This window comes from Diceros bicornis, unplaced genomic scaffold (assembly GCF_020826845.1).
Source record: "Diceros bicornis minor isolate mBicDic1 unplaced genomic scaffold, mDicBic1.mat.cur scaffold_100_ctg1, whole genome shotgun sequence".
NCBI lineage: Eukaryota > Metazoa > Chordata > Mammalia > Perissodactyla > Rhinocerotidae > Diceros > Diceros bicornis.
This window is the reverse complement of record NW_026690940.1, coordinates 1,106,642-1,250,820: the sequence shown is the minus strand read 5'-3', so window position 1 is coordinate 1,250,820 and position 144,179 is coordinate 1,106,642. Positions and strand designations below refer to the sequence as shown.

The window sequence follows — 144,179 nt, the reverse complement described above, 5'->3', positions numbered from 1 at the left end:
TTAATTAAATGAAAAAATTAAATAATTAAAATTAAATTAAATTTAAATTAAAATTTTGTCCCGTTTAGAAAATGCATCCATACATATAATAATAGAAAAACTTATACCTTGAAACCTTCCTTATTAAAGTAGGAAGAAAGAAAATGAAATAATTGTGTTCTATTAAAAATATGTTTTTTAATCCCGAAAATAAAAATTAAGGAGAACATAGGCATGAATAATAGGGCAAAAGGGAGACTTTAATAATTTGAAAAATCTTCACATGTTATAGATTAATATCAAAAATTGCTTCCTTAAAAAGTCTAACAAAATTGACAAAGCTCTCATAATTAAAAATGAAGTAAAACAGAGAAAACATACACAAAATGAAGAATGAAAATTGATCATAGGGACAAAGATTATTATGATTAATTCTAGGCTTACTAATATGTCCTTCTTTATACTATTCTGGAATCCATTACCAAATACTATAAAGAAACACAAATTTGAAGTAAAAATATTCAAAAAGATGGTGCAAAATTATCATTATTTGTAGATAATGTGACTTGCTATCCAGATAACTCAAAATTATTGAGGTTAACAAGAAATTAGATATTTATAAAATACACGTAGAAAAATAAAGAGCTATATTATTTATCATCAATGATCACGAAACGTTGTGGAGAACAGTTTTCATTCACATTAGTAGCAGAATTTCAGGAATAAGTTAACACATTGCCTGGTTCATGAAAGGCTCCCCCCAAAATATTTTCTGGATGATCAAGGACTAATAAAATGAACAAGAAGAGTGTAGAACCTATATAAATAGAGCTAATACACTTTACTTGAGACACAATAAAAGCCTTGATTAGATAAATGTATATCATGTTCCAGGATGGGAAGTATGAATATTGTAAAGATGTTAATTTTATCCTATTAATTTAAAGGCTTAATTCAATTCCATTATGTACTTCCAAAGAATTTTTTGGAACTTAAAGTCATACAAAAGTTTAATGGAAGAACAAAAAAGGGGAGAAGGGTATACATTTCTTTTTTTAAAATGAAGGGTAAGGTGTAATAGCACTACCAAGTAGTTGATATCAAAACTGGACCATGGTAATCAAAACAGCATGTGATTACCACCAAATCCCAACAATCAGATTAATGGAACTGAATAAAAATGTCAGCCACAGGCTTTAATTGTAATCAGAATTTGATATATGGCAAAGTAAAATTTCAAATCAGTAGGAAAATAACAGTTTATTTAAACAGTGAAGCTGAAAGCATTATCAAATATAAGAAAATAAGATCTCTACCTCAAATCATGATCCGTTAAAAGTAAAAACAATGGTAATTGGTACATTTGTCTACAAAAAACTCAAAATTCTTGAATGTCAACGTATTATGAATAAAAATTAAAAAAAGTAAGTTTCAGTTATGCAAAATAAGTAAGTTCTAGAGACCTACTACACAACATTATGCCTATCGTTAACAATACTGTATTGTACACTTAAAATTTTGTTAAAAGGGTAGAGCTCATGTGAAATGTTCTTACCACAATAAAAAACAACTTGATAAAGTATTAAAAAAAAAAACAAAAAGTGAATATTCTCATGAAATAAAGAGCCTTTACAAAAAATAATGAAAGAATGAGTAATGAAAACACAAATAACAAAAAAGTGATTAGGACATGAGCTAACAAAGCAATACAAAATGAAAAAAGAACAGGATTTATTTAACCTCACAATTAATTGAAGAAAATAAAAATCTATACCTTTTTCATTTTAAAATATGAAAAATTGAGGAAAAATGATAGCCAGTGTTGGCAATAGTTCAGGTAAATGTGACTTACATGTTATAGAAGGGAATAAGTGACACATTTGTGTGGAACAATTTGGTAATATGTATCAGAATATTTTAAGTGATAATATCTTTTGATCAAGTAATTTTTTCTCCTAAAATTTACCCTAAGGAAATAATCATGGATGTGAATTAGAGCACTAATATTTAACAGCAAACATAAAATAAAATCTAAACTACTCACATTTACAACCATAGAGTATTATTGAAGGACCTCGAATCTATATGATGGGAATACTTATAGGCATTAATAATGCATGGCAGAAGAATATATACTTCATGGCAGGCAATAATATTCAGGATGATTAATATTATGTGAATATTTTATAAAATGTTATGCATAGTATAATCCTAGTAGAAAATATCCTGGGAGATATATACCAAAATATTAATAGTGCTTATTTGAGACATTATAAATAATTTTTATTTCTTTTTTGGTGTGATTTTCCAAAATTTCTTAATCATTATTTTAGTTTTGTAACCAGAAGAAAGCTATCCAAAGTTACTGAATATTATACACAAAAGGTAATGAAACAAGACTGATCCTTCTGCTTGCATACACTTATGTGAGCACATATTTACACACACACCCCTCCCAGAGTACAGATCTCTTTGTTTTACAGCATCAGCTCTGAGAGCAGCTGTGAATTAATAAAGCTTCCAGAGCTGTAGTGTCTGTGGCACAGGCGGACTATTTGGACATTCTCAGCGTGTGTTCCCCAGTTACACGAGGCGTTGAAGACCCCTGTGACTGCGTGGTATAGAGATTTGATCTGCCGTGGCCAAATCTGCTATCTGAGGACTTTTCCTCAGGCCCAGACCTGACCGTTCTCAAATATTCAGAATACTACTGGCCTAAAAGATATTTATTTTTTTTCAGTTTTCCTTCAGTTACTCCCTGAGGTATTCTCTGTCAGCAACTGATACAAGATTTACTATTTTGTATAAGTCAGGAAACATTGCTATGTCTGTCTAATATTTACTTATTCATCTTCCCTCTGTGTTCCTTTGTTCTTTATTTCCTTTCTCCTTGCTTCCTTCTCTCCATTCTTTTGTTCTTTCTTTTGTTTTTCTCTCTCTCTCTCTCCCTTCTTCTTCTCTCAAGTGCCTGCCATATGCCAGGTGTAACATAGTGTTGACCAGCGATGATCAAACCTCTTTACTTGCCTTCAATGAGCTCAGTTACTTGGGGAGATATGTGGTAATTAAAGTAGAATTTTTCCTTTAAAAATGTTTTGTGTTTTCAAAAATTTTATGAAATCAATACTTTGCAAGGGTTAAATTGAATAATTCTCACAAGGATTTAGTGAGAAAGATGGTGAGAAGCTTAAATGTTTTGACAGAATACTTCAACAGAAGCCGGGCAACTTGCCTCACAATGTGACAACCCTGTTAATACAGAGCAAAACCTCTTGGAATGATGATGAATTTGAAAACTCTAGCCTAACAAATTTGAATTCTTTTTTCCAATTTCCTGCTATGGACTGAATGTTTGTGTTTCCCCAAAATTCATATGTTGAAAAAAAATCCCCAGTGTAATGGTATTGGGAGGTGGGGCCTTTGGGAGGGGATTAGGTCATGAGAGCAGAGACCTCGTGAATGGGATTAGTTCCTTTATAAAAGAGACCCCAGAGAGCTCCCTTGCTCCTTTCCCCATGTGAGGTTACAGCAAACAAGACAGCCCTCTGGGGGGAAGCAGATTCTCACCTGACACCAAATCTTCCAGTGGACTTGATCTTGGATTCCCAGTCTCCAGGGCTGTGAGAAATAACTTTGCATTGTTTATAGGCCACCCAGTCTATGGCATTTTGTTATAGCAGCTCAAATGGACTAAGGCATATCCCCTGGAAGTGTTTTCCAGCTTACCCTGACAAGGAACAAATTTTTCCTCTCCCCATTAACTATTAACTCTGTATGGGACCATGTCCCAGCCCCAATCCCCAACATCTGCAAATTGTTATGTCCTTCTCACCATGTTCTCAAATGTGGTTTTTCAGAGAACATCTGGTTTTTCTAGGGTGGTTAGAAAAGTAGACTTGAACTTTGCCCTCTTTTCCTCTGCTTCTCACCATGAATCGCTTTTACCTTCTTTTATTTCTAAAGATTCTGGATGTGAATATATCAACTTGGAAGTAGGGATGAAAAATGTGAAATAAGATTTTAATTTGTACCTGGGAATTTTCCCCCAGAGATTAAAAAAAGACTCAAGGCCATACTACTGTTGAAATTTCGTGTCGTCCGTACACTCATGAATTAAAGATAGCATGATACTGGCAGACAGGATTCAGCCATAAGCATGTTCTGATTTATTAAACTTGTCTTTTTAAGTAAGATAAAGTAGTTGAGCTAATAGACAATTCGAGTCTCTTCTTTCGGAGTCTCAGGAGGAAATAATTCTGCTATGAGAGCCTTGGGAGAGAGAGAATTATAAAACAGGTTCCACTCTGATGGACGGACATTGGGAAAGGAACTATATAGTTTTGTTCATTGGCGGAGGCTAATTCACATAGTGTTAAGTGCTTCCCTGCTTTCAGTCAAGGTGATGCCCTGAGACTCAGTGCAATTCCACTGAATCTCCTCCCGGAACTGAGTGCTGGAAGCCGAACCATGGTTTAGGAGGAACAATGATCTTTGCTTTAGCTGTGCACCACAGCCATCCCAGCATGCCTTGGGGCCAGAAGTGGGAAAGTAGAGGAGGGGGCAGGCGCTGGTATTTCTATCTATTACTTTTCTGTCAATGCTTCCTGTAAATTAACTTTTGCTGTTAAGGGATGCTTAATTTATCTGAGTGTGCACAGGGACAACAGAGGGATGACGTGGGATATAGAGCAACGTTAATAGCTTAAATTTTTAACGTGATTCCCTTTTTGAAGACCTCCTGAGCCTTCCTTCACTCTTGTTCACTTGAGCATCCATGAATCCAGGAAGAGATCTTAGGTTCTGAAATTCAAAAGGAGAGTTTTCGCTTCTATCCTTTGCTTTGCAAACCAGGCTGGTGGTTGATGAACTGTTTAAAGTTTATTTCTCTTTAAACATGGGAGAAATCTTGTTCAGCAGGTTAGAACACTGGGTTTTCAATAGAAGAAATTTTGATAGGTAGAAGAGGAAGAGGAAAAGGGGAAAGTTCACTTTTCCAGTCTTGAGGGATTGTGGGAAGGAGAAAGATGAAAGAGACAAAGTATCGTGTGAAGTGGTCAAAAGCAGGGGTCTCTAGGGCTGGCCCGGTGGTGTAGTGGTTAAGTTCTCGTGCTCCACTTCCGTGGCCCAGGTTCTTGGGTTCGGATCTGAGGCACAGACTCACACTTGCTCATCAAGCCATGCTGTTGCGGGGTCCCACATGCAAAAAATAGAAGAAGATAGGCACAGATGTTAGTTCAGTGACCATCTTCCTCAAGCAAAAAGAGAAAGATTGGCAACAGATATTAGCTCAGGGCCAAGCTTCCTCACCAAAAGAAAAAAAAAAAACCCCACAGGGGTCTCAATTTCTATTCTCCAGACTTCAATCTAGAGCAGGTAATGTGTCAGATAGATAAAAATATCACAAAGTAAGGGCCAGCCCGTGGCCTAGTGGTTAAGTTCTCGCGCTCTGCTTCGGCAGCCCAGGTTCATGGGTTCAGATCCCAGGGGCGGACCTACACCTCTCATCAGTCGTGCTGTGATGACAATCCACATACAAAATAGAGGAAGACTGGCACAGACGTTAGCTCAGGGTGAATCTTCCTCAGCAAAAAAAAAAAAAAAAAAAATATATATATATATATATATGTATATCACATAGTAAAGAGAGGTGGGACTTCTTCAAGCCCTTCTTTGCAACTCTGGGAGGAAGGTAGATGTGCACTTTGCAGACTGACCCACACCACATGCTGGGAGAACTTGACAGAAAGCACTGGACTAGCAGCATGGCCCTTTAGCCATGGCCATAGGATGGATCATCTGTGCCAGGAAGTGGTAGGATCAAAGTCAGGCCTTAGAACTATCTTTAGTGCCAGCAGGAGATACGACGAGACCTTCTGTCCCTGAACCCTGAGCAGAAACATGGGTCCAACCAAAGAAGAATGGACCAAAAGTTTACCAGGGCCAACTTCTGTGCTGGAGACTAGAGGAGCCTGACGACAGGTTGGGAAGCAACCTGTATTCAAGAATCGTAAATTGCTCCCCTCTGCCTCTAGTCTAGAGCATGTGAGCAGTACAGCTGTCTCATCTTAGGGAGAGAAGCGGCTGGAGGGATGTTGTCTGCAAGACTGAGCGTTTTTATCTAAGAGACTGAACTTGTCCTGAGGGGCTCTTTTTTGCTATCAGACTAAACTTTAGATTAGATTGGGTATTTACTTCACAAACAACGGGGGGCACAGTAGGAAGAATAGATTAGTTGTAGACAAAATAACAAACTCTATCCTATATTAAAAAGTTTGTTATATAACAAACTTTTAGTTCCTTAGGTTACAGTATGAATAAAAATTGGCAACTGCTCCTCAGATGTAAATTATTGAAATTAGCCCACAGATATCATTCTGCAAAATTGTCTAATTTCCCATTCAACTGTTTTTTTAAATTAAATTCTGATTAAGCCTCCTTTGTTCTTCCATGTTTTCCCCACACTCAATCCCCAACCCCTACCTCATGCATCTTCTCCTTCCAAGGTTTCTAGATTTGGATTATGGGAAACCAGACTTTCAAGATCACAAAGCTTGGCTTGATGAAATTCCATTCAGAGTGTCACCTGTTATGAACCTACTATGCTCATATCTTTTCTAGTTGTTAAAGCATGGGTGCAGATGTTCACTTCCGCATTTCTGCATCTAGAGCTGGAATCCACCCTTTTCAAAAGAAAATCTTCTTTTTAAGACAAGTGATAAGAAATGTTACTGCCTACTCCTGTCTGAAGTGATAAAGACTCTCTGGTTTTAAAATGCGTTTGTAGCAACTATAACTAACGGAGATGAGAAAGGTTTGCCGTACAGATAATCTGCATCTAGACTTTGCTTCTCCAGTTTTTTGCGTCTAGCTCTGTGTGGTGTTCTGCTTTTTCTGTCTCTCTAGATCACGTCTTGTGTCCTGAGGTGTGCATCTGCTTCACAGAATCTATGAATCCACTCAAGTTATATGCAAAGGCTGCGTGAATAGACATTTTTTTCGGTGAGGATACACATTTTTCATGAGATTTTCAAAGAGGAATGGGACTGAATAAATTTGAGAATTCTTATTCTATCTTTATATGTCAGCCTTATTTTGTCTCATCAAGTCTTCATTTTCCCCTTTCCTGTCCCTCCCCTGTTTCTCCTTCCACAATATGGGTAGAAAATAGGAACATAGGAAAACTGTGCTTTCTAATTATAACATAAAGAGGAAAGAATGAGATGTTTTATATATTATCTTAAAAAATAAATTTGTTTTGTTGTGTGTTCCTTGGTTTATTATTTAACTATAGATCATTACCTGTTTTGAAGCAAACAAATAAAAAATCAAAATAAAAACAAAAACAGCAACAAAACACCCTCTGGATTCCTTTTGATTTTGAAAGAAATATAAAAAACAAATTACCTAATATTTTGAGGAAATTGTTTTTCAAATGAAAACAACATTTTTTTCTGAATATTAATCAATTATTTTAGAAACATTTAAATCATACTTAAAGCAGAATATGTATATATCCTAAAATCTTACCACCCAGAATTAACCACAATGAACCTTTTACCTTTAAGGTACCTTTTGTATTAATACACAGTTTAAAATAAATAGGGTCATAATATAATTTGTGTTTTGCAATCTGCTTGTTTTTCCCACTGAATAATATATCATGGTCATTTTTCCATGAAAAAGATGATCTAAGATTTTCGATGCTTATGTAGACTTCAACTTATATCCGTGTACTATAATTAATTTTACCAGTATCCTATTGAAATATACTTTAGTTTTTCCGAGTTATTCACTATTATAAATAATATTTTCTTGTGTGGCTTTTATATGTATCTTTATATTTTTAAAGTTCATTAGGATATAGTTCAGACATAACAAAAATATATAAAGGAAAATAAAATGGACGTACATATACTCACCACTAAGCTCAAGACTTAAGACAATACCATAGAGTTGTGTCCCCTGTATGTGTTGACATCTTTACACAGTTGTCTAATAGACTACTTCAGATAAATTCCTAGAGACTGAATTTGTGGATCAAAAGCACAGTGAAATCATTGTTTTGAATACATTTTGTTTATTTGTATTTATTTATTCAATAAATATTCAGTACTTGTTGAGTGCTGGGGACTGTGCTTAGGCCGGGACTAGAGAGATAAAAGACACAGTTCCTATATTCAAGGAGAATATACTCTTGAGTCAAATAATATGACAAGTAAAACACAGCATGAAAAGTGATGAAATAGAAATAAAAATTGGATACAAATGGAGCATAGGGAAGTTGAACCTATTGGACTGTCATAACAGGTCTGGAAGAGGAGGTGATTAGAGTATGAATTTGTTAAGAAAGGAAGGTAAGCATGGAAAACTTTTGAAGTGGAGAGCAGCATTGGCAAAGGCCAGGAACGAAAGATCGGGTCCCATTGGGAAATTGTCCCTAGTCTGGTACGGCTGGAGCATGGAGTTCTAAGAGAGAACAGAGAGGGATGAAGGCATAAAACAAGGGGAATTTGAGTGTTAGAAACAGAAAGAACATTAGTTGGCACGATGGGTAGCATGAGTTAAAAATCGATTTTTAATAAAGTAGTAATGAACATGTTTGAAGGCAGAAAAGGAGAAGTCATAGAGGGAGAGACTGAGAATACTGGAAAACCATTAAATTATCTGATGAATTTTAGTATGTTTGGTGTTCTGTTTCTGTCTCATTATGTCTTCAATTTTAAATATTTCCTTTTGAAAGTCAGTGTAATAAATATTCATTCTTCTGGCTCATATTTAGGATGCAGCTTACAAAGAGAAGTCTGTGGTTCTTCCTTCCATATCCCATCCCTCCGGCTGTATGCATAAGGAGGCAATACCAGGTGCTTCCTCCCGACTGAACATTCTCTGTGTTAATGCTGACTGGGCAGAGATCAGAGTGTGGTGATGAGAAGATTGGGACTAGTGAAATTATTAGGTTTCTTTTCACTAAAAATAGAGCATCAGTGGTCATCCCAAAGCAGTAAATTGGCATGCAGTAGCAAGTTATTCATGATGTAGGCAATTCACTTTCAAGTTTTATCTAAAGGAATGATGCTTCTTATGGCAAGTTCTGTATAAAATTTATGGCATTTCAGGTTAACGCTATTGACCACCAGGGAAGACAGTAAAAAATTGAGAGTGTATGCCAAATAATCTTCTGTAATAGTAGACTCATGCTTTCTTCATTTGACCTCTGATTGCCTAGATGATAAGGGCTGCACTATACTGGAACAGCGTGCAACACCCTGGACCTTTGAGTCTTGGCGTCTGCTTGAAGCTTAATGACTCACATCACTCTTGGCAACCGTGCTTCCGACTTACAGCAGTAATGCTGGTTCATGTGGATAATGGAAACAGTTTTCTGCCTCTGCTAGTAAATGGTCTTAAATGAACTTTGTTCAAAGAACTTTCCTTATAGAATCATTCACACTGTTTTTGACCTTGTACAGAACTCATTCTCCACTGTAAAAATAGTCGTCACTGGTTAGAGAGAGAAAATTACATAGCTATTGAATACGACTGGCATAACCTGAACCATGAAAATTGAAGAAAAGGGATTTTCTAGAAAAAATTACTTTCTATCCTTGCTGTATAGTGTTATTGTTTCCTCTATTTTTATGCTTGAGACTAGCTTTTTGGGGATTTATATTACCCAAGTAATTAGCTTTCTCATTTCCTTTGGGAATTATTAAACTGCCTGATAGACTAAATGGTTTAGTATAATTGATATATGTTTTGACTTTTAGGTATTTAGAATTCTAATGAGGGATTTCAGTTGTTCTATTTACACTGAAAATAAATAAAACTACTCTAATTTTGAACTTGAAGGAATACTTAAGAAATGAAATATTGCAATTGGCATAAAGCTTTACTTTTATGTTTCAAAAATTAATTCATTTATTAAATGCATGTGTGTGTGCATAAGTGTGTGTGTTTGTATTTAACAAAGGCTATGATAGTGACATACCTGAAATATTACAGAAAAAAATCAGAAGTTTGGGAGAAATGTTTGAATCTATGGGAAATTTCACTTTGTGAAGACCCTTACGTGAAACTAAGCATACCAGGAGCTCACTAAGATGATGAAGTTAGCACTAAAGTTGCTAAAAGGATCATTTTAAAGATCTGGGAGTGTTGCTGGAATATTGTTGAGACATATTTTAGGAGACAATTCTGATTATCTTCTTTATGAGGAAAATATTTAGATTTCTATGCATTCAGACTTTCTCTTTCAAGATCTATTAAAAATTAATATCAATTGGAAATTTATTCCAATTCTTGAGTGCCTCTCATATGCAAAGTTCCATGATAGACAATCTGAGTAATATTTATTCTTTCATTTCACAAATATATATTGAGTTTTTTATACTGTGAATCACTGGTAGCTTTCAATAAGCTAAAAACTAAATCTCTTCCATTTATTAGGTAGGTCAATCTGCCTGTGGTACCTGGGATGATTGATGGGTGAATGAAATAAAACTGAAGCCAGGGAGACTGATTTAGAGGTAATTCAATAGCCAAAGAATGGACTGCAAAGGAGCTAGACCAAGGCAGTGGCAATGGGAATAAAAATAAAGGAATGAATTGAGAAATATTTTAAAAAGTTGACTGAGTGTATATAGGTGGTATAGGCAAGAGAAAGAGATAAATGAAATAAGATTCAAGAATTTTAGTTTGTGTCATTAAATGAAAAACAGTGAAACTGCTAGAAATAATAAATCCAAAGGGGCAGATGATAAGTAGAGAAAGACCAAGGCTTTGATTCTAAAAAATATGAAGGTTATGGTAGAGACTTCCAGTTGCAGGGGTTCATTGGCATTTGGGGCTATGCAGAGGAATGGGTAGATTAATGTAGTGGCCAGGGGATCATCTAGTTGGATGGAGAAAGATATAGGGCAGGAAAATTGAAGTTTCTCTCTCAAGTTCCTGTTGTTGAGATTGATATAAATAAGTGAGTTTTGAGTTAAATATCCTATATTCAAGAACTACTTTGTGATAACTACTATTACATTGTGGTAAATGTCTGGGAATTTAGTGAGGTGATCAAGGTTTAGTAGTTCATACATACATAAATGTACATATACAAATAACCACACAGATTCAATGATGAACCTTTCGTCTTAGTTTTCTATGATTTATTTTGGTACCTACTTATATCCCTGGACAAGAGTGATATAATTGCAGGTATGAGGCGAAGGTTTATCTTACCTAGGAGGCAAAGTTTATGCCCATCCCAGAGTTTAGACTGAGCACTTCCCCTTTCTGAGCTCCTCAAGCTTGCCTAATAAAAATGGATCCACAACAGAAGAAAAAACGCAGCTCCATAATGCTTCTTTTACTTTTCTTGCGAGTGAAGCAAATGGAATTGTCTAGGTAGAGACTAAGTTCTTAGAGAGATTGGGAGGACGTGGAGGGGAAGAGATAGGGAAATGAGTATTTTTACATTAATTTCTCCATAGTGGGAGGGGAACATACCCAAGAATAGAGAGGTGAGACCTCAGCGCTCCGAGTAGTTTTCTACAGACCTGGGAGCTGCAGCTATGAAATACCTGGAGTCAGAAGGAGATCTGCATCATTCATATCTCTTCATTGAATTCTCAGCTCAGTGCCATCTCAACTCTGTTCGCGTTGGTCACCATCTCATCCAGACTCAGCATATAGAGCCCCATCCTCATTTTGGTAGTGATCATCCTGCATTCATCAGATCCCATGGGTCTTTAGCCAATGCAAAGACTAAACTGCCCTAATCTCTCTAATCTTTAACCAGATGTAATGGTAATGATAAATTTCAGGTCAACAGCCAGGAAAGAAAATGGAAAAACGAGCAAGGAAATGGACTGCCACCGAGAACTTTCAGAAAGGAACTTAGCTTTATCAACACCTTGATTTCAGCCTTGTGAGATTCTAAGCTGAGTCGACTGGACTTCTGATCTATGGAAACTGTGAAATAAAAATTTGCGTTGTTGAAAGTGGCTACATTTGTGGTAATTTGTTATGATAGTAACAGAAAATTAATATAGATAGTTTCTAGTTTGGGACAATTATGAAAAAAACTGTTATAAAACTTAAATATAGATTTTTTTAAACACAAATTTTCATTTATTTTGGGTAAATATCTTGGGGTGTCACAATCAATTCTTGTTATTTGTGGTAGTTATGTTCTATAAAGTCACCTTGAACACTGAGTTAGCGAGTAATGAGACATTGTTCCTAGGAGAAATGCAGGGTTAAGTTTCTGTGAGCCTCTAGCCGCAATGTTTTTGTCAACTGATCAATACGTAACTTTGTTTTACATGTGTTTTCTGTTTAATGACACCGTATTTAATACACATTGTTGCTTCATTAACACTGAACTCATGGCTAACAGCACTGTAACTTGTGGCTCAACAAAACTCATCTAACACACATTTTTTCCATAAGGCACTTTACAGCCTTCTTGAGTTTAAAAACACTAGACAGCACTTCAGCACTACACACCTAGGGGCCATTTTAAACAGCAAAGTCACCAACAAAAAGAACAAAAATGCAAAAAAAAAAAAACCATAGAAAACTAAATAGACTGAGAAAAGGACACATTTACAATATGAGAGTTAAAACAAGAAGCCAGAGCATTGCCTTGTTCAATCTCACCTGGGAATGTGCATGTTGAGTGACTCAAATTTTTTACTGCTCTGTACACGCCAAGGAATGACCACAAAAGCCTCATAAGTATCGATTTGGGAGTTACAAATGAATTTCAGCAAGTGGGCAAATTCACAAATGTGGAATCTGTGAATAAGGAGAATTGATTGTATTATTGTACCATACGGTGAGTGTATGTTTAACTTTATAAGAAAATGCCAAACTGTTTTCCAGAGTCACTGTACCATTTTGCATTCTCACCAGCAATGAGTGAGAGTTCCAGCTGCCCACTCCCTCACAGTAATTAGTATTGTCAGCTTTTCTGATTTTAGCTATTCTGATAGATATGTAGTGGAATCTCATTGTGGTTATAATTAACATTTCCTTAATGGCTAATTACACTGAACATCTTTTCGTCTACTTATATTTCATCCTTATATCTTCTTTGGTGAAGATATTTCTGTTCAAATATTTTGCTCATTTATTAAAAATTGTGTTGTTTGACTTCTTATGGCTGTGTTTCAAGAGTTCTTTCTATAGTATTCTGGATGTAAATCCTTTGTCAGATATGTGATTTGCAAATGTTTCCTCCTAGGGTATGGCTTGTCTCTTCATTCTCTTAAGAATATCTTTGGCATAGCAAATATTTTAAATTTTGACAAAGTCTAATTTATTAATTTTTTCTTTTATGAGTCATGCTTTTAGTGTTAGATCTAAAATCTTTTTGTATAACATCAAGTAATACAGATTTTCTCTTACTTTTTTTCTAGAAATTTTATAGTTTTATATTTTACATTTAGGTCCATGATGCATTTTGAATTAGTTTTTGTACAAGGTGTGAGATATAAATTGAAGTACAGATAAATAAATAAAATGTCCAGTTGTTTCAGAATCATTTGTTGAAAGACTATCATTTCTTCATTGAATTGCTCTTGCATCTTTGTAAAATATAAATTAACCATATAGGTGTGGATCTACTTATGGACTTGATTCTGTTTCATTGATCTGTGTGTCATTCTTTTCTCTAATACCACACTGATTAGTGTAGCTTTATATTAAGCCTTGAGATTAGGTATCGTGAGTCCTCCAACTTTGTTCTTTTTTTCAAAATTGTTTTGGAAATTCTAATTACTTTGTCTTTCCATATAAATTTTAGAGTTAGCTTGCTGACAAAAAAACAAAAAATCCTGCTGGGATTTTGACTGAGATTGTATTGAATCTGTCTATCTATTTGAGGTGAATCTTCATCTTTATTATATAAAATCTCTTAATCCATGAACACATTATTTCTCTTATTTAGGTTCCCTTTGATTTTTTTGATCAATATTTTGTGTTTTCAGCATACAAGTGCTGCACATATTTTGTTAAATTTATAACTATGTATTTCATTTTGTTACTTTTTAAATTTTAATTTCCAATTGTTTATTGCTAGTATATAAAAAAATTGAACTTTGTATATTGACTCTATAATTTTGACTTTGTAAACTCACTGAGAGTTTCAAGAGTCCCCTCTCTCTTTTTTTTTTTTTTTTTTTTGTAGATTCTATAAGGATTTTCTAAGTAGATAATCAGGTAGTTTATGAATAGTGATAGTTTTATTTCTTCCCTTCTATTGTGTATGCCTATTTCTTTTCCTTGTCTTAGTGGTTTGATGTTGAATAGGAGTAGGTGAAGATCTTTGCCTTCCCCAAGTTTGGGGGGAAACATTCAGTCTTTTACCATTATATATGATGTTTGCTGTAAATTTTTTTAAATGCTACTTAGGTTAATGGAAGTTCCTGTACATTTCTAGTTTGCTGAGAGGGTTTTGTTTGTTTGTTTTTACTATGAATGGATGTGGAATTTTATAAAATGCTTTTTCTGCATTATTTGAAAAGATCTTATGGTTTTTATTCTCTAGTGTGTTTATGTGATGAACTATATTGAGTGATTATATGTTGAATCAGCCTTGCATTTCCAAGATATACCCATACACCCACTCGATTATGACATATTATCCTTTTTATATACATTACTGTATTTAATTTGTTATAGTTTGTTAATAATTTTTGTGTCTGTGTTCAAGAGGGATAGTAGTCTGTAGTTTTCTTTTCTTGTGATATCTTTGTCTGCTTTTGGTATTGACGTTATGCTGGCCCCACAAAAGTATAAGAGGAAAGTGTTCTATCCTCTTATATTTTTGGAAAGATATTATGTGTAATTGATATTGTTTCTTCCTTAAGTGTTTTGAAGAATTCACCATTGAAATAATCTGAGTCTGGATTTTCCCTTGTTAAAATGTCAGAATAATGTTTAAAACATGTAATTGAGCGCATATTATGTATCTGAAATATTGGTCACTTTCTCACATATATTCTCAATTTCTATAATACATTTATTACCTCTACAGTGAGTTTTGGCTTAAGTTAGCACAAGGTATCGATGGAAAGAAAAATCAATAAGTAGGTTTGATGCAAAGTAGACACTACTTTGTTAGTATTCTTGATTTTTCACTGAAGATGCTGAAATCTTCCAGTCAAAGAGCTAGACCTAAAGATGAGGCAACTTGTAACCTTAGATTTAGTCATGAGACTCATTTGAGCCCAAGTTTTCTTACCTAAAAAATAGATATAATGCATCATAAAATGTGTTACATCAGATAAAGTATTCTGAATTTATGCCTAATTTATAAATGACCTAATTGGTTGGGTTTTAATGGAATATAAACATTCATTTTTCATCAAGTTAAAAAGTATCAAGGGTTTAAGTTATTTAACTGTGAAAGAAGAAACTAGTTAGTTGTTCATCAAAATATGCATTCCCTTTGCTCTCTGGGTACATAGGAAGGCTATTTCTCAGCCTTCCTTGGAGGTATTTGTGGCTATGTGACTGAATTCTAGCCAGTACAATGCGAGAGGAGAATTGCATGCCTCTTCTAGTGCTGGTTCCTAAAGGCCTCTTCCATGCAGTCCTCCTTGTTTTGTTCCTCTTCAGGCTGGCTGGGTTGGAGACAATCAATGGTGACCTTGAAGACTGCTGAGCTGCTGAGAACATGAGTCCCTGAATTATTGTGTGGATGAAAGTTGCCCCGCCAACACATTCCCCTGTCCGGTAATGTGGTGTGAAAAACACAATAATCTAATGCGTTTAGATCATTTGGGGATACACTTGTTAACAACAGCTAGTGTTACCCTAACTTGTACAATTAGAGAGGGTGAGGGTTCTCTCCTACTATTACTATAATTTTCTTTTTTTAAAATTATTTTATTGAGGTTACACTGGTTTATAACATTGTATAAATTTCAGATGTATGTTATTATATTTCAACTTCTGTATAGACTGCATTGTGTTCACCACCAAATGTCTAGTTTCCATCCATCACTATACATATGTGCCCCTTTACCCCTTTTGCCCTCCCCCCATCCACTTCCCCTCTGGTAACCACCCATCTACTCTCCTTATCTATGTGTGTGTGTGTTTGATCGTTTTTTATCTTCCACATATGAGTGAAATCATATGGTATTTGGCTTTCTCCATCTGAATTATTTTGCTTAGCAAAATACCCTCAAGGTCCATCCATGTTGTCACAAATGTCACAATTTCATCTTTTTTATGGCTGAGTAGTATTCCACTGCATATATATAAAACATCTTCTTTATCCATTCATCTGTTGATGAGCACTTGGGTTGCTTCCAAGTTTTGGCTATTTATAATTTTCTTACTAGGAAAAATAAATGTTCAAATTTGAGCAATCTCAAATGGAACAGAAGTATCCTATTTCAGAGAAGACACAATTTATCATCCCTCAAAATCTATAAATCAAAAATAAAAAAGAAAAATAATTTTTAAGAGTTTGTTAATCAGTGAACTATTTCAGGGGAGGATGTTTGTGATTGTGTTTGTTTGTTTAAGGATAGGCATAGTAATCCAAGTAATGCTGCAGAGGAGAGCATTCCACACAGCCATGATATTTAGTTTATGTAGCTAGAAACTTTACTCACACCTATAACTATGTGAGACAGTGGGTGAGCAATGTAGATTTTAGGAATTGCTAAATGACGCTGGAGAAGCTAAAGGATTTATATGTACTTGAGAGCAATATGAACTATCGGATATTTATATGGCTCACTAACAATTTCCATGTTTCTGCTTTCACGCTGAGAAATATTTGCACACATTTAAACAGGATGCCACAGTACTTTAGGAATAACAAACCAACAATTAAAATGCAGAGAGACAATAGATGCATGCTCTTTCGGTATGATGGAAGATTGTTTAGATTTCAAGGTTTATTTTGCCCTGCCAACAGTGTTATTAATCATCCTTCCTCATTTCTTTTCACTGCTGGAGTTTGACAAGGATTTTCTTTCACCTTGAAAAACTGCACATGGTGGAGAGTTTCTTGGCCTTATTCCTGCAGTCTTAATACCTTATACCCTACTGAGGAAGGGTAAATTGCCTTTTATTCCATATTCCACTATATTTCTGAAAAATGGTTTTCAAATCACAGATTTGATTCCTCTCTTGGTATTGAAAGATCATAAACAAATACGTTTTTATGTTATTTTTCTTTAGTAAGCTTTATGATTTTATCCTCGGCAACTGGACTAATTCAGTAAGCAGCAGACCATAAAGCAGTGAGTGGATACACTATTAATTTTTATTGCTAAAGTTTCCTTTATGTACTATTTGATCTGAAGATGTTATTCACATTTTTATGGTGATACTGGCAGACTTGAGAAAATCTAGCTGTATAATTCTTATTCATAAAGCCTGGGTATTTTTAACTCAGCAGCCCAGGGAATGGCAACAATTCAAATCTCCTCAACCAGTTCATTAAGTGAAACGTCTTGAGTGGGAGAGGGAAAGTAAAGCGGGTGGGTAGTAGTTTTGTCGCTCATTCAGTAGAGCACAATTGGGGTGGTTTAGCTGCAGTAGTTCACTACAAGAGCTCGGTGGATGATTTATTCTTTCCTTTGTTCACCTTCAAAATGAGAAGTATAGGCCTGAATCACCTCAAGAATAGCTTCTTAACATTGCTTTGATTCTGTTGCTGCACAAAATTGGAGCTGAAGCTGTTGACCATTAAAACAGAACGGTCAAATTTAAAAAAGAACCACAAAAGGAAAACAAAGATGTGTCCCATTTCCAAATGGGCGTTCTACAGGCCCTTGTCTCCAAGACTGTTTTGCTGCTGACTTTGAAGTTGTACGAATTGTTAAGTACAGCAGAGTCTCCCTTCCCAGGCTCACACTGATTCATCCAATGCTTTCAATCCATATTCCCTCACCTTCGAAAATAATGTGTGTCCTGTAGAGACATGGAGGAAGTGCTGGATATGATAGAAAACACTGGGGTGGTAATGGTAATACCAGCCTTCAAAGGACTATATTACATCAACTTGACCAATATTTATTGAGGACTTATTGTAAAACTTCATGGAAATACAAACAAATATAGTCCATGCCCACTAGGAGCTTGATCAGAGAAATAAGATCCAGTCATAAAAGATACATAAAATATAATTGATAATCATGCAAAAGCTGTTTTAAATCTGTGCAGTGCTATATCCTAAGTGACTGGTGTGGGCATTTAAAGGGAAGTAGCTCATTCTATGCTGTTATGATCTGAGAAGTTTTACAAGCATTTGGTTTACTCTTCGAAGGTTGTTTCATGTTAAGCAATATTAGAACACAAAAGATTTTTATCTTTACATCCATGAGGCAGACAATAAATACCAAAGGCACACAAAGAGGAAGACATGATTCAAGGCTGGAATGCGCTGAAAATTCTTTATGGAGGACGTAAGATATGAGTTGGGTATCTCCTAAAATCTACGGCAAACATAGTAGTTAACAGTGAAGGGTTAGAAATTTTCCTTTAAAATGAGGACTGAAGAAAGACCATTGATGATTGTTTCTATTTAACATTAGGCTAGTGATCCTAGTAAACATATTAAGATAACAAAAAGCAATGAAAGAATGAGAATTTGAAAGCAATATACAAAACAGCCAAGTTGCTGGGCACAAATCTATAGCAGATGCTTTCTGAAAAAGCTTTAATGAGATATAATTCACATACTATGCAATTCACCCTTTATTTAAAGTATACAATTGAATTTTTATATTAATTTTAGTATACTCACAGTTGTACAGCTATCATCATAATGTAATTTTAGAACATTTTCATCAATCAAAAAAGAAACCCTGTACCGTTAATAAAAAAAGAAACCCCATACCCTCGTCCCACACAAAATTTGTCTATTCCAGACGTTTCATATGAATGGAATCTTACAACATGTGGTCTGTTGTGACTGACTTCTTTCATTAAGGATGATGTTTTGGAGCTTCATCCATGTTGTAGTATAGATCAACACTTAATTACGTTTTATTCTTTATTGCCAAATAATATTCCACTATATAGATAAGTCAAATATTATTATCTATTGATAAATAGATAAATCCATTCATCATTTAATAGACATTTGGGTTGCTTCCACATTGTGGCTGTTATAAATTATGCTGCTGTAAACATTCACGTACAAGTTTTTGTGTGGATGTGTGTTCTATTTCTCTTGGCTAGGAGGGATTGCTGGGTCATATGACAACTCTACGTCTAACCGTTTGAGGAACTGACAGACTGTTTTCTCTACCCACCAGCAGTATATGAGGTTTTCAGTTTCTTTACATGCTCACCAAACGCTTGTTTTTATCTGTCTTTCTGATTATTGCCAATCTGCTGGGTGTGAAGCGTGTCTCGTGGTTTTGGTTTGTGTGTCTCTGATGGCTAGTGGCGATGGCACGTGTTTTCATGTGGTTGTTAGCTATTTGTATATTATTTATGAGAAATGTCTATTCAAATCCTTTGCCTATCTTTAATTGGGTTATTTATCTTTTTATTGTTGACTTGTGAGAGCTCTTTGTATGTTCTGAATGCAAGTCCCTTATCAGATATATGATTTGCAAATATTGTCTTATCCTGTGGGTTGTATTTTCACTTTCTTAATTGTGTTCCTTAAAGAATAAAAGTTTTTAATTTTGATAAAGTCCTATTTATCTACTTTTTCTTTCGTTGCTTGTGTTTTTGTGTCATATCTAAGAATCCATTACCTAATCCAAAGTCATGAAGATTTATTCCTATATTTTCTTCTAAAAGTTTTAGCATTTTAGCTCTCACATTTAGCTCTCTGATCCATTTTGAGTTAACTTTTGTGTATGATGTGAGAAAGGTGTCCAAATTCATTTTTTTGTGTGTGGATATCTAGTTGTCTCAGCATCATTTGTTAAAAAGATGATTCTTTCCCCATTGATTTGTCTTGGTACTCGAAATCATCTGGCCATAAATGCGAGGGTTTATTTCTGGACCTAAAATCTTTTCCATTGAGCTATATGTCTACTTATGGCAATACCACAGTGTCTTAACAACTGTAGTTTTGTAGGAAATTGTGAAATCTGCTAGTGTGAGTCCTCTAACTCTGTTATTTTTTCTAAGTTTTTTGGCTCCTCTGGGTCCCTTGTGTTTCCATATGAACTTTAAGATCAACTTGTCAATTTCTGCAAAAACCACTAGCTGGCATTTTGATGGTAATTGTGTTGAATCTGAAAATCAATTTAGGGAGCATTGCCATTCGACAATGTTAAGTCTTCTGATCCTTACACATGAATGTCTTTCCATTTGTTTAGATTGCATTTACTTTCTACAATGTTTCATAGTTTTTAGAGTATGTTTTGCATCTTTTCTTAAATTTATCCCTGTCATTTATTCTTTGGATGTTATTAATGAAAATGTTTTCGTAATTTTATTTTCTAATCGTACATTGCAACTGTATATAAATACCATTGGTTTTTTTACTTTGATCTGTGTCCTGTAACCTTGATGAATCCATTTGTTAGTTCTAATAATTTTTTAGTGGATTCCTTGGGATTTTCTATACATAAGATTATGCCATCTGAGAATAGAGGTAGTTTTACCTCTTCCTTTCCAATCTGGATATTTTCAAATTTCTTTTTCTTCCCCAATTGCCTTGGTTAGAACCTCCAGTACAGTGTTAAACAGAAGTGGTGAAAGCAGATCTTTGTCTTGTCTCCAGTCATAGGAGGAAGGCATTCAGTCTTTGCCCATTAACTATAATGTTAACTGTAGGGATTTTTGTAGATATCCTTTATCAGGTTGCGGAGATTTCCTTCTCTTCTTAGTTTGTTGAATGTTTTTTATCATGAATGAGTGTTGGATTTTGTGAAATGCTTTTTTCTGTCTATTGAGATCGTGTGGTTTTGTCATGTTGTCTATTGATATGATGTGTGACACTAACTGATTTTTAGATGTTGAATAAATTTTGGATTTCTGGGAGAAATCTCACTTAGTAATGATGTATAATCTTTTTCATATACAGTTTTCATAAACTGGATTCAGTTTGCTAGTAACTTGGAGATGTTTGTGTGTATATTCATGAGAAATATTATTGTATAGTTTTCTTTTCTTGTAATATCTTTGTTTTTTGGTATCAGAATAATACTGGCTTCATACAATGAATTGGGAACTGTTACCTCCTATTCTATTTTTTTTTTTTTTTTAGAAAAGTTTATGAAGAATTGCAGTTAATTCTTCTTTGAATATTTGGCAGAATTCACCAGTAAAGCCAGTGGGGCATGAGCTTTACTTTTTCAGATGTTTTTGATTATTTTATTTCTTTACTTGTTATAGTATATTCTGATTTTCTAGTTTTGCTTGAGTCAGGTTTGGTAGTATGTTTTTCTAGCAATTTTTCCTTTTCTTTATTTTTTTATTTTAATTTTTGTGAGGAAGATTGGTCCCTGAGTTAACATCTGTTGCCAGTCTTCCTCTTTTTGCTGATGAAGATTGGCTCTGAGCTAACCTCTGTGTCCATCTTCCTCTACCTTGTATGTGAGATGCCACCACAGCATGGCTTGTTGATCAGTGTGTTGGTCCGCTCCTGAGATTCAAACCCACAAACCCTGGCTGCCAAAATGGAGCACACAAACCTAATCACTATGCCACTGGGCTGGCCCCACAATTTGTCCGCTTCGTGCAAGGTATCTAGTTTGTTGGCATACAGTTGTTAATAGTATTCATTTATACTCTTTTTTTATTCATGTGAGGTCGTTAGGGTTGCTCCCTCTTTCATTACTGATTTGTAATTTGAGCCTTCTATCTTTTTCTCTTGGTCAGTTTACCTAAAGTTTTGTCCCTTTTGTTAATCTTTTCAAAGAACAAACTTTTGGCTTCATTGACATCCTCTGTTTTTTCATTCTCTATTGTAGCAAATTGTTATCATATGCCATGCACCGTTTATATACTTTTTATATAAATAACCCTCTCTTCAGCCCTTTGATATAAGTACTATAATAATCTACCTTTTACGTAAGAGGAAATTGAAGAAGAGAGATGTTGAGTAATATGCCCAAGGACACACAGCCAGTACTTGACCAGACCAGGGTTTAAATCCAAGCAGTTTGACCTTAGAGTTCATGCTCTCAACCATTTACTATACTGTACAAAATGATTTGTAACAGCACTGTTTGTAATAGTGAATCATAGCTATTAAATTGAGTCTGATAACATTACGTATATAGACACGGAAATACATTACCTCTATGCATGCACAAATGCACAGGCACCTGCAAAATTGCGTGTTATATATGTTAATACAAGTGATGAGGGAAACAAAGCAACTTACTAGAGAATATGTTTTTTTTTTTAATTTATTTTTGTTTAAAAAAATTTTTTTTGGCTTATTGTGGTAACATTGCTTTATAACATTGTATAAATTTCAGGTGTACATCATTGTACTTCTATTTCTGCATGTATTACATCATGTTCCCATGTTCACCACCCAAATACTAATTACAATCCATCACCACACACATGTACCTAATCATCCCTTTCATCCTCCTCCCTCCCTCCTTCCCCTCTGGTAACCACCAATCCAAGCTCTGTCTCTATGTGTTTGTTTGTTGTTATTATCTACTACTTACTGAGTGAGATCATACGGTATTTGATCTTCTCCCTCTGACTTATTTCACTTTGCATAATACCCTCAATGTCCATCCATGTTGTCACAAATGGCTGGATTTCATCGTTTCTTATGGCTGAGTAGTATTCCAGTGTGTATATATACCACATCTTCTTTATCCATTCTTCCCTTGATGGGCACTTAGGTTGCTTCCACATGTCGGCTATTGTGAATAACGCTGCAATGAACAGAGAGGTGCATGTATTTTTACGCATTGCTGTTTTCAAGTTCTTTGGATAAATACTCAGCAGTGGAATAGCTGGATCATATGGCAGTTCTATCCTTAATTTTTTGAGGAATATCCGTACTGTTTTCCATTGTGGGTGCACCAGTTTGCACTCCCACCAGCAGTGTATGAGAGTTCCCTTCTCTCCACATCCTCTCCAACACTTGTTGTTGTTTCCTCTCTTGTTAATTATAGCCATTCTGACGGGCGTGAGGTGATATCTCATTGTAGTTTTGATTTGCATTTCCCTGATAATTAATGATGCTGAACATCTTTTCATGTGCCTGATGGCCATCTGTATATCTTCTTTGGAGAAATGTCTGTTCAGGTATTTTGCCCATTTTTTTAATTGGGCTGTTAGTTTTGTTGTTGTTGAGATGCATGAGTTCTTTATATATTTTGGAGATTAATCCCTTATCAGATGAATGGTTTGCAAATATCTTCTCCCAATTGTTATGTTGTCTTTTCATTTTGTTGATGGTTTCCTTTGCTGTGCAGAAGCTTTTTAGTTTGATGTAGTCCCATTTGTTTATTTTTTCTATCATTTCTCTTGCCCAGTCAGACATGGTGCTTGAAAATATGTTGCTAAGACCAATGTCGAAGAGCGTATTGCCTATGTTTTCTTCTAGAAGTTTCATTGTTTTAGGTCTTACATTCAAGTCTTTAATCCATTTTGAGTTAATTTTTGTGTATGGTATAAGGTAATGGTCTATTTTCATATTTTTACATGTGGCTGTCCAGTTTTTCCAACACCATTTGTTGAAGAGACTTTCCTTTCTCCATTGTACGTTCCTGGCTCCTTTGTTGAAGATTAGCTGTCCATAGATGTGTGGGTTTATTTCTGGGCTTTCAATTCTATTCCATTGATCTGTGTGTCTGTTTTTGTGCCAGTACCATGCTGTTTTGGTTACTATAGCTTTGTAGTATGTTTTGAAATCAGGGAGTGTGATACCTCCAGCTTTGTTCTTTTTTCTCAGGATTCTTTTAGCTATTCGGGGTCTTTTGTTGTTCATATAAATTTTAGGATTCTTTGTTCCATTTCTGTGAAAAATGTTGTTGGAACCTTGATAGGGATTGCATTGAATCTATAGATGGCTTTAGGAAGTATGGACATCTTAATTATGTTAATTCTTCCAATCCAAGAGCACAGAATATCTTTCCATTTCTTTGTGTCTTCTTCAATTTCTTTCAGCAATGTTTTATAGATTTCAGTGTACAGATCTTTCACCTCTTTGGTTATTCCTGTGCTTAGAGGGATTGCTTTCAGTTTTTCACCATTGAGGATAATATTAGCTGTGGGTTTGTCATATATGGCCTTTATTATGTTGAAGTACTTTCCTTCTATACCCATTTTATTCAGAGTTTTTATCATAAATGGATGCTGTATCTTGTCAAATGCTTTCTCTGCATCTATTGAGATGATCATGTGATTTTTATTCTTCATTTTATTAATGTGGTGTATCACGTTGATTGATTTGCAAATGTTGAAGCTTCCCCGCATCCCTGGAATAAATCCCACCTGATCATGGTGTATAATCTTTTAAAAATATTGTTGTATGTGATTTGCTAGTATTTTGTTGAGGATTTTTGCATCGATGTTCATCAGTGATATTGGCCTGTAATTTTCTTTTTTTTGTGTGTTGTCCTTGTCTGGTTTTGGTATCAGGGTAATGTCAGCTTCGTAGAATGAGTTAGGGATCTTCCCTGCCTCCTCAATTTTTTGGAAGAGTTTGAGAAGGATAGGTATTAAGTCTTCTTTGTATGTTTGGTAGAATTCACTGGGAAGCCATCTGGTCCTGGACTTTTACTTTTGGGGAGGTTTTTGATTACACTCTCGATCTCCTTACTGGTGATTGGTCTATTCAAATTCTCTATTTCTTCTTGATCCAGTTTTGGAAGATTGTATGATTCTAAGAATTTATCCATTTCTTCCACATTGTCAAATCTGTTGGCGTATAGCTTTTCATAGTATTCTGTTATATTCTTTTGTATTTCTGAGGTGTCCATTGTAATTTATCTTCTTTCATGTCTGATTTTACTCATTTGTGCCTTCTCTCTTTTTTTCTTGCTGAATCTAGCTAAAGGTTTGTCAATTTTTTTGATCTTTTCAAAGAACCAGCTCTTGGTCTTATTAATTTTTTCTATTTTTTTTTGTCTCTATTTCATTTATTTCTGCTCTGATTTTTATTATTTCCCTTCTTCTACTGATTTTGGCTTTGTTTGTTCTTCTTTTTCCAGTTCCTTTAGGTGCATTATTAAATTGTTTATTTGAGATTTTTCTTGTTTGTTGAGATAGGCCTGTATTGCTATAAACTTCCCTCTTAGAACCGCTTTTGCTGTATCCCATAAATTCTGGCATGTCGTATTTTCATTTTCGTTTGTCTCCAAGTATTTTTTGATTTATCCATTGATTTCTTCATTGACCCAATCATTTCTCAGTAGCATTTTGTTTAATCTCCACATATTTGTGGCTTTCCTGATTTTCTTCCTATAGTTGATTCTAGTTTCATACCGTTGCGGTCAGAAAAGATGCTTGGTGTTATTTCAATCTTCTTAAATTTATGGAGACTTTTTTGTGGCCTAATATGTGATCAATCCTGGAGAATGTTTCATGTGCATTTGAAAAGAATGTGTATTCTTCAGTTTTTGGATGGAATGTTCTGTATATATCTACTAGGTCCATCTATTCTAGTGTCATTTAAGGCCAATGTTTCCTTATTGATCTTCTGTTTGGATGATCTATCCGTTGGTGTAAGTGGAGTGTTGAAGTCCCCGACTATTATTGTGTTACTGTCTATTTCTCTTTTTATGTCTGTTAATAATTGCTTTATATATTTAGGTGCTCCTGTGTTGGGTGCATAGATATTTACAAGTGTTATGTCCTCTTGTTGGTTTGTTTCCTTGATCATTATGTAGTGCGCTTCTTTGTCTCTTTTTACAGTTTTTGTTTTAAAGTCTATTTTGTCTGATATGAATATTGCTATCCCAGCTTTCTTTTTATTGCCATTAGCATGGAGTATCTTTTCCCATCCCTTCACTTTCAGTTTGTGAGTGTCTTTAGGTCTGAAGTGTGTCTCTTGTGTGCAGCATATATATGGGTCTTTTTTTTTTATCCAGTCAGCCACCCTATGCCTTTTTATTGGAACATTTAGTCCATTAACATTTAAAGTAGCTATTGATAAGTATGTACTTACTGCCATTTTTAAACTTTTTTTCTTGGTGTTTTAGTAGTTCTCTCTGTTCCTTTCTTTCTTCTTCTCTTGCTCTCTTCCCTTGTGGTTTGATGGCTTTCTTTAGTATTATGTTTGGGTTCCTTCCTCTTAGTTTTTTGTGTATTTATTATAGCCTTCTCGTTTGTGATTACCATGGGGGTCATATATAGTAACATACGTATATAGCAATCTATATTAACTTGATAGTCTCTTTAATTTGACCTCTGCTGAAAGGTCTACTCTTTAACTTCCCTCCTCCCACATTTTATGTTTTTGATATAATATCTAACCTAATTTTTGTGCATTTGTATCCATTACCCCCTCATCATGGAAATAGATAATTTTTTCTATTTGTGGTCTTCTCTTTTCTCCTTAAATAAGTCCCCTTAGCATTTCTTGTAGTACTGGTTTCTCGGTGACAAACTCCTTTAATTTTTGCTTGTCTGGGAAATTTTTTATCTCTCTTTCCATTTTGACTGATAATCTTGCTAGGTAGAGTATTCTTGGCTGTAGGTTTTTTCCTTTTAGCACTTTAAATATATCATGCAACTCTCTTCTAGCCTGTAAGGTTTCTGCTGAGAAGTCAGCTGATAGCCTTATGGAGTTTCCTTTGTATGTAACTTGTCTTTCTCTTGTGGCTTTTAAGGTTCTCTCTTTATCTTTAATTATGGACATTTTAATTATGATGTGTCTTGGTGTGGGCCTCTTTGGGTTTATCTTGTTTGGTGCTCTCTGTGCTTCCGGTACCTGGATGGCTGTTTCCTTCCTTAGGTTAGGGAAGTTTTGAGTTATTATTTCTTCAAACATATTTTCTGCCCCTTTGTCTCGCTCTTCTCTTTCTGGGACACCTATAACATGGATGTTAGTGCACTTGATGTTGTCCCGGAGGTCTCAGACTGTCTTCAGTCTTTTTAATTCTTTTTTCTTTTATCTGCTCAGTTTGGGTGATTTCTTCTAGTCTTTCATCCAGCTTGCAGATCCATTCTTCTGTATCCTCTACTCTGCTTTTGAGTTCTTCTAGTGAATTTTTCATTTCCAGTATTGTATTCTTCATTTCTGGTTGGTTCTTTTTTATATCTTCCCTTTCTTTGTTGACATTCTCACTGAGTTCATCTATTCTTCTCCCCAGATCAGTGAGCATCCTTAACACTCTTTGTTTGAACTTTCTGTCGGGTAGCTTGCTCATTTCTGTTGTGCTTAGTTCCTTTTCTGGGGTTTTGTCCTGTTCCCTTGCTTGGAATGTATTACTTTCCCTCCTCATTTTGCCTCTTTTCCTGTGCTTGTGTCTATGTATTAGGTAGGTTGGCCACATCTCCTGCTCTCGAAGAGGTGACCCTATATAAGTGATGCCTTAGGAGGAGTGGCAGTGTGCTTCCCTCTCCTCTCCAGTTGCAAATGTTCCAGGAGTGACCCCTGTGTGGGCTACGTGTGTCCTTCTGTTGTGGCAGGGTTGTTCTTCCCATAGGTGCCCAGGGAGGCTGAGCTATGCCCCTGGCCAGCTGTTGTAATACTCAGCTGCGTGTAGTTGTTGTGGGCCCTTCAGTCTCTTTATCGGGTGTGGGGTGTCCCAGCAGAGTTGGCTGCAAGGTCTAATAGCACAATCCTGTTGCTGTATTTCTATTAAGTGAGTAGGCCCCCAGCATGGCAGGTTGTTAGGCTCAGCAGCTTACAATTGCTATAAGCCTCTATCCTTCAGGTCTCTTGTCAGCTCTCTGAGGATTGCAGCTGGGTGGGGCTGGCCTCAGGCATGGGAGCTCCCAATTGTTTCAGGCTTTGGAAGGTGGGGCCAACCTCCTACGTGGGTCTTTGAGAAGCACAAGTCTTCTGCAGCTGACAAGCCCTGCCGCCCACAGGCCCACACATACAGTCAACACAGTCCTGCCCCGTGCGTGCACCCTGACCTCTTGAGGTGGACCTTGTCTCTCCAAGACAGGAGCCCCACACTCTCTACCACTGCCCCACACTCTCCACCCCCTCCTTGCACACACCCTGCCCTACAGAGGTGGACCCAGTCACCAGGCTGCAAAGAATCCAGTCACTAATCTATGCAGGCCCACAAGTTCCCTGAGGGCTTGTTGTTGGGTGGGGCCAGTCTCTAGGGTGGGCTGCCTGCCCTGGTTGAGCTGGATTAAATCGGTGCTCTAGTGAGTGGGGCAGACCCTGGGCTAGCAGGCCCCAGGGAGAACTCCAATGGCATATGCTGGTGTCTATGTCAGCATGCCCCCACCAGATCACAATAATGACTGCCACCAATGTCCCAGTCCCTGGAGAGGTCTCACCTCTCACCCAGATGCGCTCAGGACCTATCATATGAGTCTCTTTTCCCCAAAGGGTTGTGCACCTTTCTTTCTAGTGATTTTAGGTTGCTCTTTGAAATGGGTGAGTTTGTGTGTGGGCCCTTTAAGAGCCGGTTTTAATATCTTTGTGAACCAGCTTTTCTGGGAGTTCTCCGCAATGTTTTAGTAGCAGGCAAAGTCAGATATTCTGCCACTCGTCTTGATTGTGCTGGGTCGACAAAATGCCCATGGCAGGGGCGCTCCCCGGCTGGGGGCCCCACGCCTCCAGGGAGCCTGTGTACCTGTGGGCTGCTCCCCGCAGCCGTGAGGTGCTGCGGCTTGTGAAGGCGGCGTTTTCTCTCTCCAGAAGGGAGTTTCTGCCTCTTCCACCTCAATTAGGATTGTCATTTGTTGCAGGAGTTCCTCTTATCCAGTTTGCAGTTCCGTCTCAGGGGTAATTTTTCCACCAGTAGTTGTAAATTGGCCGTGTCAGGGGGAGGAGGTGGGTTCAGAGTCCGCCTACGCTGCCATCTTGACTTCTTCCTCGAGAATATGTTTAATGTAATCTTATTTTGATTCAAACAAAATAAAACCCTTTATTTCTAAACACATAGAAAAGTTCTGAAAGAATATTTAATAAAAGTTTAAACAAAGGTTGTTTTATTTTTCCTTTGATGATGTGATTATGAGAAGTATTCACTATTTGCAATTATCCATTTTACAATTTTTTTCAAAAAGCATATATTATTCTTTATAATTGAAGTATAAAGATATGTATCATAGATTGATTTCCATGAGAAATGATTGAAATAAGAAAAACGACACTTAACATGATTAAAGAAGTGTAGAATCCTCGTTAATACATTAAGATTTTTATAATTCTTAACTGTCCTGACAATGGTATGAAGACGACTCTGGGGTATATATTCAAACTATGGGAGAGAGCACACAAGGTGAATGATAGTAGAGAATTGTGTGAGTAATTAAATCAGGATCTCTAATTTGACAGTGTTCACATATATCTTTCTGTTTTCTATAAGGTTAAATAATTTTTAGAATTATCAATATGAAATTAGTGTGAATTCATTTAAACAGAAAAAGTTATGGGATTTGGAGGCTAAAATCAGCTGGAGACAATGAAGCTTTGGGGGACAAAGTGAAGGGATGATACAGGCAAGACCTTAGAACCAGAGGAAGCTGCAGAAGAGATTCCTATGCTGAAAGTAGATGACTCTAAACTTAAGATTATATGATTCTATACTTAGTATCTAGGCAATTTCCTCTGAATACAGTGCATTGAAATGGGAAAAATTGCCTTTGGTTGGATAGTTTAAGTCAATTGTATTTGACATACATTTATTACTTGTGTATTACCTGCTGGGGACTCTAATAGCTACTATGGCAATACAGAGGTTACGGGGTCATGATACATACCCCTTAGCAGTGCATAGTGCTTAGTCTACTATCTTCATGCAGCCTCACATGTCTCTTTTATTTTCATTAATCAACAAATCAATCAATAGCCATTTAATAAGCATCTACTCCAGAAAAGAAAAAATCCTTATCATTAACTGATAAAGTAAAACTTCGATTTAGCAAATTAGCATTTCACGTTCAGTATTGACAGTGAAAGTTTTCCTTATTGAAGTTACCCTTTATGAAAACAGAAAAATGCTAATAGCGTTCCAAATTTAACCTTGGCATTTGCAAGAGTTTTGATGTTCATTATATATGATGGCTTTGCTTCAGCCTTTCCCCTCCTCATGGGGCGAGGAATCTGCAGGGTCAAGAGACGCTCCCACGTCGAACGCTGCACTCCTCCCAGGACCCCAGAATTCTCTGAGCTAATGGACCCAGCTCACTTCTAAGGTCTTTAGGGGCTTCTTTCCCAAGTATGTTTTTTCAATGACTGGTCAAGTCACCAGTGTGTGCACCCCTCTGCCCAATAATCGGTCAAGAGGTAGCTGTTTGGAGGACAGTGGAAAAAATTTGGACATGTAGCCTGGGCTGTCCATATATATGTGTGTGAAGCCTGCAAAGGGCATGATGGGTCCGGGGTGGAGGGAGGTGATAGTCAGGAGCCTGCACTGCTGCTCTTCCCTGGACTCTGCAGATATTAAGGGAGGCCTGGTCTTTGTATTCTCTCTCTTGTCCTTTACTTATTCCTGAAATAGGCAATGCTTCTTCACCCCTCAGAGCCTGTTCACACGCTGTTCTCTCTGTCTTGCATGCCTTCTTATCCTCGGCTTCTCTACTCCTCTGGCCAGCAACCTTTCATGCAAACTCCTACTTATCTTTCATTTCTTAGCGTAAGGTTGCCTCCCCAGGGATGCTCTCCTCGCCAGCACGTGCTATGTCAGCTCTCTGCAGCAGGCCCTAATGAAACCACAGTGTGGTTTTCTTCACAGCACCTACTCGCAGGACTTGAATTTATATGGTTATTTGTCTCATGCGTGTACCAACCACTAGACTTAAGTTCCACGGCAGATGAATGATGTCTGTTTCATTTATAGGTATTTCCTTACCACCTGGTATAGTGCCTGGCACATAATAAACATTTACTAGATGGATGAATAAATGAACAAATAAACAGACAAATGAATGAATGGAAATCTCTCCATGAAAAGAGAATTTTTCCTAATTTGTTCTTTATAATCTTTGGAGGCTCAGCATTATGGGAGGCTATTTTAAGTTTTGTGTGCAATGCAGGGTGCTCTTCCTGAGTTTGGAATTTGCAGAGCAGGCCAATTACTGTTGTTTTTGAAGATGTAATTCTGTGGTGTGTGGAATAATGGCTCCTCAAACATGTCCATGCCGTAATCCCCGTAAACTCTGAATGTATTATTCTACATTGCAGATCAAGGTTATGGACCTTGAGATAGCGAGATTATCCAGGTGTGCCCAATCTTAGCATATGAGTTCTTAAAAATCAGAGAACCTTCTGTGGCTGATTAAGAAAGAGATGGCTGTGTGAGAAGGACTTGACACCCCATTGCTGGTTCTGAGATGTAGTGGCTTATATGCAAATACTGGAGAGAGGCCTCCAGGGGCTAATGATGGCCCCAGATGTCGACAGCCAGAAGGACTTGAAGTCTTCAGTCCTACAACCGCATGGAACTGAATTCTGCCAACACCAAAATGAGCAGGAAATGGATTCTCCCCTAGAGCCTACAGAAAGGAAGGCAGGCCTGTGGACACCTTGATTTTAGCACTGTGAGATCCATGTCAGTCTTTTGACCTAGAGAACTATAAGATAATAAATACATGTTGTTTTAAGCCACTAAATTTGTGGTTACCGCAATATAGAAAACTACTACAAACTCCTATCCAGTTCTGAGCTGCAATGGGGTCTTCAGAGTTAAAGTCTTTCCTTTTAATCTGGGGAGAATGCTCTTTACTGTCCTTAGATTTGTGAACATTTACTCCATGTTTGTTTCATGTCATGAATTTCAATCTTACTCTCTTACATATTCTTTTGCAGTCTCATACTACTGATGGAAGAATTTGCAAAAATTATGACATTTGTGAAATTCTCCTTATAACATACTGAAAAAATAAGAATAATAAAAAATATTTAATTTCTAATGGGGTATACAACATATTTCCTGCTTATCACTTAAGTTTGCCTTTAGTCGAACATACATCCTGCACACTTGAATGATTTAAATCGGCATCTTTTAACAAAAGAAAAATCAACATTTTGTAGTAAAGCCATGTAAATTAGAGCAAGACCTGAAATGATAATGATAATTTCAGTATGCATGCAACTGAAGTGTACTCTCTTGAAATCACAAGATCTTAGAGCTAGAAGTGATTTTAACCTCTTATGTCTGAAAAGGAGGAAACTGATACCAGAAAATGTAATACCTAACTGACTGCACATGTTTATCTTATCTGTTGCGACAGACCCAGAACTAGAATTCTGATACTATGTTTTCCAGTTGAAGTTAGCATCCACTAGGTGTTTCTTTCTTAAGAAAGAGGGTAGAGGAGATATATATATATATAAATTTTATATACATATAAAATTTAGATTTAAACTGGATCTTATAAACCCAATAGTTTAATGAAAGGGAAGTATATTAAACTCTTGGGTTTATGGGATCCAGTTAAACCCAAATTATAATGAATAATGTAAAATATAGTAGTAGTTTTATTGCTTTGTCGTTCAAAGTTTATTTTCTTTTATAAGAGCATATAACTTTAAAAGATGCTGAGATTGGTAAATGTTAATACTTGTTAAGATAAATAGTAGATAAAATGTGTATTCATTATACTATTTTCTCACATTTGTATATATTTGAAAATTTACATAATTAGAAAAAGAACATGTTGTAGTTCACAAGGTTAAACTCTCAGAAGCACAGCAAATTCCATGGAGTTTGAAATTTTGCAATTATCGGAAGGATATTAAGCTTTGTTTGGTTTTGTCACGTCCTGTTCTTTGACATCCATTGTGTGTGAGTGCGTGGACGTGTGCTCTGCATGTTATTCTGTCAGAGGCACAATGTCAAGAGATCTTTTCTACAAAAACGGTAAAACTCTAGACATTTGAATTAACTGCTGGGGAAGGAACATGGAATATATTCAAACAAGGAAAAGCTAGGGTGAATATCAATTCATTATATAAAATATATGCAGGTCTAGATATTTGCAGATGTAGAGAGGTATGGCTATTTAAATTCTGTTCTCTATTTTAAGTAACTTTCTCCTTTGTGTTTATTTAAAGAAAAACAAACTAGGGCAACTTTGACAAAAACGGCAAGTTTTATGTTTGCATTTTGAAAAGTCTTTAATATTTATTGAGATTGTAAGTTTAAAGATAGCTGAATTACATTCCTGCAAATTTAAGGGAAATTAATAGAATAATGAAAGAGTATGTTGCAATTTAATGGTATCTCCATTAATGACCTCCTTCTCTTCAACCAGATGTATCTGGGGTAGCAGACGGTGGTGCAGACGTGATTTTTATGTTTGCTAACAAGTCAACGGAGAGAACCAACTCCAAACGCTCCTGTCTTTCGGGGCTTCTGTCACATTGTGCTCCAGCTCATTGCACTATCAGAGTCAAGCAGTTTCTCATCTCCTCCTCTGACTTGTCAATTTATAGTCGTTTAAAATGAAGTCCCAGTGGCAACCTTGTTTTAACTAGAATGAGAGACATGCTGTTTAGGGTTACAATTTTATTTCCCCCCCAAATGAAAGAATAATGACTCATTAAAGTGCCTGTATTTTCCCAGATATCCTTTCAATAATATACCCGGACAAAAATTCCAGACTTGTATATCTGACGTTAACAGGAAATACTGATTATCTCTTTTCCTAGCCCCGATGTTCAATGCCATTTTTCTGTATACATCTATTGTAGGAGAGTTCTTGGCCTCTACTTTTATTCCATGGGGCATCTTTAAAAAATCCAGTGACAATAAATAGAGTTAGAATCATGTCTTCTCTTAAAAGATTCTTCCACAACTTAGTAGATCTCAGGATTGAGTTTTTCTTGATCTGTGGAATAGAAATTGGCTGTTTGTGACCCTCTGATTTGGCCTGTTTCCCTGGAATCCTGGAATTATAGCTATGTGGTTTATTTCTGCATGTATGCAAGGTAAAATCTGGCCTTTCTCTGATATTTTTTTCTTATTTTAGGACAAGTTCTCCAATAATTTACTCTTTAAATGCAACTAAAAATAACCATGGTTACATATCATATTTCAAACTACCCCCAGATCATTTAAAAAATATATCATTTAAAAAGATTGTGTTGAAAGGTCCAGTATTTCATAACATTAACAATTTTACTCTTTTAGAAAGTAGCTAAGAATGTGTCTTCTAGGTGCTTTCCTTCTGAAGACCCTTGTTTGTCAAAAAAGATGAACTTCCATGTCCCAAGTTATGTGAATAGATTTACTTTTCTGTTCAAAACAGCAGCCCCTCATTTCTCACTACTGAAAACGCCTCATTGGCTCTTAGTTTGCGTGTCCAATGACTGTACCATTGACAAGGCCCTCTTTTGTTTTCCTTTATTTAGAAACACCATCAGTTCTGACATGTTTGTTGTATTTTTTAAAGTCAAACTTCCTTTTTAATTCCATAGCCTTTTTTTTTTCTCTTGATAATTTCCCCAGCAACATGAATTTGAGCGACCCTAGGACCAGGGTCTCTCCCTCCTCCATGAGGCTACAGGACACAGATAGAGGCAGCGTAGTCAGAGGAAAGCATGAGGATTCGGTGGCCAAACAGATCCATCTTGAATCTCAGTTTCATCCAATAAGGTTGCTGAGAAGAGTAAATTTAGTAATATGTGCAAAGATTCTGGCACAGTGTTGGTGTTCAACAAACATTATATCCTTTCTCTTTATTTCTGGCCACCATTTCTTTTGTACCACGTGCTTTATTATTTACATTTTTGGTTTTAATTAGCATTTGTAGCATTTTAAAGTATTTGGCAGAGTGTCTGTCATATAACATCACTCAACAAATATTATTCATTATTAAAGTTATTACCCTTATATTTCCACCCCAACATTTCCTGCCTCCATTTCCAATAAAGTTCTTTTTTTTTTTTTGTGAGGAGATCAGCCCTGAGCTAACATCTGCCAATCCTCCTCTTTTTTCGCCGAGGAAGACTGGCCCTGGGTTAACATCCGTGCACATCTTCCTCCACTTTATATGGGACGCCGCCACAGCATGGCTTGCCAAGCAGTGCGTGGGTGCACGCCCGGGATCCGAACTGGCGAACCCCGGGCCACCGCAGCAGAGCGCACGCACTTAACCTCTTGCACCACCGGGCCGGCCCCTCCAATAAAGTTCTTTATGCTTCCAATTGCTCATATATATATTGTTCTCCTCTAAATGTATGCTGAGAATGCTCTTATCTAGGAACTGGCTTTTTTTGATGTCCTTCTCAGGAGGATGAGTTCCTAAAGGTGAAAAGTGAAAAAAGGGTAAAGTGGAAGAAAAACTACATCATTAAATAATAAGGAAAAGTTGGAAAGGAAAAAAAAAAAGAAACTATATTTGTCTTATTTGGATAGTATTTAAGAAAGAAAATTTTTGAAGAGCAAAGTGCATTCAGAAATGAATTGTTATGATATTGATATTTTTAGATTCACTACTTGGCCTTTGAGTGATTCATTGTATTAATAGTGCATACTGGTGTTTGACCAATTTAACAGTAATTGAATGTAACATGATGCATGAAATCTGCTGTGTGATTACCATCAAGATGCAATTTTGTTTCATGAATGATATGAAGTTTTTTGAAATGGGAATTTCAGATTTCACCTTGAGATAAAATTTGTAGTCATGTTTCGATACAGGTGGCTAGATACCTTGTTCAAACGCATTATGAAGAAAATGAAACAAACCATGGCCGCTTGTGTGTTCATTAAATTATATGAGGTTAACAGGTTGGCGCTTTCTTTGAAAATATATCTTATTTGATATCAACATTCTCCTGCTCTAAGTAACACTAGTTATAATAATTTCTTATATCTTCTTATCAATGCTGGCTCTTCCCTTCTCTAATTGTTTCTTTCTATATGAGCTGTTGTCACACAATGACTTTTAGCATTTGATTCCAGTCTACTGTAAAATCCTCTCCTTACTAGCAATGCTGTATTAATAATGGAAAGCACATATATGAAGTTATTGACTCTTCTACATATTTTTAATAGTCAGTCAATTTACAACACAAGAATGCTATGGGGGTGCTTTCTCTGGGAGGATCTCATTCCCCCAAGGGCTTCAATTGCAATGTCCCAAAGACTTCTGGGTCTATGCAGTCAACCCAAGACTTTCTCCTGAACTCCACGCCTGCATTCTCAACTGCCTACTGTCCATTGCTACAGGCATTTAAACTACAGTTATGAAGAGCTGAACTCACTGTTTCCTTCACAAATCTTAAAGAAAGTTACCACCACTCATATAGTTGCTTATTTTTTGAGAAAACAGTGTCATCCAAATGCCTCCTTCTCCATAAACAACCTCCATGTCCAGTCAATCACTGCATTTTCTGAATTCTGCCTCCTTAATCTATTTCCTTCTCTCCATCCCCACAGTCCTGCCACTTTTTGGGCCATCAGCATCATTTACCCATTTTACTGCAACAGCATGCTATTTGGTTAGCCTGTTTCTTGTGTAGATAAAAATGCAGGCACAGAATTATTTATATCACCTCACTCCCATGCCTAAAACACGTGGATGGATTTCCCTGCCCTAAAATTAAGGTTAAAACTCCTTAACGTGGGTTACAGTTTCCTTTATGATCCTGTTCCAGCTGTCTTCTCCAGCCTCATCTCTGTGTTCTTCCTCCCAGCATTCCCTGCTACAGCTCCACTGAACCTCTTCGGGTTCCTGGAGTAGCTCATTCACTATCCTGCTTCAGCGATTCTGCCCTACCGTTTTCTTTCCCTGAGACACTTCTCTCTCTACTCCATCTTTATGATTCACTTTTTATCTTAGTTAGGGTTCTCCAGAGAAAGAGAACGAATAGGATACACACACAGACACACACAGACGTGCGCGCGCGCACACACACACACGCACACACACACACGATTTGTTATAAGGAATTTGCTCACATGATTTTGGATGCTGAGAAGTTCCAAGATCTGTAGTCAGTAAGCTGGAGACCCAGGAGAGCTGATGATGTAAGTTCTAGCTGGAGTCAGGGTCCAAAGGCAGAAGTCCAATGTCCTAGACCAAAGACAGACAGAGAGAGTGAATTCTCCTGTACTCTGCCCTTTTGTTCTATTCAGGCCTTCAATGGACTGGATGAGGCCCACTCACACTGGGAAGAGCAAGCTGCTTTATTCAGTCGACCAATTCAAACATTAATCTCATCCACAAATACCCTCATAGACACACCCAGAATAATGTCTAACCAAAAATCTGGGCACGCTGTGGCACAGTCAAGTCGACAAACAAAATTAGCTGTCACACCCTTCTAGTCTCATTCTGGATACTCTTTTCTCAAGAAAAATTTCCGTGGCCCCCAAGTCCTGATGAGATTGCATTCTTACTCTCTTATCTGCTTCCATAACACCCTGCTTTCCTCCATCGTAGCCCATACCACACTACATGGTCATTCCCTGCTTGCTTACATCCCATACAGGACTCTAAGTCTTGCTCATCTTTACCTCTGTAATTCCTAATTTAGGAGTTAGGAATTACACTTTGGTTCAATAAATATTCGTTGAATGCATGAGCTATTCTATTAACCTTTAAGCTGAATCCTTACTAACATTAAAACTATATACTTATTTTAGCTTGATTGCTTATATAAAACCAACATTTACTGTTGGCCAATTATGGCTGACTATATATGTGTAACAATATTCAACATTCTGGTTTCATTAACTTTCCTCTGGGATTTATACACTAAACCCACTTGATCTGTGGTTTAGATATTTCATGCTGATTAAAACTGTGGCTACCTTAGAATTCTCTTGGTTGCTCACCACCAGGGAAAAGGGCATTCAATTTAGCTGTTTCAAATTAGAAAGCAGCGTATGAAAGGAACAGAGGATTTGGAATAACAAGACCCAGGTTAGAAGACTAGTGCTGGCAGCCTTCATTTTGCCTTAGTTATTGACTTCTGTATACTGAACATCTAGAGAAGTACTTGGCACAAAACAGATTCTAAAAATTGCTAGATGAGCCAACTTTGATAAGTTACAAAAAATATTTTAATCACAGGCTTCTCATTTAGTAAGTGACAGTAATTGTGTTTACTTCACAAAGAGTTTTGAGACTATAAATGAGTTAATATACTCAAATTGAGTACAGAGTGGATGTGAAATGAAAGTCTTGTATTTCTTATTTACATATCATGGGAATATCTGTGAACGTGTTTATAAGTGCAAAATATCTGTTCGATCCTGTAGCCCCCAATTACACATTTTTTCCCCTTTATTTTCAAGCACTTAATATGTGCCAGGCAGTATCCTAAGTGCTTTACATACATCATTTCATTTTATTTTAATAAGGTATTGGTCTTTTTAATTGGCAATGAATATCTTGTCTCATAAAGATTCCATAACTTGCCCAAGTTCACACAGGTTGCAAAGCCTACACTGGCATCTGGGTTTATCTGATACCAAAATTCAATGGTCATAACTGTTCAATTTTCAAACAGCTGGAATAAAGTCTGTATCCATTAAAGTTAATTTCTTTTCCCTTCTTGTCCTACAGGATCAGCGTCCTCCTGTTCTATGTCCTTTGGATTTGCACAAGCACAGAGTGTATGATGTTTGCGGCAACAAGGCAGGGACAATTTAATGGCATTTCCACCAGATTGTGTGAAGACACTCCAACTGCTCTTGGCTCCTTCCCAGTTGCATTGGCCTCCTTGCCCTCCCACAGGTGGGCTTTCATACCCAGGGCAGAGCTGGAACACGGCCATGACTGCTGCAGAAGAGGTCTTTCCTGGACAGACTGGTCAGACGGCACTGGAGCATTTGTAATGGGAGGGTTGTTTGTCTTTCCTTCATCTTTAAGAAGGTCAGAAAAGACCCAGCTCGCTATGTCCGGGTAAAGAGAAATGCAAAGATGAAACTTACCTTACATCTCTATACTCCTCCCTTCCCAATGTTCACCTCGGTATATAAATGGAGTCCCTAACTTTCACTCCTTAATCCCAACACCAGGTGATGTTCTTCCGTCTCTAGGGAACCTTTCCTTTCCTTACTTTTCTCAGATTTACTTCCACAAAAATCATCCTCTCATTCTATAAATGGTGCCTTTTTCTTCATTGTTATTATTGCCCTTATTCTTCATCTCTATCTTTGAGAATATTCTTTTTTCTCTCTATAAAAATAACAACAAATATCCTGATTTGATTCTGATTTTTCTTTTAATTACCATCCTTTCTTTTTCCATTTGATGCAAAACTCTTGGGACATATGGTTATCTTAATTTTTCTCCCATTACCTTCCAAGTTCTACAATTTAAGCTATTTCATTGAGTTAAATATATCATTGAGTTAAAAACCATCAATTGAATTACATTTACGACTTTATAAATTGCCTGAATGATACAAATTGATTTCATTGTTTTTAAAGTGATACTTCATATATTCATAGAAGCATTTCCAATCAACTGTATTATAAATTATCCCTGGAGAATCAGTGTTTCTCTGCAATGAGTAGGGGCCATCTTCCAATATTGCAAACATTTGGCCCATTTACAAATGAGTCTGCTTTTTATTTCAGGGTTTAATAAATTGATTTTTATAGTGAATTTATTCAATTATAATAGGAAGATATCCTATGCATTAATAATTTTAAAATTTAAATATACAAGTACCCAGTTAGTTTTGTTCTTAATTACTGTATATAGACAGACACACACTTTTTTTTGCCTACTGCAATCCATATAAAATTTAATAGTAGTTTGACTAATGTGATAAAAATTATTTTGTTTATAATTACTTCAATTTGTTGGAAGAACTTTAAACACTTGGTTCCTACAAGTGGAAATTAACATTTTAAAGACACAGTGTTGTCAGAGAGTTCAGCAAAGCATTTGAGTACTTTTTAGCCTCAAGAAGTGGGAAAATTGTACTTATTTAAATGTCACTGTTTTGCAAAAACTTTGAGTCTTTTTCTTCTTTGTCTCTTTATCCCTCATTTGCTAGTGCTTACACAATATATGCAGTAAATGTATTTTTTGGAAGTCTAACTATTTTTAACAGATGCAATCCTTAATTTTATTGCTTCATATTTATATTAGAGATTAATATGTTTGCCTGAATGCCAGGCAGATTAACTTCTCTTTGTTTAGCTTTATAATTTTTGCTTTAAGCACTGGAGAAGTTTGTTATTGACAAAGCTGAACTAATGTCAATGATCTTATTTTTCAGAATTTTTTGTGACATTTAAATTTTGGGAAAACATATATGCATATAAATTAGATGATAAAGGTAGAAACCGAGGCTTTAATTACAAGAGATACTCAGTGTACTTTTTATTCTTAAGCCTACTAGATGAGAAAATTCAAGCCATTATTCAATGTTTTTTTAAATAATTTATTGCTGTTTTTAGAACTCTTTACCGTGTTTATTCTAATTCTTTAATTCCTTCAATAAGAAAAATCAACCTAATTAAATAATTGCAGGTTAAAATTAAATTTCATTTCAATATTCTTGACCAGGGAACCCTAAGAGTTTTTAAGTGTTTAAGTAACTCAGTTGTGTAAGCGTTAACAGTCAGAAATATATCCAGGTCATCTAAGTCATACAATTGTCAGATGGTTGCTAGGCAACAGATATCAGGTTTGGCTGATGCTTGTTTCTAGGCAAAGCTTACCATGTGAAAAGAAGAACAAATTACATGACACCTGCATTTTGTTGTTATGCTTTTTGAAAATAAAGTTGTATTTGGAGGGGAAAAAAGCCCTGACATTTATTATGCACATCATCTTTCTTCTAAATGTCAGAACTATATCATTTGATAGTTAAGTGATAAGGTACAATGAATTGAAATGACGGATGACATTTTATTTCTTTTATGGTTTTAGATAAGGGCCTTTTGCCTAATGCTGTTTTTATATCTTGTCATCAAGTTAATTAACTTTCTGAATTCATTATGATAGAAAAGAAGCTGCAAGTCAAAATTAATTGAAATATAATTAATTTAAAATATACATATTTCAATGCTACTGAGAACAAGAAGTGAAAATGACTTATGTTACATGATTCTAGTACAACGTCAAAATATCTCACTGGTGATGGAAGTGATGTTGAGAGAGAGATCACGTTTTAGAAATCTAAGGTGAAACTCTAATTCTTTGCAAATGACTTAAAACTACTATTATTACATATTACTTGATTAATTTTTATTTTCTGTAATATATAATAAATATAATAAGAAATATAAAATGTTCAGCATAATGACAACTTCCTAGTTATAAACTTCAATGATGTTAGTTTTTCTCTCCCCCTTTTTACTTTCTATATTAATAATTGATGTATAAGGAGTAGGTGAGAATTTTGATAGTGGTTAAAGATGGTTCAGTTCAGACCCAAGAGAAAATAACCAAAATTATCTGTTAGCCATCTGGGAAACAAAAACATTGTTTGATCATTAATTTTCAAACATTATATATATATATTTTTGTGTGTGTGTGTGTGTGTGAGGCAGATCAGCCCTATGCTAACATCTGCCAATCCTCCCCTTTTTTTTCCTGCTGAGGAAGACTGACCCTGGGCTAACATCTATGCCCATCTTCCTCCACTTTATATGGGACGCCACCACAGCATGGCCTGCCAAGCTGTGCGTTGGTGAGCGCCCATGATCCAAACCAGCGAACCCCGGGTTGCCACAGTGGAGTGCATGCACTTAACTGCTTGCGCCACCGGGCTGGCCCCAGACATATTATAGTTTTTAAAGTATAAATTTCAGAGACCTGATTTTTATTCCCCAAATGAGGAATTGTGGCAAAAATCATTTAAAAAATTCACTCTTGATTTGTTTAGTTTTTCACTGGGAAAATTTAATTCAAAACTTAGCAAAACCGATGTTTTCGTTTTGTGTAACTGGATGCAGTCTTTCACAAATTAAGAGATTTTCCAGTTCCTGGGATTAGATAAAAGACATAGAATATATATATATATTCAAATTCAATATTTTTACAAAAGAGAATTTTGTCAAATTTCTATCTAGAATTATGATTCTGGTGCCTCTTTCTGATTTCTGGAGTTAGATAACAGAACCTAGGAGAAAACTGAAATAAAGTACGTAAGATAGATGAGTCAGATGGAGGTGTATAATGACAACGATTTAGCAAGTCAACTTAGAAATAATACCATAATTTTTTTTTCTAATTCTAACAGAACTTTTTGTTTATAGAAACCTGAATTCTGTATTCAGTTCACAGAGCAGACACCTACTTAGTTACTACAGACTTAAAAAATTGAGACCAGGATTTGTTTTCTCTCTTAGGAAAATCACTCAAGGAATATCTCTTTATATTTTTCTTATAAAAAGTGAGGATTCCGGACCCCACATGAATTTGTTGCTGATAACATATAACAAATAATAATAATAAAATGGAGATACTTTAAATTATGAAGCATTATTTTATTTATGAATATGTCTAACATAAAGAGAAATTGTGGTTATGCTTATTACCTATTCTCTATACAGCAGCTTTTAAAATGCATGACCTTGTTCAAGAGCAAACTGCCTAACACTTTCTAAAATAAAGACTATGTAGACTTGAATAAATATTGTTACCAGGCTTTAGAAATGTTTCAACATCTTATGAAATAAGCACATTTAGAAAATCCGAGTTGTTACAAATTGAGGAGTAGATTGCTCAAAAGATGATGCTGCTTTCAAAGTTATGTCTCTTAAAACTATTATGTTCAATTTTCTTTTTCTTTTTGACATCCAGACACAGAGGCATGTCTGGATGAAAAGAGTTTTATTTAAAAGGCAAGAAACAAACTTTAAAGAATTAGTATTGGTGCTTGAGGCTTTAATATGAATTTCTGGGGATATTTTGGGAATTAGTTGTGGTTAATTCACTTTTGTTCATTTCTTCTGTATGTCTTCCACGTTGAGGGACATGTGAAATCAATGCAACCAGGTGTACAGAAGAGAATCAAGCTTTTTCAATCCCACTTTCCTTAAATTACTAACTACAGTTATCGTTATTTTAATGAGACTTTTATTAGTATTTGAAATGCTTCTTGTCTTACAACTTCCATTGAGTTGTTAAATATCTATCTTTTTTTCCTCATCTTATTTCTTTAATAGGTTATCTGTATAGAATTTCATGGACACTCTAAGAAATGATGATAGATTCTTTAGTCCTGAACTGAGGATGAGTAAAATAGTAACTTTTGTTAGGTCAATCAAATCATGATGTCCATTTCAGTTATTTCATAAAGCACATTTTGGTGGAGCCATAATAAGATCTTCCTTTTGAGACACACTTTATTTTCCCTCAACCCATGGGCATAATCTGCTAGAAAGTGACAGCACACCTACATTGTATAGCAAACAGTCCGATTTATACAGAAGAGATTCCACATTTCCACACCTGACTTGGAATATTTGAATGTGAATCGTAGAATCACTGAGAGAGATTGTCCAAACGGGTGGCCTGCTCAGCTATAAATAGGAGAATAGAAGAGAATATGAATAAGATGAAAAAAATTAAAAACTTCATGATGTCATTAGTTTGGCTTATATTGTAATTGAAATTAATTTGATTACATTACAATTACATTAGCAAATAAGTGTGAAATAGGATCACATATTATATGTTAGAAAAGCCATTGTTAGGAGACCAAGCCAGTAGTCTCAGGATGCTGACTGTACTTAGAAAAGGAACAACATCTAGGGATTGGAGAAGGAAAAGAAATAGAGAAGAGGAATGGAACCAACATTTATTAAAGGCCTGACACTTGAAAGACACTATTCTAAGTGCATGTTGTCCCATTTAACATTTATAACTCAATAAGGCAGAGTGTCATCTCCAAAAAATAGATGAGGAAACAAAAAACTTCAAAGAGTTATGTAACTTGCAAAAAGTTTTAAACTGGCAGCCAACAGAGAAGGCATTGGAACTCTGGCATGTCTGCCTGCCGGCCCGGGTTTATGTGGTTGCTGAACCTGAAATTAGCAGGGGTAGCAGCACCTGTAGCAAAAGATCCATCCTTATGTTCCTCATTTTATGGCTTTATGATAGGTGCTGAAAAAAGAAACCCTCAGTGATGAGGGCCCAACTTTAGAAAATAATCTATTATTTAATGGAGGTTATGTTTTGACACATTATTTAATGGAGGTTAAGTCTTAGCATACTTTACTTCCTAAATTTTATGTAAGACAAACACTTCTGCTGCAGATATGTACAGATAACAGCCTGAGTGTGTTCATTTTACTAAAAGGCAAACGCTGGTGTTATAAAAAGAAATAAATGATGAATATCACTTAGAAGAGTGGTTTTCAAACTTGTGCTTTTAAACTTATTTTTGAATGTGAATCAGTGAGAAAAATGTACTCTCTTTCATCACCAACACACACACACAAATTTCTAAAATAGTACTTTACCTTAACTGCATGTAATGCGTTATGTATCCATCCTATCCATCCCACCCCTCCCAATTCACACCATAACATAACACTTTTTGAAAAATACTGGTTATAGATACACTGAGTTGATTCCATAACACACTGTGGGCCATGATGTATGGTTTGGAATTTACTAATTGAAAGATATCAGGTAAAGCTTCCTGGAGAATGTAAACTTTAAACTATAAACTTAGACTAAGAAAATAAGTAGAACGTAGTTAGGCAAAAAGTAGGGGATGGGTGGCAGTGTACGGTTGTATTCTAGGCAGAGAAAACAGAGGTGCAGAAGCCCAGAATTGGAAAGGAATTTGGTGAGATCAGGAAACCGAGAGAAGGGACGGTATAGCTGGAATATATTGGCAGAGTGGGAGAGTGATGAGTGAATCGATATGCATATAAACCAAAGCTATATAGACCATATTAATAATGAATTTTTTGAAAGATGCTAATGGAGGAGGGAGAGGTGTGGACTGGATCACATTGGTTTCACGAACAGGTCAACCTGGAGGCCGGATGGGGAAGAATCTGAGGAGGGGCAAGAGTGGTCATCAGAAGAGCAGTTAGGGGGCTGTTATAGTGGGCTGGGTGAGAGACATAGCAGTTTAGAGTAGGCCAGTGCAGAAGCCTTGGAGGAAAGTAGATGAGATAAAGGTATGTTTATGAAATAAAACAAGAAGATTTGGTGATGCATTGGCTGTGAAGGGACAGTGAAGAAGAATGAGGGTTTAATGACAATAGTTAAAATAATTACTAACATTTTACAATAGTTACTGTGTGTCAGACACTTTCCTAAGCACTTTATATGGTAAATTTGGCCTTCAAACATTTTTCTGAATGCAACTCAAGTTAAGAAATCTATTTTATGTTCTCAGATACACACATGTATTCATAAAACAGTACCTCAGATTTCTGGCTTAACAGTTAGGTAAAGGCTAGTGCTATAACTGAAATAAAGAATAATGGAGAAGTCTGTTTTTGGAGGGGGAAGGGGGGAATGATGAGTTTGATTTTGCATATCGTGAATTTTAGATGTCTGTGTGTGGATCTGAGCTCAGAAAAATAATTTGGGCTATAGATAAAACATTTGGGAATAATCAATGCATAGATAAAAATTAAAGCCTGTGGACGGAGTGAGACAATCTGGGCACAGAACACAGAGTGAGAAGAAAACGAGGTTTACTTTAGAGCCATGTACAAATCAAATATTAATAGTCAAATTGAGGAGGAAGAGCTGAGAAAGGAGCCTGAAAAGAGTGGCTTAGGACAGAGGAGAATGTCAGGGGAGGGTGTGGTCACATGGTCACAGAATTGAGGTGTTTTGTTTGCTTGTAAAATGACGAGTACATAAGAACGCGTAATGGACTGTGTCAAATACCTCTGTAAAGTCAAGTCAAGTAATAATAATAAACGTTCCTTCTGGATTTAGAACACGCTTGTTGGTGGTGACCCTAGTGAGAGGTGATCTCTGTGGTGCAATGTGTAAGCGTTGTAAACGTGTGACTTAAACGAATTGTATTTAATCTATGACTAGGTAAAATTCACAAGTTAACATGTTTTTCAGGTAATATTCCCATTTTGGGATAGTTAAAGACCTAGTCAAAATTATAGCTTGGCCCACAAAGTCTGATGTTGGAACTCTGCCAAGTGTGAAGACGTATTCTTCCATCACGGTAAGGATATGTGGATGAGAAGAACCACAACACAATGAAGACAACAGTCAAGTAAGAAAGTTCTTGTATCAGCACAAAGGAAATTTTGCAGGAGTTGGGGAATGAGGAGAAGTTGGAGGCATGGAGAGGGGAGGTGTGGGGAGAGAAGCAGCTGTCATTGTACAAGATGTGTGTACACTCGGCATTCTTGCTGTGCTCTTCAACTTGTAAGGTTTCCCGTGGATGGTTATGGCAGCTGTATGAGAACAAAACAGAAGTTGATACTTTTCTCAGTTGCCTTATACCTGGTCCCTGAAGTTCTAGAGCACAGGGAGGTTGTCAGTTGTGTGATGGGACAGATTTTCAGATTAGAGAAGATAGGAGAGAAAGGAAAGGAGAGCACTGAAGACTATTAAGAATAAAAAACTCCTTAAAGGGGATTGCCTACGAAGAGAAGGAGAAGCTAGGTTAGTATTCGGGAGTTTTCTTTGAAATCGAAATATTTCTTTTCTTGGAGAATGGAGATACCTGTTGGTCCACAACCTCAGGAGATCCCCAGATGCAACTCAAAACTGGCCCCCATATGCAGAGGGCAGGGAGAGCCTGAAGAAAGAGGCAGACTACTCCAGATTGGTAGGTGGCAGTTTTAATAAGCAAGGAATCTTACATGTGAGGCTTGTCTTGGGAGGCCCCAAGACAAGTAGATACCTGCAACTGCCCACCAGAATCTTAAAAGTTTATATAGAGGCCTTCACAGGGTTCAGTCATGTATACCGTCCAGATGGTCTCAGCAACATATTACTCTCTCAAGGCTGTGTCCTTGAAATGACTCCTAGTGTGGGAACGGTGGGCAGAACACACATCCCAAGGGCAGAGGAGGGGGTAAGGAGCCTCCGATTGCTGGTCCAGCTGATGGGTCAACCAGTTGTTCACATCCGCTTGATGACCTCCTCCCACGATACCTCATCTCTTGTAATGGGAGAGAAAGTGGAAAAGAAGAGAGCAATTTCAGGTAGGCTTATGGGTATGGTGGTGCAAAGTTGGGTTATCTTCTGAAGGCTTCTATAGTCTCTGTGAAATATATAGATAAATGTAGGCAGTGAGATAATCTCTTGGGAGAGAGAGAAATGACAGGAGGTGAGAGAGAGTCGACAAGAGAAACCTAGCAGGATTCCTGGGCAGGATTGAAGTCCCAGTCAGTTTGCAATGGTTTTAATCTCAGATGTGTGAACTTTCCCATCAGCCTCACAGCTTGCACAGGAGAGACAGATGGTTGGCTACGTCCTGGATTAGGGTGTTGGGAGAGGTGTAACTAAAGGACAACGGGAAAATTGTGTTCAGAGTATTAGTAAAAGAATGACTAAACTAATAACAACAGACTGTAATTGGTAGGCTGGAATTACACACAATGACTTCAAAGTAAAAAAGTGTATCTGAATTTTTCAGTCCTGAACTCATCTTGAGCTGGACCTCCCATTTCCACTAAGGATAGTAAAGTAAATTTGCTGATTAAAGATAACTGAATCTTGTATTTTAAAATAGTCTCTTTGGGAACACATATCCCATGAATTCAAAGTTCAAAATTCTTTTTGTGAATGTTTCTCTTCATCTCAAGGAGTCTTGTCTTCATCTTTCTCAGATGGCTTGTTGATAGAGGAGTTCAATACCAATTGGTTGGGGGAAAAGGACAGTTAAATCCACCTTTTGTCTTTATTCTTCTCATTCTCTCTCTCTCCTTGGTTACTTCTCTCAATAGCTGGAGATGCTTACCTCAGTGTCTTGTCTGAATAGGAACTATTGCCATATCACATTACCTTCTTTATTCAGGAACAATATTATGAAACAGGGAACTGATATACAGGAAGAAAGAGAGGGGTTGGTGGATTAATAGTCCCAGTGTGTTAGGAGAACAGATGTAGCAGAAATGGTTCAGGAAACAAGACAGAAGGAGAGGCAGATGTGTTCAGGGAGGATGATATTTGAATTTAGTATTGCAAAGCTGGGAAAGTTTTGTAGATGACAGTGTCCAGAGGGCGCCCAGAGGAGTCAACAGATGAGGTAAAGTGGAGATCTTGGAGACAACAAGGTGGTGATGCAAGACTGCTGTGTAATTTGGGTCAGCAACATTGCCTTAGAATCATCTAAGACAAACGTAAGAGTTGGAATGGAGATTGAGACCATGATCCAGAATCTTCAGTTAATGAGGCATGCATTCCAGATGGCAGTGGCATGAATTTTAAATATCATTTTCAGTAGAGACTTTCTGATCACCGTAGAATAATAAATTGAAAGGAGAGAGTATAGTATAGAGGCTTTTTAGAGCTAGCATTCAACAGGAAATTTATAACTATAAAGTGACCAAAGAGAGCAATGTTAGAACTTTCATGCCAAGACTTGCAAAAGAAGATATAATTTCTGATGTATTCTGGAAGTTTTGTCTTTGGTCCCCAAATGTTACATGGCATGGAGTAAATGTTTTCTTCACTTCCAAATAGATAAGAGGTAGGAAAAGTATAGATGAGCAGTTGGATGAAAGGTACCAAGGTGCCCTTCTCTCCTCTGCCCCTTTGCCTCTAATCTGGTAAGGTAGCAAGATTTGGAGTCACCATTGTTACTGCCAACAGCCAAGTCTGCACATATTTACATAACAGAATATGAAAGTGAGTTATGAATAGCAGTCAGTGTCATTTTCTTGTATTTTGATCAAAAAGATTTATAGAAATATCCTTGGACTAATGGACCTTGCTGGAAGTGGTTTCCAGATATCTCACCCTGCTGACTTGGACGTGAAATGCAGGAAAGCAGTGGGGGGTTGTGAGGGGACTGAAGAGACATAGGCAATTCCTGGCTCAATGTCAACTTCGAGAGGCTTTGAAATTTACTGTTTAATTGTAATTAACTAGTTAAGCACTTGATTTAATTACTAGTTGCTTCAATTAGAGGAGAATTTGGTGGGTAATTTTTTTAATTTCCAAGGCTTCATTTAGTGGGTAGATTCTATCTATTATAAAATGCATTTGCATGTAAGACTGATTTCTTCAATTGCTTTTTCATAAAGAATTCTAGAATTGACACTTTGAATAAAGTTCCATATTATGCAAAGCAATCTTTTTAAAAAATATATAAACCGAACTGTTCTGATGAATTCACGGAGTTATCATGTGGTCTCTTTATTTACAGTCATTAGAATTTATGCTGTTCTCAGAAATTATACCTTATTACATGGCTTATATTTTTAATGCTAAAGGTGTTGTCTAATTACACCATAATTAAATGTAATTTATCAAATAGAAATAAAGACAAAACCAGTAATCAGAGACTTTTCCTCCATTCATAGATATTCAGTTGAGGTGTATCGTGTAATTAGTTTACCACTGTTTACTCTAGAACAAGTAGAATAAAATTGTCATCATTTTTCCTTTCATCATCTGACAGCACACTTGGAATTCATTTGCATAGGTTTACAATGGAAGTCATTACTCCCATCACAGATCTACTGTTGTATAACCAGCAAGGAAAAAGTGAAGTTTATGAAATGGTAGAGATAAGAAGATGGATTTATTGTTGAATAAAAGAGTTCAAGTTTTCTTTTCTTTTTTGGGGAGCAACTGATGTTCACATAGAACTCTTGTGATCTCAGGTTTGGCCAAATCTCCAAGAAGACAGATCCTATTTACTCCCACACACACAACAAGGTAGGAAAGACAACTGAGACATGACTTACAAAGGAGATGGCCTGAATCTGGTGCTCGAAACTTATTCCCTCACCCATCCAAAGCAATAAAGTGATTACAGTCAGAGAGGCTAAGCAGTATGAGATTGAAGATTTCTTCAGAATTGGTATGCTCAGTGTTCTTCTCCCTCCCCAAGGTAGAGAAGTGTGTGCGTGTGTTGGGGTGGTGGATTGTTTTCTTCTCATCTCAAATCTATTTAGAGGCACTGCATGAAAACCTCATGGAGACCCATCTATGTGTATCTGTGATTTGGATAATACAGAAGCTGAGGCAGGAGCTGCCTACCAAACAACTAAATAAAAAGAAGGATGCATTTCGGAAGTAAGTACACTCACACCAGTTACTGTCAAAGGTGTATATGTCCAGTCGTACTCTTTCAACAAGATGGGGTTACATTCATCTGTACCATATACATTTAATATAAAAGATTTAGCTTCCCAATTAGCAACTATATAACTGGTTTGAGTTCAGGATAAGGAAGCATCACTACCCCACCTCTCTACCGCGCCACCTCAATCCTTTCTTCACTCTTGGCTTTCTGGAGTAATGGTCTCTCTTAATCCATTTCTAATGGTTAACAGAATGGATGTTGGGGTTGGACACACCTGGAGTAGAATTTTGACTCTATTGCTTACTGATACATGAGAGGTTCTTGCAGTTTACTGAACTTCTTAGGCTTCTATTTTGCCATCTGTTAAATGGAGAAGATTGTAGTGCCTACCCCATGGAGTTACTGTGAAAAATCAGTACCTGTAAAGTACTTAGCTCAGTGCCTGGCACATGGTGCTAAATAGATGTTAGCTATTATATAAAATATATATTAAAAATGGTTGTCCACTCTAGAGTAGCCTAGTGTCCCCAATCCTATCCCAAAATACAGATTCAGGAGTTTCTCCTCTGAATTCAGTTGGCAGTCTTGTGATCTCTGTTGGTGTTAAAAAGTCTCGAGTGTTGCTGGGAGATGTCGCACTGAGCAGCTGAATGATATAGAAGGGGAAGTCTCATATCCGTCCTATGGTTAATGGGCAGAAGAGGCTTCTGCATAAAGTCAGGAAAATATTTCTGTTGGTGAATTGAGTTGGCAGAAATATCTGTATGTAGCTACCAAGTGTTCTCACTTAAATGGTTCATGAAATGACCAGCTGCGTCAGTTCCCTGGCACCCCTATGGGTCCGAGGCATTTGAATGTGTCTCTTAAAAAAGTCTTCCTCCAGAATCTTTCACCGCGAAATTTTCCAAAGATTATACTCTGGAAACTGTTTTGGGAGTGACACTCCAGGGGTTTGAATCCTGGTATCCTTTTAACTTCCCTTTCTTAACCCCATCTGAGCCAAAGCTCAATTTCTCCTATTTTTTCCACAACAGGACTTAGTGAGACATTGAGAAAGACCAGATGTTAGCAACAAAAAATATGTTTACATTCCTAGAGGATAAAAAGAGAGTTGGGGAGGCTGTTGCTTTTCAAACCACAGCTCGTGTATAGTTTAAGAGAAAAAGGAGGTACTTTCCCACGATACTTTCTCTTTATGCGTCAGATAGTTTCACTTGTTGCAGAAAAAAAGGAAGTGAGGAAGAGATGAAGTGAGGAGGAGAAAGAGAAAGGAAGGTAGAGAGAATCTTTTTATTGCTTGTTACATATATGCACACATACACATTTATAAATAGCTAGGCAGCCGTCACTCACTGTGTGCTAGGCTCTGTGCTAGGAGCTTTTTTCCTAATCTGAATCTTTCCTTTGATCCTAAAAAAATGGGATCATAATCTCTGGTACATACTAGGAAATTATGGTTCAGAGGAGTTAAATACCTTGCCTAAGTTTACATGGCTAAGTAAGGGGCGGAAACTTACACTGTCTCATTCCAAAGGCCATGCTCTTTGCGCTATACCATGATATCTCTGATTACTCGTTTAGTTAATTTTTATTCCTTATGTAGAGATGACCAAAAAATGGGTATTCATTTGGAAAAAGTAACATAATGATTTGGACATTGGACAAATATCTATCATATCCATCTTGATCCTTTAAAATTTAAACTTCCTTAAGATATCACTATCTGTATTATATTTTGAAAATATTTTTATTTATTTCTCATCTTCATTAAAATGTACCATAATTATTATTTCACTGTTTAACACAAATAAGAAAGAACATAAAAGAAAAAAAGCCTAGTATTTTATTTTATTTTTTTTTGTGAGGAGGACTAACCCTGAGCTAACATCTGATGCCAATCCTCCCCTTTTTTCTTGAGGAAGATGGGTCCTGAGCTAACAACCGTGGCCATCTTCCTCCACTTTATATGGGACTCCGCCACAGCATGGCTTAACGAGCAATACGTCGGTGCACGCCGGGGATCCGAACCTGCGAACCCCAGGCCGCCGCAGCAGAGCGCACGCACTTAACAGCTTGTGCCACCAGGCGGACCCCAAAAGCCTAATGTTTTTATTGGCGTCAGTATGTGCTTATCTCCAGTGGAATTCATGTATCTTGATGTACATCTTGTTGTTTTTGCTATTACTAAATATCTAAACAATTTTCTATACTTTGCACTTAATTTTATATGTCTTTTTTCCTATTTGTTGCTGACCGGAGCAGCACAGGGACAGATGATGATGGGGCATTATGAGTGTAGTGGAATTCCGGGTTAGGGCCACCGCTATTACATCAGCCATTGACGAGTCACATTTCCATGTGAATATTTTCTAGAATTTTGGGAGGATATAGAAACACTGCTATGGAGAGAAGATAATTTCTACCTTTAAAGTTGCTTAAAACTAGTGTTTTACTTAGGAGTCTTTTCCTTTACATATTTAGGTTAATGTGTCTACATTTAAGAGTTCTTTCCTTTTCAATATTCATGTTTTGGTTTTAGCACCTTTTCCGCGTAAAAAGCAGAAGGAAATTGCTGCCGTCCATTTTCAATTTCCCTTAGGATTCAGAAATTCTGTACGCCAGAAACTTAAATCTCAAAATATTACGGATCCACTTGAGCACTGTCCGAGTGAGGAGGCTGAGGCAGCGGGGTGAAAGTAATGGATGAATGCTTATTTCCTTCTCTCTTTCTAGACCACAAAATCTAGAAGCAGGGTCTTCTGCTTTTTCTCTTGGTGTGGACGACAACTTGGGGCTCCCCCCTTCTCAAAGTGAGCGCTCCAGCAGACAGACAAGAGAAAACCAGTAGGTGAAAGTTATGTCACATCGTGAGTTATTTCTTTTTTGAAAATTATTTTTATTTTCATTTTTATTTGTTTATCGTCCCGCTTGCTCTCAGAGCACACACAACTCAAAAGTAACATAATTCGTTGGAAAGAGCATTGGAAACTTATCTCCCTCCCCATGGATTCCTGTCTCCCAAATTGGAGTCAAGGTTAAAATAACCCGGTGCTGATCGTCATATCATCTAATGCTGTCTAGACACGGTGAAATGTTCTCATGCGCAGTTTTGCAGACAAGAAAAACACAGGTTTGCATAAATTGCTGGCTCAACCCTTCTGGGATATGATTACAAAAGGAGAACTCTGATTTTATTTCTTATATATTTTACAGCAAGGAAAATGAGGGAGTGAAAGCCATTTTGTGGACTCTGTTCCATGGGGCAGGAGCCTTGCTCCGTAGAGTCCTCAATGTCCAGGATGAGGGTAGAAAAAAAAATTCTATACACGCTCAATTTTAACTGTAGTGTCCAGGCTCACTCTTTCCTCCAGCTCATATTTCGTCTATTTTTTTTGTCATCATATTCCTTGCTGGGCCCCTTCTGCTTAGAGCTCTTTTTAAATAAAGACACTTACAAATTTATTTTTTTTGAGTGATTGGGAAAATCCTTTGTCTCCATTTTCACCTGCTCTATAGCAAAACTTTTGTCATTTGCTTTTTTATTTCTGTTCCTTTCCTTCTATGTACTAGTGGTTTTTGACATAGGTCCTATGCTGGATCCCTTTTGATTATGATTCATCTTGAAAAGACATGAGATCTTCCCAGGTCAGAAGTCTATAGGAGGGGTGTGTGTGTGTGTGTGTGAGCACACAAGCGTGCATTTGATTCAGGCTAAAGGGACTGTCTCTGTTCCTAGGTCATGTGTGTGAGTTAAGCGATCCTTCCTTGTGCTTCAGCTGATATATCTGGGGGTGTGGGGCCTCACTTGCTATCCACCCCCAGCAGAGAGCCTGTGCAATATCTCATTCAGGCCATTTTCTGATCCAGGTCCTACCATATGACATTCATTGGCTAATATTGGTTGTTATTGTTATTACAAAGTTATCATGTGTTTTTGTATTATTAGGATAGTGAAATGTACTGATTATGTCACTGAGAATGGCTTACATTTAGAATGCCGTGGTTGTCATTTTGTGCAGGGCCTCTATGGCAAAAATCAGATCCCCAAATATTCAGAAATAGTGTTTTCCTGAATAAAAGTATTCAACTATAACAGAAGTCTATACTTTTAGAAATGAAAAAGACCAATGATTGTTTTTTAAAAGATAGCTCATAGGTTCCCATGTGGAAAGTTCTGTAGCTAATAAATAGCAGAAAATGAGTGACTTATGCTGTTATAAATTTAAATTATTTTCTCAAATCATATATATACGTAGTAACCAATCAAGCAGATCAGAAGGGCTTGTGATGCAAAGTAAAAATCACTACCCTCTTCTCTCCTACCCCCTGACCCACGGCCCAGAGGAAATCTTTTAAAATTGTTGTTCTGTTTATGATATTCTTAACTAGAAAATGTGATCACGCCTCTATTTTCTGCTTTACCAACTTAATAAAATATCTATTGATTGTTTACTATAAAGAGTTGTTTTCATTTTACCTGTCATTTTTCAGACATTATTTTGAGAGTATAAATTTGAGATTGGGGCAAAAATTAGATCGGTTGAGACAGAACGGGCATAAAGGAGTCAGAGACAACAAAAATTGTCAATTCTGTGGAGTTTTGCTCTAAAGGGGATTGGAAAATGGGTCTATAGTTGGAGAGAGATATGCAGTCACGAAAGGTTTTTGTTTTCATTTGTTTCATTGGGACTAGAGAGCTTACATGTTTGTAAGTCAACGGAAATGATCCAGGAAAGACGGAAAAAGTGTTTTATTTGTGCAGAAACTATTCTTAGCACCCTAGCTCTGTCTGTGTCTATGTCTATCTATAGCTATATAGCATATCTACACGGATATATTCATTGAATCCTTACAACAGCCCTGTGAGATAATATTATTATACCCATTCTACAGGTAGCAAACTTGGGGACTGACAAGTAACATTCTCAAGATCACAGAGCTAGTAAGTGGCCATGTCAGGATTCAAATTAGAATGTCTAGATTAAAAACCAGAGGCATGGATCGACTGCCTCTGATACCAGTTCATTTTTAATATTTCTGTTAAGTAGCTTTTACTTCTCCCACTGGAAGACTTTAGTATCTTCTCTTTGTAATTGGCATTCTGAAGTTTTGCACTATTTTATCCAGTTGTGGGTCTTTTTTGTTGAACACCAGAAAGGCCATTTCAATCTAAAAACCATGGCCGGTTCAAATCTGTGGAATTCCCTTTCATAGTCCTCATCAGCACTCATCATTATCATCATTCCCTCCTCATTAGTTTTCTGTTGCTATGTAACAAATTACGACAGACTAATGCCTATTTACAATTTCTCAGTTCTTTACGTCAAAAGTTCAGGTGGGTTCAGCTGGGTTCTTGGATTAGGGTCTCACACAGCTGAAATCAAGGCGTTAGTAGGGCTATGTTCCTTTTAGGCTGGAGGGGAGAATCTGTTTCCTTGCTCATTCTGGTTGACGGCAGAATTCATTGTCGTGTGACTGTAGAACTGAGTCTCCTGTTACTGTGCTGACTCTCATCCGGGGACCACTCTCAGCTCCTAAAAGTTGCCTGTATTCCTTGGCACATGGCCCCACTCCATCTTAAAAGCCAGCAATGACATGTTGAATTCCCTTTATGCTTCAAATCTCGACTTTTTCTTCTGCTACTAGCCAGAGAAAATCCTATGCTTTTAGAAGGCTCATATGGTTAGATTAAGCCCACCCAGATTAACTTAAACTCTCCTGATTGACAACCTTACTTACGTCTGTAAAATCCCTTTTGCCATGGAACGTAACATAGTCACAGGTGTGACATCTCATTATATCTTGTCGTATTTACCATTTTCGGGGTCAAATTTGGAATTCTGGGGCTACCATGTCCACTCTCCCTTCATTTTTCTCTGTTCCCTTCCACTGTTGCATGTTGGCTTTCGTAGAATGCTCTTCCGTATTGTTTATGTTTTCTTTCGTATTTCTCATCTTTTTGTCTTTTTCTTCTATATTTTAGGAGATTTTGTTTTCTTTTCAATTTCATTCTCTTTTGGAGAAATTTAATTTTTTTTTCTAAGAGGTTTTTCTTGTTTATTTTTTAAGCAATGGTATTCTGATATTGTTTTATGGTGTAATATATTCTTGAACTCACTATTACATAATTAAAGATTTTTAAAAGTTGGTTTCTGTGTTCTGAATTACCTGTTTTCTCTGGTGGTCACTTTTACTATGTTTATTTTGAATCTTAGCTGTTATGTTTCTGGAATTATATATAGTGATTCTTCGTTATATGTTCATATTGAAGACAGTGTTATTGAGAGAGTGTAGTGGGTTTCCTTTGACTCTTTTTAAATAGGTCTGTTTCTTTAGGTGGTTGAGAATTTCAACTTGGGGCAAGGTATGGGACTAGATGGGGCATTTTACTGATAGACCTTGAGGAGCACAGGTAGAGAGCTATCTGATCAACTGTGGGCCAAAATGTAAGAATAAGAATTTTTCGAGGGTACTTACTTCAGAGTCATACTTCGACTTTCTCTAAACAGATTATTTCAATTTTTTTTAGAGTATGTTATCAAGTGTCATGCCTGGGGGAAAGCCTGGCTGTCTATGCAGAGGCTCTGGAAGAGAAATTAGGTTGCTGACTGGTAAATTTATTTTATATAATATTTTTAATGAATTTTCCTGTTTTCAGTGTTATTTCTCACTTTGGTTCTTTGTTGCATCAGTTGACTTTGAGCCCAAATCCTCCCCAGGTTGTTTTCAAGTGAATATTTTCACAACTACTCAGCAGTATTTTTATGGTATATTCTGGCCTGTAGTTTTTTCCCCTCTGTTTCATCTGTCAATCTGCTCACATATACCTTCATCTTTGAAAAGTTTATTCTTTGATGCACCTCTCATTCTTTTCTTTGGTAGGAAATTATTTATTTTGTATTTCAAAATCTTCCAAGAGTAGTTGTAGGGGTAGATAAAAGGCAAATACATGTTTCCAGCCTTCCATCTTAGATTGGATGTGAAAGTATGACTTTTTTTTAACAAATAGATGGATTGGTTAAGTATATTCTGAATTGGCTCATTTTAGCATAGTGATTAAGACCACATATTTAAAAAGACTTCTGTTTAAAACCAGCTGTACCACTTGCTAGCTGTACCCCCTTTAACTGAATATTTAACCACAGTTACCTCAAGAGTACAATGGTTGAAACTATTAGTTGAGATAACACAGGATTGACATTTAGAACAGAGTATATCCCGTGTTAAGTGCTCAATGAATAGTAATTACTATAATAGCAAGATAATGACAGAGAAATAACTGTGTGATCAAAGTAATATGGGTTATTTGGTTTATACCATTGGTATGATCATTATCATTATCAAATATTGATTGAAACCTATGATGTCATAAGCAATGAGAACACAAAGATATAATGGTAAAAAATTGTTTTTCTCTAAATATAATTAAAAATAGTTGTTGTGTGTAGTACTTATGTATTGTTTTTATAATGGTATAAGATCTTCCTTTGAGGAAGTAGTTCCAATTTTATAATGCTTATGTATAGTAAAATATTTCATTAACAGAAATTATTTCAATTAGGTTCTGTGTTTCTTTTCGATGGGTAAACAAATATATTTCTTATTTATATAATTTTTTAAAGGAAACACTGTTGAATATAATATATATCTGAAATATGAAAGTAGCTTACAACTTACATAATTATTTTAGTATATATAATAAAATAATTCTAATATATATAAATATAGTCTAATAAGTATTATATTTTTATATGTAATAATAAATACGTATATCCTAGGCAAAGGGCCATGTTATTCACTATATCTCTGCTCCCTTGGTCAGACAAAAATTAATTCTAGTTAATGGGATGCTGGATGATTATTAGCTTTGAGAGTAGAAGAATATTGCTTCACTTTGAAGTTCTAAGTCATTTATCACTATGTGCTTGGGAATAATTCTGAGACTTTGTACACTAAATAAAAAGATCAGAAATACAAACTAGATGTGTTCTGTTTAGGAATACATTAGGAAAAAAAGGATGTGTAAATATACAAACAGTGGCCAGTTCACCCTTGGAATTTCATTTTTGCTATTCAAAACATGCTAGGTTATTATCTTAGCTTATGGGAGCTGTGACTTACTACAACATATTACCAGGTCTATGGTAGCACTGAAAACATTTTGTCTTTCATGCTACTGAATTTTAGAATTTTTAGTTTTCATCTGGAAAGCATGAATATTGTTACATAATTTATCTATTGCTACAGAAAATATATGAATTTACGAACTGGAAATCTTCCATTATTCATACCTTACACGATCTCTTTAGCATTTGTCACATTTGACAACATTTTGTTTAGAACTTCTTTTTGAACTCTCAATTTTGCTTCTTTTCCCACTTTTTTATTGTCTGTATTGCTAGATCTTCTTATACCTTTGATTATCTTCTTACTCTATATCCTTTTTTTGAGGAAAACTTATCCACAACAATCATTCAGCTACCATCACAAAACACTAACATTTATCACGCCTGTGAATCCTGCCCAGTCTATTTTCTAAACTGTAATTCTCTGTCTCCTATCATCTATCGTCTATCTTTCTATCTACCTACCTACCTACCTGTCTATTCCCAGCTTTTTTACAGCTATTTTACTGGAGATGTCTGCCTGAATGTCCTGGGAGGTATCTAAAACTCACCAGGTTACAAACCAAGAGAAGGCTTATTTATAGCATTCTCTATTCAAAAACGTTCCCCGTTTACTCCGTACAACATGTCCACTGCATCCAACAACAATCTCTGAATCTGCTACTTCTGACATGTTATTAGCAATATCATCAAACCAGTTTCTCAACTAGTAAATTCAGGGTCTTGTCAATGTCTCAATTTTCTTTTTTTTTTTGACTTCAACTTTTACTTTTTTAAAAAAAATTCAAAAATGATCACAACTTACTTTCTTCAGATTTATGACCAAACCATATTATTTTGTATTGAAGATATTTTTTAAATGTCTTCTTATTCCATTCCATTCTGACCTCCACTTTTCAAGTCTTTATTACTTTTTGCATCCTTTATTGTGTTTCTTTTTACCTATTTATATATTCTTAAAATCATTACAGAGAATCTATTATGAGCTAGTCACTGTGCCAGGGACTTACTTCAGATAGTAGTCAAGGAAGCCCTCTCACATGGTGACATTTATGCCAATGATAATGGGAAGATGATCAGAAGCCAAACTATTCTCACATCTCCTCCCCCTTCCAACGCTACTTCCTATCATTCATTCTCCACAGTGACTTCAGATTATTTTTTTCTAACACAGGTCTTTAAACACAAATATTGCTAAAGTGCTCAAATTTATTTAAGGACTCCAATTACTTATGATGTGAAATCCAAATTCCTTTAAGGCAGACCTCTGCCTTCTGTGCCAGCATGGATTCTTTCCTACTCTTTTTTTGTACTAGGACAAAGATTTGTATTCTCCAACAAAATGTGAACAAAACAACACAAAATAAAAATAAAAACTGTATGTTATACATTGTTCTTTGCATGTGCCTGAAATGCCCACCTACTCTTGTATGCCTACCTCAGCCTTCAAGACTCATCTCAAGCATAACATCTTCAATGAGGCTTCCCTGAGAGAATTCGATTCTTCTCTATGCTCCCACATGCCCTCAGCTTCTAGAAAATACCTCTATTATAGCACGTGTCACATTAAAATTCAATCATCTTTTACATGTTTGTTTATTCAACTAGATTGAGCTTATTCAAGTCAGGGACTGAGATATTCATTTCTGCTATTTCTAGCATTGAGCACAAAGCCCGGCCTATTAGATATTTATTACAAGTTTGATGAATGGTTAGATGGATGGATGGAGAGATGAATGACAAAAATTTGCTTTTTTTCCAAAAATAATTGCTTTGAATATATCATTAGTCTTGCTCTCATTTCAATGCCAACAGTTTCAAGAGATTTCAATGACATGACTTTTCTGACCCTAGAAATAAATTTCTATATTTTACAACTCCAACACAAAGAGCTTATAAAAGCTTCTCAAGTTGTGCATTAGATTCTTTTATATTTTTAAGAGTTGAGGCATGGAGGGAGGGATTAATGGAAATTCAAAGTGGGTTTTAACGACATAGTAGTTACTTGTAAATAAGAACATTCTGTTTATCTTCTTCTAGTTCACTAAGGAAAAAAAATGACAACAACACTGGGGAAAAATAGATCGTGCATTTTAAATCACAACAAACAAAACTAATAAACAGCAAACCACAGAGACCTGTCAGCTGAAAGGAAGATACAGCATTCATTTTATAAACAATTCACTGGCATGTCAACAGACAATCTGGCAGGGAAAGAAAGTGAACAATATTTTTCAAGAAATATCTATTTTGCTGAATAAATCTTGAGCAAAATATTGTGTGAACTGTATGGATATGGAGTAAGGGCCGTGCAAAGTGAAGAGTTCATATTTCCAACATGAAATATTTTTTTGTTGTTGAGATACATTTCCTTTGAAATTTGAAAATTATTCCAGTGTCATTAATAGTAACCCCTTTTCTACAATAGAACATTTAAATAGATGTTACAAAAGATTCTTCTCTTTCTAATAATGATGAGTCAGGTATGGTGATAGAAATAGTAAGATACAGGCAATTATCTTCATATTAGCAGTATGATTCAGGGGATAACAGAAGGAAGCCATAACATTGAAAACAGTTTAGAATTATTAACATGGAGACCAACTGATGTGATTATCCCCTCAACTTATCAAGAATTACAAAGATGATCAGATTGAACATTTAAAGTAATAGGATCCTTGTCATAGATTGAGTTCTCCCAAAAGAAGATTCTTAGATTTTGATTTAGGCACAGAGTATTTATTTGGGTGGTGATCTCTCAGAATGCTGGAGTGAAACAGTGGGGGGAGTGAGACAGGGATGGAGGGAAACCCAATCAAAAGTGGGTTCTTGAACTGGTTATAACTCTAGGCAACTGGGCTCAGTCTTACTGGGGACCCTTTGGGGAACTATGTAGAATGAATCTCAGAACAGTCCCTCCAATGAATATGAGGCTGGGACATCCACCTACTGACACCCATCTTTCACTGACTGAAGGTTGCTCCTGGAGATGTATATTTACCGCACTTATGGACTGTGCCTTTAGAGTAGGACACTTTGGGAGCTTGAGGAGGGGAGCCTACAGTATGTGCAAGAACTGTCCATCACAGCTATAGCTGAAGGTAGAGCTGGTCCTACAGTGTGTGGTGTGGGGCACCAACAGTATCCAATGTATATGTGCATTTGCACTTAAATTTATAATTTCTCAAGCAGCTACTTTAAATATAAGGATGTATATTTCTGTAATTTAATTGCTCTGAGATCAAAAATAACCCAGTACTTAAAAATTTGCAAAATTTGAAACAAATTTGGAAAAGTCATAATGTGCCACTCATGACACATATGTGGTAAGTACATTCTAACATCTTGTTGTTGCTATTAACTAACAGGCTGGAGATAATTTGCTCTATGTAATTCTGAAGACATCATTTCAGTGAAGATCTCTTCTTGTAATTCTTCAAGACGTTTTTCTTTGAGGGGATCATGCTAACAAAATGGAAAAATGCTTCTGACATCTAAAAGAGTATCTTTGCCATCCATCCTTTTGTTGTAGGTAGAGCAGAGCTCCTCTTGGGCATTGGAACAGTAACTAATTTTTCTTTTCTTTTTGCTACTAAGCTATGTCTTAGATCCTCTATAAATATTATGTCATCAAACTTTTAACTTACAATAGTCATAAAATTTTTCAACAAATACGTATTTCATTGTGAATAAGTCTTGAGCAAAATATATGTGAACAGAAGTTGGTTACCCTGTTTCAGGCGCTGTTCTAAGGAAAGTATCTGTATTAACATATTTAACCTTAATTAAAATACTGTGAGGTAAGAAGCGTTATTTTCCTTATTATGTAGGTAATGAAACTGAGGCACAGTAAGGTTAAGTAGCTTCCTAAAGGTCATAGAGTTGCTAAGTATCTGAACTAAATTTCAGACCAGACTGTCTGATGCTGGAGTCTGTGCTTGTTAACAAAGCTACTAAGTGGCAATATCAGGATTTAAATCAGAGGGTAATTTAAACCTGGATTGATCTGATTCCAAAACCTATATGTTAATGGTTATTCTGCATCACGTTGCTTCAAAATCACCACTTCAATCCTCCTCTGTTTGTCCAACAGACTGAGTTTTCGAAGTGCAAATGGTGTCGCATCTCACCTCATCATTTGTCTCTTTGAAACCCTTCAAGCCTCCCCATTACTTGAAGGATCAGGCTCAGTTCCCTTTTAGGTAGTTCCTTTTTACCTGCTGGCTTCACATGCTGCCAATCTTTGAATGCCACATTCTAGTCACATTGATTTTCTTGCAACTACTCGTTTCACACTTCCCTACCTCCATGATTTACACATGGTACACATTTACACATCTTTGGAATCCTTCTCTGACTTCACTTGGTTTCACCCCATTTTTCTTTATAACATTAAGGTATAACCACTTTATGAATATTGATTTTCATCTGAGGCAGGAAAAGTTTTAAAGTGAAATGAGACACTATTAAAAAGCTATGTCAAGACAAGTGTAAACCAGCACTGCTCAGGACAATATGGGACTCATGGTCACCCCATTGATGAAGGTCTTCCTGTCTCCTCATCTCTCCTAATTTGAGTTAGGTACTCCTTTCTGTCCTTGTATCTTATCAATGTTATATGCTTTTAACGCGCTACTGAAATTAACCCTTTTTGAGAGTCTGTTTCACTAGAATGGAAAATTATTGAGGATAGGAGTTTTATTTCGCTCACCTTTGTACTACTTTCCAAGCTCAATTGATTGTAGGTACTCCATGAGTATTTGTGTAATGAATGGACTCAACGTACATTTCCAAAAGCTAACTACAGCAGGAGAGGACAGGTTTATAGGACTTTGGTTTAGTATACAGAAGTGGTAGCACTGGGTACTGGTGGGACTGATGTAAAAGGGATGGCCAAATTAGTGGAGGTTAAATCGGATTAATTTTTTGGCAGGGCTAAGGATTAGGGTTTGGTCTCAGATGGAGAATTATCTGGTTTGAGGTGAGATTATATACTTTTGTCAAAACTGGATTAGTGGGAAGGACTGAGGTTACAGTCAGGGACGAAGGTAAGAATAAGAAATGCATGCAGCCCAGAAGTTTTGGCAGGGTCGGAGCTAGTATCAGCTTTCTCTCATAGTGAATTTAAACATGTCAAAATAATAGTATCTTAAAGTAATAATCATTTCCTTCTCTGTGTTCTGATTATATGTGCATATAATAGATATATGTACAAATGATTATTATGTATTTCTACTGTTACATCATATTGTATATGTGCCTGTTGGTATCTATTTGATTACATACTTGTTTCCCCCATTAAGCCATATGCTTCTTGAAGGACTAGGGACTATGTTTTACACATACTCTTTTTCTCTTTCCACCAGATCCATTGATGTGCCTGACATATAGTAGACATTTAACTAATCCTTTTAAATAAATGAAAAGTTTTCTCTATTTAACTCAGTCCACTTTCTATGTTTGATCCATCAAACTGCTGATTGTATCTTCACTAAATATGTGTTCAATTAACAACAACAGAATGTAATCTTATATTTGTTTTTGGCTAACTGATGAATTTATATTTTTCCATTACTCTACTGTAAGCATCATGAGGGCAAAAGTTATGTCTGTTGTGAATATTTGTATCCCTTCTGGTGAATATAGTGATTGGTACATAATAAAATTATTTTTAAAAATGTTGCATGAATGAAAAGTTGAAATGTGCAGATTTATCTTTGAAGAGGATAGGGTCTTTGGTGGGCTGACTTGGGTTTTCTAAGTGGAGTCCTCTCTCACATTTTTCATCCAGGATCTTCTCTATTCTTTGGACAGTTCTAGTGGCTGAGAAGTCAGTTCTTGCCTATGATAGTGAAAAATGTCGTATTTTCCTTGGTACCATTCTCATGACTTTTCCCCCCCGAGGTTATGTGTGTGGAAGCTTCAAGTTCAGAGTTAATTCATACATTTTGCAAGTATTTATGAAGTGGGTTAGTTATTTCTAGCATTCTGCCATCTTCCCTTCCTGGTCTGTTTTTTTCTGTTACTGACATCCTTACTCTAAGATCTTAGGTCAAGTGACTAGCTCCTCTCTCCCTCCTGCCCCTGACCCACTCTTTTTGAGAAATACTTCATGTGTTGGAATTATGACACCTTGAGTCTCGCCTTAAGTGAGAGGGTGGGAAGTGAGATGCAAACTACAAGCTTGAACTTAAGCTCTTACCAAATTTCCACTCTTATCTTTTAATAGATGTTTATTGAATAAAGGAATGAACCAATGGAGACTGAAGCAAAGATAATTGATAACTAAGATCTTAGGCAGCATTTATTAAGTAGCATTCAGGGGTGAAAGCCATGCTTTACTGAAGTTTTATATTTCCCATTTTTTGTTGTTATTGTTTGGTTTCTGATAGGTAATGCTTTTTATTTTTTAAGAGGCTAGTTTCTCCTCTGAATATTAAAAAAATATAAAATTAATTTAAAAATTACATATTACTTTCCTTTCAAATGATCCTTAGATAAAAGAATCTAGACAGTCATCTATGCTTCAGTCTAACCCAAGGCAGGAGCAATTGTCCTCTCTTGCCACTTTCCATTATTTCTGAGTCATTATGCACATAGTTCCACAGTCATATCACAGTTTGAAGAGAGAAGATAATACACCAACTCATCCAGAAAAAACCTCATATTTAATACTCATATACTTAGCGCACGTTATAACAGTTTTATTCTGTAGTATACAAAATATAGCATATTATTCAATTCGATCATTCATTCAACAAGCATTCCCTGAGTGCACATTGCGTGTCAGGTACTATGCCAGAGTTTGGGATGTAGAGGAGGATACAAGGTTGACCTACAGTCCTCGAGGAACTTTGGTGGAGAAGACAGGTACAATGCAACTGGATTAAAGGAGTAGGGAAAGAGGATGATATTTTTTTCTTCTTGAGAAGATCATAGACAGTGATCTTTAAAACACACACAAAGTAAAAGAATAGATATTTGTTTGAGAAAGCAGAGCTGAGCGGCTGGAGAATAAAGGAGAGGCCAGTGGGGAGCAGAGTGACTTGATTTGGGGGTTTTAAACATCGTGTTGCAGAGACAAAATGATGAAGGCTGGCCTGCCGGGTGGAGAGACCGAAGTAGGTTGATGCCTGTAATACGCTAACCAGGACGTGACGAGCGTCTGAAGCAAAGCTCTGGCGATGTGATCGAGAGGAGGGGGAAGTAGGGGGCTTGCTTAAGAGCAAAAACCCATTTCACGTGTGTGGTGAAGGCGACTGAGGGTTTCAGGAAGGCCCCGCCAGTGCTGGCTTCTTGCTGCTCGAGCGTCACGATCTTCTCTTGACCTAACGTTCCCAGGCAATCTTTCTCCAGGTTGCCACAGTACTTTTTTCCTGAAAGCGTATATCTTACAAGAATATATGGCGCCGTTAGAATATTACCTCGGAATGGTCACACCTAAGGGAAAGTGTGATAATTTTACCCATATTGGTAATGATAGTGAAATACTCACCCTGGAGAAGAGACATTTCCTTCATGTATTAAGTAAAAGTCACTAATAGGCAATGACGTTTTATGTCCTTGTCTTTGCCACAATAACTGGAAAACAAAAGTGTGTATGTTTTTAGAAATCTTAACATAAATTCTATTCACACCGCAACACAGTTCTCATTGCTATGGTAGTGTGTATATATATATGTACTTACTTCGGTAGGTAGGTGGTTACTTAGAGCCTGTAGTATCTACAAAAAAGCAGTTAATGAGGAGTCAGGATCTGAATTCTTGTCCTGCTTCTGCTAAAAATGTTTATAAAAAGTTGAACAATTTATCTATGTAGCCTAAGTTGTAGATAATCTACTTTAAAATATACAAGTACCCTAGAGAAGGAAGAGGTAAGGAGGTAAGGTTTAAGTAAAAGGACTAAATAAAAATATAAATAAAAAGATCTTGAGATAAAGAATCGTGGGTTATGTTTTTGGAGTTGTCAATGATTCGTTGCCTAGAGTAACCAGTTTATCTGAACACTATGAAGAAACTGTTGAAATATGTGAACTCTAAAATTATATGATTCCAGAACATTTTATTCATTTAAATAACTCTATTTAATAATAGTCAAAATATAATAACTAATGTTTATTGAGTATTTCTTATGGCCTAGGCAATGTGTATATTGATTATCTCACGTGCTTCCCCAACAACTCACGGCGAATCATGACTATTCTGTTTTAGAGAGAATGAAATGCGTTTCAAGGAGACATAACAACAAGTCTCAAGTCATAAATGGTGGCGCTGAGGATCATATATGTCTTGAGATCATGTACCCACACGCATACATACACACACAGTATGTTTGCAGAACTAAAATGAGGCAGAATATTGTAAAATTGTCTGATGAATTTTAAATGTCCTGATAATTATTTGAATAAATATTTGCCTGTTGTTGGGTAGTGGTCATATTTATTGATTTTCATATCTCCAGCAACAATTAAATTGTCTGGCACATAGCTGCTCAAATAATGTTAGTTAAAATGAGTTAAAAGATCTGAATATTGGTAAACAGTATTGTTCTTGGAATTGTTGGATATATGTCTGGGACTCTTGATAGACAGAGTAGATTTGGTTATTCTATGGGACAAAATCAGCTTTCCTGGCCCAGGATGATGGTGGAGGGAACCATAAAGAATTGAAGGAAAAGAGAAAATAAAACAATCCATCCACAGAACTAAGCACTGAGATGTTGGAATAATATTTATATAATACTTTGGGGTTTTTTCTATCAACTGTGTTGTTGCCAGACCAAATATATTTTTATTCTGAGCCTTTAAGTTTTGTTCTTTTCATAAGACATCGCCAATCATCTTTTATTCGTTCATTTTTTAGTACACTAAAATTCAAAGTTGAGAGCACAATTAGGTCTATTTGAATAACTAAGAGTTGAGGTAAAAGTAGCCCCAGTGGGAAAAAGTCATAGAGTCGCAGTTATAATTCACCTCCCTATTCCCTGCTGCTACCCTTGATACAATGTTCCTCTTTTAAATGTTATACCAAAACCTTTTTTAAAAATGTCACTAAGATATGTATCCCCAGGTGATATAAGGAAACATGATATTCTTCTTTCTACTACTCATTCTCTTGGGAAAAAGAATAATTTAGCAATTTATTTTGTGAGAACCTCTGTCACGGCTTTCAATCCAGCTTTCTTAGACCTCTTGTTAGCTAAGGAGTTATGTAACTTTTACATGCTCTTTTGAAGCAAAACTGAAGTCACATCTGTCTTTACATGTTGCTTCCTACTGTTAGTAACTTTTATTTTCAAGTTTTTCTTCTTTTTAAGGATTTGTCTTATTAGATTTCATTTTTTCAGACATTTTTCAGGAAGCTGCTAGAATGTTTATCCTCTTTTCAATGGCTTCCTGCTGTTTTGGTACTAGAAATAGTTCCACTGGTGCCATCATAAGTTTTTCACAAATTTATTCCCATATCATTATTAGTCAAATAATCATAAAGCAAGGAACCTTGGCTTGGTGGCCGGCCAGTTTTTGTTCAGATATTTTTTCTTTTAATTTGTCCTTAGTTTGTCTTGGAAACTAAAATGCGCATAAAAAGTTGCCATGAAAAACTGCATGTCATTAATCATATGGTGGATTAAATACATTGTGTGGTTCTGGAAGGGAAAACTAGAACCAATGGGTACATGTTATATAGAGAAAGAGTAATTTATTATGGGAATTAACTCTATAGGGTTGCAGTTGTCAGAATTTTGAATGATAACCAATTCTATATCTTTGAGGATATTTAAGAAGAGATTTAATGATCTCTTGCCTGAAATGTGATAGAGGAAGTTATATACACACAATATAAGTAGAGTTGAATTAAATGATTTAGGATTTTTTTGACTATAAATATGTAAATGCACTCATGATTACGTACGTACTTGTATGTACACACGTATTTCTCTAGATTATGTGTCTGTGTGTGTGTAATAGAAAGGGTTGGACATAAAATGTTGAATAGAGAGAATTTATGGCATTTTAATTAAAAAAGGAAACTCCAACTGTTTGAGAGATATAGGCAAATTGGTGGATACTGAGGGGAGCCATTATACCACCACTGACACGTGGTAGCCATTGCTGAGACCAAGCTGGTGACCTATGTGCTGGTAAAGAGTCAGCCAGGCAGGCAGCAGATTCATTGTGATTTGTGGATTCCTAGAATGTGAGAAGTGATGATAAGGCAACCCAGATACTGAGAAGTCAGGGTCAGAAAATGTGATTGTTTTCAACTGGGACATTTCCAGTGACGTTTTCTGATGGCTTCTAAGACTTGATGAGCGTGAAGTTTAGACTGAGAAGAAAGTGATTTACTTCACTTAGGGAAGTTTCTTCCAGAACAGTTTTGGGAAAGGAGGGAAGTTACTGCACGTCCAGAAAACTGGGAGATCAGACACAAATCTTGTATGCCTAGACAGTGATGATACCGGGAACTGCCTGGAATGAGCTGGGTTTGTGCTTTAAATCTATTACAAGGGAAATGTGACACTGGACAAGGGATATAGTCCAACATGTTCCACAAAGGAACAGAATTTTGGTGTTTTTGAGAGTATTGCCTGTGTGTGGTTGTGGGACAAAAGCTGGGAGGTGTTACAGCTTCAGAATATGTAAATTTCCTTTAAAAAAATGTGTGAATGCTAGTCTCAAAGACAGAACTCTTGAATTAACAGGGATAAGATGGGGAGCCCTCTTGACGTACAAAGATGCTTCTGGTTTAACCACATAGCGATCCATAAAAGAGCTCAGCCTGCAAAACTGTTCACATACAATTGTCACTTAGCATGCTCATATAGTACACTAATTTATTTTTTAATTATTTTTACCGTGCTAAAATTTACCATGCCTAAATTGGTAAATACCAAGATTAAATGTTTCTTTCTCTATCAAAACAATATTTACTTGCCTTCTCCATTTCTATCTCCTCCAGTTGATGATTGGTTGATGGGATTAATAATGTGTACTAGAATAAAAGAGATAAAGGTGGCTAAATCAGGTGGGTGTGGCAAAAATATCTATTCCCACGTGAAGAGTATACAAGTGACCAAATAACTAATTTTAAAAGCAGCAACAACTGAATTGGTTAATATTTTTGGTTTAGTTAAAGCTGCACTACTGACTTCGGTGCTGGATTCACCGTGGCAAAACTAACGCAGATGCTCAGACTCTTGCATTCACAGTCTTCATCTTCTGCTCTGAAAGGATTACTACTACATAATGACACACATTAAAAAGTTCTATGCTAAGAAGCATTGGTTATGAGAAGCAGCTGGTCCTGGTATTTTATGGCAATACTGGGTGGGGCAAGATTAGTTTTACCTAAGAATGGGGGTGGTCATGAGAATGGCTCTGTTCATTTTCTGTGTGGGTAGCAATCTGTGCTGCTCCTCATGATGTGCTAGTTTGGGCAGAACAGGCGTCAAATAATGCTGAACTGATAATCCTTTGAAATGTTTCATTTCTGATACTCCAGCGACCCTGAAATTCCATGACCAGCCAGAGAGGGGTTTTAGTCCTTACAATACCACTTTCTTAGTCCAGAATCTCATCATTTGTAACTTTGATCTACACAACCTCTTTTTGCCACAAGATCCAAAGGAAATATGGAAAATAAAGGTAAGTAAAAAAGATGAACAATTTTTTCGTGATTAACCCCACTCTAAAAAAAAGAAAAAAAAAACCCATAATAATCAAGAACTGAAATTCTAGACCAACCGATCTAGTAGTTTTGAGAGGAGGGGATTGAGAGAGATAGACCAGAAGCAGGTGAGAGCAGGCTACGGTTCTGCATTTTGAATGATATCCCTAATGGTGTCTGTCTGCGTGTGTGCGCGCGTGTGTGTGTATTACATTGCTTTTGACTCCTGTATGATTTTCTACTTTATATATCTATCATCTTTGACTTTCCCGTTTCCCAAGTGAAGTTCACCTTAGTTGCTTCAGCTCCCGTTTACCTCAAACAGTGCAGAGATGAACAGCCTCATACCTGTACCCTAATGAATCTGTTTATAGTTTCTCTGACTCATATACTCAGAGGGGGGATTATTGACTCATTGTGTACATGCCTACATAATTTCCCTTAAATACTTCACAGTGCTCTTCAAATGGCTCACCAGTTTGGCCTCCTCTCAACAGAGCATGAAGGATTCTGCTTTCCCACATCTGATAATCTTTGGAATTACTTAATAATATTCTCGCCAAACTTAAGCGTGAAAGTGCTATGCCATTGTTTCAATTATTCTCTAATTATCTGTGAGGCCGAGTACATCTTTTCCTATTTTTAAGTCATTTGAATTTCCTTTTATTGTTTGTTGGCTATTTATGGCCTTTGCTCATTTTTCTGTTAGATTTTCGGTTTGTTGTATATTACCAGCAGAACCTTTTATGTTCCTGATATTAATTAATTGTTGGGCATAGACATTCGAAATGCCATTTCCTGTCTGGAACGGTTAACTTTGTATATGGCGTTCTTTATTGAACTGAAATGTTAATTTCAATATAGTCAAAATTTTTGTGGTGGTTTTGAATGCTTGGAAAACATGCATTGTTTATATGCATGTTTATATCTATTAACTCATAATTCTTGATTTAGTTAAGTCTTTTCTGTCTTTTCCTATTTTGGCTTCAGCTTCATCTGTTTCTGAAAATAATGTGACAAATTCTCTAACTATAACTGTGTAATTCAAAGTCTCCTTGTTTGCTGTTTGTGGTTCTATTGTAACATTTTTGCTTCAGTTTTTTGGTGGGGGAGGGGGACTGCAGGTACACAAATCATGGCACATCAGCCTCAACAGTGTATGCAACTTGGTTCTTGTTTTATTTATTTTTGTGTATTTTTTTCCTCTTCATTCTGCATTCCCATTCTTACAGCGACCCCTCCCTCCACCATGGGCAGCCAGTCTAATGTATTTAACATATAGTCACAGATATGCATCTATGCTTTAAAGATCTATATTTTTGTTCTCCTTATTGATGTATGCCTCTTAAATTTACTTAATATGAATAACTATATCACCATGATAAGAGATTCCATAGTATTTCCTCCTGGATTCTTTTGACTTTTTTCTTGAAAACCATTTTTAAATTGGGTCTAGTATGTCTGAAGACCCACTTTATCTTGTTTTTGCATCTAAAGAAAGTTTAAATGGACGTTAGAATTTTAGGTTCAAATATTTTTTCCTTCAGCACTTTGAGAATATCGCCCCATTGTCATCTTGTATCCAGAGTCACTTTGTGTTCCTTTATAGATAATTTGTTTCTTTTGATTTCTTTTGCTGTCTCTTTGCTTCTGATCTTAAAAAACTGTATTTTTTTTCCCCTTATCTATCCTATTTGTTTTGTGAGGAAAACTTTCATTCCGTAGGCTTAGATCATCTTTTTCCTTTTTTAATTCTAGGGGAGTCTTAATCATGATTTCCTCTCCTCTTCTTTTATTTTTTTCTTTCCATGTGAGCTGCCAGATATGTGATAACACTTCTTCATCTATCTTCTTTACATCGTAATTTTAATATTTTCTTTTTCCTTGAGAATTTTCCTGTTTGTGCTCCTCAGATAGCTCCTTATTTTTCCCTTTGTGCATATTTCCTAGAAGTGTCAGCTAATACATATCTAGAGGAAAAGAAAACTTTCCAACCCAGCCTAGTTTGTGTCCTTCCTAGTGAGTTTTAAGAGATAAAGAAAACCTGTGTTGAAAAAAAAAACCTCAGATAATCCAATAGAAAAATGGGCAAGATACTGAAACATGCAATTAACAGAAGAAAAAAAAGCAGAGGAGACAATGGAAGAAAAGATACTCAACCACATTACCAATCAGGGAACGCCAGTTAGAGTGATAACGAGATATTATTACACACCCCCCAAATTAGCAACGTTAAAAAATCTGTGACACAATCAAATGCCGGTGAAAATGTGGAGCAACAGAAACTCTCATTCACTGCTGGTGGGAATAGAAATTGGTACATTCACGTCAGTAAGCAATCTGCCAACACAGAAGATGTACACACATCTAAAAATTCAACTCCTATGAATATCCACTTAGGAAATGCATGCACATATGCTGGAGGATATATGTGTAAAAAATTTTTCATAGCAACCTTTTTTTTGAAATACTCTACAACTCTCCACATCAAAATATTCATGTGCAATATAAAAAAATAAATGTTTTTATATAATTGTACATTGGACTATTATACAGCCACGAAACTGGATGAACTACACCTCCACCAGCAACAGAATTCTTACAATCACAATGTTGAGCTTTATATAAAGTTCAAAAACCAGTGAAAAATATTTATATTGTCTAGGAAATGAATAGAAAGTGGGCAAGAACAAATCTCTTAAGGTGTTGGATAAACATTAAAAGCACGTTTTACAAACATAGCAGAGGAGAAGGCAAAAAAATGTGGAAAATTCTGAAGACCAAAAAGAGATCAGAACAAATCCTGATGGGTAAGTGAACACAGAAGCCTCTCGATATCTGTTCGCCCAGAGCTTCATTTCAAATGGGTCTTTATTCTGCGAGGAACAGAAGACAAAGCCTAGGGCTCAAACACAATAAGCCATTAGATTGGAAACTTCTGCATAAAGTCAACTTAATGAAATAGAAAAGCTAAACAAATATTCATATATAAATAAACAAATAAAAAATTTCACGCTGTTGTTAGAAAAGAAATAACAGGCCCAAAATGGAGTAATTTGCCTCCAGGACAGCAAACCAAGATATAATTTCAGTTTTAAACATCTCCCAAGAATGTGATTTTAAGTAGTCAATCTGAAATTTTCTGATCAGCACTAGTGAGGTAATCTGTGTGATAAAACTCCCACTGTTCCCTTCCTCTCAAAAGATGTCCTGGCCTGAAACAATCCTTTCTTTTCTTTTGCTAATAACTACCTTACCTCACCCTCCTATAAAAGGTTTTTGCCTATAAAAACCTTCCATTTTGTACAACTCCTTGCAGCACACTTTTACTTGCTAGATGGGACAGTGCTTGTTCCATGAATCATTTAGTAAAGCCAATTAGAGCTTCAAATTTACTCGGTTAAATTTTGTTTTTTAACACCGTCAGTGAAACATGCCATTTACAACCATTGGTTGTAGGTGGAGGGGGGAATATTTTTCCCTAAGCAGATCTAAATGTAAGCTGTCCCTAATGTGCCTATAGATCTGGATTTCAAAAAAAGTGGATGGCTGAATACCCCAAACTTCAGAATTTATTGTAAAGTAGCCCTGGCTTTTTAGTTGACAGAGGCGAATGAAAATCCTCTCTGGAAGATTGGACCTTATTGCAGGACTCAAAAAATTCCGGTAGATAAAGTTCCAGGAAAATAAACTCATAACAAGGGTATCATAGAAATAATAGGAGGAAGCTTCGCAATGAGGAAGAGTAAGAAGAAATAAACAACGGATTCAGATTTGACAAGAATACAGTCGTTAAGAAATTCACTAAGTTAAGGTAATAAAGAAAACCATATGTAAGAAGCATTTTGTAAAATTTAACAATTATTCCTGATAAAACCCTTAGCAAGCTAAAAAGAGAAGTGAGTTTTCTTCATTTAATAAAATGCATGTTTACTTAGAGCTAGGTTCAGCTACATATGACAGCAAACTCAAGACAACGCTGTCCTAGACAAGTTGTTTTCTCTTTTAAATACAGTCATGTGCTAATTAACAACTGGGATATGTTCTGAGAAGTGCGTCATTAGGCGATTTCGTTGTGCAAACATCGTAGAGTGTACTTACACAACCCTAGATGGTGTAGCCTACTACACACCTAGGCTATGTGGTACTCATCTTATGGGACCGCCATCGTATATGTCCCTCATTGACTGAAACGTCGTTATGCTGTGCATGAACGTAGGTGGAGTCCATAAACGAGTTCAGGGATGCTGTGGTTGCTCAGTGAAGCCTTGGTTATGCATTCTATTCTTCGTTTCAGTAAAATGCCCCAATTTTTTCCAACATTTTTTTTTGCTTAGTTTAGACAGAGTTGATCTCTCTCTCTTTTACTCAAAGATCCTTAACCAGTTCTGGAAGCAGCAGCTTATTCCGTTTAAAAATAGCTTTGAGATGTAATTTGTATACTATCCAATTCACCCGTGTAAAGTGTGTAATTAAATGTGTTTTTTTTTTCTTTTCTTTTTGGTGAGGAAGATTAGCCCTGAGCTAACATCTGTTGCCAATCTTCCTCTTTTTATTGAGGAAGATTTGTCCTGAGCTAGCATCTGTGCCCATCTTCCTCTATTTTGTATGTGGGACGCCGCTGCAGCATGGCTTGCTGAGCAGTGTGTAAGTGCATGCCCGGGATCTGAACCCGCACACCCCAGGCCGTCACAGCGGAGTGCACGAACTTAACCACGACACCACCAGGCCGGCCCCCTCACTGTTTTTTAATCACAGGATTCTGACTAAACCACAACTAATTTTAAAATATTTTTGTCTCCCCTAAAAGAAACTCCCTTAGTAATTAATTTTTTATGCTGCCCATACCTCAAACCCTAAGCAACCACTACTCTTTTGTCTCCTCGGATTTGCATATTCTGAACATTTCATATATGTGGAGTCATACAATGTTTGGTCTTTTGTGATTGACTTCTTTCACTTAGCCTAATGTTTTCAAGGTTCATCCATGTTGTAACATGTGTCAGTCTTTCATTGCTTCTTATCATTGAATAATATTCCATTACGTGTATATAACATCTTTTTTTAATCTATTCATCATGATGGACATTTGGGTTGTTTTCAAACTTTGGCTGTTATGAATAACGCTATTGTGAAAATTCATGAACAGGTTTTTGGGTGGACATATGTCTTCATTTCTCTTGGGTATACATCTAGGAATGGAATAGCTGGGTCATTTGGTAACTCTATGGTTAACTTTTTAAGAAACCACCAGCTGTTTTCCGCAGTAGGGGTACCATTTTACATTCTCACCCAACAATGCATGAGGGTTTCAATTTCTCCACTTCCTCATCAACATTTGTTATTGTCAGTCTTTTATATTACATCCATCCTAGTCAGCATGAAGTAATATCTCATTGTGGTTTTGATTTGTATTTCTCTGACCATTAATAACATTTATGATCTTTTCATATGTGTGTTAGCCATTTGTATACTTTTTTTAGATGTCTATTCAAATTCTTTACCCATTTTTAATTGTATTATTTGTCTTTTTATTATTGAATTGTATAAACTTTATATATTCTGTATGTAAGTCTCTTATCAGATATATGATTTGCAAATATTTTCTCCCATTCTGTGGGATATCTTTTTATTTCTTGATGGTATCATTTGCAGCAAAGAAGTTTAGATTTTAATTTTGATGTGGTTTTATTTATCTATTTTTGCCATCTGTGCTTCAGGTGTTATATCTAAGAAAGCTTGCTTGACCCAAGCTCATGAAGATTTACTCTAGTGTCTTCTTCTGAGAGTTTTTAGATTTTGCTTTCTTTTGCATTGAGGTCTATGATCCAGTTGGAGTAACTTTGTATATGGTGTGAGGTAGAGGTCTGTCAACTTTAAAATAAGTTAGCAAGTTATTTTACCAGCAAAAAGAGTTTATTCAGGAATAGCAGAGGAATTGCAGTTCAGGAAATGCAAACTATGGTGAACCATAAGCAAGTCCAGAGAACAAAGCAGGAGAGCTTGCCTTTATAGATTAAAGGTGGGAGGTGGGAGGGGCTGTTCTAAATGAAAGTTCATTGAAGGAAGGTAAGAGTTCAGGGTGGTGATGGCTTCTCATTGGCTGGGCTGTTCCTGGGCAGGGAGAAAATCTTCCCTCTTCCTTCTGGAGTAGTAAAGTGGTTGCACTTCCTGCCCCAAATTGTAAAGTAAGCTGCAATGGAAGGTGTGTGTGTGAGAACTCCCCCTACAGGGCTTCCTGATTCCATTTTAAATGAAGTTTCCCTTTATTAATTTTAATAGGTTCAATTTCACTCTTTTGCATGTGACTATCATGTTGTTCCAGTACCATTTGTTGAAAAGACTATTCTTTCCCCATTGAATTGTCTTCATACCCGTTTCAAAAATTAATTGATGATAAATTCAAGGGTTTATTTCTGGACTCAATTCTATTCCAGATCTATACATCCGTCTTTATGCCCAGACCACACTGTATTGATTAATGTAGCTTTGCCATAAGTTCTGATATTGGAAAGTCTAAGTCTTTCAACTTTATGATTATTTTTCTGTATTGTTTTGTCTGTACTGGGTCCTTTTCTTTTCCAAATAAATTTGCAAAGACATCAGCTGGGATTTTAATAGGGATTGCTTTGAATCAGTAGATTAATTTGGGGAGTATGGCCATCATAACAATAACAAGTTTTCTCATCCATAAACATGGGATGTCTTTCCATTTATTTAGATATTCTTAATTTTTCTCACCAATGTTTTGTAGTTTTCAGTATACAGGTTTTGTACTTATTTTGTTAGATTTATACCTAAATATTTTATTCTTTTTTGTTGCTATTTTAAATGAATTGTTTACTTAAATTTTATTTTAGGAATGCTCTTTGTTAGTGTAGAGAAATACAATTAAATTTTGTATATTGATCTTGTATCCTGCAATCTTGATGAATTTGTTCAGTAGTTCTAGTAGTTTTTTTGTTGTTGTGACTTTTTTTTTAAAGCCTACTTTATTTTTTTTTTAATTTTTTGTTGATGTCATAATAGTTTATAACATTGTGAGATTCCAGTTGCACATTATTATTTGTCAGTCACCATATAAAGGCACCCCTTCACCCTTTGTGCCCACCCGCCAACTCCTTTTCCCCTGGTAACCACCAAACTGTTCTCTCTGTCTGTGTGTTATCATATTCCACATATGTGACAGGTCATACAGTGTTTGTCTTTCTCTTTCTGGCTTATTTCACTTAACATAATACCCTCTAGGTCCATCCATGTTGTTGCAAATGGGATGATTTTGTCTTTTTTTATGGCTGAGTAGTATTCCATGGTATATATATATACCACATCTTCTTTATTCAGTCATTACTCAAGGGACACTTGGGGTGCATCCACGTCTTGGCTATAATGCTGCAATGAACATAGGGGTGCATAAGTCTTTTTGGATTGTTGATTTCAAGTTTTTTGGATAAATACTCAGACGTGGGATAGCTGGATCATAAGGTATTTCTCTTTTTAATTTTTTGATGAATCTCCATACTGTTTTCCATAGAGGCCGCACCACTTTGCATTCCCACCAGCAGTGAATGAGGGTTCCCTTTTTTCCACATGCTCTCCAACATTTGTTATTTTTTGTCTTGATGATTATAGCCATTCTCATGGGTGTAAGGTGATGTCTTAGTGTAGTTTGCATTTTCCTGATGATTAGTGATGTTGAACATCTTTTCATATGCCTATTGGCCATCTGTATATCTTCCTTGGAAAAATGTCTGTTCATATCCTCTGCCTATTTTTTGATCAGGTTATTTGTTTTTTTGTTGTTCAGATGTGTGAGTTCTTTACATATTATGGAGATTAACCCCTTATCGGATATATGGTTTGCAAATATTTTCTCCCAGTTGGTATGTTGTCTTTTCATTTTGATTCTGGTTTTGTTTGCCTTGCAGAAGCTCTTTAGTCTGATGAAGTCCCACTTGTTTTATTTTTTCTTTTGTTTCCCTTGTCCGAGTAGACGCGGAATTCAAGAAGATCCCTTTATGACCAATGATGAATAGTGTACTGCCTACAGTTTCTTCCAAGAGTTTTATAGTTTCAGGTCTCACTTTCAGGTCTTTGATCCATTTTGAGTTAATTTTTGTGTATGGCGAAAGCAGACGGTCTACTTTCATTCTTTTGCAAGTGACTGTCCAGTTTTCCCAGCATCATTTATTGAAGAGAATTTCTTTTCTCCATTGTACGTTCTTTGCTATTTTGTCAAAGATTAGCTGCCATAGATGTGAATTTTATTTCTGGGGTTTCAATTCTGTTCCATTGATATGTGTGTCTGTTTTTGTACCAGTACCATGCTGTTTTGATTACTATCGCTTTGTAGTATGTTTTGAAGTCAGGGATTGTGATGCCTCCAGCTTTGTTCTTTTTTCTCAGATTTGCTTTAGCTATTCGGGGTCTTTTCTTGCCCCATACGAATTTTAGGATTCTTTGTACTATTTCTATGAAGAATGTCATTGAGATTCTGATTAGGATTGCATTGAATCTGTAGATTGCTTTAGGTAGTATGGACATTTTAACTATGTTTATTCTTCCAATCCATGTGCATGGAATATCTTTCCATTTCTTTATGTCACCATTGATTTCTTTCAATAATGACTATAAAGTTTTATAGACATTATTTATAAAACTATTTTATAATTTTATATAATAGTTTTATAAAATTATTTATAAAACTATAAAGTTTTCATTGTATAGGTCTTTCACCTCCTTGGTTAAATTTATTCCTAGATATTTTATCCTTTTTGTTGCGATTGTAAATGGGATTGTATTCTTGAGTTCTCTTTCTGTTAGTTCATCATTAGAGTATAGAAATGCAACTGATTTTTGTAAGTTGATTTTGTACCCTGCGACTTTGCTGTAGTTGTTGATTATTTCTAATAGTTTTCTAATGGATTCTTTAGGGTTTTCTCTATATAAAATCATGTCATCTGCAAACAGTGAGAGTTTCACTTCTTCATCGCCTATTTGGATTCCTTTTATTCCTTTTTCTTGCCTAATTGCTCTGGCCAGAACTTCCAACACTATGTTGAATAACAGTGGCGAGAGTGGGCACTCTTATCTTTTTCCTGTTCTCAGAGGGATGGCTTTCAGTTTTTCCCCATTGTGTATGATGTTGGCTGTGGGTTTGTCACATATGGCCTTTATCATGTTGAGGTACTTTCTATACCCATTTTGTTGAGAGTTTGTATCGTAAATGGATGTTGGATCTTTTCAAATGCTTTTTTTGCATCTATTGAGATGATCATGTGGTTTTTATTCCTCATTTTGTTAATGTGGTATATCACATTGATTGATTTGCAGATGTTGAACCATCCCTGTGTCCCTGGTACAAATCCCACTTGATCGTGGTGTATGATCTTTCTAATGTATTGCTGTATTCGGTTTGCCAATATTTTGTGGAGTATTTTTGCATCTATGTTCATCAGTGGTATTGGCCTGTAATTTGCCTTCTGTGTATTGTCCTTGTCTGGCTTTGGTATCAGGGTGATGTTGGCCTTGTAGAATGTGTTAGGAAATGTTCCATCTTCCTCTATTTTTTGGAATAGTTTGAGAAGGATAGGTATTAAATCTTCTTTGAATACTTGGTAAAATTCTCCAAAGAAGCCATCTGGTCCTGGACTTTTATTTTTTGGGAGATTTTTGATCACTGTTTCAATCTCTTTACTTGCGATTGGTCTATTCAGGTTCTCTATCTCTTCTTGATTCAGTTTTGGGAGGCTATATGAGTCTAAGAATTTATCCATTTCTTCTAGATTGTCCACTTTGTTGGAATATAGTTTTTCTATAGTTTTTCATAGTATTCTCTTATAATCCTTTGTATTTCTGTGGTGATTGTGATTTCTTCTCTTTCATTTCTAATTTTATTTATTTGAGCCTTCTCTCTTTTTTTCTTGGTGAGTCTAGCTAAGGGTTTGTCAATTTTGTTTATCTTCTCAAAGAACCAGCTCTTAGTTTCATTGATCCTTTCTCCTGTTTTTTTTGGTTTCAATTTTGTTTATTTCTGCTCTAATTTTTATTATTTCCCTCCTTCTGCTGACTATGGGCTTTGTTTGTTCTTCTTTTCCTAATTCTGTTAGGTGTAGTTGGGGATTGCTTTTTTGGGATTTTTCTTGTTTGCTAAGGTGGGCCTGTATTGCTATGAATTTCCCTCTCAGGACCACTTTTGCTGCATTCCATATGAATTGGTATGGTGTATTTTCATTTTCATTTGTCACCAGATATTCTTTGATTTCTCCTTTAATTTCTTCAATGATCCATTGGTTGTTCAGTAGCATGTTGTTTAGTCTCCACATCTCTGTCACTTTCCCAGCTTTTTTCTTATAGTTGATTTATAGTTTCATAGCATTATGGTCAGGAAAGATGCCTGTTATGATTTCAATCTTCTTAAATTTATAGAGGTTTGACTTGTTTCCCAAGATATGGTCTATCCTTGAGAATGTTCCATGTGCTTGAGAAGAATATGTAATCTGTTCTTTTTGGATGGAGTGCTCTATATATATCTGTTAAGTCCATCTGGTTTAGTTTTTCATTTAAGTCCACTATTTCCTTATTGACTTTCCATCTGGATGATCTATACATTGATGTATGTGGGTGTTAAGGTCCGCTACTATTATTGTGTTGTTGTTGATATTTACTTTTAGGTTTGTTAATAGCTGCTTTGTGTACTTTGGTGTTCCTGTGTTGGGTGCATATATATTTACAAGTGTTATGTCTTCTTGGTGGAGTGTTCCTTTTATCATTATATACTTCCCTTCTTTGTCTCTCATTACCTTTTTTATCTTGAAGTCTACTTTGTCTGTTATAAGTATGGCCACACCTGCTTTCTTTTGTTTGCCATTAGCTTGGAGTATCATCTTCCATTCCTTTACTCTGAGCCTGTATTTGTCTTTAGAGCTGAGATGTGTTTCCTGGAGGCAGCAAATTGTTGGGTCTGGTTTTTCAATCCATCCAGCCACTGTGTCTTTTGATAGGGGAATTCAATCCATTTACATTTAGAGTGATTATTGATATATGAGGGCTTAATGCTGCCATTTTATCTCTTGTTTTTCAGTTGTTATGTATTTTCCTTGTTTCTCATCCCATGAATTTTGGACTGCTAATTGAGTTTGGTGGCTGTCTATGATGGTTTTCTCTTTATTTATCATTTGTGTCTTTGTTCTGATTTTTTGTTTAGTGGTTACCATACAGTTTGTGTAAAAGATCTCGTAGATGAGATAGTCCATTCCCTGATAGCCTCTTGTTTCCTTAGTCTAAGTAGGTTTCGTCCCTTTCCTCTTCCCTTTCTAAGTTGTTGTTGTCACAACTTATTCCATTATGTGTTGTGAATTTGTGGTTAAAATGAAGTGATAATATTTATTTTTGATGTTTTGTTTTCCTTTATCTTTAGAGTTATAATTAAGTGTTTGCTAATCTGTTCTGATAGAGAGTTGCAATTTTGGATTTTGTCTGCCTATTTATCTGCTTGCTCAAGGCTTTGTAAACCCTTTCTTCTTTTCTTTTCAGGTACGAGGGCTTTCTTGATCAAACTTGTGGGGTGGGGCGGGTCTTGTGGCAATGAACTCCCTCAGCTTTTGTTTATCTGGCAAAGTTTTTATTTCTCCATCATATCTGAAGGATATTTTCACTGGATAGAGTATTCTTGGCTGAAAGTTTTTGTCTTTCAAAATTTTGAATATATCATTCCACTTTCTCCTCGCCTGCAAGCTTTCTGTTGAAAAATCTGCTGAAAGCCTCATAGGGCTTCCTTTATAGGTTATTCTCTTCTGCCTTGCTGCCCTTAATATTTTTTCTTTATTGTTGACTTTTGCCAGCTTTACTAACATATGTCTTGGAGAAGGTCTTTTTACATTGGTGTACTTAGGAGTCCTGTTGGCTTCTTTTACGTGTAATTCCAGCTCCGTCTCCAGGTTTGGGAAGTTCTCAGTTGTTATTTCTTTGAACAAGCTCTCTGCTCCTTTTTCCCTCTCTTCTCCCTCTCGAATACCTATAATCCTTATGTTGCATTTCCTAATTGAGTCAAATATTTCTTGGAGAATGTCTTCATTTCTTTTTAGTCTATGTTCTCTCCTCCTCCATCTGAAGCATTTCTGTCTTCCTAGCCTCCAGATTGCTAATTCTGTCCTCCATATTATCAGCCCCATTGTTTAAGGACTCCAGACTTTTCTTTATCTCATCCATTTTGTTTTTCATCTCTAACAGTTCTGTTTGGTTTTTCTCTATAGTTTTAATCTCTTTTGTGAAGAATTCCCTCTGTTCAGTAATTTGGTTCCTGATTTCATTGAACTGTCTTTCAGAATTGTCTTGTAGCTCGTTGAGTTATCTTAGGATGGCTGTCTTGAATTCTTTGTCATTTAGATCATAGATTTCCATGCCCTCAGGGTGGGATTTCTGGGTGTTTGTCTTTTTCCTTCTGGTCAGGAGTATTGATATATTTCTTTAAACCATTTGATGGAGTGGATTTGTGCTGATGCATAGTGATAGTTTCTGGATGCAGGTTCCACCTGCTGCCACTTGAGGGGGTGCAGGAGCTGTGTAGTCTGAGCCCACTGCTGCGATCCCTGTCAGGTGTGGCTGTCTGAGCCTGGGTCACTCCTTGGGATCACAGTGGCCCTGTGGGATCTCCCACCAAATGGAGAAGTAGTCACATGGGGGGCTCAGGGCTTCTGCCGCTTGCTCCCATAGACTCACAGAGCTGTGCTCCCTGCTTCAGGGCCACAGCGGTACTATGGGTGTTCACAGCAGCTGGGAGCTTGTTTGCCCAGATTGGGATCTCAGCCTCCCTCGCCCTCTGCTCCTAGGTCACACCAGCCATTGTGCTTGGTGGGCGAGACTTCCCCTCCACGACTGAGCCAAGGCCACTCCCTGGGACCAGGTGGGATTGTAGATTCTTCCACCAGATGAGAGAGTGATCACATGGGGGCTCAGGGCTACTGCCGCCAGCTCCAACAGTCACATCGAGACACGCTTCCCCCTTTGGGGCTGCAGCAGTACCATGGGTGTTCACGGCAGCTGGGAGTTTGTTCACCCGGACTGGGATCTCAGCCACCCTCTACACCTAGGTGGCACCAACCATTGTGCTTCGTGGGTGGGACCTCCCCTCTGGGACCGAGCCGAAGCCCCTCCCTGGGACCATGGTGGGGTTGTGGTTTTTCTCACTAGATGAACGAGTGATCACACTGGGCTCAGGGCCATTGCCACTTGTTCTCACAATCCTGCTGAGACACTTTTCCCCCCTTTGGAACTGCAGCAATACTAGGGGTGTTCATGGCAACTGGGAGCTTGTTCTCCTCAGTAGCAGCTCAGCCGCCCTCTGCTCCTGGTAGCACTGGTCTTTGTGCTTGGTGGGTGGGGCTTCCCCACTGGGTGCAAGCCTGTGCTGCTCTCTGTGGACTGCATGGCCCTGAGGGCTCCCCCTCTACATGAGGAAGTGATCACATGGGGGGCCCAGGGCTGCCATCACCTGTTTCCACAGTCATGCTGAGGCATGCTCCCACCCTTGGGGCCACAGCAGTGCTATGATTGCTCCAGCCAGGAAAGTAGTCACACACGTGCACTGGGCTGCCTGGAGTCCAGAGGGTGCTCACCTATCTTCATCACCTCCTGGGGGGATAGTCCATCCACCTTCAGATGTACAGCTGCTTGGGTCTCTCAGGCACCCTGGTGTGCTGTGTGGGTATCCTCCAATGGTTGATGAATGTCCTTTTAGTTGTAGTTCAAAGGGGAGAGACACAGGGAACAGCTGACTCCACCATGTTCCTGACGTCCTCTCTAGTAGTTTTTTAATGGACTCTTTAGAATATATATATAATTTGAAAATAGAGGTAGCTGTAATTCTTCCAGTCCAATATGGATGAGCTTTATTTATTTTTCTTGCTTAATTTCTCTTTCTAAAACTTACAGGACAATTTTTAATAGAAGTAGCAAGAGCAGACAACTTGGTTTTGTTCCTGACCTTAGGGAAAAAGTATTGAGACTTTCACCATTAAGTATGATGTTAACTGTGAGTTTCATATAGATGCCCTTTTTTAGATTGAAGAAGTTCTCTTCTATTCTTAGTTTGTTGAGTGTGTGTATCATGAAAAGGTGTTGGATTTTGTCAAATGTTCTTTCTACTTCAATTGACATGATCATGTGGCTTTTCCCTTTTTCCTATTAATGTGAATGATTTTATGTTGAACCACCCTTGCATTCCTGACAAGTCGCACTTGGTCATAGTGTATAATATAATTTTTATATGTTGCAGAATTTGGTTTGCTAGTATTTTCTTGAGGACTTTTCCATCTGTATTCATAAGAGATATTGGTCTGTAGTTACATTTTCTTGTGATATTTTTGTCTCATTTTGGTATCAGGGTAATACTGGCTCATAGAATGAATTGTGAAGTGTTGCCTTTACTTGATTTTTTGGAAGAGTTTGAGAAGGACTTATATGAATTTTCTTTGGATGTTTGAAAGAATACATGAATGAAGCTGAGTCTAGTTTCACTCAGTCTAACTGAGTTCTACCTGAGTCTTTTCTTTTCGGGTAGTTTAAAAATTACTAGCTAGATTTCACCACTTGTAATGGTTATCTGTTGCTGTCATAACTTATTACCATGAACTTAGTGGCTTAAAACAAAATAAATTTTTATCTCACAGTTCTTTATGTAAGAAGTTTGAGACATGTCTCATTGATCTAAAATCAAGCCATAGGCAGGGCAGTGTTCCTTTCTGTAGGCTTTAGGTCAGAATAAGTTGCCTTGCCTTTTCCAGATCCTAGAGAATGCCCACATTTTCTCATGGTTCCCTTCCTCCATCTTTGAAAGCAGCCTTAGCATACAGAGGCATAAAAAATATTTAAAACAATGAATTTTTGAGATATATGAATGCCCAGTGGTTCTCTTTAGGGCTAGAAGTAAATATTTTCTTCTTAGACTTTCGCATTTTTTTTTTTTTTTTTTACATCGCATTCCTTAGACTTTCTTTCCACATTCCTTCTAATGGACCTCAACTGGGAAAGGGTCTCTACTTTTAAGGGCTCATATAATTAGGCTGGGCCCATTGGATAATCCAGGATAATCTTCCTGTCTCCAAATCCTTCATCTTAATCACACTTGCAAAATCCCTTTCTCCAGGTCAGGTAACATATTCACAGGTTTTAGGGATCATGATGTGGACATCTTGGGAAAGGGGACGTTATTCTTCGAACGACATGTTTAAAAGTCTATTCAATTTTATATGCATCGATTTATGAGACTTCTTAAATTAGTCTAAAGGACAAAGGTGAAGAAATATACAATTACATTGTCTTTTGTAATTACCTACATAATTACCTTTACTGACACATTTTTTTTTAATGTGTGTTGATTCAAATTACTGTCTTGTGCCAATTTCTTTCAGCTTGAAGAACTTCATTTAGTATTTCTTGTAAAGAAGATGTCCTAGAAACAGATTCTCTCAGTTTTTGTTTACTTGGGAATACCTTTATTTCACCCTCATTTTTTAATGATAATTTTACTGGATATAAGATTCTTGGTTGACACTTCCTGCACTTTGAAAATGTGATCCTATTGCCTTCGGTTCTCCACTGTTTCTGATGAGAAGCCAGATATTAACCTTATTGGGATTCCTTTGTACGAGATGAGTCATTTTCCTCTTGTTGCTTTCCAGATTTTCTCTTTATCTTTCAACACTTCAACCATGGATCTCTTTGAATTTATCCAGTTGGAATTAATTTCGTTTTTTTGAATGTGTAAAGCAACGTTTTCCATCAAATTAGGGAAGTTTTCAGCCATTATTTCTTCAAATTTTATTTCTGTCCCTTTCTTTCTCTCCTCTTTTTTTTTTTTTGGTATTCCCATTAGATATATGTTAGTGTATTTAATTGTATCCCACATGTCTCTGAAGCTGTGTTAATTTTTCTTCATTGTTTTTACTCTCTGTTCTTCAGATTGTATAATCTCTATTGATCTCTCTTCAAGTTTGTTGTTTCTTCCACCAGTTCAAATCTGCTTTTGAGCCCCTTTAATAGTTTTCATTTCAGTTACTGTACTTTTCAACTCCAGAATTTTTTTGTTTTTTAAAATAATTTTTGTCTCTTCATTGATATTCTCTATATGATGATACATTATCATTATATATCTTTTTCATTCTTTAAGCATGGTTTCCCTAAACTCTCTCTATATATTTATAATAGGTCATTTAAAATCTTTGTCTGCTAAGTCTACCATCTGGACTTCTTCAAAGGCAATTTCTATTGCCTGCTTTTTTTCCCCTGAGTATGGGTCACACTTTCCTGTTTCCTTGCATATCTTGTCAGATTTTATTGAAAACTAGACATTTCAGATAGTATATTGCAGTAATTCTGGATACTGACCTTCCCAAGGAGTTATTGCTTTTGCTTGGTCATTTGTTTATATGCTGAGTGACTTGACCTAAATTCTGTAATGTCTTTTTCCCTTGCCATGTGCAACCTCTGACATCCCTGCTAAGACTATTCTTTTGCTTTTTGTTTTTCTCTTATCCGAGCTACCTAGGAGAACCCTCTGGTTTGGCATAACAATTAACTGATTAAAGTTTTGCTTAAGCTTCCTTATTTAGTTAGATTTTTATCCTTTACTGTTGGTATACATGTGTGCTTGAAGGCTGCTATATCAGTTCAGGGAGTTTCTATGTCTTTTCTGTCCCCTCTTCAGCCTGGTACTATTCTCTGATTTCTCTGAGCTTTAGTCTCTGATTTCTCACAGGAAAGCACAGCCTGGGCGTCACACAATCTTCCAGACTTCCAGGATGACTGTGATATTATTTTAAATCCTGGCTTCTTAGGTGTCAACCCTGGATGAGAGTATTGTTCACTCCGTGTTTAGTCAGAAGTTGTGTTTAAGCACCACCATAAAGGTATCCAGATTTAGGTAAGGAGAGACTTTATTGAAGAGATTATTGCAAAGTGGAGGAAAGGGACTATTGTAACAGGGAGGATGCAACAACTTTAGCAACAAGCATTAGGCAAAAGGAGTTTTTCTTTTACAGGGAGGAGTAAACAAGGCTAGAAAGAACTTGATGTGGGTAAGGGGAATGAAAGGGTGGAGTGATGGGATAGCGGATCAATGAATATTTTATCTTGATGTCAGCCTATTTTCAGGAGGGGCTGTTTAGGAGAAGTTGTATGCTGGCTCAGAATGAGGGTAGGTCAAAGTTCAGGGGTCTGCAGGAAGGAGAGAAACTTAACCAAAGTTTGGTTAACAAGTACTTTGTTCAGATTGATCAGTGGGGACAAGCAGTTCAGCAAATATTTAAGAGGCAAAGAATGGGAATTTGGAATGTCTGTGTCTGGTCTTGTCATAGGTCAATGAGGGGGACATATGTGAGTCTTATCTAAGTCATATGGGAAAGGGTGTTCCTTTGCAGTAACTTATTTCCAGAACACAAGGAGTGGGGGATTTCTTTAACCATGACGGTTTTCCAGGATGAGAGGGTTCCAGTAAAATTCAAACTTGTCAGCCTCTGTTGCCATTCAGACTTTCGCCCTGTGTTGATGGGTCTGTGTATCATTTGGGAATGCTGTCAAGCTTGCCCCACATCCTGCTGTGTTTGCCCCTGAGTGGGTGCAGCCTGGTGCACGCAGAAAGTCTTTCTGACACTTAGAGTTCTCTATTTCCTGTTACAAATAACGTTATTCTCCTCAGGCAGGGCTGAGAACCTCTTCACCCTTATGACCTGCCTTTCTCCCTGGACAGAATTCCTGTGCTACCATACCGGAGCTGGGGGCAGAAATCTGCTTTTCCCAAAGTGACATCTGTAATCCACTATAGGCACCGGAGTGTGTGTGTGTGGTAGCTCTTGGTCTTCCTGGCTTGCCTTTCTGGGCATTGAATCTCCACTCTAACAGGTGCTGGGGCAGAGGTGATGGGCCCCAGTATCCACCACCTCCTCCGCCTGGGGCAGAGTGGGGATGAGATGGGGGAAGAGGGACCAGGGTCTCCTTTACCACACCTGCTTGGAATAGAGGTTCTGTGGGGGCTGGGGGAGGGAGGAGTTGAGGGAGGGATGAGAAATGCCAGCAGTTGCCGCTCCTGGGATGATATCATAGACCCTAGGATCTGGGGGAGAGGGAGCCCTGTCTTCTTGGCTGCCCATCCCTAGGGTAGAGCTTTTATAATGTGGAGCTGGAGAGTGGAGGTAGGTAATGAAATGAGGTTGGCTCAAATTCCACAGACTCTCAGTGTTCTTACCAATATTGAGTAGCTTTTGTTGAATGAATTTTTATGCATTTTCTATATACTCTTGTGACAATTTCCAGAGACTTTAAGTGATTGTTTTTTATAATTTTCACCAGTGGAATTGATATTTTTCTGGGGAGAAGGTCAACCAAGCTCCTTACCCCATTCTTTTAGAAGTATCACAGCAGTTTATTCCTACTCTGGCTTCTTCCACTTTTTCCCTTCTAACTTCTCTAGTTTTATTTGAGTAGCTCCAAGTTTTTACCTCTTTCAAACTCTTCCCAAATTACATAGAGATCTGCCAGCTGCCCTCTGCCAGGTCAGACCATAGTTTTCCCACAACTTCTTTTCTGTGTTAACTATTGATGGATATTCATAGACAATCAGTCTTCTAACTTTTCAGAATTCCATATGAAAATATTTACTTCTAGCCCTAAAGAGAACCACTGGGCATCCATATATCTCAAAAATTCATTGTTTTAAATATTTTTTATGCCTCTGTGTTTTTTGCACTCATATGCCTGCCTCAATGCACTCTAGTTAGAATATAAGTTCTTAGGTGACAAAAACCAGACCTACATCTTTCTCTCTGTGCAAAGCCTTGCACAGTGTCATTAAAATAAAATCAGTGTTAAATGCCTGAGTTAGATTTTGACTGTGTTTAAGCATGGGGTAGTAAAAAGAATCTTTCACACCAAGTCAAAAAAATTGGTCTCAAGATGAAATAGGTCCATTACATAACAGTCAGCCCCCTCATCAAACATGGGGTAAGAGTTCACTCATTCACAATCATTCATTCAACATAGATTTACTGAACACACATCATGGGAACAATACTTGCTTTCCCTTCCTCATAATATTATGATGATTTTCCAAATGAAACAATAATGATTGTGAAAGATTTTTTTTGTTTTTTTTTTTACAGCTATTAAAATGTGTAGATGCAAAATTCTGACTCCAATTACAATGTGTGTGGAGGGTTTCCACACCACTAAGCAATTCTTGGACACCAGCTGGGTGTCATATACTTCAACTCAATTCTGACACTATCTACCTGGAGATGGTGTCAGATCCCACAGGTTAAGGGTTCAGTGATACAAGACTGCACCCCGCCCCTTTCAGATGCCAACTGCAAGTCCAGGTTGTCACCTGTGCTTCTGACGGACTGGCTATAGATCGGAGGTTCCAGTGACCGCTCCTTGGGTTTGATTACTTCACTAGAATGCTCACAGAACTCAGAGAAACATTTACTTATTAGACTATTAGTTTATAACAACCAGATGGCAGAGGTGCATAGACCACGGTATGGGGAAAGGACGTGGAGCTTCCACACTCTTCACTCTTGCCAAACAGTCACGTGGTCACCAACCTGGAAGCTCTCGGAACCCCCTCCTTTTGGTTTTTATGGAGGCTTTATTACATAGGCATGGTTGATTAAATCACTGGCCATTAGTGATTGAACTCAATCTCCAGCCCCTCTCCCCTCTCCGGAAGTCTGGGGGTGGGACTGACAGTTCCAACCCTCTAATCACATGGTTGGTTCCCCTAGCAACCAGCCTCCATCTTTAGGTGCAGTCCAAAAGTCACCTCATTAACATTTGACAGACCAAACTCAGGTGTGGTTGAAAGGGGCTTATTATAAATATCAAGACACTTTTATTGCTTTTATCACTTAGGAAATTCCGAGGGTTTTAGGAGCTCTGTACCAGAAATGGGGATGAAGACTAAATACATATCTCTATTAAAAAATCACAATATCACATGACGTAAGGTTATGTGATTCATTACAATTGTTTTCAACGATATATAGTTCTCATAACAACAATCAAAATTAACATTTGTCTGCTGCAACCCATTTGTTACCACCTTTACATACAATTTGAGATTACAAAGAAAGTCAAATTATTAGAAACTATCTATACAACAAAACTCACAACATACCAAATGTTCGAGGCACGTTATGAAATATCTCGGTCCATTATTGATCAGATACTATTTTATTAAGAAAATTTATAATAATAATGTGTTAGAAAAGACAGTCACTGGCAGAGGAGACCCAAGTCAGACTTTAACTCACTTTGTGGCCTTGAGTAAGTCAATTTAAGTTTCAATCACATTCTCTGGTCGTATTATAGTACCTGTCCAGTCTAATTTGCAGGATGGTTCTGAGGATCAAATGAAATTCACGTGAAAACATATTGAAAAGTCAAAAGCATTATGCAAGTCATAGGTGTTAGTCACAGACTATATTCAGTTGAGTTATGAAATTTTCAGAGAAAAGCTACAAACTAGATATAAACTGTATTAGAGACCCATAAAAGTATTCCCTCATTCTTGAATGGATAAACTCTTGGCTTCTGGGTGATAATAAATAGAGTAAGGCGAACATCAATTGGAGGACACTTCTAATAAAACAATTGCAGGCATGATACAGGAGCCAGAGGCACAGCACTTAGGACCAGAGGCATTGCTCTGTCCCTCTGGGAACACATGCAGTCCACAGTGGCGCAGGATTTTGACAGAGAATAAGGAGATTGCTTGTGTATAGAGTCCTGCTGCATATGTGACATTTCTGTTCATTACTCACTCACTGGCTAGGTTTGATTACTGCTGTGGCCAGATAGTCTGGGAAAGAAAAAGGAAATAGATGGGCCAAAGACCTTTGATATATTAGAGTACAATAAATGACAGCAGAAAGTAAACAGCCATCTGAGGGGGCTGGGATAAGAAGTGGTTAGCACACGCCCTGACAAGCTCTGTGGCTGCTTGATGAATTTCACAGTGGCCTTTTCAGAAAGGCAGAGAGTTCATTTCCTGGAGGAATAAAATATTTTCACACAGTTTTCTCCACAGAACAGTTAGATAATTAGGAGGGATGATACAGGTCAATCATATATAAATACTAATGATAGCTATTAATTAATAGTAGCTCAGGACTTCATGTTTATTTTTATTTAATCATTACAACAATCCATATAGGTATCATAATCTTCATTTTAGAGCTGAGAGAGTTTAAATACCTAGACTAGGGTTGCACAGCGTGTAGGTGGTGGATTAGAATTCAGATCTAGATGATTCTAATTCTAGATGTCATGTTCTTTGCCTGCATCTCTGATTCCCAAACACCAATCCTTGATCAGTGTTTCTTCATGTCAAAATTTTCCTTGGTTTACTGAACATCTTTCAGAGAAATGCATGACTCTATGTTTGATAAATCTTTGTGACAAAATTGCAAGTTGGATATTCTATGTCTGTTCTTTCTTATTATATTGTAAATTTCTGCTTCATGAAATTCAAACATTTTTACACCATACTGACACCATGAGTAAACAAATAAACAAAACTTAAATGCTTATAAAAATTGAATCTCTGAAAAATATTACTTCTAGGGGCCACGTTATTCTTTTATACACAAATGTTTAAGTCACTCATACTCTTAAATGTACTAAAACGATAAATATGCCAAGAGGACATGAGAAAAACTCAGCGTTAAGCGTTAAGCTTCCTTTAAAACTATTGATGTTTACAGCATTTGCTGTTACAGTAAAACGCTCGTTAATTGTGATGCCTAGAACGCACCTGCAACACGTAGACATCCTTTGAGGAGGCACTTTCCCTTCCCCTTTGTCTGAGCGTGCACATGGCATTTCCTAGGGTTCTTTCCGTGAATTCTCCTTTGTGTGCTGTCACTGAGGCTTTCATCCAATTCGTGGCTGAAAATATTAAAGTGGTTGCTTAGAAACGCTGAAGTGGGAAATTTATGAGTTTTCAGAAGGTTGCATTGACGTGTAGGGGTAGCATATGGTGATCTGACAGGTTTTATTCCCTAGCCAAGGAGAGGAGTAGCCTTCTGTGATCTCTCTAATTATTTCATGGCACTTTAAGATGCCAAGCTGAATTTAGAAAACAGCAAGGCATTAGGGCTAAGGAAAAATAGAGCGTAATTTTTGTTTCCGGCACTTATGACGGAAGTATTTGTTGTTCATTTTTTAAAATTGATTGGAATGTTTTTAGAAATCTAAAAGCAGAGGATAAATTTTATCCAAAGGATAGAATCAAAAGCTCATTATTTTGGCTGAAATAGAAACAAAGCAAGAATGTTAATGTGGAAAGAAAAAAAGACAACAACGAAATGCAGATATTTCATAAGGAAGAGTTATGGTCTTAGAAAATTTTAACATATCAAAATCCATTTAATAATATATACTGGGAGAGAATTCAAATTTTTTTTCCAACAACTCAAGAGGAGTTGGATATTAGGAGACAGAATCAAGGAAGACAAATACAAATAAGAAATTAATATATGATTAAGGAATTGAAACCCTAGTAATGCATAGGTGTTAATTTGTGTTATGGCACCAACTTGGTCTTGGGGGAAACATCATGAAAATTTTGGATGAACGAAATGAAATGAATAATTCATTCATTTTCTCATTCTAAAAATGTTCACCACAAGCCAACTATTTCAGGAAAGATGTTAGGCTCTAGGGATAAAAAGAAGAGAAAGACATGGACTTTCCCCTCATAAAACTTCTAGTTTCTGAGACACAGGCATATAAGTCAATGTGGAACCCTATATGGAATGTATAATAATACAAATGTGCCATGGAGCTTTGTGAACATAGGGGGCCACAATATGGTCATGGAAAATTAGGAACACATAAGGGTGGGCTAATTACCATAATAATTCTAAACTATTGTGGTTTAACACAGTAGGACTTTCTCTAGCTCGTGTATTTCTATATATTTGATATACTTGGTGGGGCCCCTCTCACTTGGTGTTTTAAATGCTCCCATCCTATGGCTCTGGCATCTCCTAGGGCCTCAGAGTCCACTGCTGGATCCTGTGCATCAGGCAGGAAACAGGGGACAAGAAGGCCTGTAGGTCTTTTTTTTTTTTTTATAGGCTAGGCCTGGAAGTGGGACATAGTCTAGTGACCACAGCTTAGTCACATGGCCGCATCTAACCTCAAGGGAAGCTGTGAATTAGGAGGAATAAAAACAAGTTTGTTGACTAATTGCTTATGACAGCTTATTGGAGAGGATTTCATCTCAACTGAACTTTAAAGATGTGAATCTGGCATTCAGATGAAGAAGATTGGGTAAGAACATTCCAGAAAGAGGGAAAAACATGATAAAAGACATAGATGTAAAAAACTTAAGGGACATTTTAAAGACCAGTGTTGTTGGAGTATAAGTTGCAGGTCCTGATTAATGAGAGATGAAGCTCCACTGCTGATGTTTTTTCCTGTTACACTTTCAATGTATATCCAGTTGCCTACCTGACATTTATCCTCTGATGACTCAAAGGCTTATCAAATTCAACCTGTACTAAACCAACTCCAGGATCTTCTACTCTACTTCTTGGTCTTTGCCCTGGCCCCCTTCAAACCTTCTCCTCCCTCATCCTATCACAGAAATAAAAAATTGGGATAGACTGATGGTTGCCTGAGATAGGGGGTAGGAGGTGGGCTAAATGAGTGAAGGGGGTCCAAATGTACAATTTCCAGTTATAAAATGAATAAGCCATGGGGATGTATTGTACAGGGTGGTGACTATAGTTAATAATACTGTATTGCGTATTTGAAAGTAGCTAGGAGAGTGGATCTTGAAAGTTATCACGAGAAAAGAAATTTTGTAACTATGTATGGTGATGGACATTAACTGGGCTTATTGTGGTGATCATTTTGCAATATTGAATCATTACGTTGTATACTTGAAACTAATAATGTTATGTCAATTATACCTCAATAAAAATAAATTTTAAAACATTGGAAATGATCCTTGACATCTCCCTTCCCTAATTCCACAAAACTAATCTATCACTAAATCTTACATATGTTAAATTCAAATTTTTCTTGAATATGTTCATTTTTCTCTATTTCCACTCTACCACTCAGCTCCAAACTAACATCATCCATTGCTAGATCTATCACAATAGGGACCTAACTCATCTCTACTCTTGCCATCCATTTTTTCCTCTGTTCAGTCTGTTATACACAGTGATACATTAGAAACCAGGCCCATTACCAGCAAAATGACTTGCATTTATTTGGTGCTCACAAAGTACTAGGCATTGTTCTACATATATTGCATTGATAGTCTTATTTAGTCCCCACGTAGTTACATATAGTAGCGTCTATTCCCATTTCATTTTATAAATGTAAAAACTGGGGTTTGGAAGGTTTAGGTCATTTGCCCAAGTTCATGCACCTATTAGGTCTGATTAACTTTAAAATTTAGGTGGTCTGTTTCCCGACCCTATGTCCTAAATCACCATGCTAAATTTTCTCTCAGTGCAGACATTTAAAAGATTTATTTATTGAGTAAATGAATAAGTGAAGAAAAAGTGGCAGATTGACAAGTGCCACATATAATGGAGGATCATGTTAACACATTTTATCTTGTCCATGTGGTGGAAAGGAATGGTTACATTTTTTTAAGAAAGCAATGATATAGATCTAGAGATTTGAAAGGTGTGTTCATTACATGCATGGAAAATGGAATGGAAGGGGGAAGGTTTCAAGGCAGAGAGTAATTTCATTAGAGTATGAAAGAAATGGGCAAGGGGAATAAGGACAAAATTATATCAGAAAAGGTTAGAGATTCTTTCAAGTTCTTGATGGCATATTCCCTCTTTGTCTCCTTCGTAGTCTCTTTCCTTCCCCAATATACCACCTGGTCCAAATGCAACATTAATTGTATCTTTCAAAAACAAGTTCAGTGTCGACAGACTTTCTAATGGTGAAATGAGGCATCGTATGTAGAGTGACGACCCAACACAGTTCTTCAAGAAAATGAAATTCTTTCCTTCACCTTCTTCACATTCCCCCCTCAAATGACCTGGATACGAGAGAGAAATGAGTGTAAAGTTACCACAGACTTGAGTTTAGAAGAATAAGCAGTCACAAAAGTATTAGAAGATAAGGATAAAGTGTCCAAGCTTGGAGAACGTTATTTTCTTGATTTTAGAAGATGGAAAAGTCAGTGAATGTATTTTAATTTTGCCTGTTTTGCTTATTCTGCTTAATTCTGGTCAGAGCTAATGGTTTCAAATGATCCCAAATGGCTCTAAAATTTGGTTAAATATAAGAATACATGCAAATGAGAATAGAAGAGTATGCAGTTTTAACTATTTATGTAAATGATTTCAAATAGACATAGCATTTGAAATCTCTCTTTCCCTCTGTGTGTGTGTGTTTGCGTGCGTGAATGTGTGTATGTGTACCAAGAATCAAAATGAATTTCTTAAGCAGAATCTATCTTGGGATATTTATTCTGATTAATATGATATGACAATGTATCAGAGTAAATAACGTGGTAAAATATGTTGGGCTAAATTTCTAGTTTCTACTTTTTTTTCGTGAGGAAGACTAGCCCTGAGCTAACATCCGGTGCCAATTCTCCCCTTTTTTCTTGAGGAAGATTGGCCCTGGGCTAACATCCACGCCCATCTTCCTCTACTTTATATGGGACGCCGGCACAGCATGGCTTGACAAGCGGTGCGTTGGTGTGAGCCCGGGATCCAAACCTGCAAACCCCAGGCCACCGAAGTGGGTCGCGCACACTTAACTGCTTGTGCCACTGGGCCAGCCCCTCTAGTTTCTACTTTAAATGCCATAAATCTATTCCTGTAAATAGGATTTGGGATAAGATAGAAAGCCTAATGTATAACAAGCATATTCAATGAATACATCAGACATGTAATCACAAAAAATGCTAAAGACACAGGTTCTGCAAAATGTTATGCATTTTTGCTGAGCATGTAGGACCTGCATTTTCTGAAAATATCGAGTTCCTCTGTGTGTTATTTAACTTTCAAAGCAATGAATTACAAGGACTAGGGTTATAGAATGAATTCTTCATAGTAGAGAATCTGGGAAGTGACAAAGAAGGAGAGAATGGCAAATGGGAAGGGAGATTTCCTCTATGTTCCTCTCTCTGTAAATGCATATTTCTAGTGCAGGAAGACCACTTAGCTGAATAATTTATAATTATTCTGTTAGCATGAAGTTCATCAGAGAAAAATAAATGAAAATAAAACTCGCATGCACTGTTACAATTCTTTCTCTGTATTTTGTGTTGACTTTTATTTTTTCAGGGAAAGATTCACCCTGAGCTAACATCTGTTGCCAGTCTTCCTTTTTTTTTAACTCCTGAAAGCCCCAGTACATAGTTGTATATTCTATTTGTAGGTTCTTTTCATTCTTCTGTGTGAGCCACTCCCACACCATGGCAACTGACAGACGGGTGGTGTGGTTCTGCACCTGGGACACGAATCTGGGCCGTTGAGGCAGAGAGCACAGAACTTTAACCACTAGGCTATCAGGGCTGGCTCTGTATTGACTTTTGATACTTGTATTTTTCTCTCTAATTTTAGATGATTTATCCACTATTAATAACATATCAGTAAATTCCGATAATTTAAATATTTTAATAATTATCCTGTAGAGAAGGAAGAACTATTCCTCTACCCTCTAGCTTCTTCTGGCTGATCTAAGAGTTAAAGAATTAAATCGACAAAAGACAGAATAACAGTGGAAAATCAAACAAAGTTTAGTAACATGTATACATAGGAGAAACCCAGGAAAACTGAGTAACTCACCAAAATGGCTGAAGCCACCACCTTAAATACCATCTTTAGTTAAAGACAATGGAGGATGTTGGGGGTAGTGGTTTGGGACATCAAAGGGGAGGAAGGCAATCCATATGAGATGAAAAAGCAAAAGTTTGGTAAACAAATGTTTGCCATACCTTGCAGAGACAACGGAACATGGAGAGGACTTTGATTCAACGCACCTTGCTAGGTTCCTCCCTGTCCATCACACCTAGTTCATACTATACTATAGTTCCTTATGGTATTAGTTCCTTCCCAGACCAGACCTTCCATCTTAAATTCTTTTAGCAGTTAGGGGGAAGGTCAAATTTCTTTCCGAGTCTTTTGTTCTTAAAAATAATCAAGCCAAAGAGACACACTTTGGGGTAGCAAATTCTGTTCCCCCACATTCCCAACACGAATGTGATTAAGAACAAATATAAATAAAATAAGAGAATCATGATAGTTTCTTATGTGAGAAAAGTAAGTGAAAAGAAATTAATGTTTGGACCTTTGTCACTGAATAATAATAATAATCAATTTGGGGGGTGGGGGTGGGCGAAATGGGTGAAGGGAGTCAAAAGGTACAAACTTCCAGCTATATATAAAATAAATAAGTCCTGAGGTGTAATGTACAGCATGGTGACTATAGTTAATAATACTGTATTGTATATTTAAAAGCTGCTGAGAGAGTAGATCTTAAAAGTCCTCAACAGAAGAAGAAAAAATTTTGTAACTGTGTGTCCTAATGAGCGTTAACTAGAGTTACTGTGGTGCTCATTTCGCAATATATACGAATATCTAATCATTATGTTGTACACTTGAAACTAATATAATGTTATATGTCAATTGTATCTCAATAAAAAATAATAAAATAATATTACGATCCACAAAGCAAAGTCAATTGGAGTTGTCAAGAACTTTAACATTTTTAGATGTTATCTGAAACATTTAGAGAGGAAATGACATAATGTCTGGGATTTGTTTTAAAACACACCAACAGACAAATATAAAAGAAAAACGGGAGAATAAACGAAACCGTCATAAAAAATGTTGATTGGTGTTGAAGCTTAATGTTGACTTTGTTATATTTTTTCTATGTTTGAAAAATTTTACATTGAAATTAAAAAAATAAAGTTAAAATAAAGCTCTTCAGCAATGTTAGGTTGCATAATCATCCATCAATATATGTACGGCAATAAGGTAAATGTTGTTGATGACAAATCTATCAAAATTGAAAGAGTATGGTAGAAAAGAAAGAGCAAAACTTTAGACGGAAACAGACCTGGATGTGATTGCTTCCTTTTATGTTTGCCTACCAAGTGACTTTGGGTAAGGTCAGAGTTACAATTTTCCCTTATATAAAATAAATATAATATTTTTTTGCAAGGCTAGAATGCGATGGTCTTTGCAAATGGCTAACAAAATGAGTGGAATGTATATTAAACTCTATAAATGCTTCTCATAGTAATTGTTCATGATGATGATGACAATGTTGATATTGTTAAGACTCTAATTTCAGAAATCTCATTTGGTCTTGGTTTAAAAATCTATTAGGTCAAATGACTCTAATGATCAAATGATCTAACATTTGGTCTTAACTCTATTGGCATTGATGTCTCCAGAAAAGGAATCATTTCACAGATCATTCCACAAGAGATAAAGGTCTCAAATAGTCTTTCGTTCAACAAATATTTATTGAGCTTCTACTATACACAGGTCCTGCTCTAAGAGCTGGGAAAAAAGCACTAAACAAGATACACAATGCCTCTGTCCTCAAGTGATTAATATGCTAGTAGGAACATGGCATTATGACTGAAAACATAAAAATTCAATCACTTGAAGTATTGAAATATACGAAATTAAATAAATTTCAATCATTGCAACATGATTGATAACATATAAATATTAGATATAATCAATGCAGAAGCATTGGGTGGAAAAATTCCAATACCATCAAATTCATACCAAAATCAATATTCACAACTAAAAGGGAGATTCACTACATTTTTCTAAATATCATAACCAATCAAACCCATTTTTGGTTTATTTCTTCAACATTTTCTTATTACATGTTCTATTATGTATTTTCTGCATGTGCCATAAAATAAATAAAGCAAAATATTTATAAAATATGATAAATTTTAGTTATTTGGTAAAAGTGAGTCACTTTATTTCTATTATTTACGTTCTAATCTTACCCATAATTTCCTTATAAATGTTGCTGTATGTGTTCAAAAAACCTAAATACATGGCATAATTTTGAAGATATGTATAATTTTAAATCATCTGTTTAAATGAAGCTACTGGATATTTACCAGTAAATTATTAAACAGAATAATAGGAATAATGGTTTATTTCCTCCCCCATAAGTAGTAAAGTTATATAGACAGGCAAATCATCAGTAGGACCGGAAATCTCTGTGCTATCATTTTCAAATTTCTGTGACAAAATTGCTCAATTTCTTTAGCCCAGTTTATGTGGCAGCATTTCTAGAGTAATAAGGCAGGCAATTATTTAAAAGTCTGACCTGTGGTACATTTATTATGTTATGAATGTAACCTACTTATAATGTGACTCTTTCTTTTACTTCCCATTAAGTAATTTCTCCCTACCTTCACCCTAATTTTAAGAAAACCACCAGATTTTCTGTTTTGAAAGAAAGTGTCACATAATTAAAAAATTATGTGCCTGAAAGAAAAACATAAAAATACTCTCATATCATATTTATTTTCAACTTACATTATGATTGATTATTAGAATGTTATGAGCCTAATTAACATCTTTCTCTACATTAACTTTTATCTTTATAAGTACAATTGTTACTGTAGGTCTTTGTCATTGTGGGCAGCTATTTATTTTTAAAATTTAAATAGATATCATGATGATCTTGGCAATGTTGACAAATCAAGGATTTTCTGTCTTTGGTGACTTACAGGAGCCTTTTCTAAAAATATTAGTAAAAGCTTTAGCCATCTGAGCAGGTAACCTTAACTTATTATAACAGCTGGAAATACAATTTGGATCCAACTATTCTTTGATAAACTAGTGAGTTTTGCATTATCATACCTGTATCATGGCTAAAATTTTAAAAACAAAAGCTATAAGATCTCTGCACCTGTCTGTATGTTTACGTATGTCTATATATGTAAGTTATAGATGTGTTTTTCTATCTCTGGATGATATATTGCCAAAATTAATTTGTAAAGATCTCTATTTAATTGGCTCAAAGACAATCATGTATATAAATCAAGTATAGTCTCAGAAATATAGAAACTAACCCAAAAGTTTTTCAAGTTCATGTGATCTAGGATAATCTTCACTAAATAAGAGCTAGTTTAAGTTTGTTGGTTTAATTAAAACAGGCATGTCTTTAGAGTTAACAGCATTAAATACTTTTATTCTGCCTATCAGGTTCTGAATATCAGCTTCCAATATGGCCAACTTCTGACCATAGAGCTGCTTAAAAAAAAAATCCTTTTAAATATCTTATCAAGTTTCAGCCAGGAGAAACAGTAAATGTTCTTGACAGTATTGAACAATACCATGGGGACAAGAGGCATCTCTAAAGAGAGTGTAAAAGATACTGTCCTCCCAAGACCCAGAGCCATTCCCAAAGACAACCAAAAGAAAGACTTAGATGATTCCCCTGAGAGCTGGCAACAGTCAGCAGGACCATTGCAGCAAATGGAGTGCAACTTACACTTATGTACAGCCATATCTAGCCACAAATGAGGTGCCACTTACATCTCTGTCTGTTCATATTTTGGGGGCCCCCAACCTGATGGTTGCCAAGCCAAGTTCTCAGGACACAAAATGAGACAAACAAGAAGGAAATAGCTGTCCCTGGGAAAGAAAGGACTGATAACCAATGTTTTTCCTGCCAATCTGAATTTGGAAAGGAAGGGACAGCATAAAATTTTACCTTCCTCTCTTCCTCTCTCGACCAGTCACCACAGACAGAGATCAGGAGAGCTGACTGGTATGAATTCTTACCCTTTGCCAGTTTCTGCCAGTTTTCCCAGGATGCCACCTGCAGGCTTAGGAGTGAGTAGAGTGTCCCAGTGGGTCTCATCCAGGTCACCAGAAACTGTAGAAGAGGGAAAATAATTTTCCCTGTACCCCCTCCAGCGCACTTGTAAATGGATAAGCTTACCTAAGATGGTTAAAAGTTCTCCACTGTGGCCACTGTAATTCAAGAAGATCTTTGGTGAGGATAACTTACTCATTCAGTATTAAAACAAAATTTTATTCACCCGAGGCCTCACACTAGCCCCAGTCTAGTTCAAGTTGGACCCAGTCCCACCCCAAATCCAGTCTGGTTTCTAAATAGGACCCAGTCTGACTCCAGACCCAGTCCAGTTTTTAACTCGGATCCACTCTGACTCCAGCCAGTTTCTAGACCCAGTCCAGAAAAAAAAAAAAAGCTCAAATGAAGTCTGAAAGCTTATAACAAAAAAGCAGTGGAGGTAGGATCCAGGATCCGAGCGGGACTTGCCCGTGCCCTCCAGGGGCAGCAAGAAAGCAGTGACCTCAAGGGGCTTAACAGGGTCCCACACCTTGTTGCTCAGCGTGCCTAGGGGCCACCGGGAGTCTCCTTTGCTTTCCTCTTCTGACACCAAAACTGTTCAAAGATAATCTGAGGCATATTAAAACATTAAGAGTTCACTTGAGTAAAAATCGATTCAAATCAGGTAGTGTCAAACCAGAAGTGCTTAGGAGTGCTCCCTGGTGGGACAGTTCTTCGCTTTACTGTGGGCTCCCAAAAATGAAGAGGTGATTATAAAACATATGGAGTAATCAATTCATAAAATATTCACTGAGTGACAGGTGCCAGCCTTAAGCCTGGAGCTGAGGATTTAAAGACGAATGAGGAAGTCTTTACCCTTCTATAGCTTACAGTCTGGTGGAGAGTTTGTAGGACTTCAAGTGGACGGTCAAAAGTGAATTAGGGGAAAAGCAGAGACCGGAAATTCTGCCCCATCTCTCAGGCTGGGCAGCACGTGGTACAGCTGCATGTGTGACGTTTTCTTTCTATTAGCTCACAAATGGTGAAGCCCTCTGCCCTTTCTGAAGGACGAAACTATTCTGAATGCCTGCGCCCAACTCCATTTCACTCTTGGCTTAAATTGTTTTAGGAGGACATCTCTCTTTCCTAAACTATCCTTCATGCCGGGAAAGGACTAAAAGCCCTGCTGATGCCGGGTAGCCAGAAATTCAGGGAAAAAGTAAAACAAGATTTTGTTGATTGAGCACTAGGAAGGTCGCATGCGCCTCAGAGCACGGGCCAGCTGCTCAAGTTCCGGCAAGGCTCGCAATGACCCACGTGCCTGAGTTGGCTGGCGCTGACTGGACTTTTCCTCACGGCATGGCTGGGACTAGAACAGATTTGTGTGTGTGTGTGTGTGTGTGTGTGTGTGTGTGTGTGTTTTAAATTGGTGTGTGTACTAAAAGTCATGAAAAAGTTCAAATATATGTACAAAAAATTCTAAAGAAGCCCATGAATGCAATTAGAAAATTTCCCCTGTACAGATGTATATATTAGCTCTTTCAGTAATTACCTTCAAAAGAACTATATAAGAGAAAAGATTGGGTAAAATACAGTTAATAGCTTCTCCCACCACTCAAATCGAATGTCGAAATAACAAAGAAATTAAGAACTGGCGTGGATAACTGTCCTTCATTATGGCAGTCCATAAGCCACATCTGGAGGACAGAAGGCTCTCCAGTGAACACCCTCCCACTCGTGCCCCTTCATCACACTGTGTGAACACAGAGACCTTTCAAAGCAATGAGTGGAAAAAGTGGGCCCATTAGCTGAGAAACTGAATAGGTGATGTTTTATTTTTCTTTACCATTAAATGTAAATTAAGGTAAAACTGAAGTAGAGTCATTACCATTTATACAAACAGTATCTATAATAAAGTATCAACTTTAGAATGGCCAGGAGGATCTTGCAGATGAAACGAGCACTGGACCACACATGACAAAGACTCCTATGTACACTCAGGTGTATGAATAAATTTAGCACCTACTTTCAATTTGACATTCCTATAAGACTTAGAAAGAATAAAGTAGATCCCATCAATATGAAAATTAAAAAAAAATCAGTTGTGAGTTTCCATTAATGTGCAGCAAAACTCAAATATTTTATATTTTATTTAAATGAACCCTCCCATTTGCAAATTTTTTACAAAGAATTATGTTCAAGAATACAAAGAAAAACAGGAACTGATAAAAGTATCAAACACTGCCTAGCGGATCTGAAGTATTTCTTCATATGATTAAACTACTAATTGGCAGTACAACTAAATTATGTTTCTGACTAAATGGGCTTCAATTTTTTTCCATTTAACATCAAGGCAATAGTGAGTTAAAGCGTGCAAACTTCTCGGAGTTCTCAGAAGTGCAATGTCAATATAATCATGATAAGAATAATCATTAATATTTTAATATCACTAAGTGTCTTGCTGTAAACTGATCCTTAGTTATTTACTTGACTAATGATACTCGCTGGTAATTTTTTTTAAATCAAACATCTTAGACATGGCGATCTTCTCTTGTAGTTTTCAATACAATTGAAGCTGGGTCATAAAATTTAGCTCACACTGTACTCAAATGTGCTGAGAAAAATTTAATTTATTTATTTTGTTTTTAAGCTAATTTGGATTTCTTCATGAGAGGAAGGATAAATAAACCCCCAACCAGTTTTAACCTTTTCCAATGCAATACGATAATCAGTCTCGTCATGCAGTGAACAAGCCATCCGCTTGCCTCCTCCTCTCTTCCTACAACAGCACACAGGTACATGAACCAATAGAAGCGGCTTGTATGATTGTGACATCAGAGGGAACTGCCAATCCAGGAGCCATGTGCTGTCCTTGTAGTGTCCTTTGGTAAGCGGTCATCTCCCTTGTCTGCTGGCTGCTAGGGACCTGTTGGGGCCAAAGTCTGGGGAGGGGAAATTAGGGACACACATATCACTTTCTTGCTCTCCCCCATTCTTCTTACCAACCCGCAGGCTAGAGACAGCACAGTCTCTCCTTTTACTTTCTTTATATTCTCCGCCTTCTACTATCAAGCAGCAAGGCCTCTGCCTTCTAGGTCCTAGGTGGAAGAGCTAACAGCCCTTCTAAAGGAGATCTCTCAACACTAAGAGCTGGAAACACCAGTCTTGGGCTTCCCTACGTGACAGAAGGCAAGGTGGCCACCAGGACACTGGAGGAAAAAAACCTTAATACAATAGGCTCATTGTACAACTATTATAGTTTCAGAGTAATTCCATCTGCCTCCCAGAAATGAATATTAATATATTTTTTCTCTTTTCATTCCTCCTGTAAGAAATTCTGTTCTCCTTCTGGACAGAAGATGCCTCATGCTAACAAAGTGAAAGTCAAGTACACAGAAAAGTAAAAGAGAAAGCACATTAATGCTTTTCTAATTGACTCTTGATATCATACAATCTTTGAGGTTTGTTTTTAACGCGGTTGAGTTGTGAGGTATTCTATTTTGAAAATGTGATAAAATGCATAGTTGACTCAAGCTATAATGGTAAATGTGTATGTACTCATTTTCCTGTGCAACTCATGTCTCTGAAGACCATATTCTTTATTATGTAATTCAAATTAGTTGTTCTATCTTCTTTGGGGGCACCTCTTCCTCTCCTAATTTTCCCCTTTTAGTTTTCCCCTTTTGCTTGAAGTTTTGAAGTCTACGTTAGTTTCTCTGCTTTTCATACTATCTCTCACCTAGGTTAGCATTAAAGAACCCAGTGAAATTTCCTCCCCCTTTACTCACCCTCCTTTCTGGCATTCTGTTTTTAATTTATTCAAGTGAATGTGTTGACATTTATTACTTACAGTGTCCTGCTCTCTGTACCATGCTCTGGTTCGGGATTTTGTTTTTCACATACTTGCAAAGTTCTCCCTGCTTCTAGTCATCAATCCATGTTATGTAACTCTACAAAATCTATTTTTAATCTCACTTTCTCCAGGAAGAATTCACTGATTAATACTAGTCCTTTGTGATGTTTTGTTGTTGTTAGTGCTGTGGAGTCCATTCTGACTCTGAGCGACCCTGTATACAGCAGAGTGGACCCTGCCCGGTCTTTTTGCGCTATCCTCTCACCTTCTGGTGCTATATGAGACACTGCTCTACCGCTATTCACAGAGATTTCATGGCCAATTTTTTCAGAAGTGGGTGGCCAGGTCCTTCTTTCCAATCTGTCTTAGTCAAAAAGCTCCGCTGAAACCCGTCCACCATGGTTGACACTGTTGGTATTTGAAATCCTGGTGGCACAGCTTTCAGCATCACAGTAACACGCAGCTGCCACAGTATGACAACTGAGAGATGCGTGGTGTGGTTCCCTGACTGGGAAACGAACCCGGGCTGTGGCAGTGAGAGCATGGGATCGTAACCACTAGATCACCAGATTGTGATCTTACTTTTACACTATTGGTCTGTATCACCTATTTGAATCATTATTTATTATGGAAGGTAAGATTCAATTTTAATAATTTTGATGAAATATTTTTTAATCAGTCACATTAAGACTGATTTTCACAGTTTACACAGAGAGATATTATTTGCATAGTGGTTGCATTCCTACTAAATACAGTTCCCATTAAAAAATGTCCATCTTGCCACTTGCTCTGGTTTGACCTTTGTACAATTTCCTTTACCTTCCTTCTGTACTCATCACCATTTGTTCCATCTCATTTGTTCTCAGCAACTCTGTTTTAAGAACTTCTTTTTGTGATCATAAAAGTAATTTATAATAAAACAAATGAATGCGTTTCCTGTTTGAATATCTCTTTTATGATTGTGCTGTGCAATGCTCTTTCTGTTGTTTCTATTGTCTTTATTCAGCTTCTCATTTTCTTCTTTTTTTGCGTTGTTTGGTCCCTTACTCATCTCGTGTTCATAAACCTTGCTAAGGTTTTTGTACTTTAGTAAGTATTTAGCCTATTATGTCTCATCCACATTCATCTCTAATATCCCTACACTTTTATCATAATGGGATGGGATTCTATTTGACATTGAGGTTGTTGATAAATAATTTGTGATTCTTCATACTTATGGTATATGTTTTTATCTCTGATTTGAATAGACACATCGTGAAGGCATGAATATCATCTATTTATTTTACACATTCACAAAAATTAACAGAAATTCTCTAATCTCTTCCCAGAATGCCTAGGAACATTAATTACTGTCAACCAAGTATGCATTCTGGAAAGTTTAAATTCATTCAGTATCATCAAGAACAAAATACGAAGAACATTCTAGAGGCATAGTCCCTAGTTTTGAAGAGTTCTTCACGTGCTGTTGCTTCTATCCGAAGTGCCCTTCCCAACCACTCAAATGTATAATTGTCCTTGAAGACTGAGCACAGTGCCGTCTCCTTCACAAAACTTTCTCTTGCTCACCTCCCTCCCAACAATCAACCCATCTTCCATACCGCACTTTGATTAATGCCCCCAATATTGTATGTTTCATAGTGTAATATATTTTTCTGGCTCCATGTCTGTTCTTCTTCCGAGAATATGAACACCAAGGCCAGGCAATGTGGCCTTATTCATCTTTGTATTGTCAGTGACCAGAAAAAAATATATATTCAGTAAATACTGAATAAATCATTGGGATTCATATGAAGCTATTTTTAGAAGGTGGGATTTGGTTAGAGTAAGTAGTCAAAGGAAATCTTCAGAATGAAAATCTATAGGAGATTCTGTTTCCTCACGTATACAGCTTATTTCTTTCGCTTACTCACATTTATACCTACTCAGCTGCATTTGTTATTTCACACATATTTTTCACTTGGCTGCATAAACCTGTTTGAAAGCACAATGCAGTACCTTGATGGTCGGTAAAATAGAGCTCATACCTAGACTACCTTCTTTTGGTTGATATTTTCTTGGTGGGATAGTGACGTGAGCTAGGCAGTTTTCTGCCTACCTGCTCACTTTAGAATACCTATACAGATACAGATAGAGTTGTAAATATATTGTAGAAATAGAAGTTTAAAATTTTTTTCTGAACGTTAGCATGAGAGTTACTCTTTAAAGTTTATAACAAACAATAAGCCATAAATGTTAGCTCCAGTGTCCTAGTTTTGTTTAAAATGACAAAATTTTTTAATATAAAAAGTAAATATGCAATATTAATATTGATAATATGTAAAGTTGGGATATAGAAGAGATTTCTATTTCCAGCAATATGGCAAATTAGATTTCCTGAAAATTTTAATGGGAAAAAAAGATGACAGATAAAATACAATAAGTAATACATATAAAATAAAATAAAGCACAAAACACAAATATTTAAATAAAACACATGGCTGAGTTTACTAGGATGGAAAGGACAGCTCTAAGGATCAAAAAAAAAAAAACAAAAACAAAAAACGAACCTTGAGAAGAAAATATGCGAGCTAATGCTGAGGCTTGTCAGTACTTGCCATTCTGAGAGTGCTTGCTAGTCTGGGTAACTAGGAGATTGAGTATTAATGCCCATAAAGGAACAGAAAAGAGAGTTGTAACTGAGACCCAGTTTAGTTTACCTAATAATCCAAGAACTCTCAACTAGCCACCTGTAGTGAAGTGGTGGACTAGAATAAAATCCATCCCTTCGAAAGAGAGATGACTTGAAAGATTGACTTTTTGACTTGTTCTATAGGTAGGATTTTTTCCAGTGATAATTCACAAACATATGTTTGGGATCTGAATTTACTCTACTTACATAATCTGAGAGCGTTCATATACAAGGAATTAACATAAAAGTATTCCAAGTCCCATAATACTCCTGGGGAGGCTTTTAAAATAAACAAAACGTTACTGAAGATTTGTTTCCAACCCAAGCTGTTGCTAAGTCCGGAAGATAAAGCCCCACTGAACATTACTTCAGTCCAAAATTACAAGAAACAACATAAAGAAACAATCCAATATGAGCAAGAATCAGTGGATACCAAAAGAGTAGTACAAGTCTCCTGAACTTGTTGCATAATAGAAATGTTGGAGAAAAGCTATTAAATAAATATTTTTAAGATTAAAAAAATCATAAGAAAATAATTTACAAAAAATAGGAAGTGAGCAGGATATTATGACTAAAAGATAGTCTTAAAAAAGAACAGATCTTGAGCAATTAATAAACATATTTTCTTTAAAATTACACATAGTAATTTTAGAAGAAGAAGATTAACTGGTATTACATATTGAAGATATTACACAGAAAGAGAAATTCAAAGATAAAGATGTTGAAAACCTAAGACATCGGTCAGATAGACTGAGAAATTCAACATTTAGTCGATAGGGGTTCCTTAGCTGAATATAGAAAATGAAAGAGCCTGCTCAAAAGATAACATCTGAGAATTTCACAGAGTCAATGAAAGACATGAATCCTCTGACTTAGGAAACATTGGAGGCAGAAAAATCACACCTACGAATTCAAGTAGAAGTGAAACAGCAGAATATAAAATAGAGACAGAAGATCTGAAAGGTGGCCAGACGAAAAATGCAGTGTTTACAAAAGGACAACAATTAAACTGGCAGCATTAAAAGAAGCCAGAATATGATAGTATGTTCAAAATGCTGGGAGAATATCACTGTAAATCTAGGCAGCTCAGCTATCTTTTAGGATAAAGAAAAAAATACATATACCAAGAGTTGAAAATAATGTGAAGCAACTAGAACTCTTACGCTGTTGATAGGAAAATAAATTAGTACAATAACTTTTTTTTTCCTTGCTAAAATGGAGATAATATGGTTAGCACATTATAAGCATTCAACAAATATTAGTTTTTTACTGTTTAGTAGAGGTAGAGATGAATATCATAAAATGGTTTAAACGTCCAAGTTCACTTTACAAAGAAAAATAAGTGCCCAAGTCAATGAATAAGCAAACAAACAAACAAAAAATAGAAATACCTTGTGGTACTGAGAATGGATTCCTAGGAATCATTAAAAAAATACAATATGCTCAACTTGAAATATATGTAATTAGAATTTATAAACATTTAATATAATGCATAGAAAAAGGCATCTTTAATTTGGTACTCTCTTTTCTAACTTTTGATTATTTTTTGTTTGTTTATTCCTGATGGAATAGCCCTTAGGAAGTTATTTTCAAATACGTGTTCCCAGAAGTTCTGTGAAAATCATTTTGACACTGGGTGGGGAGAGGTTGGAGATGAGAAGGTGGAGTTCTCAGGGCTCACTCCCAGTTCAACTAGAATAACTCCTTTATTTTTCTGCTTATACACTGAGCTTTCCTACACGATAGGAGACAGGGGCAAATTGCTATTTTTAATCACAGCTACTTTTAATTAGAATCAAATTAGTAATTAAAAGAACATTTTAGTAAATTTGTTTAGGCACATTCAGCAGTAAGAGAAGGGGTATGCTTAATTGTTCTATAAAATAACAAAATACTTTGGGGCTATAAAGAAATCTGGTAAGAGTGGATGAGAAGATAAGGAAGGAGAGAGAGAGAGAGAGGCAGAAGAGAAGCTGAGATTGAGTGAAGGAGGGTCAATAAATCTTCCTTGTGGTGGAGTGACCAAATGGCGATGCCTACTCTTCCATTGGAAATTATGGTGTTTCTCTGATGTAAGACTGTCATCTGGCTCTCTCCCATACAGTAAGTAGAGCTTACTGATGAATTTTCCTTATAATTTAAATTGCTAAGATGGCTGAGAGATGTTTGACAATGTATTTAGAAGCAGTTCTCTTGGAAAGGGGCACTGAGGTAGAGGAATCCATGAAAATGTCACCACAGGAGTTTGTATAAATCCGTGAGGAGAGTCTGACTTCCATGGGGTGTAGAATTTTAGGGGTTGGAAGTGTTGAACCAAGTCTGGAATCTGGGCTTCATGAATAATGTTTCATTTGGAGAAAGGATTTTATGCTAAGTTTGAAAATTATTCCTGTAGTAAATGATTCATACAGTTACATCCTGTTTTGAACACAGAAGAAGCCATGCCATTTTCCATACATCATAAGAATTTTTACTGAAGTTGAATCTACTGTAAGAATCACACACAAAAAAATGGTTTAACTCAATCCTTTTCTGGCTGGATTGGAGGTGACATCTATACTAATGGAGTAGGGACCATAGTCACAAAAGAATTGTTGATTTCCAAGAACGAAGTGGGACCAAGGTGGGCCCTTGGCAGGGGACCTTTAGCTACTTCACAGTTAGTAAGCTTTTGCTATACAGTGTGACTTTCCCTAGGGTACTATTTGCTGGTCAATACATGGCTCCGCTATTCTAAGCCACTTCATTGGTCAAAGTGTGAGTCTCTTCTAAAAACCTAACAGGGTCAAAAGTTGATGGTCAATACTCATCTGTTGAATGAATAGTTGAATGAATAAGTGAATGTATGAATGTCATTTAAAGCTTTGTAAATATCATGTTCTCTATTGGTAAAACCTTTCTAACCCATTTTTTAGAGATTCTTTCATTATGAAAGGAGAAATATAAACGTAAATCTTATAATGATAGTGCTTTGTCAATTGTGAACGTAAACACAGTATTTAATAATACCACTTCTGGTAGTAGAATATGAATATGAACCTAAACAATAGTCACACAAGGTCATTTATGTGTGGTCATGATTGGAGGAGCCTATTTGCATGAGATACAAGGAGCCTTCTAAAGAAAAGTTCATTTTAAGAAAAAAAAGAGTCAGAAAAATAAATCTGAGGATAGGCTGAGGTTAAAGAAGATTGGCCATCTGGGGCCTGTGTTGATCATATTAACCTTTAGCCCTAATGGTTTTCTTTCCCCCTTCTCTTTATCCCAGGTTCTTGTGCCAGAGTACAGAGGAGTGGAAACTAAAACATATATTTCAAATAGCTACTTCCTTAAGAAGTCTGTTAGGCGTTGGTACCGTAACTCACCAATATTCTGGGATCCACACAAGAGAAATGTGAAGAAAGAAAGAGAGAATGACGTTCCTTACTTGTGCAGAGGACCTTGAGCAGAGTGAAGCCACCTTTTACATGTCTTAGATCCTAGAGTGTTTACTGGTAACATCGGCACTAGAGGCCCTTTTGGCACAGGTGTATGGCAGCATAGAGAGGCATTTGTCCACTCATTCATTTACACGTTCCTTCAACCGAGATTTACTGGGGCCTTAGGTAACGTGCTAAGGATTTAACCGAGTAACACAAACCCCTTTATTGAAGGCAGTGTTGGACAAAACAAACAAGTAGATCAATACTTCCAGGACACTGTGAAAGAGGAATGTGCTATGTGATATAGGATTATTTAGATGGGCAGTCAAGACTACTCAGAGAAGATTTCTATACCAGGTTCATAACCTGAGTGTTAAAGGAGGAGTAGATGTTAGAGGAAGCATGTTTTCATGACAGAGACAAGAGTAATTGTGAAGCACACAGACATGAGACAAAACTAAATTTGCAGAATATTTTGGCAAACTACATGCCATCATCTACTGAATCCTTCTTTGGGTTTATCTAAACAGGTCATAAAGTTCATAAAGTATTAATTTTGAAATACTCAAAGGAAATAGGCACAATTTTTCAATTTGGTTTGTTAACTCTTCTGTCCTTACGCCTCTTACAATCTACTTTTCAATAATGACTCTGGTATTTCCGTTGGTTGCTTCTCTTTTCAGCTGGCTTTTTACAGTATCCCAGGTCAAGTTTCCTGTATGCCAAGCAGTAACTGTGAATTCTTTTTTTGATCATAAAGAAAGCTCCAAAACTTTTTTGTCTTCACACTGCCTCGATCATTGCCTCTGCAGAATAGAAGCCAATCTCTATATTTTTACATAAACTTTCTTAGCACAAAAATTCACAAATCTGACTGGATATTCTTTTTGCTTAGATGGTCTTGGTAGCTATGCTCCTCAACTGACCACCTTGCAAGTGGGCAGTTTCTATAATGAAGTGAAAAATGAGATTATGTTGATTTAAAACTTTGTGATATGTTCTTATATCCATTCCAGGTGCCTGTGGTTCAGATAGATATTTTTGGCAATGTTCTGCAAAGTTGGAAAAACATTGCTCTGTGGGTTTCTGAGAAACATTTGCTATTTTTCTCATATACGTCGTGCTAGTAGCAACTTCTAATCAGCAGGAAACAAAGGGCATGAGCAATTTATCCATTAAGTGAGTCATATGAAGTAAGCAAAAGAAGGAGACTTGCTGATGGTTAAAAGTGATATTTTTACATTTTGGTCAATGACCATTTCTCATAAATGTTTTAACATATGCTAAACTGAAAGTATTTTGGTTGAATTGTTAGTGAGATAGCAAAATCTCAATATTTTTAACATGATTTTTTTTTTAAAGAACTCAAAAATAACCATGGAGCTTTTTCCAAGACTACTTAAAAATCACTTTTCAGTTGAGATGCCAAACTTTTAAAATCAGTTTTGGAAAATAAGAAATCTATATAAATTTATCAATTAATATAGAAATAAAGTGTAAAAACCAAAGAACAAAAGAAACTCAGATGTTAGAAATCTTCTAATTTTTGAAGAACTTTAAAAACTAAAATTTTAAAGTACAATTCTATTAGTATCACTATCTAGTTTTCTGCATTATTTTTTCCAATTTTTTTATTTTGAAAAATTAAAATCTATATGAGTTGTAAGAATTCATCAAAGGACATCATTTTACCACATTTGCTTTTTCTTTCTCAAATACTTCAGCATGTACCGTCTAAAAACAAGGATACTCTTCTACATTACTGTAATAAAATTATCACAATCAGAAAATATAACATTTAAAAATACAATTATTTAATATATAGTCCATATTTAAATTCCTCCAATCGTCCAAACAGAATTCTTAACAGATGTTTTTTGATCCAGAGGACATGAAGAATAACGCATTGCGTTCAGTTGTTATTCTCTTTAGTTGGCTAATAAAGCAAAGCTTTGTTAATTGTTAGTAAATCAAAGCTAAATTTATTACAACTAATTGGAGCAAGGGAGAATCATCTTGACAGAGTAAGATTCTCAAAATAGAAAAAGTTCATATGGTTCCAAATTGGAAGAATGCACCTCAATTGGATTCATTTAAGGTTTTTCTCATGATTTGACTGGAGTTAAACATTTTTGCCAGGCATACTACACAGGTGATTTTTGCGTCCTCTGTACAGAACATGATGTCAGTTTCTTCCATTATTGGTGAAATATGGCTTGATCATTTCTCCAAGGTGTCATCTCTCAGATTTACTCACTGCACAAGTTCTTTTTAGTAAGTAATCTGTGGGGGAAAGTTTATGAGGACATAATATTGTGTTCATAAATCCACTAATTATTAGCTTCCATTGATTCTTTCTGTCATTACTATGATAGGTGAAAAAGAATAAATTTTAATTTCTATAATTTTTTCAACATGTTAGTTGATATTTGTCCATAAAGTAGAGCTTTTCCTTTTCCTCACTTTGTAATTACTATTATTTAATAGCAATATACATATTAGGTTCCTTTCTTATTGCAGTGTGTTATGTTCTTATTCAGATTGATAGCCAAGCCATTCCCCATTTGGCCAGTGGGAGCCTATTCATGCATGCTCCAGGATCCTTTTGATATGTACCTATAATTTTTAAAAGAAATTCCTTACTTTCTGTAACAAGAAGACTTTCTAGTCTTACCTTGTACTATCCTTGCCTTAGCCCCGGAATCAATATTTCTCCAAGGGACCCGCGTTTTTTTCTATCCATTTCCAAGCCATTGCCACTCACCCCCGTGCAGGTAGTCATTTCATTGGCTTCAGGTTTTCACTTCCTGTACTTATTTTTTCAAAATTAAAGCAATATATACTAAATATTCCTTCTCATTCTTTCTTATCCAAAAAAGGAGTGCATTATAGGTACTTTATTGAACTTAATTTTTTTTTTCACTAAAGAGCTTGTCCTGAAAATCACTGCATATGAGTTCATAGAAATTTTCTTCATATTTTGGTTTAAAACTGCATAGAACTTCATTTTGTGGTGAACAGTCATTTATTCAGTCAATCTCCTGTATATGGGCTACATTTTTTAATTGTATTTTTGTAAGTGTATCTTAACAGTAAATTCCTAAATTTGAAGTTTTGTTAGATACTGCCAAATTCTTCCCAGAGAGCTGAATCTATGTTGTATTTATATCAGCAATATATGAAAGTACTTGTTTCCAAAGCCTTCAAACAAAGTGTTCTCAAACTTTTGTGTTTTATAAATCTGATAAAGAATATATGGAATCTTAGTATAGGTGAGATAAATATGAAATTCTCTTATCATGAGTGAAGTTAAATGTCTTTTCATATGTTTAAAGGTCATTTGTATGTCTCTTGTGTCTCTTTTTGCAAGCCATTTATATCTTTTGCCTTTATTTTTATTTGGTTTTGGTATTTTCCCCTGTAATTTAAAATGTTCTTTAAATACTTAGAATGATCACTTTTTACCTGTGATATATACAAATAATTTCCTTTCTATGTATCAATTTTATTTCCATGTTTTTTTGGGGGGATGTCCTACAGAATTTTTTTTCAATATTTCCTTTCATTGCATCAGGATTTTGAGTTATAGGTAGACTTTTTTTCACCCAGTTTATAAAGGAATACCATGTATTTTTCCCTGGTAATTGCATAGATTTAATTTGTGTACTTAGATCACTGATTCATTTGGGGTTTCTTTTTCTTTTCCAATTCTCGTGCCTCTAATTGTTTCTTCTAATCTAATTTCATGGGCAATACCTCTAATTTATTGTTAAATAATAGTGGAGATAGAAAGTATTCATGCTTTATTCTTGAACTTGATGGGTATATCTCTTTTTCTTCCACATTAAGATGCTGGCTTTAGGGCTGAGTATATAATGTTATATGTATGTGTGTATATTTCTATATTATTGAATAAATTTTAATCAGAAACGGGTGTTGGATTTTATCACGGGCTTTTTAGCATCTATGAGATAATTATGTATTTTTCTTTTATATCTATCAATATAGTGAGTTTTACAAATGAATTTCTATCTTTAGATTTATTAAATAAACTTCAATTAATGATGCTATATCTTTTCTTAATGTAGTATTAGATTTTGTTTGCTAATGTTTTATTTAAGATTTTTAGATTGATGTTAAGAAACAAAATTGGTATGTGCTAAATTTTTTCAGTTTCGGAATCAATGCTATTCTTGCTTTCTAAAAATATTTTAAAGTGTTCCTTAATTTTCTACGTTCTGTAACAATTTATACAGCATTGGAATTATCTAATCTTTGAAGTTTTGATAGAATTCTCTATGGAATCATCTGGATGTGATGCTTTTTTATTGGGTAGTTCTTTAATAACTCTCTCACTCTTTCTGTGTCTCTTTCTGTCTTTCTGCCTTTCCATTCTCTCTCTTTCTCTCTTTGTCATATGCAAATCATCTGTTTAAACTTTTTGTCTCTATTATAATCAAATTTGATAAACTATATTTTTCTGAGATATTATCTATTTCATCTAAGTTTTGGCATTTATTTGCATAAAGTTTTGCACAGTCTTCTCATAATATTTTAAATCCTTCTGTTTCAATTGCTGTTTTATCCTTGTTCTCACCCTTGTTCTTCAACCATTGTTACCACCTCTGTTTTCATCTTAGACCTACAGTTAAATATATTCAGGGCTGAAAATCAGTCCTTTTGCTCAAGTTTCTTCAATCACGTCTTGAGTGGAGTAAGCTTGTCCTGTAACTGATTTTGCAGGAAGGGCTCATACAGTACTCCTGGAGTTCTTACAGGAGTAAACAGTTTCTATAGACTTGACACTTGAGAAACGGTTTTGCTGATTTAACACCCGTAGCTCACACTTTCCTTCCTTGAGTTATTGGAACAAAGGTCTCACCTCTGTCTTGGTTTCAACGTCCTTGTCTAGAATTTTGATGTCATCAGATTTTCTTTCGTTGATACGTGACTTTGTCTTTTTGCGCGAATATTCCAAGGATAATTTTCTTTACGCTTAAAGAAAGATATTGAAGCTAAACATTAAAGGGCATATTTTTTTCAGTATATGGTGATCTCTTCACTTACATAGCTTCGGGACTTCTTTGTTTCTGAATTTTTTTGAATTATGGTTTAAAATATTTTCAATTATTTTATTTTAGTCTTTAACATCTCCAACTATGCCTGTCTTTTATCTTCTTTGCCTATACTGATCAATTTCTCTCTGAACATTTTGTTTCTTTCATTATTTCAATTTTGGTTTGTCTTAGTTGTTAGAATGCCTTTCCTAAATCTTCCTTATTAACTTGGAAGTTTAAGCTTTTCTCTCTTGGACACTCTGTAATGTAGCTAATATTAACACATGTTAATATTTATCTTAATATTGAAAACTTATTTTCAGAGTGAATGAACTTAGATGTCCATTTCTGTTCTAAATTGTGGAATTTATAATTCAAAGTTTTTTAATGCCAGTTTTTACTTAAGCTTGTTTTATTCAGTTTGGAGTGTCGTGTTAAAGGTTTTACTTTAATTATTTAGTTAATTAATTAATTTCCTTGTTAGCTCTTTTATTAGAGAGAATTTTTATCAGTTGAGATGTTTTGATTCTCCTTTTCTTGTTTTCTTTTTATATTAGGTCCATATGGAAGTACTCTGCAATTTTTAGTTGATTCAGTATTTGAAAAAAATTATTCTGGATTGGCAATAACAAATGTCTACATACAAGACTTTCAGATGGCTAATTAGGTTTCTCTGTTCAAGAGTTCTCTCTTCTGTTAATATTTTGAAGTGCAGTTTATTTAATGGATACTACTCTTTTCAGGGAAAGAGGCTTTGATTTGTCTTCTCTTTTTATCATGTCTTTTTTTCTTCCTTTGGAAAAATAAATTTTCTTTTTCTTTTACATCTTGCCCTTCACCATGAAGTCTCAAATGTGTGCCTCCTGCTTCCCTATGTGCTCTTCTCCCTCAGAAGTAGTGATACAAAATGAAAGGAGTAAAATAAAAATTATACAAGGAAAGAAAAAGATAAGCAAAAACTGTTTAAAATACTTAAGAGAATACGCTACTTGGATAAAATTGATAGAATGATGAGTTTCAAATAACAGAGGACACAACTTAACACTGGCTTAAATATAGGTTGGATTTATTATCTCTCATTACAAAAAGGCCAAGTTGGGTTAATTCCGCGACTTATTGTTCTCAAAGGCACAGGTTACTTTACCCTTCACGTTGTCATATTGAATTTTGTTTTCACATTTGCTGTCTTATGGTCTAAATCACTTGGACAAGAATGTTCTTCTGTAAGAAATAGCAAAGGCCAGAAGAATGTCGTTTTCTTGAGGGAGTAAGGTAAACTTTCTCAGAACCTTAACTTCCCCCACTGCCACAAACCTGGTATTTTTCCTTCATGTCTCCTTGTCCAGATTTCATAAAATTATATATAAGTTTACCAAGATTTATTTTTAGATAAATAAATATTTTCTTGTCCTGGACCACCAGGTATTTAAACTCTGTGTTCTTTTAAAAAACACAAAAGGGGTATGAGACGATTGTTGATTAAACCACCAATTGTGTCTGACACAGATAATAAACATAACAAATTCCACTAAAACATAAGTGTATTTAATGGGAGATAAAATAATAAGAATATCCTAAGAATATGAAGGATAATAATCTTGAAAATATCTTAGAGTAAGATAAAAATTATAGGATCATCTTAGAACAAGTATCTGAAAGATAATAATCTTAGAACATTCAGTAGAGTTCTTAATGATTTTTCTCTCTAGATTAGAGTAACTGTAGGACGTCTTTGGGAAGAAAGTCACAGCACAGAGAACTTAGCTCTCTAATTATTTCTAAAGATTCAACTCCTAAAATTTGAGATCTTACATTTGTGGACAGGCAATATCAATTACCAGTTAATGCTGATCCTTCTGGTTCTACAGACTTACAAAGCTGGTACCAAATTCTCCCCTTACGAAACATAGTGCCCAAGAAAGTATTAAAAATTATTTAACTGTATTCTTATTAGGGATCATATGAAGAGGCAAAGGAATTGAGCATTATTTTATCCCCACTTCTCTTCCTCTTTTGGGAGAACTTGTCCATTAGAAATCGTGCCTCCTTAGCCTTGATGACTGGGCCAGACGGAGTAATATGCAGCATGTTGACTGTACTTAATAATACTGTATTGCATATTTGAAAGTTGCTAATAAAGAACTTACAAGTCCGCACTACAAGAAAAAAAATTTGTAACTATGTATAATAATGGTTGTTAACTAGACTTATTGTGGTGATCATTTTGCAATATATACAAATATCAAACCACTGTGTTGTACACCTGAAACTAATATAGTGTTATATGTCAATTATACCTCAATAAAAAAAAAAGAACACAATAACACAAAACAACATAAGAAAATGTAAGGTACAACATTCCATTAAGAAGAAAGGAAAATGAACTTATTTCCTCGTTTATGTAAAAAAATGCAGAAAACTAAATATGACCACTATTTCCATGATAAATTTATTGTGGGAAATATCAAATTATACAATGATTTACACATTCTAATCTAAATTATTTTAGAAGTATTGGTGATCTATTATACTGAACCTTATTTACGTAAACACTATTTTGGCCATTATACAAATTATTTTTCAAGAAATCAACTTTTGAATACATACTATGTGTCCGGCACTGGGCTAAATTGCTCTGCATAGCTCCCTATTAAATAACTGCTAGTATTAATACTTTGTACAGGTGAGGAAACTGTGGCTTATGGAGTTTAAATAACTTCACCACTATAACACAGTTAGTGAATGGTATAGATGGGTTCTGAACCCATGTAATGGTCTTGTATGCTTAACAAATTGTCTTAGTCAGAGCAAGTAACCTTATTAATTTAAATGTAACTATCTATAGAACTTGTTACCACAGTATTCTTTAGGTAGAGAACAGAACAGAAAGGGGTATACCACGTCTTCAATAGATAGGCCCAAACTTCATGCCATATTTAGGACTCGCCTAAGGAGATAACAAACTGATTATAATGAATTGTCTATACGGCCTTCTATGATCAGACTCAAGAGAAGTTTCTTTAGCCTTGCACCTATGAAATGAATTGTCAGTGGTGACTCCATTTTGTACCCTGGACTTCACCTTGTTAAAAATATGAAACTGTGCTGACCATGCTGACTTGCCAAAAAGGGAGTTATTTGCTGAGACAGAACTTTCTGAAGGACTGTCCAAAAACATACTTTTTCTGGTAGCAACCATATGCCCTTGAGTAAGCCAATAAACTGTAGCAGAAATTTACCCTCCTTAACAAACAATGGAGGGAACTGTTCTGGGCTCTCTTTCTTGCTAATAAAAAGTCTGGACTTTCCAGCTGCTGCTGGAACTGTGTTCCTTGAATTGCAATTCTAAGACCCCAAATAAATGCTACTCTTCTATTTTACAGTTTTTTTTAATAAGTTGGCATATTTGGTGTTAGAGATATGGGATGTGAAGCGACTTTCCACCTATTTCTGGGGCTGCTGTTGGTTTGGAGCAAGACCCCTGTGTGAGCCTCCTGTGCTCTGTCATCTCCCTGACAGCCTCAGGCCAGGTGAGTCCTCTCAGTTCTGAACCTCCACCTTGGTTGAGGTTCTGGCTTTTATCTGGGTGTCTTTTGGAACTAGTTTAAGAGAATTTACTTCCTCTTTTGGTGAGTCCATACTTGTAGCAGGAAGTATGCAGTCTATTGCTATAGGGATTCAGCTCTTTGGGGATCCCTGCTGGATTTATGTTAAAAAATTATGGGCCCTCTGCATATCAATTTTTAGAGAAATGGCACTGGTATACCAAGGATGATTTAAAACTTGCTTGGCCCCAATGGGGCTCTTTTGAAATATATAAATTAGTTTATTTGCATGCACAGTTAGAAAATAAGAGATCTAAAACTAAGCAAGTGGAACGGGAAGCTTATTTTGATTGGTATGTTGAAGTGTCCTGGGAAGTGCCCCATCCTGTTCAAAAGGCGGGGAAACGTGATTCCAGTGAACAAGAAGGCCTATCGTAGTAAAGAAGTTTTAGGGAATCCAAAGGCAAGATAGGTTCCACCTGGTCTATGGACCAGGATCTTGTGCCTTTCTGGAAATGGGTGAACTTTTGGATAATTTGGGATTGTAACAGCCATTCTGGAGAAACTTTCTTTTGGATAAGTCCACCTTAAGGGGCACCCTTAAAAGAGAGGATTCCAAACCTCTCAGAGACAATGGAATGCATTCTTTGATTCCTATGCAGAAGCTTCTAAAAGAAAAAATGACTTCAAAAACAGCTATAAAAGGGTCCTCACAGCATGCAAATAAAAAAAATCTTTAGTAAAAGTCTTTGGCCTTCTGAGCAGGTAAACTTTACTTAGTCCATCTGCCAGAAACACAATTTAGATTCAACTATTCTTTTGGGTTTTGTACCTGAGACATGGCTAAAAATTTTAAAGATCTTTGTGTCTCTCTGTATGTATATACATATGTGTGTATGTATATATACATATATACATATGCATACATACATATATACATACATATATATATACACACATATATGTATGGTATTTTTCTACCTCTGGATGGTATTGCCAAAATTAAACATTTATATATATTAAGTATTCCTAAAATTCTCAGAAATATAGAAACTAACCCAAACGTCTTTCAAGTTCACATTGTCTGAGATCAGGCATGTCTTCAGAGTAATCAATACTGAATGAAATACAAGCATACAAGTTTTTCTATCTGGGTTTACTAATCAAATAATTGTTTACTAGTCAAATAATTCTGTTACAGAATTTGTCAACAAGAAAAATAACTTAAGATGATGGTTAACTCTTTAATGTCTAATCCAAACATAATTGTTAAAAACAAGTGTTTAAATAAATGTAAATAAGATAAAAGCTTACACTAAGCTAAACTAAATAATGGATATCCATTAAATATCTAAATCATTTCCAGATAGGATAGTCACTGAGACATTGACTGCTAAACATACAGGGAAACAAACAATATTTGGGTCCACCAATAGACATGTTTTGTGCCACATTGAAAAGTTTGCTGTAAAGAGAAATATGCTTCTAGAAATTATGAAATTTGTTTATGGGTTTGCTAATCTACTACAGGATGCTAATAGATGAGCTTATAATATCTGATAGCTCACAATTTCATGCTTCCTAGTTTTCACTGGAAAGCAAAGAGTTAAAAAAGTTGGAAGAAGAGCTGAGAATATAAGGTGAACCAAAGAGAAAATGTCAGAACACTTAGAGTGATAAACATAAATTAACTCTGTGCAAACTGTGTGCATTGACGCTGAGAGAGTGCAGGCAAAGCAGCAGGAGCCTCTGAAAGATGAGAAGCAATGGGATTCTCTTGAGAGCTTTTTCCTACTATGGAAGGATTCACTGAAACTTTTTATTTTTCAAACTGTCACAGACGATTGAGAAATTATGATTAACGTTTATTTAAACAGAACATGTACATGGTATCTACATTTATCAATATAGATAAATGGATAATACATATCTTCAACTTTATAATTCATAGATAAATTTATTAGAAATTTATTTATTATATATAAATAAAAGAAAATAATTTCATAAAATGCAAAATAGAAGGCACATATGGCATATATTAAGCATAGGAAATACATATCAGTTTATTAAACTTTTATTTCAGATACTTATATGGTTTTATATATATAGGCAAATGCTGGACCATGATATACACTAGATTTCTTGCTGTGGAATGATTCAACATGTTTGAAAACCATTGCTCTTATACTACAGTAAATTGAGCAACAGAAAGGTCTGTGCAGCCAGATGGAGAGGCCAATGCAAGAACCACCACCCTTGCTGTCCTGTAGGCACACAAGGATAACTCCTCAAGGCCAGGCTGTAATCATTCTCTGACAGGCTCATACTCTGTTGCCTGTTTTTTCAGATTTACAGCCAGGCAACAATCTTTGTTTAAAAGAACTTCCCCCAGTTCTTATAACTACTTACAATGCTGGGAATTCTGGTGACGGCTTCCCAGATATTTATAGCCCTGCCATCAGTTTAGACGCTGTTGTTCCATCTTTCAAATCTTTATTCTGCCTACTCAACTTACAGCAGCCGTCTTCAGCAACCATGTGGGGATCTTGTTCTATCCGCCTATTCTATCATGAACAGTGTGGCAGAGCAATGTCAGGATGAACCTATAGACCCAAGTGAATCTCGTTCTATAATATCCAAAAAGCATATGGCTTACTTTGTACTATGTGGAAGGAGTTTATATTCATTTAATGTAATGCATAGGCAATTATGCCACCCTCCAAGGTAAAATCTGTAATTATTCTGTAACAACTGCTTTGCTTCATTTCTTTTCTGGATACACTTTATAAGTTTTTGAAATTGAGAGAATGTCTGTAAATGAAAAGTAAGCAAGAAAAGTAGGCTATGTGTTTTCAGTGAAAGAAGATATGAAGAATGAAGAGGGAATTTTGTTGAAGGAAAAAGAAAGTAATTTTGTTCTAAAATAAAATGATTGCTCCAAAATAAAAAAAAAAAAAGGACAAAACAAGACAAAAAATTGTAGAAGACTGTGAAAAACGAATCTTTAAAAAGAAATTTTAATGTGTGGTCAAGCTGGCTAAGATTAAAGTGAATTTATTGAAAAATAATTTTAATATCAAAAGTACACTGGTGCAAAATTAAAATTCGGACATTAATTAAAAGTACAAAGAACAAAGTCCTTGGACAAAGTCTTCTCAGATTATTGATCTGCTCTTAATAAGAAATTATAAAGAGCGGGCCGGCCCGGTGGCACAAGCGATTAAGTGCGGGCGCTCCGCTGTGGCAGCCTGGGGTTCACAGGTTCGGATCCCGGGCGCGCATTGACGCACCGCTTGTCAAGCCATGCTGTGGCGGCGTCCCATATAACGTAGAGGAAGACGGCCATGGATGTTAGCTCAGGGCCAATCTTCTTCAAGAAAAAAGGGGAGGATTGGCATCAGATGTTAGCTCAGGGCTGCTCCTCCTCACAAAAAAAAAAAAAAAAAAGAAATTCTAAAGAAAGTTTCTTTATCTTTAATGTAATTTGCCTAGAAAACAAAGATTCTCTGTTTTGTCTTTATTAGGTCTTCAATTACTTAGAAAAGCTGCATTTTCTCAATATTAAAAGAACTGGGTTTTGGGTCCGGCCTGGTGGCGCAAGCGGTTAAGTGCACACGCTCCGCTGTGGGGCCCCGGGGTTCACCGGTTCGGATCCCGGGTGCGCACCGACACACTGCTTGGCAAGTCATGCTGCGGCGGCGTCCCATATAAAGTGGAGGAAGATGGGCACGGATGTTAGCCCAGGGCCAGTCTTCCTCAGCAAAAAAGAGGAGGATTGGCAGATGTTAGCATAGGGCTGATATCCTCACAAAAAAAAAAAAAAAAAAGAACTGGGTTTTGCTTAAAACTATGTAACCTTCTGCATTTTCCCTTAAAATCTTTTTGTTGCTTTGGTTAAATGGATAATTAAATATTGTTTCATAAAAATCTGTGAACCTTTTGGATTAAATGTTTTAAAATCTTTTGATATTTTTAACCAACTTCCCTGAATCAAATTCTAAATACTGTCTTTTTGACCTGAGAGATATTAACCTAATTAGGTTTATTTGATATGTTAAATTACATGGGAAGTATCAAATAAGAAGTAATACTAAGCCTTCTTTACATCATATCTGTGTAGGTACATATTGTTAGTGCTCCAGAAATGACACGAAATTCCTGGAAATCGGATGTGTCCTAATATAACATCATCAAACTCCAACTATTATCTTAAAATGTTGCATGTCCCCAAAATAACCAAATTCCTTTGTCAATTGCATTATAATGACTGCTCATCAGATCTTTAATAATGGGCATTTTAGAGTCTTTTGTCATTTATAGACAGTTTTTGCTTTACTCTGATGGGCTTTGGCAAAGAACTGTGGCTGCAAAAGTGCTTCATCTTCAAAGAGAGTGATAGAAAAGACTTTGACAAGTACTTTAGAGTACAGGTCTTTGATAACTTTGGGTTATCAAATCATAACACTGAACTGGGTGGGAATTTCTAAAATTCTAATGGGAAACTGATTGCTTTGATATTTTGTTTTCCAGATTTAAAGGACCCTCTTTTCTCCTCTCTTTTAAGCAATCTATAACTTACAGCAATTTGGTAAAGTGTATCTTTGCAGCGAAGGTTGAAGCGTTTATCTTTTTCTCCATACCTGATCCCTCTAGAATTCTGAAATTCTTATTAAATATTCTTAGTTTCATGACAATATACATATTTGCATAAGTTCAATAAGAATCTGTTCTCCTTATAACGGGATACTCAATGCACCTAGCCCCTACTTCCTTTGATCCACAGCTGATAAAAGGGGATATACGTCAATTTGGCAAAGGCCTAACCAAATCCATAGAGAATAATCACACTTTGGTAGAACAGTCTTTCCACAGTACACTCCCGGGAGACTAAAACACCAGACATCATAATCTGCAGCCCAGAACTTTCCTGTAGACACTGGAAAAGACACCTTTAGAAATTCTAGACTCCCTCCAACCTCACTGGAAGGAAACTTATCAGCTACTGTTAACCAGCCCTTGTGTCACTAGACTCCAAGGTAGACCCTTGGATTCATAAGTTACATCTAAAGAGACCACTAAACCCTGACTGGACCTGCACACCAACTGGTGACCTGAAAGTAAGATTTCCAGGAATTGAAGGAGATGACAGCTGAGTAGACAGCTTTCCCAAGATTCTGGACCAGTCCTGTACATTTTTTATACCTTTTCTCACTGAACAATTTGTTATTCCCTTCATACTTTTATCTTTTTTAAAAAATTAAGGTCATATTGGTTTATAGCATTATATAAATTTCAGATATACATCATTATATTTCTACTTCTGTATAGACTGCATCGTGTTCACCACCAAAAGTCTACTTGCCATCCGTCACCATACATATCTGCCCCTTTACCCCCATACTTTTCTCTTCATCATCCTATTGGGAGAACTCTTTTATCTATTCTTCTACATCATGAAAGCATATGACCTCCATTTGTAACTCGTATCTTTATACTTCTTCTTGTGGATCTCTTTACATGAAGTGAAGAATTTCAAGAATGGGTTAATGCTTGGCATCTTAACCTAGAAAGCATCCCACAGATCTTTGGAAGACTGAAAATGAAGGATTGTTGGATTGAAGCATTTGGGCTATTATTTGTCCTGATAGGTATTTCAATGCTTTCTTCTCTAATGCACACAGTGGAATTCTTAGGTGGTGGTAAAACCCTATGAAATCAGAAGAACTCACTGCTGTTATATTGGTTATTGCCTTATGGATCGAACCTCTTACATAGTCGACATATCAAACCACCTTTCTTAAAGTTCTTCTTACAATGGCTTTTGTTATTAGGGTGATTTTCACTCTCAGGTTGGCCTTTTATTTTTCTTCATAATCCTCATTATTAACTGTCATACCTTATCACACTCTTTTTGTTCCTACCTTGCAGAAACTTTCTGATTCTCAAAATCTCACTGATTGTTGGATCTGTGCTAGAACAAATGTGCCTCCACAGCCCTGAGGACTGGGCCATGACCCAAGAGATCACAGTTGCATGGCAACAGATAGTCAGACAAAATGTCTCTCTCCTGGGAATTTGAATTTGAGATCCAAAATCCCTAGTTGGCTATTCAGTCAATGAAGTCATATAACAGTGAGGTTTTGGTGACCTCATCATATGTGGTCACGTGCATGGAAAAGAAGAGCAAGCCAGTCTTCAGAGAAAGACAAAAATGAAGGAGACATGCACAGAGAAGAAGAGAGGAAAGTATGTAGTCTAAACGAGAGCGAGAGAGCTCCTGAGAGAGGCAAGGGCTTAGCCGTCTTTGCTTTTCAGGTCCTGGTTACAGTTCACTTAGAGTTGCCGAAACTTCTTGCCTCTCCTGTCTCCATTTTATTTTTACTTAAGTTAGTTTTGGAAGATATCTAAACCCAACAATCCTGGCTTTAACAATATTCTCTTGCTATTGTTTCTATAGTATGTCTGAGAATCAATTTCAGAGTTTAAAGGATTCTAAGATATCATAATTTTATAGATGAGGAAGCCTAGAGAGGTTAAAAATATTACACAGATGACTGAAGATCCTGACTAAACCTAGGATTCCTGATTTTACAAACACCAGTGTTTTGTAGAAAATTAAAACAAAGATTTGGGAATAAATAGTCATTTTCTCCTAATACCACCTCATTTTCCAATGAAACTCTTCTAACAAACTATTAAGTTTAAAAAAAATTAACTTTGAAGGAAAACCAACTTACCGAAAATAGTGAGATATCTACTCCCTGTACCCAGATCTATCAGACATTTTGACATATTTCCTTCCTATATCTCTTTTTGAAAGATATAAAATAGTCAAAATCCACTCAAAATTTTGTTTTAAAAGATAATTTTAGAGCACATAGTCTAGTATGTGTACTTTTATAGAGTACCCTCTACTAAACTCAGACCCTTTACTAAACTCAGATATGATTATACAGTCTAATTGTTTTCTGAGTTTCCTAAATAGAGATGTTTAAAATATATTACCAACATTCATATGACTTTTTTTTACTGAAAAAAAATTTATATTTACCTCAAACCTTAAAAAAAATGATACTGAATGCACTTAGCTGTACTTTACTAGCAACAAATTGAGGTATATCTTTACATTTTTATGTTTGTATAGTTTTGGAAAATAATCTTTAGTTTCAGCTTTCTTTCCTTTTCTCATCTTGAGCCTTTGCTGGAAGTGACGTATCATTCAAAGGTAGTAGCAATCAGTATTCTTTCCATTCTTGTTAAAATATCAGCATTGTTCTATATTATATGGAGATTAAGAATATCAAGGGAGAATATTTAAAATACTGTGGCAATGAATTTATATAGTAGTTATGTGACTATCAATATTCTTTCAAGGGATTTATATTGTAATTCAAGATTACTTGAGCATAAGCATAATAAACTCTTAAAATAGTAGCCAAATCTTCTTACGCAAGACTCTGAAAGATTCTTTCCAATTAAAAAAAAAGTAATACTAATCAACTATAATGCCCCTGGAGGAATTCTATAGGGAATACGTAGTATTATTCCCTCAAATAATGAAAAATTTAAAGCAATGTATTTACTCATTTTCTTCCTTATTCACCCTAGTATATATATTTGTCAGAATATAAAAATTATGAAGTGTTATCAATCTGATTGTTTTCTTCCTATTTGACTTATTTTAATTGTTTGCTTTTATCTATCAGCCACTTTTTATTTTGCTACGATTTGAGATAATTTCAAACTTAGAGCTGCAACATTAGCACAAAAACCTCCTATATACTACAGTACAGTTATAAAAATCAGAAATCTTAACATTGATATAATACTACTGTCTAATCCATACTCCACACTTAAATTTCTGTCCTAATAATGTTATTTGTAGCTACTTTTTATACCGCCCCCCTCCCCAGTCCAGAGTCCACTCCAGGATAACTCCTTATATTTAGTTGTCATATTTCTTTAGTTTTATTTAATGTGTAATTGTTCCTCAGAATTTCTTTGTACTTTACAACCTTGGGTTTTTGAAGAGAACTGGCTAGTAACTTCGTAAAATATTGCTCAATTTGGGTTACCTTAGCTTATTAACTCTTTCAAATTACTAGAAATTCCTGTATTGAATTATATTGCAATGTACTTTTGGAAGTTGAATTATTTTTTCTCTAGATGCAAGTTGATCTACCTTAGTCATTTAGGGAGGACATTTATTGCACAGGTTGAGCATTCTGGCTTTGGAGTCAGACAGATTTAGATTTTATTCTACCTTTCCTGCAATTAGTTGTACTCATCTTTCCGAGCTTCAATTTCCTAATCTGTAAAATAGGGAAAAAGTTGCATTTTAAAGGGGTTGCTGGAGGGATTAAATGAGATAACATATGCGAAGCATTTGGTAAAGTGCCTGGCATATAAGCAGAGCTCCATAAAAGACTGGACACATTATACATTTGCCAATGGAAAGTAACATGAAAAAACTGACAAGCTGGTTTAGTGGCATTAAATAATATTGCACCAATATTCAGGCAAAGAGGAAAGTGAGTTAAATTGCCTTTTTCATTTGAAGGCCTCTGAAGCATTCATGTTTCCAAGTTTCAGACATTAGGTTTTTTTAATGTGTCAGTTTTCAGTGTACAAGGCTTTATATTTAATTTTTCAAAGCAAAATATCTCAGTTTATTTTAATTTTTTTTGAAATAAAAATCATAGCTAAAGGAATTTCTTTCTGACAGTGTAGAATTTAAAACAAGAGTTTCCTAGTAATTTGGTCATTTGCAACTAATTTGTTTATATGCTATATATTACCTACATGCTTATTTCTTACATAACAGTACTTTCTCAAGGTAGATCAAGAAAGTCCATTTAGCAATCATGTAGCTGAATTGACAATAAGAGTAATAGCTTTGATTTGGGCTGTGGGAATATGGGTTCAATTGGAGAAGGATGCATGCGAAAGAGGCAAAAATACACATTTTTAGCTTATTGCTTGATGCAAGATTGATGTGAATTATCTTGACCTAAGCTGTGTCTTGTCTTTGGAACCATTCCTTCTGGTCATTTATTCTACTTTCTGGTGATCCTCTGTCCCAGGGGTCTTAAGCTTATAACAACATAACAGTTTTGTTATAGCTTTTCCTGCCCTGCCATATTCACATACACCTTTCCTTTCTTCTTGGGTGAAGAACTCAGATATTTTTAGGGAAAGTTACTGCATCAGTAAGGCATTTTGGATTCTTTGCTAGATGTCTTGATGAAAAAAAATTTATTTAAAACGTTCATAGATATTTACATTTTAAATAATATATGTGATAATTAAATAAATAATTGGCTATTTTCTAGGCTTTGTGTTTGAGAGAGAGTTTTTGACAAGTTTGGGCCAACTTGTGTTCTGCAATAGTGTTCTGTGGGCTCTATTGTCTCTAAGTTGATACCGCCCTTCATGCCTTCTTAACTTTCTCTAGTTTTGAAGATTTAAGTATTGTTAGTGTATTTAGCCACAGTACTCAGGTCAAGGCCAGAGGCAGGAAGATCGGAAGCATGAATCAACTCATCAAAGGATGGGCTGCCTGCCTGGAGAAAACACTGGAGTGTGATGTGGGACTTTTAGACAGGCAGAGGGCTCTGACACCCAGGCACTCTCTGGCTGGAATGTGCCTGTGGCAATTTTGCACTGGTTAATTTCAACTGAACAGAATTTTCATTTTAGTCAAAAATAGGGAGGCTTGAATTAAATATATCTAAGTTTGTTATGACCTCTGTGAATAGGAATAAAGAAGATAAAAAGCAAAAAACAAAAAAAAAATTTAAAAAGAAAATGATTTAAGACATCATCTTAAACATGAGTAGATAGGGTGACTGCATGCTTTTGTTTTATGAGCTTCTGGGCATTTGCTTTTCTCTTAAGTTACATTTTTGCTTTATATACACAGTGTTACTAATTTCTCATGTCTTGGCAACAGCTAGAAAGTCACATTTGAAAAATTATTTAAACAGCTTACCATTTTGATGTCATCTCCTTGTAATATTTAGAAATCAGTTTTTCTCCTGTAGGACACAATTACAATTTTCTAATATGAGTGTACCTTATTTCTTACATTTTAGGAGCTCTCTTTCTTTGGAATTGAGACTTGACATTCAGATACATTAACAATTAAGTGGCCAGGACATTTGAAAGAAATTGGAGGTTAGCGCAGAAGTGCCCTTCTACTGGGGAGGCATTCATGTATCAGAGACATTCTCTTGAATTTATGTAAAAGTTAGAAACACAGTATTGTTATTTAAATAATTTTCCCACATAATAATTCCGTTAAAAGTTGTAATTGCTTTAAATTTTACTACTGATTGTAGTCATTTGTGTGATTGTGTCTATGATTGATGCATTTTAATGTTGCAATTGTCTGGCAATTTTCCATGATTATATCCATGACTGGTATTCTTTATGGTGCAATTGCGTGGTAACAGTCTGATTATATTGCTATTAAGGTTTTTACATAACTTTCTCTCAGGACACATTTGAAGAATAGAGGCTTTATTTTCAAGAGTATAAGCTCCCGCGTAAAGCAAATCAGTTCACCTGGCTTGGTGAATTGTCTCTTCATCAAGTCAATAGGCTGAATGATTTTCAGAAGAAAACCACCACTTTCACTTTTCATATTATAATATTGAGAATGTTATTTAGAAATTTATATTACTAAAATTCGTAACTTCTTAATATGCAATCAGAAAAAGCTGTGATAACAAAGACTGAAAAGAAGTGACCAGAATATTTGGGAAAAATCTAGCAAAGAGCAGCATTAAGAAGGCCAAGAGAAGAAAGAGGAATTAATCAGATGGCACAGAGGGAGATCAGGTGAAGAAAGTACTTAGACACGTCTACTGAATCTGGCACTAGAGACAATAACCTTGACCTCATTGAGACCAGATTCTGTGGACTGTGGGGAAAGAAGCCAGGAGTAAATGTAATTAGGAATCAACGGGAGATAAAGAAAGTCACACAATGTGAGAAGACAATGTTTTTCTCGGGGACAAATGTGAAGAAAGGAAAAAGATAGGATAATATACATAGGAAAATAAAAAAAAATGCTGGGAGGTTTTCTTTTTAACACAGAAGAGATAATTATACACTGAAGGTAAAAAAATAAAAGAAAGAAAGATACTGAGGAAAAAGGTCTCTGAGGAGGTTCAAAGTTCTATTAAGTTCAAAGTAAACTGAACAGATAACTTGGCCCTTCTTTCAGTGAGATATGAAAGAAGGAGGGAAAGTGGTATATGAAGATCAGTTCATTTGTGGGTGGAGGTAGAGGTTGAGTGAATTTCTGCTACTTGGCTTTTGTCTTTGCTGTAACTTAAAAAGATACATTTTCTCTATCAAAGACGGGCATGGAGGTGCGCATGAGCATGGGGACAAAATGGAGAAATAGAGAAAAATGTCTAAGAGTTGGAGACTCTGCCACGTAGAAGGGCTGATGGAGTTGACAGACGAGAACAAATAGAAGGATTGTTGAGTGAACTTGAACAGAGAAAACTTATTTGGTACAGAGGTATGATTTTTCCCAGCAGTGCTTAATGGTCTGCATATAAAAGCAGGAGAGCAAATGTTTGGAGTGATTTCCTGATAGTGATGTACAGATCCAGTGTAGTGGGAGGACAAAAAAACAAAGCAGTTGTGGGTTGCGGGTGGAGAGTATTTGAAAGTGATGGACCACAGGTTCAACAAGGGACAAAAGTACAGTCACTAGGAGGCTGATGACACAGTATACGAAATGGCTCATGCTCTGGGGTCTTGATGAAATGCAATAATTTGTACAGTGAGAATATGAAAGTAAAAATGCTAAAGGGTAAATGTTTTTCAGTAAGAAAATAGGATTTTAGATGGAAAGATTTTGAAATACTGTTATTTGGCAGGATGACAAGAGAATTGATTTTAAGATCAACAGCATTGTTCATAATGATTTTAATTAGCTTATTTATTCTTTTGAAAATTAAAGTCAGAGCTATAACTGACTAATTCATCTTGTCGTTCTCAACACTGCCTCTCTTTTGAGGGAGATATTTCTTTGACCAACACATCTCTGGCAGCGATCTGCAGCCTCCGTTTAAAATCACTAATTTCCATCAACAAGTGAGGTTAGAACTGTGCTGTCTAGGATGGCAGCCACTAAGCACACGAAGCTGTTGAGCACTTAAATATGGGTAGAGCTATGGAGGAAGTGAATTCTAAATTTTATTTAATTTTAACTTAAAAACTGAAGCACCTAAAACATTTTTTCTTTCATAAATCTTTATTGCTTTAGTGGGACTACATTTCACCTTAACCACTGCATCAACATTATTGTGTTGTAGTGAATATGACAGGTATATCATTAATAATTTTTATATTGATTAAACGTGTAAATGATAATATTTTGGATACATTGGGTTAAATAAAAATATATTATTGAAACTAATTTCATCTGTTTCATTTCTACTGTTTAAAATTTGGCTACGAAAAGGTGAAAATCACATATGTGGCTTGTTATATTTCTATTGGCCAGGACCAGTTTAGAGTTTCTTTGATTGTAGCTGTCTTTTCGAAACTAAAAATAATAAAAATTTCTTTGTTAAAATTAAAAATATTTAGAGAGAGAATATGTTCGTACCTTTTCCTTTATGTACGGGAAAACCAACATTCTGAAAAGCAGAACCGACAAGATGGTGGAAGTAGAGCCGAAGAAGAAGCGGACCTTCTGCAAATGCACCTACCGCGGGGCGGCTCTCGCCCAGCCGGGGTCACATTCTAGGAGCAGCTGGAGCAGCGGGTGCAGCCGCAGCCACTAAACCCGCCCTGCCGTGGAGGCGGCTCTTCCGCTGACGCGCCTGCGCGAGCCCAGGAAGGAGGCGCTGCCGGGGAGAGGCCTGAGGTGCTGAAGATGCACCTGGAGACATGGTCGTCCTGCTGGAGATGGTGGGCGTCTACAATGGCAAGACCTTCAGCCAGGTAGAAACCTAGCGAGAGATGACTGGCCACTACCTAGGTGCGTTCTCATCACCTACAGGCCCGGGAACCATGGCCAGCCAGGCACCGGGGCCACCCACACCTCCCACTTCATCTCACTCAGGTGGCCTGCTTGGCCAATAAAGGCACAGAGTTCCTTCCTTCCTTCCTTCCTTCCTTCCTTCCTCCCTCCCTCCCTCCCTCCTTCCCTCCCCTCCCCTCCCCTCCCCTCCCCTTCCCTTCCTTCCTTTCTTCTTTCATGGTTTTTACAAATATTTTGTTTATTTTAATGAAGGTGGTACAGACAATGTCTATTTAAAACCCATATCCCAGGCCAAAAAGTGCAAGGAAAATAAACAAGAGCCATGTTCTGTTCTGTACACTTCTGTATCAATAACTTTATTAACTGGTAATGAAAATTAGAACTTTTCTGGGATCTTCTGACAAGATTTTTCTTCAATCTTTAAAATGCCTTCTCTTCAGTGAAGCTAGCTTTGGAGTTAGTCATTACTCTGGCCGTATCTGTTATCTCGACCCCAACCTGATATTCCTCTTTTTTGGTCCAGACCTTCAGGTTTTAAAATTTGAGAATATTCTGCCATCTCCTTGTTTTTCTTGCCAAGTTTTACTAATGTATTTGGGAGACAAACTTCATTGCTTAGAATTATTATATATTAGTAGGAAAATGAAAATTAAGGCCATAGTGAGAAGCCAAATTTCCAATGTGTAGGGAAACCAATTGAGTCGGGCCTCGACATTCTGCAGGTTGCTTTCTCATTTTACCCCATATGCCCCATAGGACATTTGCTCATTCTTGGTGGGAGAGGAGAGACAAAGCAGGTTGAGAAGCTCCTAAAAGGCAGGGGAGTCAGGAGAGCTTTAAACAATTTTTCAGATCTGGAGAGACAAAAATTAGAATTTGGTTCTGCCAAAGCACCTGGATTTGAGGAACATCAAGATCCCAGAAAGAAGGGAGGCACGAGAAGTGAATCAAATATTCCAGTTTTTCCCTTGAGACATTGACTGTTTCCAAGCTTCTCAGTACAAGTGCTAAAATTCAGACGCCTCAGTCTCCTTGAACTCCCGTCTTTGCATCCACATTTCTCCGTCCCTGCTCTGGGCTTGGAGAGCAAATGCCATCAGTAAAAGGGAGAGGTTTTAGTGTTTTCTTCTTTTGTTTTCTTCCTGAGGATCACAGCCCTGCATTGTGTGTTTTCCCAATATCTGAAAAGAGTTGTTTCATGCTTTCCAGTATTCTTGCTTTTTATGGTGAGACGGCAAGTCAAGGACCAAGGCAAGTTCTGTCATGGTTAGAAGTAGAAATAATTTGTTTTTAAAGTTTTCATAATTAAAATAATTTCTTACATGATGATAGTAGAGCATCTTTAAAAGATTCTTGTGATTTCTTTAGATTATTTTATTTATTACCATAATCTTGGGTTACTTATAGTTATTGAAATTTGAGCTCCTAAACTTGAGATGATTTGTAAATCAACATAATATAAGTAGGCAAATTCAGATTAATTTAAGCATAAGGACAGCTTATCAATGAATATAAACCAATATTGTGAATAGAAGCATTTCAGAAAGATTTTTTTAGCATGTGGATCAGTTGCCCATCCTTATTTGCCATATTTTAATTTAAATATTGATTCAATATTTAATGGTTTAGTTTATTGCCATATTTTAATATAAGTATGTACATGTACATTTCTACATGCACATAACTCAGAACACAAAGTGCATGTGGTTCAAAAAAGGGTTACCTGGTGGTATTTGTACCACTCTTCCAGCCCCTAGCAGCATGATACCCAAAGAACAGGAATAATGTGTGTGAGGTGTGGGAACCAGTTTAGAATTACTGAAACTGTAAATTTAAGGTTCTTCACCAATTAAGCAAAGGTGGAGGAATTTGCCAGATATAAGAGAGTATAATGGAAATGGAGGAAACAAGAAATGGCAGGTATATTATTTTGTGAACTTTAAAATAAAATGGCCAGTTATCTTACCAGCAAAATGAGTTTATTCGAGAGTAGACAGAGGAATTGCAATTTGTTAAATGCAAGCTATGGCGGACCACAGGCAAATCCAGAGAATAAGGGAGGGGAGCTTGCTTTTATAGAGAAGAAGAGGGGGTTGGGAGGGGCTGTTTTGAACAAAAATTCATTGGAGGAAAGTAAGAGTTTGGGGCGGAGATGGCTTCTCGTTGGCTGAGCTGTGAAGCTTCTCATTGGCTGGGCTGTTGCTGGGCAAGGAGAAAATCTTTCTTCCTCCTGCTGGAGTAGTAGTTGCACTTCCTGTCCAAATTGTAAAGTAAGCTTCAGGGAAGTTGTGTCCTGTAGACCTCCCCTAAGGGGCTTCCTGACTCCGTTTTAAGTGAGGTTTTCCTTTATTAATTTTCACAATTTCTACAGTGAAGCTCCTACCTCAGAGCCCTTCTGCATGTGTTATCCTGTTTGCCCCACACCTGTTCTTAGCAGTAGAGCACATGTTGCAGATGAAGAAAAGGAGGCTCAGAGAGACACCAGTGATTGTCCCAAGTTATAGGTTATGTCAGATACATTGTTCTGAAACTAAATTCAAAAATACATCTGAAAATGATGCAGGTGTCAATAAGTATTCCTACCCATATCCAAATCCAAAACTATGTTTTCATCTACGTCCAGATTGTAAAGATGGTGGGTTACCAAAACAATTACACCAGTTCTTCATCCTCAGTGCCAATATTCTGTTAATTCCTGGAGCTGATAAATGTGATATTGGGAACTGTTAATTCAGTCAAAGAGTTTACAACTTTGCAAGAATGAATAAAAATAATGATGACTAACCTTAAGGGGCAATTGTGACTTATTAATTACTAACTTTTAATCTATTTTCCTATGAAGCAAATTTCAGAAAGCATTATGTATACTAAAGGAAGTGATTATTTCCTAAAGTCTTCTTAAGAATTAGCTAAAATGGGATAAAATATTCTGAAATTCAATAAGAATTCAGTGAAAATTGCTGTGAAGTCTATTGCTACCATGTTATTTTGCAAAGACAATGGTGTCTAATTTAGATTTCTTTGATTTATTGAAAGAATTGTAAGGTAACAAAGATGGTTAAATTAACAGCTCTGCACTTTTGGTGGTTAAAACTAAAAGCAGCATTAATAGTGTAACTGGCCTTTTAATTTAAGATTCACAGCATTAGGAAAAAAGTGCAACGTATAATTACACTTTTCCTAGCATGTTTACATTCTTTTTCTCATTGTCTTGCTTTAGAAAAGAAATCTGGGCACCAAATATTACAATATTCAACTGTTATGCTAGCATTTTTTAAAACATCTAACTTAACAAAAATAATTGTTTTAACATCTGTTTCCTTTTCAATGAAATCTCAAGTCTCCTAGATCATCTGTAAAATATCACAAGCATAGAGATAATTCAAATTCACTACTGCTCATTTTGAATTTATGTGCTCTTTTAAATACATTACTATTTAGTAACCAAACTTTAAAATCCCATCTTAATTTGAATATTAAGATGAGAAATATGTTTTTCCTCTTGAAATCTTTCCTATCCATTAAAACACATTTCAAGTCTCACCTCCTTCTTCAAGTGTTCTCTGTTTTTTTCTGTCCTACACTGATCTCTTGTTCTGAATTCCTACGTGATATTTCCTCTGTCCCACTTGCGTAGTCTCATGTACTCTTCACCTTTGTATGGGGATAAGCCAACTACACTTTAACATCCTTAAGGATGAGGGCCAGCCCCGGTGGCCTGTTGGTTAAGTTTGACGTGCTCTGCCGATTTACTCACAGTTGGCTTTGCATAACAAAAGAATCTCCTGGTACCTGCGTTATTGGTAAAAATTATATGGTTTTCAAAGTACATACCAAGGGATCAAATGTAATAATCAGAGCCAGTTAGCCTTATCTCACAGCCAAACCTGTCTAAGAGAATTTACTTATAATTTCTAAGAGCATTTACTTGGGAAAGTTGTAAGTTTATAAGCTCTGTGGTGGTTGGTTTTTGGTGTTATCATAATTGAGGCATTCTGGTCTCTTGCAGGCCTTGCATGGATCCCTTTATTTCTACTCCTGGCTGTTGCACTATTGTCAATTACATGTCTCAAATTTATAATCTGAGATATTTTTCAGTATGAGGACTGAGAGGCAATTTTACTATAGCACCTTCTTTGTCAAAGATGATTATAACAACCAAAAGGTGTCAGTGGGGGAATTTATCGTAGACCAAACATGCCCAAAAGAATCAAAAGGAGATGGAAATTTTGTGCAAAAATTTTGAGAGGAAAGAGATATAGCACCTTATTTTTCTTTAGGTGTTTAAAAAAATTGAATTAACAAGAAAGTCTAGATATAGAAATATGTGAGAATCTACAAATTACCAATAATATTTCAAAATAGCTACCCTTCTTAGCTTTGACTATCTTTCATAACTCTTCTAAGAAAATAATTTGGAGGAAATATCTTTGCATCCCAAAATGTTTTTTTATATTCAGCTGAATATATTTGGTTAAATTTTGCAGATACTGTTTTGATACATTTATTGTGTACACAAAGATCAAGGCAATATTTTATTTATAAATTCCACACCCAAAGATTCCCTCTGTGGGTTTTGTTTAGTCACTAGTTCCTTTTGAAAAGGAGCAGCAAAGTCATATTAATGAGTCCATCTGTTAATGGAGTTTAAAGTTTCCTTCATTCTCGGATGGCTTTCCTTTTCTAAAGATTGTCTTCTCCAGCTCAATAGCAAATACAGATCCCTTTCTTTGCTCCTTGCCAAGTAGTATTTTCAACTGGGATAGCTTTCTGTATTTCGTTTTTGTAAAATCTTGAAAATATTTGTCTTATGGAATTCCATCATTTTCCCTGAGAGCACAGTTCCTGCATTTGACGGATAACCTCTTGACTTGAGAAATGCTTTGTTTCTCCAGAGAATCTGAATTCATAAAACAATCAGAAAATTTCATTTAGATGAAAGTCCACAGCGATATAACCTCCTCCTTTTTGTGCAAACATGTATGGAGTTTGGTTGCCATGGTTACTTGTTACTAGCCCTGTGCTCTCTGTGGTTCTGTGTGAAGCTGGGCCAGAGATCAGCAAGCCTAGAGTGTCGTTATAGTGAGGCAGAAACTGAGAAGAATGCTTTAGTTGATGACCATGCAGCAGTTTAGAACACACAATTTTAAGGTCACAATTTAAAAAAAAATACTTTAGGGGCTTCCCTCCACAACGCTAACTGCTTATTCAGTAATGTCATAGGAACAAGAATGAGAAGAAAAGAAAGACTCAAAAGTATAACTATATTGATTTTCTATCTATCCATCCATCCATCCATCCATCCATCCATCTATCCAATATGTATAACTAAAAGAACTTATTCATAAAGTAGAATTTTTAAATGTGTGGATTAGTTTAGTACAATACTATAGTTTGTGTGTGTGTGTGTGTGCATGTGTATGTCTTAAAAGAAAATTCAAGTTCACAAATGTGTATTTTGACCTAAGGTAAACCCAACAAACACAAAGTTGAACCTCTTAGGAGAAAAGTTGTTCCCGGGATTCTATACTCAAGGATAGTTCTGATCCATTTTATTCATGGAAATTATTTAATTTATCCTGTGAAGCAATATTATAACATAGATTTGGAATGGTGTTCCAAAAGACCAAGCTATATCTTGAAAATTATGTTTTAGTTGTGTTTATGCTATCTGTGTAAAATTAAAATAGTGTTATATACCTTTATTTTAATTTGGCATCTGGATAGCAACTGTCATGTGGTTATTACCTCCAAAAACTTCAAGATTGTTACGCAGAAAAAAGACTGAGGGATCTGATGGTAGAATTCTTTGATAGGTAACTAAAATATGATACACTTCAAGAAATCCGGCAGCAGCCCCATCACCGGATGCACAGTAGAAGTGTATTCTGTTCTTTAACCATTATCTTCTAACTGTTCTTGGAGACACAGGATCAGTATCAAGCAGAAAACTGAGCGCTATTCATCTTCTTTGAAGGTGTGGCTTTTTGAAAACAGCAGACTGCAATCCTTTTCCTCTTATGACTTCTAGGGCCCCAAATCCCCCCAACTAAGCTATGATGGATAAGGGCAAAACTGGAGATGTCTTGAAAACTGTATTTCTATGTCTCATATTTATTCATGGAATTCTTTAATTTAGAGTTTTAAGATGTCAGGCAAGGAAATAGGTTACTCCACTTACATCCAATAGAACAACACTAGAGCAAGTGTGCTAACCTGGGGTCCAAATTCAGGGGCTCCATGAAATTGGATGGGAAAAAAGAAATCTTTATTTTCATTCGTCTGTAACTGAAATGTAGCATTCCTTTCAAGTACGAATGTAGGCAATAAACCACAGTTATACTAGCAGGATTCGTGACTTTCTCCCCAAGAGAGATCATTAATAGTTTGATAACATATTTAAGTAACTTTAGGTGTCTCAAAATATCTTTTATGTTCATTGATACTTTGGATTTATGGTAGTTATGAGACCTTTCACTAGATCTTGATATTAATGATTAATAAAGAAGCACATATATATTGGTATATAATGTATATTTTATTTTAAAGTAGATTGCTATCTGTGTTTCAGCATAATTTATTTTCTTGGAATTCTGTTTGCCTTTTTAAGGTTTCTCTATGGTTCAGTGTTCTGGCAAATCTTTCCATGGCACAAAAACATAAAGAAGCCCTGCTTTAAGCAGAACATTCGCTGGAAATTGTGTAATAGACTGGGACTTGTGTATATCAACCTGCTCTCCAGCCCTGACTCCACAATGAGGATTTAGCTAGCACCCAAACAGTAAGCTGTGCCAAAGCAACCCAACACCAAATCCCTTGGTAAGCACCAACTCTGGATAACTCCTACAAAGTTTAATGATGAGAGGGGTAAAAGCACTGCAGATCAAAGAAGCGAAAATATCAAATGAAGACTCAGAAAAAGACCGTACCTCTGAAAATGAGCGATTATTACAGAAACCATAAAATTACTTCAGAAAACACTTTGACATCCTTGATATAGAAAACCATCAAGACTGAATGGGATAAGATTAAAACAGAGAAGGAAAACGTGAAGAAGTAATCAAGGAAACAAAATATGCAATGTCTGAATTAAATTTTCATCAGAAAAATTAACGAACAGGATTCTGGAAGAAGAGAATCAATTTAATGATATGGAAGATCGACTTTAGACACTTTGATTCATAGCAGGGAAAGAAAAATAAAAAGGAATGACAGACAATGGAATTATAGGTGTTTCAGCAGGAGAAAAAAACAAGATAATTAGATTAAATTATTGTTGAAGACATTAAATTATTGTTGGAGACATGTTTCTTCAGAAAAATAATTACCAACATATACCAAATGAAACAGCCTCCAGGAAAACTACCACTTCAGGAAAAACTTTTTAAAAAAGAAACCTCTATTTTAGAAAAAAGTCCACTAGGCACATGAGGAAAAAGAAAATCTACAACACAGAGGAAACAAAGAAAAAGGAAAACAGATTATCTGTAAAAGAAGTAGTCTAGCCTCCAAATTCTCTGTGACTCTAAATATGAGATGTTATGGGAGGATGCTTATGGAGACTTGAGATAATTTTTATCCAACTAAATTTCCTTAGAAATAGAACAAGTATTCAAATATACAAAAGATGCACTTACAGATTACTTTGAAAAGTGTTTAAAAGTTTTCAGTATATATTTTAGTAATATTCCAACTAATTATAAAATAATTCCAAATTAATTGCTCATAATTGGAGAAGTCAGGTATAAAAATGTGACAACTAGGACAAATTAAGCCTAAATCGTTGTTCAAGAGAATTTATGAGATGTAAAATTAATTGCAATAAACTTGGTGTAAATCATGTTACGTTAGTAAATGTTGTAATGTGGGAATGGGCAGGGGAGAATTAAGGGGTGTTAAACTGCTTATTATAAAAAAGAGGCACTTTATTTTGAGTCTAATGCTATTCAGTGTTCCAAACTATCTCTAGACTTGTTATGAAGTTAAATTTATTAGAACTTTCTAATAAATTTAGAAATTTATTATTTCCCTCTAGTAAGGGAGACTACCACAAAGTCTTCTTACTGTCTCAAAAGGGGAAAACTAAAGTGGGGTTTTATAGACTTTGAACCTAGGATCAAATAATTTAAGGCAGGTCTTTCCAAGTGGGTATCTGATGGAGACAGGGCTGAATTCATGACGGATTAGTTTAAGTTTGGTGGACACAACAAAATGGGGGTCTTGAACTAAGTCTTGACTGATAACCAAAATGTTACCCAAGGGAGCAGATTATGTCTGATAAATTGATCATGAGAATTTCCTGAATGAAACAGTGAAGTTGTATAGTGGTTTCAGCCTTATCATTCATAGACCACGTTTTTTTGGAACAAATGACTAAATCACGTTGACATAGGTGGTCTTCAGGTTTATCTAAGTTGTGTTAATACACATGGCCTCATTGATGTTTTTAAAACTTCTTAAAAGTAACCAGTAATAAAATTAACACCACCATAATGTGGAATGTATAATTACAGCAGATAAATATGTATGTGTGCATGCATAACAAAACTATATCTGTCAAAACATTAAAAATTCTGTTAAAAATGTAAATGCTTAAACCATTGTATTGACAAGAAAAAAGTTTCAGCTTGAGTAAAGGTAATAAAATTTCAATATATGCTGTTTACATGAAATATACAAAAAACAAACATAAAAAACTAATGGGCAAATGTTGAAATGGCAAATGCAAAATAATAATTCAATAATCACTTAAGGCAAAGTTGTCATCAAAGTAAAAAGTCCTAGAAGGGAAAAAAGGTAAATTTTAAATAGAAAAAAAATACAGACCTTGATAATGAGATGACATGCTTTATGTAGTGAATAGTAGAGAACAGCAATATATAGAAAAAAAACTTTAAGGAACCTGAGGAAAAATAATCAAGAAGATAATTTCAATACATTAAAAATTCCAGCCTTTACCAGAATAAGCAGACATAAATTTTAAGTATGTTTGCAGAATTATAAATAATCTATTAAAAAGTTTAATTTTTGTGGAAACAGAGAAGATTGAGTGTCTATTTGACAAGATCTCAAGCAAATCCTATAAATACAAAGGTTGTATTATATAAGACACATTTTCTGATTTGTGTGCAATATATTTATTTTTATTTTTCTCCCCAAAGCCCCAGCAGATAGTTGTCTGTCATAGTTGCACATCCTTCTAGTTGCTGTATGTGGGACGCGGCCTCAGCATGGCGGGAGAAGCGGTGCGTCTGTGCGCGCCCGGGATTCGAACCCCAGCCGCCAGCAGCAGAGCGCGCGCACTTAACCGCTAAGCCACGGGGCCGGCCCTTTGTGTGCAATATAGATGGACGTTATTGTCAAAGGTTTAAACATTATCAATAACAACATCAACAAACTACAACCATTTTTAAATTTAAGACAATATAAAACTTTACCAAACAATTTTTGAGTCAAAGTAGAAATTAAAACCATTAGTAAACAATTAAATATGATGAGAACACTACTCACTAACACTTACATGATGCAGTCAAGGCTATACTTAGAAGAAAAGCAATAACACTAAAAGCTTTTGTTGGAAAATAAGAAAGAAAGTAAATTAGCTAATCAATAGTTCAAGAAATTAGACTAAATTAAAAATAAAACTAGGCAAAGCCAGAAAGAATAATTACAAAGAAAATTATGACTATAAATTATATAAATGGAAAATTAATTCTTGTAAATTTTTTTCCAATGAGTATTATATGTCAAATATTTGCCAACTACATATCATAGACCATATAGATGAATCCTCACAACTGCCCTATGGGGCAGTTCTTACATGGTTTTATAGAATATTATTATATTATTATTATACCATTTTATAGATGAGGAGTTAAAGCGTTATAGAAATTAAATTTCTTTTAATTGGAGCATTTAGTCCATTGATGTTTAAAGTAGCTATTGATAAGTATGTACTTACTGCCATTTTTTAACTTTTTTTTTTTTTCTCAGTGTTTTAGTAGTCCTTCTCTGTTCCTTTCTTCTTCTATACAGAGGGGAAGCAGGGAGGGAGGAGGGTGAAAGGGATAATTTGGTACATGTGTGTGGTGATGGGTTGTAATTAGTATTTTGGTGGTGAACATGATGTAATCTATGCAGAAATAGAAGTAAAATGATGTACACCTGAAATTTTTACAATGTTATAAACCAATGTTACTGCAATAAACAAAAAATTAAATAAATAAATAAATAAAGTATAAAGCTATTAAAAAAAAATTTCTTTTGTAAGCATCCATAGTTCACAGGTGGTGAGGTTGTAATTTGATCATTGTTCTTTCTGATTCCAAGGTTCATTTCTTAACCAGTGTGTTAGTTTTCTATTGCTGCTGTAGCAAATTGCCACAAACCCGGTGACATCAACAACACAAATTTACTGTCTTATTGCTTGGGAGGTCAGAAGTCCAAAATGAGTCTCATTGGGCTAAAATCAAAGTGTTGGCAGAGCTGTGTTTCTTCGGGAAGCTTTAGGGCACAATTCATTTTCTTCCTTTTTTCAGCTTCTAGAGGCTACCACATTCCTTGGCACATGGCCCCTTCCAGCTCCAAAGCCAGCAATGGTCTGCTGAGTCTTTCGAACATAGCCTTACCTGGATGCTGTTCTGCCTCCCTGCTCCTCTCATAAGGATCCTTCTGATTACGTTCGGCCCATCCAGATAATTCAGTATAATTTCCATATTTTAAAGTCAATGAATTCTATCTGGAGCTTTAATTTCCTCTTGTCAGATTACATACTGTATTCACAGGTTCTGGAGATTAGGATATGGACATCTTTGAAGGGCCTGCCACAATAAGCATGCTTGAAATGTTAATCTTCCACGTACTGCCTCTTTGAATATAAAACAGGCAATTTTGATGAGGAAAAAATGTGTAGAAATTAGAAATGAAAATATCTAAATAAATTAATTAAAAGTGAGTTTGTGTTGTATGGATAGGTTCTTAGTAGAAGACACTCTAGCTGTTTAAGTAGAAAGAAATCTGGTAAGGGGTATATCTTGCCCACAGAACCTTTAGGAGGCTGCAACAATACAACCAAACACAGAATTAGCCCAAAGATGCTGCTTTATCTTTCTGGAGTAGAAGCTGCCTACAGGTACTGCTGTCTCCAGATCGTTCTATTTTGCTTCTTTTTACTCTAGTATATCAGTCTGCTTGGGCGGTCCTAATAAAATACCACAGACTGCATGGATAAAACAACAGAAATTGATTTCTCACAGTTTTGGGGGGCTGGGGAAGTCCAAGATCGGGGTGTAAGCATGTTCAGTTTCTGGTGAAGATCTCTTCCTTGCTTGCAGAGATGGATGCTTTCTCCCTGTGTGTTCAAATGGCCTCCTCTTTTTTGTGCTGGGAGGGGGCTAGGGAGCACTCTGATGTCTCTTCTTATAAGGACACTAATCCTATCAGATTGGGGTCTCACCATTATAACCTCATTTAACCCTGATTATTTCCTTAGAGGCTTTGTCTCCAAATACAACCACACCAGGGGGTTAGAGCACAATTTGGGTGGGGAGAGGACGCAAAGATTCAATCTGCAGCATCTAGTAAGATGGAGTTTCCATGCCTAGCCTGGATTATCATGCAACTAACTTCTAAACACAAGAATCCTGTCGGTACCTTGACTGGCAGAGCTGAAATCTAGCATCGGCACTATACTGAGACAGATATGAAGAAAGGGAGAGGTTGTATTTATTTGTTTGTTTTTTGGAAGGTGAGATTCGCTTGTGGAGAACTATCAAACTGTGGGACGGATGTTCAAAATATTTTTGGGCAGCCCCAGAAAAAGTGTATAAAAGTAGATAGAGAAGAAATATTAAAAT

At 36.1% G+C, this 144,179-nt stretch overlaps 1 long non-coding RNA gene and 1 pseudogene across 3 annotated transcripts; both read left to right on the top strand.

The window, feature by feature from the left end:
- Positions 1-46,013: 46,013 nt before the first annotated feature.
- LOC131402395 (uncharacterized) lies at positions 46,014-89,395 on the top strand. Of its 3 annotated transcripts, XR_009218629.1 has the most exons (4): positions 46,014-46,150; positions 56,673-56,754; positions 61,638-61,801; positions 89,091-89,395. It is a non-coding gene; the product is annotated as an uncharacterized LOC131402395 (long non-coding RNA). The 3 variants fall into 3 exon arrangements; XR_009218630.1 differs by lacking the exon at positions 56,673-56,754; XR_009218631.1 differs by lacking the exons at positions 56,673-56,754; positions 61,638-61,801; positions 89,091-89,395 and adding exons at positions 50,013-51,312; positions 52,877-52,953.
- Positions 89,396-131,997: 42,602 nt separating this feature from the next.
- On the top strand, positions 131,998-132,472 carry LOC131402399 (small ribosomal subunit protein uS19-like; annotated as a pseudogene).
- Positions 132,473-144,179: the final 11,707 nt, after the last annotated feature.